General features: G+C 40.7%; 3 protein-coding genes across 4 annotated transcripts in view; 1 reads left to right on the top strand and 2 right to left on the bottom strand.

Annotated features, from left to right (window-relative positions):
- LOC306775600 (adenosine receptor A1-like) overlaps positions 1 to 2,324 on the top strand; it is a gene marked incomplete at both ends in the record, with an annotated part of 5,451 nt that extends 3,127 nt beyond the window's left edge. The window contains 2 exons of the mRNA XM_079266059.1: positions 1,529 to 1,823; positions 1,941 to 2,324. Of these exons, the coding sequence (XP_079122185.1) occupies positions 1,529 to 1,823; positions 1,941 to 2,324 (679 nt within the window). The remainder of the gene's footprint in view (positions 1 to 1,528; positions 1,824 to 1,940) is intronic.
- A 4,163-nt stretch (positions 2,325 to 6,487) lies between these two features.
- LOC306775685 (uncharacterized protein) lies at positions 6,488 to 10,442 on the bottom strand. The gene is made up of 4 exons (XM_079266154.1): positions 10,275 to 10,442; positions 9,702 to 9,820; positions 8,595 to 8,816; positions 6,488 to 7,561 (listed from the first exon to the last, which is right to left on the bottom strand). The coding sequence occupies exons 1-4, from the start codon at positions 10,411 to 10,413 to the stop codon at positions 7,547 to 7,549; spliced, it is 495 nt and encodes a 164-aa protein (XP_079122280.1). The 5' UTR covers positions 10,414 to 10,442; the 3' UTR covers positions 6,488 to 7,546.
- Positions 10,443 to 21,718: 11,276 nt separating this feature from the next.
- cpne5b (copine Vb) lies at positions 21,719 to 111,530 on the bottom strand (the record flags this gene model as incomplete). Of its 2 annotated transcripts, XM_079265413.1 has the most annotated exons (21): positions 21,719 to 21,910; positions 23,258 to 23,331; positions 24,045 to 24,102; positions 29,747 to 29,849; positions 30,754 to 30,881; positions 31,159 to 31,340; positions 32,043 to 32,089; positions 34,196 to 34,257; positions 34,977 to 35,030; positions 36,726 to 36,801; positions 36,987 to 37,028; positions 44,564 to 44,668; positions 45,833 to 45,936; positions 53,587 to 53,650; positions 79,156 to 79,232; positions 83,893 to 83,907; positions 84,788 to 84,827; positions 86,715 to 86,818; positions 91,717 to 91,763; positions 92,059 to 92,099; positions 111,412 to 111,530. In XM_079265413.1, the coding sequence occupies 21 exons, from the start codon at positions 111,528 to 111,530 to the stop codon at positions 21,719 to 21,721; spliced, it is 1,734 nt and encodes a 577-aa protein (XP_079121539.1). The 2 variants fall into 2 exon arrangements, with proteins under 2 accessions (XP_079121539.1, XP_079121538.1); XM_079265412.1 differs by lacking the exon at positions 83,893 to 83,907.
- Between the last annotated feature and the right edge of the window lie 14,337 nt (positions 111,531 to 125,867).

Raw genomic sequence — 125,867 nt, 5'->3', positions numbered from 1 at the left:
ATGTGACAGAGAGTGAAAAGGCAAGGAGAAGTGAGAGAAAGCAAATGGGGCTGGTGGGGGGGCACAAAATGATGGTTTGGCTCTGGCACATATCTCAGTGTGTTTCTACGTTAGCATTAGTGAGGTTAGCCAGGGAGCAGGCACGATAAGAAGAGAGACAAATTGTGCAAGAGGGTGAGAGTGTTCGAGTAAGAATGAGCACCTGCGTTGATTTAGCCCTGTCGTCTGATTGAGTCAGCACCAACTCTTCTGAAATAAAGGTTGAACCACAAAAGTCAACAGTCCAGTCTTCCACAGGAATCTCTGATGTCTGCCCGGCAATGACTAAGTCGTGGACCTGTCCAATAGCAGACCATTGTGTGGGAGAGACAGGATGAGCGGCACCCTAAGAACTGCAGTTGTGTTCACAACTCCCACAGTCTTCTAACAGCAGAGATCTCTTGCTTGTGTCTGCTTGACATTTGCTTTGTTTCTGGGAACACAGCAGTGATTTTCAGAGAAAGAAGATTTAATTGAAAATATGTCACCTGCTGCCACAGGGCAACAAAGAAAAAACAAAAACAAACTTAAGCTACTTTTCAGAGAAGTATTGTGCTCAATGAAGGACTTGTAGTGTGATGTATAACTAAGGTCTTGGTCAATGTTATTTTATAAACATATCCATGACATGTACACACTATATGTTACAGCAGTCAAATCTACAGGCGGATGCCAACAAGCTACTTAACCTCACTGCCTATAAACTGGGGCAGTACAGCAAAATACACATATTCTAAACAAGGATTTCACTTTATAAATGTTTAGAAAATGTCAGATAACTACTCGGGCAATCCACACACAACAAAAGGCACCACTGCTTAATTCAACACACTCAGGGGATTTGCTGCTACAGCCTTACATGGTCTGGTATGACCAGCTTATGGTTACAAAATGTTAATGTTACCAAACTCATGCTAGATAGGACAACGGTGGATACTGTTCAAAAAAAGTTACATCGTCTCTCTTTGAGCCCGACTCATTATTGTTGGCTTTACTGGTTGGCCACCTTTCGTCATCGGATACTTGTTCTATACAAAGCCATTCTGAGTAAACTGCAATCATACATTTGCACTTTCATTGCATAGAAATCTGACTGCAGTGCAAGTCTGAGGTCTCAAGATATGGTCTTGTTATCTGTTCCATGTGCACGGTCTGAATTAGAAAAGAAAGCTTTTGTGTGCTCTGCTCCCCTCACTTGCAATAGCCTTCAAAAATACTTTTGTTCTCTCTGTCTGATTTTAAAGCTACAATGGGGAATTAATCGGTTGGTATGTGTTACTGTTTATAGGAATTGTAATATTTCGAGCAGTTAAGATCTTAATTGATGAAACATGGGTTAAACAAAAACAAAAAAAAGAAATCACTCCACGTTAAAATCTCTAAACTTATTAGCTCCACAACGGGAGTATTTGTTGTAAATCGTTTGCAGTGACTTACATGTTGTATTGGACGAAATTAAAAACAAGACCTTCTCCCTTTGTTGCCCTAGCTACAAGCGGGTGGTGACTCCTCGACGAGCCGGCACGGCCGTGTTGTTGTGTTGGCTGGTGTCCATCATAATTGGCCTCACGCCCATGTTGGGTTGGAATAACCTGCAGCTTCTCCGTGACAATGGCTCCCTGGTCACTGATGACCTCTTGGTGATCTGTGGGTTTGAGACAGTCATCAGCATGGACTACATGGTCTACTTCAACTTCTTTGGCTGGGTGCTGCCCCCTCTGCTCCTCATGCTGGCCATCTATGTAGAGATTTTCTACATGATCCACAAGCAGCTCAACAAGAAGGTGAGGTCTTCCTTTCCTTGTGGTCGCTTTGTTTGCTATGAAAACAGACTTAATGTGAACTAATTAGACTACATATAAATGTATACGCTGACGATCTTCTCCTTTATCTCTTCGTAGGTGACGGCTAGCCACACAGACCCGAGCCGTTACTTTGGCAAGGAGCTCAAGTTAGCCAAGTCGCTCGCCCTCGTTCTTTTCCTCTTCGCAGTCAGCTGGCTCCCTCTTCACATCCTCAACTGCATCACCCTCTTTTGCCCTGCCTGTGATAAGCCGATGTTCCTCATCTACATCGCCATCATCCTCACCCACGGAAACTCGGCCGTCAACCCCATCGTGTACGCTTTCCGCATCAAGAAATTCCGCACGGCGTTCCGGAAAATCTGGAAACAGTATGTGCTTTGTCAGGATCCAGTCGGGCGGCTTCCTCAAAGAGGGAGTCAGAGAGGACAGAGTCATGAGAGGAGGCTGAGACAGAATGATGATGATGATGATGATGTGTGACCCTTGGATCGCTGTGTCACTGTTAAGTTTCACCCCACTGGTTCACAGAATGGAAAAGACTCTGGATACATTTTCATGCTCGAGGGGTTACTGGTCAAAACAGTATTAATGGCATCGCAGGACTTCAGAGGAATGAAAGAGATGAGGGAACTCCTTCGTGGACTGACTGATTTCTTCCATCCAACACACTCTGAGAGGACTGGATGACAAATCGGCATGGAGACCGAATAAACATCCGAAATCAGACTTTGATTTAAAGACTGATTATTTATTTCTGCACTTACTGACAAAATGAAGACGATGTCGAATAACATAAGGGGCTTCACATCAGTTTCAACCTGTTGAACTTGAATCAGTAAGTGTTTATCTGTAGCACATCCGGTACAAATACTAGAAGTTGTGAATTTTTGTTACACTATATTGATCCCTTAAGGGGTACATTTGTCTCTGCATTTGACCCATCCCTGTATAGAGGGAGCAGTGGGCTGCCAATGACAGGCGCCCGTTTTACTTTTTACATTTCCCCCAGATTCTTTGTGACAAAGTACACCGATGTAGCATCATCACGTACTGTCTGTCATTGCTGTTCGTAAACTGACCAGTTTGCCCTTTAAAATGAGTGAGATTGGACATTGGAAATGCTGGCACTTATAATGTGTACTGTATGTAGCTTATATGTGTATACATGTAAATGGGAGGTACCGTAAAAAATTCACCTCAGTGAGCCACATCCTCTTACAGCTGTTGATTGAGTTAGCAGATTGGGAAATACACCCTTCAAGCATAACAACTGATTTGTTTTAATGACATAGACAAATGGAGTCAGGAAAGTAACCAAAATATGTAACAGAATACGGTGAGCCCTAATTTAAATGTATAATGCTGAATGTGCATTAGCAGGTGGAAGTTTCAGAATCCATTCTGTGCTTCATGACAGAAATCGCATCTAATTTCCTCTTCATGCTTCTGTGTATCGAGGCTAAAGTCATCGGTGGTGGGAGGCCGTTATTTTGTGCACACCTTGATCCTCTGTCACTTAGCAGATACTTAGCAGGTATTAGGGTGGTGAGGTGGGCCAGGGTGGAAGGATTACTCTGTTTACAAGGAAACCAGAAGGCGAGAGTGCGGCTGAGGAACTCATGAGAATGAGAATCACCTTCATTGGCCAAGTATGCGTGCACATACAAATAACTTGACTCCTGGAGTCGAGGAGTAAAAGAGTCTTTGTCAAACAAGTGTACTCACTTTACTTTCACTGCTGCTCTTGTAAGAATGTTTCCAAGTAATACTTTTCTCACTTTTGTGCTTCTGTAAAATGCGTATACATCTACTTTGTGTAGAATTTATTATACACAATATAAAAGATAGTAAGCCTATAGCATTTTAAAATCATTTTAGAAATCTATTTTGAAAGGAGACTGTATGCTTGTAATGAGAGGAAACTGACACACCGTCCGTGACACATCCAAGACTGATGCTAAAGACGGGTACATGGACCTTGAAGCATAGCGGCACTGACCAAGCGTCGGTATTCGGTGAATTGGGAGTGACAAATGTGTTGGTCCTCAGGTCAGGACAATATACGCATGGGGGTGGCGATGTTGGGATTACACATTGTTTAAAACTGTATTTTTTAAACACTGGGGTGGCTCCAATGTTGGACATTTGTAATTCTCAACATTGTGACTTTAAGTTTTGGTCTGCTTACTTAAATGAAACACAATTTGTGCAAAATTCTCAGATGTACATTAACGATATCAAAAGACAATTCATGGCTTACATATTGTACATGTAGAAACTGTTCAGAAACAGAATCATGTGCTGGATGTTTAGAGCAGTGCGTAATGATGTGGTGAGCTGTTTTGTCAAATCTCTAATTATAAAGGATTACATGAATAAATAGGTCGATAGATGGAGTCAAGACACCAAAAGCAGACTCTTAATCTCAGCTGAATGTGAACATTTTGCTAATGCAGTTTACGTTAACACTTCCATCAATGAAAATGAAGTTGCTTTTATCATGGACGCTGACTAAGAATTTGATAAGAAGAACATTTGCTTATGGTTGTTTTGATATTCAACAGAAGTTATTTGCAGGTCGCAACAACACAACATCATTACTCAAATACCAGGATATCTCTGTCTCTTTCTCAGTTGCTCACTTTTTCTGTCAAATGCACACACTCACAGTCAAGTCAAGTTTATGTACAGCCTGAATTCACAGGTTTGTCCCAGAGGGCTGCGCAATCGACAAAGTGTATGACACACTGTTGGTCGGTGTCAATTATTGTAATACTTTTGGATTTCATTTTACAAATTTATATCATTAATACATTGATATCTTTGTTTTTATAAAACTTGTTAACTGAACAGACTTTTTTCTCAGGAGTCATTTTGACTTGTACTGCACAGGTGTCTCTAATAGCATTGTCCATTGCTGCACCGCACCACTTTCTGCAACAGATCCATCGTTGATATTATTGGTTCCACCTGTAATTTTTCTGCACTGGCGAGTCAAAATGTCTAATGTGAAAAGGTGCAACAATCTCACTCATTTGGTCACAACAAAGACACAAGAGTGTGCTGATGCTTGCAAAGTTGTCACGGTCCGGGTATGTTTTTTATGGCAATGAACTGAACCTTCATTCTATGAATAATCTCTTCAAGGCCCTATATAATCTTGTATATGTGTGTATAGTGTTTGACATGTATGAGGTGTGTTTTTACTTATTCTAAATAAATCCCCTGGGTTATGATACTTTTAAATGGAAATGCAGTCTCAAAGGCAGTGTCTGTTCCAAGTATTCACCTTATAAATGGTAAATACAAGTGAATGGATTTCAGCTCAGTCTGGGGTCAAAGATGATTTCCCCCTTCACCCTGTAAAGCCTTCAGCGGCGGATCTGCTTCCCAGCTGGTTTGGCTTGCCTGGTCCAGAAGTCCCCCGCCATGTCTCACAGAGTTAGTGTGGAGTTGATTCAGACTGCCAAACAGCAGCACAGAGCGGTGCGACTGTGTAGACAGCTGGAGTTCGGGAGTGGTCGTGAATACCTGCTACAGGCCAAGAATGAGATGTCTGTATATACTTCATATAAAACAAATACGCTACATGACAAGCACATTCATGCCACTTCAAATGAATTGTTCTGTTAACACTGTTTTAGTTGTGTGTTGTGTCAAGACTGTCAGCAAGAATGTCTCACATATTTACACGCACCCGTGACTCTCCATCTTTCTCACAGAGGTGATTACCTACAGTCAGATGCCTTTACACCCCAGTGTGAACTGCAGCCAGAGAGCAGCAGGCTCTGTGATCGAATAAAATTAGAAAAACAGGAAAACATTTCTTTTTCTTTTTTAAATATGTCCACCCTCCGAGGATACATTCTGCAAAATGGAGGAAAAGTTGCATTGCAACAGAATATCAAATTTGATCCAGGCTTGTTTGGTTCTTCTCTTGGTCCCTTAAAGTCACTCCATGTAGATTATGTTGCATCAAATATGTGGGGCATTTTTCACACTGGCATCTAGTGCTTGAAAGCGGTCAGCGCTGCACTCTGCTGGTTATTGCACAATAGTGAAACTACATATGAGGCAACACTGGGCTGAGGACTTAAAAAAAATGTTTAAAAAGTATGCAAACCCATCCCTGTCATATATTCTTATTTATGTCAATGATTATTGAAGACAATCATCAGTCTTAGAAAGAACTTAGTCCCATATCATTTCACCTGTCATCAAAATATTTTCCTAACACTGCATTTTTTAGTATTAAAGTATTAAGTATTTAGTATTTGAGAATAAATGATATCCGACATGATTGTCTGCGATGAGATACAAACATATCTACAGTTCTAATTTCTTACACACACAAGATGAAGTCTTGCTATCTTCAACACAACGGCATATCACTGGAAGTTTTTGTGTGGCGTGTTTCTTCCATTTCTGAAGCTGTATTATAGCAGGTTTTCCGCACAGAAACCCTCCAAACCAGCACCAACAGTACGACGATTATTCTGAAAATAAGCACATTTGCATAGAACATTTGACTTATTAGGAGTTTGTTTTGTTTATAAAATGCTAAAACATACTTGTTTGAAATCAAAACTATCTGAACAATGTTATATCCAGAATTTAGTAATTCAGAAACCATTTCAAAATTTCCCATTTTTATTAAAATCATTAAAAAACAAATTACCCAAAAAGAAAACCCTCAAGTTTTCAACAAGCCATCAAAGTTTCCAAATATACCAAACGTCCCTTTTAAAAATGTTTCACCCAATGTAAAAATTGCATGCAGTGTGTAAAATGTAGCCAGAAGTATATGCTGAATATGACAGAATGTTATTAAGACACAATAAAACAGGGTTTATTAGCTTAAGACATAATAGAGTACCCGTATCTATTTTGTGCAAAAATAAGGGACGGAAACACTTAAATGAATGAAATCACAGTTTGATTGCGCACCGAAAATGGCATAACCTTTTCAAGTAGACTGTTCAGACACACATGGATGCCAAAGTGTGAACGTGGTCTGTTCAACGGCTTAATTATTGCAACTGCACATTACATTGACTTGGCAAGAGCTTTTTTTTGCAATGTGATTTGTAACTAAGAAGGCAAGCAAGAAGAGACACATCAGCTAAATTAAATCATTTAAATGAATTTAGTTCAGTGATTTATGCAGAAGCTCCATAGATGAACCCACATGCAAGAAAATAAATACACAAAACTGGAGCCTTCAGCACTGATCACTCAGAAAACTCCTCTGGAGACAATCACGGTATTTTTATACTGGTGCTAGCAGTGACATACATAGTGGAGAAAAATATCACTGATACATCAGTCATATAATTTTGTAATATTAATATTACATAATATTAAACATTTATGAGAATGTGAAAGTGACTTATTCAAATAGTTTTTTGTGTCTGTTTAGCAGAAGTTACACTTCAACAAACTGTCTTAACACACATGATTGCATTAACCTGTGACGTGCACCTGCACCCCCAGCTGGGATTTGAGCAAGATTGTCTGAAACTGAAACACAGCGTGACAGCGCTGAAATTCCAAATGAAGAAGTTTAGTGTGTGATCAGATGTCTGCCTGCGTGACAACAGAGTGCAGAACAATACAGTGGCTCCACAAGGTCATCTGGTGTAATATTGTTGTTCGGGTCAGCATACTCCATCGCAGAGAGGCTGGTTTGGCAAGATTCCTTCTCAAACCACTTTTCCCTGAAAAAAAATGTATAAGAAATACAATTTACAACCTTACAGAACTCATGAGTCAGTCAGAATGAAACTGGACATGGGGCTAAAAAAAAACAGAACTACAATGTTAAGGATGCAGATGGAGCTCTGGTTTTAACTGCATGGTTTCTCAATGTGTCGATAAAACGAATTACCTTGTGCAATGGTTTCACAACACTTAACCTTTGTCCTGCAATATTAATTGTGTGTTTTTGCTGTGTAATCAAGTAGTAAATGGCTGCAGTATTAATCCAGGATACACGCTCAGCAGTTTCATTTCACGAGAATTAAACTTGCATCAAGGAAGTTGTTCTGCTGGGGAAGCACAAGGCCACAATGCTGCACCTCTTCAGGTATCTGATGTTCAGTGAGTCATGGTGCTTTATAGAACTGGAAGAGGACGCACTTTAACTAAAGATTAATTTCTTGTAAAATCAGGGAGGGTTATGAAAAGCAAAATAAACTTAACTTACATGACATGAACTATAGTGACTGAAAAACACGTAAAATAATGACAAAAAGTATTTTCTTCTGATCGAAATCTTCTCCACTTACATCATAAGTTGATTGCGTGTAAAGAAAGTTGCACCTAAAAGGTCAGTGGTGGCACAATGTGAAAGGAAACTTCCTGTCTTTTCGTTTGTGCAGTATTTGAATTGTTTGCGCCACTGGGTTTGGTGTCATAAATATTAACACTCTTCAGGTGCAAAGGGCCGGTGATGTTGTTCAAAACCGTAACCATTTTATACTGTAGTTCTCCACCTGTCCCGACCTGCACAAGTGATAAATATATAAAACTAGAATGATCGCGGTTGAATGCCTCCGCCAGCCAGTCACGTTGTAGTTTACATCCATGCCTGTCCAAAATGTTTCAGTTCTCTAAATAATTCAACCTGAAATGCAAAATGCCAAATTTGAAAAAAAAAAATTGCTCAAGGCATTCGTGAGTTATCGAACAGACAACCCGAAAACGCGTCCACTGCTGTCGCTTCTGAAGAGGCATTAAAAACCTTCTTACCCATCCACCTTGCTGAGCCAGCCATGGGCCCACACGGCTGGTTATGAATGCAGACATGACCCTCTGGATTTTCATTTTCAGCTGTGGGGAGGATTTTTTGAGATAAAGTCCGAAGGCCACCGAGGCGTTGATCAGCTGCATCTCTGAAGACACTTCAGGCTGCTGACAGACATGAGTCTTGCAGATGGCGTCCACGCCACGGCTAAACACCATTTCCATGGCCTGAGGAAAGACGAGACAAGGGGTCCAGATGTTAGAGAGCGGAAAATTCAATGTAAAGACATCATAGCAGATACACCTACAATGCTCCAAGTTAACTTCATTTTAAAATTTGGAAACAGCAAAACATATTCGGACTTAATGTTGGATCAATCTTAATGTTTTGTTTGATCTTTTTTTTTAAACTGTGCTGGTTTAAAATCATTGTACAAAACACAAATATAACAGATTTTATAACGTAAGCAGAATTGAGCTACCGGTGATCGAGTTTAGTCCGTCAGAGGACACTGTAATGAGTCGATAGCTTTCATTGGACACACGTTTTACACAGAAGAAACTGTCCCGATGAAAACTGCTCGTAGACAAACAACACCAACATTTACTGCATGGGTGGACAACACGGGATGCAAATGAGAAAACGTTGTTTCTCGTTGTATATTGGGTGAATGTAGCATTGGACATGTCTAATATTTCCACATTTACTAATGAAACTAAATTTCAACCAATTTTGTGGTGCATTTGCACCACAAAATAATCAACAGTACTTTTAGAAAACTTGTATTATTATTAGTCAACAAAAATGACACTATTGTACTGTGTGAATGCGTAAGTGTGTACACTTGTGTTTACACCTGGGCTACGACAGGTAGAAAGCAAGCAGCAGTGCTTCCTCTGCTCATAAGAATGTACATAACCTCTGATCCCGTGAATGCCATTCATGGATTAATATAGAATAAGATTAGCCTTTATTGATCCACTGAGGGGAAATGTTGGTGTTGCAGCAGCAGCACAAGGACATAAATAAGTAGGGGCGAAAAAAAGTTAAATATAAATAATTAAAAAGTATAGAAAGTAAGAATAAAAATAAATAATTGTCACTGTGTGTACCTCTTCTGCTCCTGCTTGCGTCAGGCCAGCAAGTGCAGCTTTAAATTCGACGTCATCCTTCATGGCATCACCCACTCTCTTAAGTATATCAGCTGTTAGAACTGGGTCAAAAGTGTCCTCTGGAAGGAAAACGTACATGTCAAGTTGTAACAGGCTAATCAGGATTCACTGTACTGTAGGAGCATAACTAAGGGGGGTTTCTTAACCCACGCTGGAGAGCAAAGCTCTGATGACTGATGACACACAACGTATTATTTGTTAGTTATTCAATCCCAAAATATTTGCAGAGCTCACAATGAGCAGCTTGTAAAGCCAAACAACAAAAGCAATGCACACTTTATACATTTAGGCTATGTGTGTAACGTCTGTCTAATAACGCTACATCGTCTTAAACATGATATCGACTAAAAAAAGCAACAACCTAAATAGTGTAAAACCTACTGCATGAAACACCAGAGTTTACCACTTTGACATCTTATTTTCTAATCACCTGAAAGTGAAAGGTCACTGAGTGTAGCTAACACCGACTCGAACACTTATCACTCACACGAGCACATTTTATCTTTAACTAACCGTCGCTCCTTGCGCCGTCCACCTCCAAACCATCGCACGGTAAACAACGTTGGATATCGTCCTCGTCCTCGTCCTCAAACAGATACTTGATTATTTGTTCCGTCTGCCACTCGACAGTTAAAGGTGTAGTCGGAGCCATTGCTGCTGATCGAACATCTGACAGATCGAATATCCGCAAACGGAGGGTTCTTCTTCTTCTTTAAATTTGATTGGCGGGTCGCAACCAACTTGTATAGGTGCATACCGCCACCTACTGTACCGGAGTGGGCAGTTTCAGGGTAACCTTTTCTTCACTGTTTTCCAACTAAATCCTACGGTCTAATCCCGTTTCTTTAAGCAATCGCAACAGTGCTCTGCAGCACTCCCGCCATTCTCCGTCCACTGCCAGAACTCCCTCCAAACTCCACTTCCGTCCCAACTGACATATTTTTTGCCTCAAGATGTTCCTGTCTGAATTGTATCTTTGACATTTCAGGATAACATGCTCCACACAAACGGAGGGTTGATGACTATTGTGCTTCCGGTTTCAACGTGTACGTCATCACAGCCATATATGGTCACAACTCACCTAAAGTTATTCAGAGGAAAGTACAGAGACTACAAGTTGGTTCTGTAGCTTCATTGAAATCAACAGGCCTCGTTTGTTTTATTAAGCTGTATAGTTGTAGGTTTACAGGTCTAAACATCAGTCTTTTTGACACATTTCAGCACGATTATTGGTCCTATTGGTTTTAGTGTACAACGATTCTAAAGTGTCATGTCATTACCAAACATAATTAAGATAAACCAACAGCTGCGGTTATGGGATCAGAAAGAAGGTCCATAGGTTAAAAAAAACGAGCAAACCCTGGAGGTTATTAAAGAAGCCTGATCGGCAGGTAATTTGCATGATTTTATGGAGATCGGGAGATAAAGCTTGCTGTTTTTTATTCTTGCCATATAATCAGAGACTGATGTACACCTGGGGTACCAGGAGAAATAACTGTAAGAGGGACAAGCTTCAGTCTGAGGCCTGGGGATGGATAACTGCATCGATGAAAAGACAAACAATTTTACATTCGGCAAATTGAGCTCAAAGCATAGCTCTGTGCTCATCTAAAAAAACTCAAATAAGGTACTTTAGTATGGGCTTATTTGGTTGTTTTAAGATTCTAGACAGATTCAAATCTGGCACTAATGACTTCTCTCATATGCTATTGTTGTTTTTGTTGCTTACTTTAAATAAAAATATTTTAAAAATAAATCAAAAGTAAAACAGTTTGATTTAGATTTGACCACTGTTAACCTGAGGGATGGTCAAACACACTGACTCACTACAGCTGTTGTTGCGTTTTACCTCCAGAAGATGGTGACATTCCCCCACTCATGACGTTCTTTGTTATGTGCTGCCCCACCCTGGTTTCCATGCACTCACATAAACACTGTGACTGAAAAAAATTGAAGTTGATCACCGAAACAATTCTGTTTTTTACCGCAGCACCTACAGTATTCACATTTCCAATTATGACAGATATCCAATGATGTTTATTCATATGTGTATTAGCTGAGTGTGCACACCTATCAGTCAGGAGGATGGCATGCAGAGACAAGCAGCACCATAACGCAGTACCACAAAATGCACACAATGAGGTATTTGTACATCTCCATCCTGCAGTCACTTGTCTTCTAGCTGAACCAACCATGCACCTGCATGTATAAGGATGCAGCCATTTTATTGTCATTCCGCAACATGTTGTGCATGAAAGCAAACGGAATTTAGATCCCAGTGCAGGTAATAGCAATTTGTTTTGGGTTCCCCCTTTCCAGGCAAATTAGCATCTACTTTGGGAACAGCGTTGTGCTTTAGGGTCTGCCACCTCCCTATGCTCCTATCAGGTTATATATTTTCAAAATATTTTGTGTTCCTCTCTCTCTCTGTCCACAAAGGAGCCAATTCCTAATCAGTATGCACTTTATTAACCCACCTCCACTTGTAGAACTCTGCATCCATCTTGTTACACTGATGCCTACATCCAACCACAACCCCTCGAACCAACAGCACCAAAGACTAAGGCCAAATTGGGAGGTTATGTTATGTTGTGCGGTGTTGGTCTCTTTTGTTTCTTCTCACCAGATCTGACACTCATCTTGGTAACGAAGTCTTGTTTTCGCAGCACTCTGGCAGCTGCCTTGTTTGTGAGGACTGACAGAGAAGATGAAAACAATGAAATACCGTCCTCTGACATGTTAGATAAAAAAGAGATGAAAATTGGGTTGCCCATTCTTGCAATTCCATCTTATCTGGAAGAAATAAAGTCTTAAATTAGGAATCGTACACCAGGATAATCAACGGGGCTGTCACACTCACTTATGTGCTGTCTGATACACCAAAGTCAGTTTTATGTCACAAACACAGAAAATTGGTCACAGATGAAATAAACATCATCAAAGCTCATTGTTAACCCACACTTCATCCACTGATACAGGAAGAGATGCTGTCCAACACAACCTATGGGCGTAACTAATTATCAACAAACCATTTAATATTTACTGTCATTCCAAAAGGAGATCACACAGGCTTTAGTTATTCGGTTTGCTTATTTGCAACGTTTTAGCACAGCACACAGATTTTGGAGCCTCTTCAAACATGCAAACCTTCAGCAAACTTTCACAGGAATAAATATGCCAGTGTCAGGAGAAACACCTTCGTTATGGAGCGTTATGATGCAATATATATATATATATACCAAAAGGGAGTCATTTCTGTGGCTTTTGAATTAGGAGAAGCCAGAGAGGAGATGCTTCCAATTCATCTGAGTTTAGCTGGGATCCTCTGGCTGACATACCCGGTCTATAGTTGCAGGTTTTGTTGTTTTTACTCCATTGCTGGCACCACTAAATGTTCCCAGCATGTCACTCTGGCTGAACTGAACTAATAATGATGTATGGAGTAAGCTGAATGTTCATTTTTCATCCTGAATCATTGAGATCCTCTAACCACATATCGTCACAATCACACTCTACTATCTCATCATTATTGATTGTGCCTCAGATGGGTATCTTGTCTAATATGTCAAAGGATGAAGGAACTATATTCTCTGTGTTGAAACAAATACCGGTCCCACTTTTGGGAATTTTCTCAGACAATATTAAAATCCTGAAATATTTCCTGCATAAATATGTATTTATAATATACAGGATAACTTTTGTTTGGTTTCAAAGTCGAGACGAGGGTGCAGCTCATGAATTTACTGAGCACAGATTTGACGATGACTGACAGCGAGGTTACATCCACATGACAACTTACCCGTGATGGTAAAGATCGGTCCCCATCTTTTAATTGTGTATTTTAGTTTGTTAATCCTCTGGAGGAAACGTACGTAGACTTTCAAGTACATCAATTAATTCTCAAGGATTATAGACGTGGTTGTCTTCCCTACTTGTTTGCGGTTGCTCTTATAATTATCCTCTTCTCAACACAATTTGCACGCCCTCACAGTATAGACATCCACATAATTATGGAAAGCTAGTCAACTGGGGTCTATTGACCAATTAGTGTATTGCATGGCTTATTCTGTGTGCATTTTTAATTCACAGTGGTGCTGGTGATTTGAACAAATACTAAAAACTCTTTTTTGGGAAATATTTTTGTAAAAAAATAAAAAGTTACTGCCTTTTTCTGACATTGAAATATATACGAACATGTTGGCTATTTCTGTTGGAGTTTCTTCTGAGTAAGACCATAATGTGTTCCAGCTGAATACCTACAGACACTGTGACCTCTTTGTGTCACCTCGCATGTAGTACGATGTTTCAGTCCCGCATGGAGTTCGGAGCCTGACTGGGTGGGTGTCGGGGGTTTGGTGGACGAAAGCTACACTGTCCTTTTTGTCTGGGTGAGTGCCCTTTTCAAATGGCAAATTAAAACATTTTTCCTTATTTGTCAGCTGAATCACCTTACTGAAATAGAAGAAATGTCATGAATGATAAAGATTTCAAGCAACACCTTTAGTTTTGCTTGATATTTAAAGGTGATTGGAATACTTTCTCATCTTGAGCTACGTTTCTATCTACAAACCACGTGAGAGGAATATTTGATAAAATCTTAGTCAAAGTTATTAAAATGAACTTTCTGTTGAATCCTTCGCAACCATGAGTAGACACGGAGACATTCGGACAAAGGTCGCCAGTTAATCTGGCTACCAGCTGATCCATTGTTTTGGAAAGTTGAACACATTAAGAGAAAACTTGTTTGTTGTGTTTTAGAGTTCCCTGTGAAGTGTGATATACAAAACCTCCACAAACTATTACTCCGGTACCAACTGGCATGTGGATCCAGTCCGAGGTCCTCTCAAAGTAGGTCATGCCAGACGCCCGTTTTTAAATGTTGCACATGCTTACCACCTGTGTGAATCACCTCAGTGGACTTCTCCACTGCGAGAGCAGTCGCATGAAACTCCTGAACTCCCCACTTAATAATGCGCAGAGTGAAGCCAGCTCTACAAAGGAGCCTGACCTAGAAAGAGTGTATCTACAGTTTCTTTCACTACCTGCAGGCTACAGCCATAGGGACTAAACTTATAGGTTTTCAGCAGCAACAGCCAAGAACACAGGAGCATAGACTGTGAGGTCTTGTGGTTGCATTGAATGCCATAATGCATTCATATTTATGCAGAATTGAGCTCCGTCAGGACCGCCGGTTGCCACTTATCCTCATTTGGCATCCCAGAAGAATTGCCTGTTTTGGGGTCAGCTTTTGCATGTGCAGATACTCTTAATTCAGCTGAACATCTGTGATATTAGCCACTCATTTGATGACTCTAGCGACTGCCAAGTCGTAGAACTGCTTTTTTTTGGCATTGGGCAGATAATTGTTAACATCCCAGCTGCTCCTGCAATCATCATCTCATTTGTGGGAGATTGTAGAAACACCAGCAGCCCTTGAGTACGACCACAGAGCTGATGCAGAAAGGTTAAAGGCCAGCTGTCCTGTGCCAAAGCGCAGGTGTTTGATGCCATGCAATAGCCAACACAGTAAGGGCACAGAGCGAATGTGGGTGAACTAAAATAGACGTGTTCATTTCTGTGAAACACTCCAGTGGCTTGAGTAGAGGCTGTACAAAAACTTGTAGAGGAATTTTATGTTAGGAAGTGCTTTGATGACAACTTGGGATGTGAGACCTCAGTTAATATTGTACATTTCTAATCTTCTTGGTTTTCTATGGCCACGATCCAAGTCCAATCGGATACATTGACCGTATACACGTATCGCATTCAAATTAGAACTGTGAACTAAATTTGGCACACCTTTTTGTTTTACGAGCTACTTGATCCAAATACTTAAGGTCCTGGTTCAGAATTTAAAGCTCAAATCAATAATCTGATGAATGACGTTTAAGTTTTAGAATGCGACTCCTGAAAATGAGATGAGCAAGAGATGAGCAATAGAAAGGACGTAGTGATACAAGAATGTCTGATGTAATTTATCTTTAAAGGAGCTATATTTAACATTCTGAATATTAGATATGAAATCGTTGTTTGCTGCTATATTAAAGATATAATGGAGTAATGGCTACCTGAGCAGAGAATGAACTGTGTGCGTTGTTACCCGAGCTTCTCCTTGCTTTATAGCCGGATACGTTTATATCTTTTAAAAAAGAATCTGTTTAAAAAACAAAATGAATGAAATTAATTATTTTCCCGCTACTTTCATTTATATTTTTCATGGATTAAATTAATAAAATACAACATGTTATTTGGTTTGTGGCTTGTGAATATTTCGACCTGCAGACAAGCACTCCTGTCTGTGACCACCGGCTGTCTTTTAGTTGAAAACATAACCGTACGTATGTTATATAGGAGTCACACGTTGAAGACCATTGGCACTGAGTGTTTTGCAGATACAGCACAGTTAATAAGGACTTCGTCCTTGACATGGGATTTGGTGGCATTATGTTTCCAAAAGTTGATGTTTTCGGCAATGTAAAGCAGTTGCATACCAGTTTGTTCCATTGGTTGTTGTTTGAGAACTTTATTGTGCAAGCATGTGCATGAACTTGGACTGCATGCATTTGACTTGCAACAGCAACGCAGCAAAGGGCTCCTACACAACAAAAATAACTTTGAGGAGGATGACAGTGGAGAATATCTTCTTTTTATCGAACCGTTATTTGGCTGCCTTTCATGCTCATTAGTTTCAGCCTGTCTGAATCATTCTCTCAACCTGGGAATAATACGGTGTAGTAATGTGTCAAGTACAAATACAGTCCACCCAAAAACTTTGGAAATCATTATTTTTCCCTACCTTGTTATTTCCTCTTGACCCAGAAACTAAATATGTTCAAAAGTATTCGTTCAAGACAGTAAATTCCACTTGAAATGTGGCCAGGAAAGCCCAGTTAAATATCATGCATTTTAGAAACAAGATGAGTGGACGTTTAATGAAAGAGCATTTTTGAGATGACTGTATAATGTTTTTTGAGTGGAGCATACATCGCCTGCTGTGTTCAGAGCACCAATACTCTGCTGCTGTGAGGCTACAGACAGCTGAAGTGAATGTCCTTTTTTTAGGGGGCTTTTATTCGGTTATATGACAGGTGTCATCCCTTCCACCACAGTCTGCTGAGACAAGATATGTGCATAGAACATAATGCAAACTGAATAATTTAAGATGGCAAAACTGTGTGAGCTGGAAAATAAAGTTTCTTCCCACTCTTGGTATGGAGAAATGTGCAGGAAACTTCAAACTTTAAAAAATGACTATCGTTGCATACAGTCACAGTGTGTCTTGCTCAAGGACATGTTGACATATGCGGCAAGGAGGGAATCCAACCGGCAACCTGCTGTATCCCTTAGTCGCCCCACATCCACTGCTATTGTTTGTTTTGTACGTCTAATACCTGCAAAGACAAGTGAAGAGCGATGGGAGACAATGCAATTAAGTGTAAGAAGATATTTGCATTTTCACAAATTGTGCCTTTTGGAAAAGAAACTTCAATCACCACCTTTTTTAAAACAGATTTTTTTTTTAGTTTTTTGATTCAGTGAACCATAGGAATTAACTTTATTCTTTACTTACTAAATATTCAACACATCGTATATTATCCATAAATGCATACTGAGGACCTTGAAGGATGAAAGCATTGGTCCTAACTGTGCACTGCATCATCAAGAGAGTAAATCTACCTGGAATCAGATGACTGATAGAAGGACTGATTATGGTAACGGTAAACATAACCTTTCATTTGGAGATGTTTGCAAATTATAGCTTAGAGGGATAAAAGTTACAACTCTGACATCATTCTGCCATTTGAGCATCGTACACTGATTGTAATGACCTATCTGGACTTAAACATCAGTTGCTGTCTCATTGTCTACCCCTTTATTGTGATGGAGATGGAGACTAAAATGTAGATAAAATCCAACTTTATCAAGCAACAGCCTTTGGTGGCAAGTTTAACACTTTCTTGTGCGTTACATTCCTGTTTGGACCTTAATTGCAGCCCTCTTCCATATGGTTTTGTGGAAATTTAAATGAACTGATGATAAAAAATAATATATATACACGATGGAACCGACACCATGCCTGTCACATTGCTCCAGACAGCATGTTGTGTTCTGACAAGAACACTAATATGTACGAACTATTCGAACCTGTAGCTTTTTCATGTGTTGTAAATGTTGTGAAGTGATGAACAACATGAACATGAATGTCTTTGAGGAGTTTCCCTCGAGCAGTTGGCACTCTTAGCTGATGAGCAACCAGCAGCCTTAAAGTTTTTACCTTTTTAAATAACAAATTAGAACACCGACCACTGAAATCAAAGTATAACGCTCCAATAACTTTTATAAAAGTATTCATTTTTTAATTGATTTTAGTTAAGGCAATCCAATAGAAAGCATTTCACAACCCATCATATGACAATAATCATGTACAATAAAAACCCATTTAAAGAAAAGTAGGGAATCATGCAAATCAGAAAACTCGAGGTATAAACAATGGAGAGATTGTGGGATTCGACTAAATTAATATAAAAAAGTTTTGACTGTAACACGCTAATTAAGCTACAGTTGTGAGACAAGAAATGTTTGGAGAACCAGGCACAAGAGAGAAGAAATAGCAAACCGTCCACAGAGCTTACTGCCTTGTGTGGCACAGACATGCATGTAATCTGGTTGGGCTGGTTCCTATTATACAGATGGTGGCACTCTTTTATGTACCCCAAGAAAACATGCAGTCAACCCATCACACCAATACATCGGGATGTTAACAGGTCACCGTAATGACATAATGGACAGGAGCGATGGCTTGTCATACAAACTCCAAAAATAGATAAATAAATATCTTCAATACAGTAATATTGCCAAAAATATATCAAACATATACAATGAGCACTCCTCGTGAGGATAAAGTGCTGTTGGGATCTCTTTGCAAACCAGCCGTTCATACACTTTACATCTAATAGAAGTCGACTCGTATTTTTTCACTCGTAACTAAGAAAAGAACAAGGATTGACAAGCAAATGGCTGTTTTGACCACCATCAAACATTTTCCTCTCCTCCACCCGGGAGCCATACCTTCCACCTGAGCTGATTTTCAGTACAGGACTTAATGAGATGCAGTGACTGCCTTTCACATGATGAAGACCTTTTAGTTTGCTACATTAGACATTTTGAATAGAACCATTTTAGCTCAGATTAATTCTGCCTCGCTATGTCAGTAGGAAACAACCCCTTTTACAGTCTATTATACACATTGTAGCATTGTTTGTTTACTCTCTACTACAGCAATGAAGGGAGCATGAAGGTTAGAATAGTAAACAAAACCAAGTGAAACTGGAATAATACTAAAAGAAGAGACAATGGCCACTGTGAAAGATTGACACGGATGGAAAAAGTAAGATTAGGAAGCAGTTTATGTTCATGTGATGCTAAAAAAAAAAAGATGAACAAGATACAGCCAAGATACAGCTCTGTGAGGCGGCACGTACACAAAGCGTTGCGTTGGGCTAAATGCTAACATCAAGATGCTCACAGTGACAAGAGGAAAAGTCAGGGAGTCACCGCAGTCTTTAGGATACATTTAAAGTTTCAGGACAAACCATACAATAGTTGTGGAGAAATTTCTGTCCGTCCAAAGTGTCCAACATTTGCATCCCCACAGCCCCACTGCTATTGTGGTTAAACATTCAATAAGGTAAATAAAAGAAGAATCTGCATCCCATGGAAATACCCTTATTTATGCAATATTTGTATGGCTGTCTTTAAATTGAGCCTTTCTTTGCCTACTGCATGGTTTTTAAGTTGGGTGTCCTGTTCCTTTTTGTGGCTAGCAGACGATGTCACTATGAACAATGAGAAACAAAACAAACTGGAAATAAATAGTTAGTGAAAATTGATCAGGAATACGATGTGATCTGTCAGATGACAGGCATGATGGAAGAAAAGAGTGTTACAAAGTATTCTGCACTTTTATCAATCTCTTCCTTGTTATTGTTATAATCCTCTGTATGAACCCTTTTGTTTCCTAATCATGGATCATATTCCTTCAATTTCCAAAATTTTTACAGTATGAGCTCTGCATTTGTTTAAGGCAACAGGGATTGCTGTCAGGGATTGCTGTTTCATCATTGTGCGAGGACGCATCATCACAAATGACAAGCTTTGTTACTGATGCGGTGAAATTGGATCTGCCACTTGAAAGCCAGTTTGCTTTGGTTTCTTCACACTAAACTGATGTCACAGATGGTAAGATACATAAAGACAAACTAAGATTAGCACAAACGGATCCCTCTTTACCCTGTGGTATAAACACATTGTTAGTGTTTACACATGAGAGAATTACTCGTATGCTAGATGTAGTGCACATAAATCCTAAAGCTCTGGAGACCACTTGTAAACTGTCTCCCGCCAGAGGCTTGCACTGCTGCAAGGACTGGGCTGTAAGAGGAACACTCGCTATGATCGCACCAACTTCCAGTGTAAAGTCTATGACGACGGAGGTGTTGTGGCTGCTGATGCGTGGCCGTTGGGGACTTACGGATTTCCACTGACATGGTCATCTTTGAGTTGCAGAGGTGGTGTGTTTGCAACCGAATCGGGGCCGGATTAAGCTGCCATTGGTACCTGGGGCAGGAATTACATGTGCGCCCTAAACCAATAAACATAGCAGTGCTCCTACATTGGAGTGCTACCTGTGCCCTATGTTTGCTGTGTCAGTTCATCATATTTTGATAAAATACACATTTATATCATTAATATGTGACATGTACACAGCACAGGTATGAAATGAGAATTCAATCTACAAGACTTAGTAACAACCATTGCCTTAAGACCCTCACTGTCCGTGTATATTGTGCTTTAGTGGTGTATATAATAGTGCATTTTTAGTGGTTGTTGCCCTCTTTGCCAGGTTGACTACAGCTATTAACAGTGTTTATGACATATTTTGTTGCATTTTGTGGCCTTTATTTCTTTTTCCTCTTTAATGGTCCGTCTTTTACTTATATGCTAACTTTATTTACGAAATATTACCAAACAAATGCATTTCTTTGTGGATTATGAAATCAGGTTACGAGTAATTGGTTAATGTACCTCTTGTGCAACATCATCCTTTGTGATGGAAGTCTATCCTTACTGAATGAGATCCTTTCACTCAAAATGATTAAATACAATTCAACCTGGTAGCATCATCATAATACTGTCCTTGGTATAGAGACAATTTGTGCTTCTTATTTGCAATGACTTAAATAATTGGTCCCACTTCAAAACAGATCTATTAAATGTCCATGCCACTCGAAATAACATTGGAGAATATATATACTGGGATATGGGGAATTAACTTCTCATACAACATGCTCTTATAAACATTTACTTAATAAAGAAGAGTGGAGGTGACACCTTAAGGTATGAAAAGCCTGATTTAAAGTTGGTAACGTAATAAACCGTAAACTACACATCTGCAATTTCTCCTTAATTATAACCGATGCATTAGCAGATATAGAGATAATCCCCAAATACAAAAACTAATTTCCAGAAGGGAAAAAGGTGACTAAAAAATATCACTGCATTAGGCCACACCAAATACTGATGAGCAAGGCTTAGGTCAAAGATCACACATCCTGATACAATTGGAGAAACAACCACAGACAGGCACAAGTTTAAACCACAACATGACGTTTTTGAACCAACCTGCTGTCAAATTAGACATGAAACAGTCACTGCCTCAGTGTTGGATTCAAAGTTTGAGCCTCTCTTTAAGAGAAATCATCCAAATGAATATATCACAGAGAAACACCCCCCAAAAAAGCTGCTCCAATAGTCACTGGGAGTATACGGCACAAAATTCAACACCCATTTCCTAGTGCGTCACCTCCTGTTTGCACCAAAACAGGAGGTAGAGAGTTCCTGACTTTGAGTGGCTGCTGCATGCTGTCAGTACTCAGTGAAAAGTGAAGACGAGGGCTTCAGATCTGTGTGTGGTGGTGTGTCTGTCCGGGAGGTGTGTAGGGAGGTGGCGCTGGGTTGGGTTTGATCCCCCTGCTCTTCATGTAAGAGATTAACTGGTCCGGGATCTCTGCTAGCACATCTTTAGCGAGCCGAGCCATGCTTAACACGTGGTTGCCTGTCCGGTCCATGTAATCTCTGAAGGGAACAAACTGAGGAAGAAGAGCAGAAGGAGGAATATCAATATGTTGATATTCAGGAGTAACTTCCCAAAATGATCATTTGTGTATCAATTACTCACACTGTGTTGCCTTACATTTTTTGTCTTTCATGCGTCAAAGAACAATGTATCAAAAAACGGCGAAAGGTCTCGAAGAATTAAATAGGGATCTCGTTAAACAACAGCAAAACTAAATCGAAACATCCGTTTAGAAACACACTCCTGCAGTATAATCCAAGTCCTGGTTATCAGTCGTATGCTGACTACTTCCCAAACACATGCATCTTCGCTAAAACCTACTAAAGCACTTCTGCATAAACAGTCTGAGCGAGTACTGTTTATGTGGAAGTATTTCTAAATGGTAAGGTTTTAGCGAATTCTTTGTTCACCAAGGAGGCATTAGAGAAAAAGAGAGTTTTCTTCACAACTTCAAGCTTAACACTTGGTGAGTAATTGGTAAAGCCTACAAGTGATCATTTTGGTGGTGAAATATTCCTTCACTGGACTTGAAAACATCTGGTCGAGCATAATTCTATCTCGGGATTTTGGACTACTGTTGTAGTGATTCCTGAAAAGCTTTAATACTTTTTGACAATGTACACAAATAAGTTTTGGAAGCAAGTTGGCATACTGAATGGAAAAATCCAGAAGCCCCTGTGCAACATTTGCCTGATCCTGCAGGCTTTAGTATGCTGATCTGTCACTAATCCTGCACTCTGGCTCCCCTCAGGAGTGAGAGGAAAGAAATGAGTCCAAGTGAAAAGATACGTTTTTGTCCTGATCGAATTTCTTTGGATTCCCTCTTTTCTATTATTTGTCATCGCGCATCGATGTTTCCCCAGGAAGATGTTCAGCAGAGGTGGTAAGCCGCCCAAACCCTGACATCTCTGCTATAAAACATTTAGAAAACCCTGCACATTTGCCCACTATTCAGTTAGTTTAGTTTTGACACCACAGTCAGTTGAAACATCACTTTCTGTGAATAAGGCACATGCGGTTTCCTAGAGTGACATATAATATGAAACTTTAAAACACGCTTGTCGCCATGGGAATTCGCAGGAAGCACGCAGATGTCCTAATCTGTTCGAGAAGCCGACAGATGGTGCTTTGTCAGAAACATTACAAGCACAACTGAGGCAACAGCATGAATTTAAAACGCAAATGTAAAGCTGTGACACAGTACCTATACTGTGAATCCCTGTTGCCTATAAGTGGTGATCTGTATCTCATGGCTAGAGACTGCATGAGCCCAAGCTTGATAAATGTCTATCGACTGTATTGTCTGTTACCTGAAGGCTGTGCTGACATTTTTGACTTTCACGATGTAAAGGGCAGTCACCTGAACAATGTCTCTCTCTGCCAGTTTCCCCCGCGATGAGATCCTGATGTCATCACCATCCAGCTCCACCATAGCTGGAAGACACAAGGTCACACACGCATGCATGGATGCACACACACACACACACACACACACACACACACACACACACACACACACACACACACAGTGTGTGAAGTAAGCACACACGGGTGTCTTTAGGGCAGAGACAAGGTTGATACACTACCGGTGCACAGGTTTAGTTATCATATAAGTCATATTAATCGATATCTTTTTGTTTTAGCATTAGTAAAGTAGAAAGGGTGTTGAGCTGCAGAGCTTTAATCGGTCTTCATTGCATGTCTAATTGACTAATAAGTCCTTTGTTATAGTCTGTGCAATTTAGAATCATCTGTACTAAACACTGTAAACCCTGCAATTAACCTCAACCATTTATTCTACAGCTATGCCCGCATTCACCCCTGCAATCCTTTCTCTACTGACTCAAATGAGTTTGTACAGTGATTTTCTCCCGGGTGTTTCTCTGAATTGGAGCCAGAGAGGTTAATGCTGGCTGTAACAGCAATAGACTGTGAGTTGTAGGAATTAACATGTCAAATATTGGCCCATGTTTTAATCTGTTTAACTGCCTTGATTTATAAAGATGAACGTGAGAATATAACACTACTGATGTTTTAAAAGATGTTTTCTTTTACTGTGGAAGCTATCTGTATGTCTCTGCCCTAACAAAATTACCATTACCATTAAACATTTAATGCAGCAGGCAAAAATAATAAAGTCACCCTACCGTCAAACTCAGCCTGGCCCACTCCAACTATGATGATGGACATGGGAAGCTTGGCACCCTGCAGAGAAATCGAAAAAGAAAGGATTTTTCTTTACAAACAAAATGTTCACATTTCTTTTAGTAAAACAGTAGGAGAGACGCTTGTCCAAATCGCCACCGACCTGAAGGGCTCATTACATTATGTCAGATATCCTAGCCATTATATGCTCACCCACATAGATCACAACCACGCTAATGTTCTGTATCACGCTTTAACCAGCTGAATGACCTTTAACTAATGCCTCCAGAGAGAAAAAGAGACAGGAAGTCAGAGAAAGTCAGCAAAATAGGGAGATGCTGCAGCAGAAACTTGTTTTTGTCTCTGCTTTCCTTATCCCAGATGTTTTATGTCCCGAATTCCAATTTTCTGTCGTATGAATGGCTCTTATCTCTGGATGACACGCACTGTATTTGCCCACTGGATGCTGGTTATCAGGCTGGGGAGTGGAGATTAAACTCACTGGCAACACTAACAGCATCCCCTGAGATAGTGGGACAACAGGTCATATCAGTACTGAAGCCGTTTCAGAGAAAACAAACAATCAAATTTGACCTGACCTGCAAAAAGAGCTGTGTTGTGACATTATACACTCTAAGAAGCTGCTTAAGGCTCAAAGGAGAGAACAGGTCACAGGGAGGAAGACAAGTGTTGGCGGACACCTTGATGAGGTCTTAATGAAAGGTGTGGCATTCGTGAGCTGGGAGAGGAGGGAGAGGGAGAAGGTGCAAACTTCAATCAGTACAGCGACCATCCTCAGTCACCCGCCCAGCTGCTCCCAAGTCACATCTAAGTCAGATAACGCTGCTGTCAATCTCTCTTCTGTGGAGGGTTACCGTCTCCAAACAAAGGCAACATCTAGATTGAAAATCCGTCAAAAAGCAAAAGATACCAACATTTATGAAACACATAGGACTGGGAAATGAACCATGTTGACCATCTTAGTTTAGTATGTTAGCATGCTAACACTTGCTAATTGGCATTAAAACTAAAGACAAGATTAATCTTGAAACCCAAGGCTATCGGCCTGACGACGGATAAGCCTCCGGGGGGCAAGGGGCTAATTTCTGGGGTTGAGGTGTGGCCGGCGGATAAGCAAAGACTTCCTTTTCCATGCGCTGCTCATTGTTTACACTCCGATTAGCAACTTGAGATGCAAGACTGGAGTTGGAGTTGAAAAACGGCATGTACTACTACCTGATTGTTTCACAAGAAGCCAGTTTCCGAGCTAATTTTAAACCAATGAAAAACGAAATCATCGTCAGACTACAGCCGATGGATTCCCAGATTGCATTGCGGCCAATGCGTTTCCCCTCTTTTGCGCCCCACACAGACTATTAACCTGCATCCAACCGCAGCTTTCTCCAACAGGATTAGTTAACACTACGCGGACTACAAATGGAAACCAGACCGCTTCCGATACCAAAATCTTGTCGCGAGATTAAGGCACGACTGATGGAAATGACATTTGACCTGATGGGGACAACAGGTAAAAAAAATGTAATTCGATTTAATAGGCAAATCAGTACACCTATATTGATTGAATCTAAACGAGCTCTAACAACCAACAAACACACTGTATGTTTCAGTAAATATTTCTCTTCAAGCAGCCAAAACAGCCTCTCTTCTCGTGTTCGTCTGACTGTATTAAATGCAGCGCGAGTGACTTTCTTCACATTCTGCTTGAGTCACTGTGACTGCATCGCATTTTGACAGGCCATGTTTGTTACTGTTACAATTTCCGGATAGATGACAACATAAATACAAAAGCCTCTATTATGTGTAACAAGTTTTCTCTGGCGTCCCATATTTTGAAAAAGCAGTTATAACAAGTGCAGTTTTATCTCTGGCTCGAGACAAACGCGGCGTATACAATCGGGGAAGTTCTTTTGCCCCGGGGGTGAGAGCAGTTTCTGTCGACACCGCCTCATTCACAGCACATCAGCGCGATTATCAGTGTTCAACACAACTCCTGTCAGTGCCTGTCCTCCTACGCGCACACAAACACTCATACGTGCAGATATAAATGCACACATCAAATGCCACCAAAAATAATCTGGCAATGCACCGTGCCCCACTTTTGCAGTGGAGATCCAGTTTAATGAGACAACAAAACACAACATCAATCATCATTACCTCAACAACTCGGTACGCATGTGTTGCTAAAATCCAGATGTCATGCATGCTTTGATGGGTGTATGTTATTGCATATGTGACAACTATTGCATGATAGTTGCAGGTTTTTCCCGACATTCTATTCTGTCAGTCACATGTTGACAGATGGAACTGTGTTGAAAAGGACTAAGGCTTTAATGAAAATGAAAGCTTTTATTTTCAGAATACTTGTTACTGTGATGTTGCCACATTCTTTACTATCCAAGTGTACATTGAAATGATCCATTGATAATCTACATTTTTTTGTAACTTTGATCTTGTTTATTTGTGCTCAGAGAGCCCATACTTCTGCCAAGACAGGACAGTTCTTTAAACTTATTATTATACCAATGTTAGATATTTTGCTAATTAACTGGACAAAGAATTATAAAAAACATTTTGGCGGATGCAAGAACCTTCATTAAACAGTAATTGCCAATTCCAGTGGTGTATTTAGTCACACATGTCCAGAGGGCCCTGCAGCGGTGAAGCCTAACCTTGTTCATGTGGGCAATTGTCTGTGAAAACAGTAATGTGTGAAAATGGGTGGCTACTATTTTAAATGCAACTCCTTCATGATTAATGCGAGTTGAGCCGCAATCTTTTTGCCGAATATAAATTTCAGCTGGCAAAATTGACAGTTCCTGGTTATAAATGAGAAGTTGCTTTTGTCTACCAATAGCACTGTAACACTTCATATGCATACACATGTGCGAGAATGCAAAGCTTGATGGACATAGCAACAGTAACGGTACACAGTATACGACCAATTTGCATAAACTAGTACTCTTCGGTTCGGTTCCTTATTAATACTCTCATCGGTTGTTTTTGATTATATTGTGAGAAAAAAGGCGAGTAAGACAACAATCAATATTAATCAATTATTACTTTGTCATTCTTAGACAAATAGTCTTTCTTGAGCAGCAATAAAAGAAGTTCCAAAATCTTTAAAATACATTCACAAAAACAATTGGCGAAGTGATAATTAGCTATTCTTATCATCAAACTCCGTATGGCATCGCTAACGTTACCTGCTTTGGACGAGGATGGACGGCTGCTCGCCAAACAGTGGAAAACTGCATTTCTGCAGATTTTTGTTCTGCTTGCTGGCCAAATGTTGTGATACATTGCTGATACATGCCAGAGGCCTAAAAATAGGGCTGGTGTTTAAGAGGTTAAAATACTCTTTCAAAAGTCAAAAACATCCCTGAGTGCAACACCGCTGTCTTTTGCAATGTGTTTATCGGGCAAGTTGTCATTGCAATGATGATTCAAAAAAACAACTATATATTGTGCAGCCCTAATGGAGGTAAAATGGTTGTGAAGTGAAGTAGTTTTCGTGGTCCCCGGCACTGATAAAGAGATAACGCACAACAAGTTGAAGATGGGAAAAGAAGGAAATCAAAGGCAGCAGGGAATTGTTGTTGTTATAGACTGTGTGTGGCGACAGAAGTACGGGGAGAGCAGATGAAGAGATTTAGATCTTTGAGAAGTTACGAAATGGAGTCAGACAACAAGAGTCTTTGTATTTGTGAGTGAGGGCTCCACAGAGAAAGAGAACGAGGCAGCAGAGGGACCCGAGCTGTGGTGGGGGATGCTGAGCGACTGACAGGTTGGTTTTCAGTGGAATAGCAGATTCTGTTGTGACTGATAATAAATCTCCCTTTTCTTCTAACACATGGGTCATTATTACAAACATAGTAGATACATATCCGATCCACACAATGACTGAAACGCACAAAAACACCTGCATGCACAAATATAAACCACCTCCAGATGTGAGGCTTTCTCCCACATCGTCTTGCTCTTTCCAGCATGAATAAGTATGAGGAAAGACTTTTATATAACCTCAGCAGTGTGTTCTCCCTCGCCTAGGATCCGTGGAGCGTTAAAGGGAAAGCAGTGGAAGCATCAGTAGACAGAGGCAGTGAGATAGAGCAGCAGGCAAGATCTTAAAAGGAAGGTGTGGCTGTTCTAATGTTTTGACTAACAGTCGCAAATTCCCTTTAAATCCAGTCTGCTGGGTGTTCTGTGCCTGCGGCGGGCTGATGATGATGAGAAAAAGGAGGAGGAGATGAGAGGAAGAGACCAAAGGAGAAAAAAAGAGAGGAAGCCAGCCAGCCAACTACTATTTAAAGCTGGGAGAAAAAAAGATTTAGGGCAAGTTTTGGGGAAAGCTCGGAGGAATAAAGCACACTGATGTGATTTTTATTTAGAGGCAGGAACAGCTTTTCAAGTGCTGTATTTTATAAATATGGCCACAACTATGTGTTTTTTTTTGGTGTTGAGCTTCTTCTTTGTAGCTGTCAGATAAATCTTTAGTTTATATATTGATCTTGCAATTATAGAAGAAAATGTCAGTTATGTGAAGCCATCACTGTTCTTTACAGATTGAGAACAACTGCTGCTATCACATGATTCCTTCTATGTCTGAATCAGAGGGGCAACCACAATGAACATCTGGGCTAAATATCATCTCGGAGAGAGAGATCGAGAAACATATTAATATTTTTAATAAAGCAGGGGTTTTTTCAAAGTCTGAGGCTCTGGGCCTCCCTTCAAACAAAGCTTGGAAAAAGGTTCCTCGCCAACCTTTAGTTTACCTGCTTAGTTTCCCTCTATTCCTGGACGCTGATGGAATCATGATTACATTATTGGATCCCACACTCAACAATTGAGCTAAGATAGCCTAATATTGCAGTTAGACATAACTTCAAACTACACCAAAACAAATACATAACAAAATAAGTCTGTCCTAAGGAATTTATTGGTAACAGGCCTGCGTCCCACTTTGAAAACCTCTGCACTAAACAATTAATCAACACTGAAAAAATCTTTAGTTTCCTGGTCTTTTGGTGGCCTTTCAATGTTGATTTTAAAAGAACAGTTTTACATTTTGGAAATACACATATTTGTGTTCTTACAGAGAATTACGTGAAAAGATACTCCTCATGTCTGTACAGTAAATATGAAGCTACAGGCAGACAGCTGTTGTTATAGGACAGCTTAGGAAACATCTAGCTCTCACTGAAGATAACAAAATCCACCTACAAGCATCTCAAACTCAATAATTAACACGTTATATCTTATTTGTTTAATCTGTACAACAAGTGACGGGTAAAAACAACAAGTTATTGTGTTATGGGGGATTATCTGATGGACTATTCCTTGGTTGAAAGCAGTCATTTTCTAAAAGTATTGTCATCACCATGAGGTTACCAAGCATCAGAGATGTTGTTGTCCTTGGACAGAGCCAAGCTAGCTATTTTCCATTGCTTCAATGTGTATGCTGAGCTCTGCTAACTGGCTGTAGCTTCATATTTATCCTACAGATATGAGAGTGATGTCGACCTTCTCATCTAACTCTTGACATAAGAGCAAATGTGTGTATTTCCCAAAATGTCAATTCGTTATTCACATCAAAGGTACTTCCTTCTAATTCATAAAATGTGCATATCTAGCCTTATATAGTGCAGTAAAGCATGGTGTCTCGCCCCTTTCCCATTCTTACGTTTACAATGGCCTCTTTGGTCTGGGCCATGTCGGAAATGACGCCGTCTGTGATGATGAGGAGCACATAATACTGAGAGCCGTCCTGCACCGCAGCTGCATACCTGCACACACACAGATGCACTTTGTTTTGTTGTTGTTGTACTTCAGGTTCATTAAAATACCTCACAAATACTCATTGATTCATCAGTCCAAACAAGTTTGATACAAAGCTGCATACTCTGTTTGATTCAGGGATTAACACCTTTGTTAAAATTCTCTTCATACTTGAGTTCCCCCACTCAAAGGCTAAATACCAATACTGGTTGTGCATTCTCACAGCTATGGCGCCCTGCCACAGTTTTAAAAAATGTGACTCCATTTTTTAATCGGAATGACGTTTTTAATTACAGAGTGTTGGCGTATCAGATGGAGAATTGTTTGGATATGGATCAAACAATGAGACGACGAGAGAAGCGGTGACAGTGGGAGGTTGGTGTCGGGGGCACAAGCATCGACTTGGATCATGTCACAGTTTGCATACTTTACTGCATACTTTTGCATTGTGTGTTATGATATGTGATATGTCAGTATATTTGAATAGCCTCAGGGCCATGTCAGCTAAATTTGCCACTAGCTGTCTAAATTGTCCTATTTAAGCATGTTAGATCCTGTCTAATAGAATATCATATTCTTGATCATCTGTATGCTATCATTGTGGATGAACACAATTCTGATCATAAACTTCCATTGTCAGCTTTGTTGGAAATGTTTTGGACAATGTCTCCTCCTCTCTGCATGAAAACAGACAGACTTATAAAATATATTTTTGAGAAAATCTGTGCAGGAGTCACTGGTTTTTTGATAATAATTTCATATCCATGAAAGTACGAGTAAAAATAAATTTTCCAAGACACTTATTGATTCTTTGGTATAATAATAAACCTGACAAATGCAAGGGAGTGGTCCCTGTTGCTTTGCCTCTTTAATAGGAGCGTTAGCTACTCACCAGCTGCATTGTTCTCTCACCTGGCAACATGATTCACCACAGGAGCGAAGTTAGTTGGCCCGTACAGCTGAACTGTCTTCAGACTCTGGTGGTATGCCTCTAAGATGCCCTCAATACCATTGCAGTACGGGTTTTCCATGTCTTCATTCTGAGAAGGAGAGAAACTGTGAAATTCAATTTCATGGACTTGGTTTATCAAACCCCAAGATCTTTATCAAATTACACTGTTTTCATTAGATTTCATTAACTTGGTTCTCGTAAACCAGGTCATGCTCAAAATCCATAAATTAGAGTAAACACAATAAATTAGAGCGACTATTCAGTGGCATGCTTTTGGAAGTTGAAAATAAAAAGCATGAAATAGACTTGATAAAGATCCATTGAACTGATGAATCAAAGGTGATAGAAGGAGAGGTAGACTTCACCAGTGGAAACTCGTGTGAAACCCGTCCATCAGGGGGCAGTTTGGCTCCAAAGCCCAAAGCGGGGAACATCTTGTCACTGTCGTAGTCCTGAATGATCTCCCCAACAGCCCTCAGGGCCATGGCGTAGGCGTTCAGCTGGTAGGGGTTCATGTAGTGCAGCGACGTGGATTGGGACGGATTGCCTGTCGACCAATCAATCAATCTCACGGTCATTGTGGGTATTGAGGCACAAAGATGTCACTTCTAGAATGCAAGATAGTGTTTGTGTGCAATGGTACGACAATAAAAAAAGCTTTTTTTTTGCTACAGCCATGGATCTCCATTACCTTGATTCCTCTACGGTAGAGCTTTCACGTTAAGTCTTCAGCGATGATGAATCATATCTTTAAATTCAGAAGTTTGTGACACAATGAAGGCCAAACCATTGACAAACAGTGGGAGGAAACCCATTGTGAAGCTGTTATTATTAGCTGTTCGGGGGAGGAATTTAGCAATAATCGTTTGGGGAAATTAAAACTTTTGTCTCATAACTATGAGTCACACTAAAGAGCTCTTCCTTGCGGATAAACGTTTTGGAGCGCTGTGCGTTCAGGCATTATTAATGGCGTAAGTAGTGTAATGGTCCATTCACGACAAGCTGATGGTTTCTTTACCCCACGTGCTTCATTTAATTCGTAGCTAAAATGCATCCTATAACCTTTATTTAGAGTGTATTGCCAGAGCATCTAGGAGGGCGAGGTATTTAAAGGCTTAGAGTGACAGTGTGTACAGTATGTGCACCGTCTGTTTGATCCTTAGATCGGACATGCCACAGTCAAAGAGCACTACGATCCATTCTTGCCTCCCCATCCACACACTCACACTTTTCCATTCGTATCACTCACCATTAGATGCTGTGAAATCGATGGCCACAGTGAAATTGATCTGTGTCCTACAAGAGGGATGGAGAGGAGGACATGGGGGAAAAAATCAACTTTTTCACCTCCCTTGAGAAGGCGTAGTCTCCTTTGAGACATTGAGCTGGGTAACAAGCAATTGATGGAGCACTTAATGTCAAATCATAACCCAATTGTCTTTGCTGATGAAGCACTTGCCTCTTCTTGCTAATTTACGACATTGAGACAAGGCCTTTGGGGCCTTAATGACAGCCTCCTATTATCTATGAGAGTATTTTTTTTGAAAATTGCCAGGCCTTCTCAGATGGTTCTGTGTAACAACTTCTCTTACCAATTCATAGTATTGCTTTTTGCACTATTGAATTTCTTGTAAAAGTGTCCTCAACCACCAAGCCACAAAGTAAGTGTGTGTGTGTGTGTGTGTGATGAATGTCGGTATTTAAAAAAGAAATATATTCAAAGCTGACACATCTTTTGTAGACTCTTGCCATTCTGTCGAACCCCTCTAAAAAGAGCCCCACTGACACTTCAAATTGTCTCTGCAGTCTTGTTAAGACTTTAACTGCTACTTTATTAACCTGATCGCAGAGCACTGAACCATAATCAGCGAAGAGAGATGGCCTCTGTCATTATAGTCCAAGCATAACATGCCCTCTCATTCCTTAAGTCTTCCCAGTGCTGCACCCTTGGAGACAAACTTTTGAGTTATTGGTACAGCCACATTTTTCCTGTCAAATGAGACAAAACATCTGCCAGAGTTCCCTTTGCATCACGATGAAAGGTGTAGCAGAAAAGTGCTTTAACAGCTAGTTTAGAAATTTCATGTAGACATTTTATGTGTTCTTTCTCAGATGTTAATGCTGCAAAGTGCTTGGTCAATTTAAGTGACACACTTTCTCAACTTTCATCCATTTGCTAAAGCGCAGAGGGCTCCATATTTGCAAGAACCAACTATTCCTATTCAGTAAGTGCCAGAGTAATGTGAGGGGGCAGACTGATAGGGATGATATTTTTGAATTCCACTAAACCTTAGGGTTTTTGTATCATAGATCAGCCAAAACCAGGAACTGTCTGTCAGAGGAATCCGTCACACTTGTCAGCTCTGCCACAGCTCATGAAACCCATGACAGCCTACCCGCTGTGATGGGACAGTGGAGATCAAAGTAGAGCTCAACCTGCCTGAAAGGCCCCCTTCACCTGAGATGTACTTGACATTCACATGTCAACCTCACGCTCTTACACTAAATAGAGGGGGAAGGGTTGTACCTGCAGTGAAGACAGTTTAGCCTCAGCTGGCAAATTTACAAAATATTTGGCACATTATTACTACAGATAAGGGGATAGCGATAAATGCATTCTAATGAAGACTCTAGAATATATATTATACTTGTCATTATCAGTAATGTATTATCAATTTAAGTTTCTATAATCGGTTGTATTTTTAGTTTTTTTTACAATGTCCTGTCATGTGATTAAACTCTGCGTTTTAGCATGTTTCAGCTCATGGTTTAGGTTCTACAGCTTTTAGGTTGTTTCCAGCAAGCAGTTGCTTTCCAGCTCTGATCGACCCACTGGGTGCTACCTGCCTAGCACTAAACGGCAGGCAGGCAGGCAACGTTAGCGACTACCTGTGTTGCATTTAGCAGCTAAAGAACCACATGTTTTTTGGGAACCTGTGCAGAGCAAAATAGAGCTGAAAGAAGACGGAACATTTGCAATGCCGCCAGAAACACCGCTCCAATTCTAATGTTGCTCAGTGTCTATTGAATGTGTAAACAGGCAATAGTTTGCTAACATGCTCGCCATAACAACTTATCGTAAAGTAATATTTACAACATGTTGCGCTGCGCCCAAGTCGCAATGAATGCAGGTTAAAGCAAATAGATGTAATCCTCAATACCCCATGAAATGGACAATTTAACTTCATGCAAGCAATCGGTCTTTAATAGTGACCTCAAATAAAATCTGACCACTGCCAAGTCAAATCAACCCTAATTTCTCTCCCTAACTGATATACCATTGGCTTACACTTGAGAATGAAATCTGCACTACTTTGTGTTTAACCTCATTGTTTGTTTAGAACAGGAATTGCAAAGAGGCCATTTCTTTCTTTAAGTATGCAGAAAGTCATTCCAACTCACCCGCCTTTGATGTAATCTAAGAAAGTGAACTCTGACTCCACAGAGAACGAGAGCAGGGTCACCTGGAATTAAAGACGAGGAGAAACTTTTGATTCAACATGGTGGCAAGGATCTTTTCTTACTAAATGAATAAAAAACCTCCACAGAACGTTGTGGATCTGCACTTGACACTCAATTTAGTAAAAGATGTGAACCGTGTGGTTTCGGATGATTGATTCATTTACATTACCAAAGGACAAGATTGAAGAGAGGATGAGATGCATTTGTCGGCATTACGTGCAGATGCCCACACTGCTGTCTAAGTGGTGTGAAAATTGGCGTCTGAATTGGTCGTTTGTGTCGCTCAGTCTGATCTCAGATATCAAAGTATGTCCTTCGTATAGCCCCTTCATCTTTTATTTTGTCCCATCAAAATACTTTACGGCTACATCTTGCATTATCACTATATGCTGTAGTATATAATGTATAGTATGTTTGTGTATAGGAAACATAAATACACACATATATGACTATTAAGTAAGTTATGTAACTTGAGCTGGATTTCAAAACTATAGCTGAATCAACAAAGCTTATTTTTCTGCTTTTTACCAAATGTTTTAATTAATTGGCATATATGTGAATTAATTAAGAAATGTACGTCTCCTTTTTCCACAACATAGAACGCACAGAGTGACGTCAAAACCCGCGTGATAATCAAAGAGGGATTAACTTAACAGAAGAGAAGTAACCAGAAAAAAGAGGCACAGTCTCAGTCCTGGTCTGCTGCTGGAGCCGTACTTACTGTCCCAGAGTTGACATATTTCTTTTTCTTCATTTTCTTCTTGGCATTAATCACCTAAAAAACAAGAGGTACAGGTATTCTAAAATAAAGGTATTTTGGCCACAATTTAGCAAAAAAAAAAAAGTAGAATTAACATTGTGGCTTTTAAGCAAAAATATAACCATATAGTATTTGACATGATTATTTAACATACAAGATGGGCACTATTCACATAAATACATAAAATACAAATGACTATCTACACGCACCGTATAGAGGTGTGTAAATCATTGTCTGTAATATTTGAAATATTTTAGTTTTTGCCAAAAATGGTTACAAAATCTTACAATAAACAAGTATTGAAAATATGAATTTAAATAACCTAACCTAATAATTGAACAGGTATGTGAAAAAACAATTTAAAAATTCCATCTGAAAACAAACATGTCAATTTTCCCAAGCTAGTCTCTTCAGCTCTTCAGCCTATTCTAATGAGCCTGCATGTGACATTGGAAGGGGAACTGAATCTGAATGGCGTGTTTGCGGGTTTGGGAGGCACACCAGTTACCCAAATGTTTGTGCATAAGCACTGAAAAGTGAATGACATGACCCCTTCAAGGAATGTGAGAAGGTGAGGTTGTGTGTGCACGAGGTAACATATGTGTATTAGAGGAAATTGTAGCTCATGTAAGAAAAAAATAGAAACACTTCACCTTGAATATCTTATACATGTCAATCACACAATTACATGGGACACGTTTGGACATTCAAACACAAACCTGAGGCAACAAGAATCAATGGATGAACAGGCTTAAACTGCAAGACTTACTATACCGGTATTGCCCCAGCCCCAGAACAAGAGAGAAATGTCAATCCGGAGACCAAAGACGTCTCAGCTCATTACCTCGATCCTCTATGGCTGCTAGGCATGAAAGTGACAGCCCCTAATTTAACATGGAGGGATGGCAATTTGTCTGACACACTGAACAATCTGCTGATGCAAAAACTAAAGGGCCTTTCAGTCTCACTGGGAGGTAGAGAGGAATCAAGAGTAGCGTATAATGGAGCTGACATCCAAAATACAGGTATTTGTCCTTCAGCAGGAGGCCACCGCAGAAGCCTGAAGCAGTTAACATGTCCTCCTTTATGGTGAGATTTTGACTTTCAAATGTTTATTTTTTTGCTTTTAACAAGGGTTTATGTTCAATGCGCTTCATTCTCAATCTAACAGCAGCATATATTCTGCTCTTGACAAAACTAATTGTGATTTTACACAGGACACATCTGTCATTTCCAGGCCTTGCCCATCACCCTTGGATTCTGGCACCAGAGTTGGATTTGTAATTTGCATACAGAGCTGTATTGGGACATGTTAAGCTATCCCATGAGAAGTACTGAGAAATAGCTATTATAACACTAAATCCCTGGATTGTTTTTCTATTTATCCTGTTTCACGCTGCTGCTAATCATTATAGTTTCAAAATAAATCTAATAACAAAAAAGGATTTGTGCAGAAGAAATATTTAATTGGATGTATCACCATAAATGAATTACGAAGAACTTTTCCGTGACATTTTTTGTAACCGTTGAATAAATGCATTGGTTTGAAGGGATAGAAGATGGAGAGGAATGCGCTAGAGTAATGGAAAACAGTGCAACAGAGATATAATGCCACTCGTGTCAGAAATGGGATCCGAGACGACGCACTGCGTGGAGAGACTCCAGATCTCAGGAGCCAACAGACAATGTCAAAACACTGGCATTACTCACCTCGTAGACATTAAACTGGCTCTGCCCCCGAGCTAGCTCTCGGTAGCTGGTTGTAAAATCCCCAATGAAGTCATGGCTGGGAAGAGGAATAAAAGGAGACAACACCAATGAGCAGGAAAACAATTACAGGTACAAATAACAGGCCGGATGTCAGGGACGAAATAGAACTTTGTGACAGGAAATGATCGGTTATGGTAAATATTTCTGAAAACGGTAAACTTGGCTTAAGTTTGAGTTCATTTTTTCTGCAATCACACTCACCTGCCATCCCTATCCCAATCGTACACCTCCACCTTGATAGTTCTGGGAAAAATAACAACACACACACACACACACACACAAATTAATACACACACACAATCAGGTTAGATTTTAAAGCAGCATGGCAGATGGTAAACAATCCTACAGGGTCTATTCAGTAGCTCGTTCTGGAGCTTTCAATCACACCAGCCAAGCATGGATGTGCCATCCATCAAAAATAAACTAATTCAAACAAGATGGGCAGAAAATAATCTGAGACGCTGTCTGTCTGCTTCACAGCTTTAGTAGAGGTCAAATGGTTCCTCTTAAATATAGTTTGACATTCGTTGACTCGCTTGATGCAGGAATGTTGTCTTAAAAGATAGAAATTAAAATAAAAACATACTTTGGGCGTTTCATTTCAAACACGAGGCCAACATGTAACATTGTCAGATAATTTAGGGAATACAGTGCATGTCTGATTAGGTGCCACAGTACCATCCTGCCGGGGAAAAGTAACCTCTCCTCAGCAACAACTTCATTAGCTGCAGTAAAGCTTTTATAATTAACAAAGACATGGAGACAGCAGCCACAAGTGTGTGTTTATTGTTTCATGCCAACCCTCTGAGCCTTTGAGAAGGGTCAACATCATTATTGAGTTGCACAAGGAAATGTTTATTTATGTATTTACCTAAAAGAGATTGTTGTTCAGTTTGGTGTTTGAATGACTGAATGATTGAGTGGGTTCACTGGATCCCAAAACTACGACGTGGAACTTTCATTATGTGTTGATTTTGATGGTCCCAATGGACGAAGGCAGTAGTTTTTCTGAGCAGCAGATTAGAAAACCTCTCATTAATTGCAGCATGGTCTGAGAGTCTGTCCAGCTCAGTCCTGGTTTTGGTTCTCTCGTGCCTCCCTTCCCTCCAGCGGGCCCAGCGAGGAGCCGCTGTTGTTGAGCCACTGTGGGTGGAAGGCAGCAGTGAAGCCATATCTGGGTCTGTCTGGGGTGGGCTGGCCCCCTGCTGGAGGCCCCCTGCTGGAGGCCCCCTGCTGGAGTGCTAGAATCTAAGCCGGAGGAGTTTCTGGTGAACCTGCATGATTTTGTCTGATTTTGCACAGAATCCGACCCGGTGGCACCGATGACAAGCATTAAGATTAACTATATAAAAATAGCCAATATTTTCGCTGAATGTCTCATTTCCTGATGTAGGTCATAGAGCCGTCAGTATTAAATTGAGATTGAAATTTCATAACCTGTTAAAAGTTCCCTCACAGTAACTTTAAGTAATTATCGGTCTGTTAAAAACATAGCTGTTTTTAAATATTATACTAGAGCTCATTGATATCTTGTCATTGAAAAGTAAGTGTTTTGAATTGGTGCCATGGGAACCCTGAAATTGATTAAAATTGATGTCACTTGGTTTTCAAACTGGGATATTTGCCAGCTTTAGAAAAAGGCTGAGCAGCTGGTTGCACATTAAAAGAGAAATGTCAACTTGTGTGAATCGTAGCTTGCAAACTGCCGCACGTGTTATCTTCCACCCTTCACAAGAACATCAGAAAAAAAAGACACTGGTGACATTTTGCACAAATGCAGCTGAAACAATGTATCTGCAGAGTGCAGAAAAAAACTTTTGTTTGCCACTTTCACTCCTGAGTCACATTGATCTCACCCCCATGTCTCCCCTCTCCTCCCCACTTCATCTTTCACAGGTACTGACACCAGATCCAAAGAAAATGGAAGCAAACGGCACATCACAGACTCTTTCCCCGTCACTGAGGAAATGACAGATGCCTGAAATAAGCACAACTTCCTCCCTGCCACCTGTCATTCTGTGGTAACGGTTTGTTCTTTTGAGGTTGTCTTCAAAGCTGTGAGAGAAAAAAATGTGCAGGTGGAGGAAACGTGATGCTTCTCTTCCAGCGAGGAAAAAGAGGAAATAGGTATATGGATGCAGAAAGCCAGTTTTCCCTTACCGTGACCAATCCATCTGCAGTGCAAGTGGTTTGGTACTCAAAGAACCAGGAAGCTGTCAACGTACCGACTCAAGCATGCATTTTATTTAATATTCTTACTTACAGCTACATCAAAAGACTCAGATAATTGAGTGGCCCCTTGAATTCTCAGAACAATATACACTCCAAAACGAATCTGCCACAGATATCCTCAGCTACTAGTCCAAGGCACCTTTAATAAACATGACTCATCTTCCGTGAAGGAGCCGCATATAATTAAGGGGAAAAAGGAGACTGCATTTGACACGGAACTATTTTTCAGCTCCAATGAAGGATCTCTTTGATCTTTTGCCAGAGACGTAAATAGACTACGTTTGAGTCACCTGAGCTGGCATGTTACCGAGAAAGAACTGATCCTTGTTTTTAATGACTTATCGGCATATAGGAAAACATACCTTACGTACCACCTACACAAGAAACACAGCACAGAGGTGGGTTTGAACGATGCATACCGTCAATACAGTAAAGAGATGAATAATGGAAATTTAGATTTCTGTTTTTCAACAAGTTGGTCTTTCTTCACACTCCCTCATCCTCCTTAACTCACTCGTCTGGAACAGAGCCTTTGATGTATTGGATTTCTGTTTTTTCTTTGGTTACACTGCAAGTATATCTGCCTTTGCTGTCTGTCATCAGTGTTTCTGCTCTCCTTCATTTCTCCTCCTGTCCTCCTCCCTTATCCCTTTCCCTACTTTGCTTTCCTTCCTTCTAGTTCTCTCTTCTTTCCCAAAATGTAGTCTTCCAGAGCTGTGTGTGTGTGTGTGTGTGTGTGTGTGTGTGTGTGTGTGTGTGTGTGTGTGTGTGTGTGTGTGTGTGTGTGTGTGTGTGTGTGTGTGTGTGTGTGCGTGTGTGTGTGTGTGTGTGGAGAGATGGATTTTGCTCGCTGTCACTAGAGACTCAACTGGATCCTGCCACTTGAAGGACAGTCTGTCTAATCAGTGCGCCACCCAGTCGCCAGCCAACACATTTGGAAGGTGGAGTGTTTTTTATCCTTGACTGTGTTTGCAAGACATTCTAAAAGGTTATCAACGGATTACTGATTCAAATATGGTAGACGGATAGCCCTTGGCGAATCTGGCGATGATTCAGATCTGGGATTTATGGGTGTTGTTTCTAACAAGCAACACTTTTACTGTTGACAGATTTTATACAGCAACAATTGTGTGCTCGGTCCAGCAGCCTTTAGCCTTTGTTCAGTGTTGCTGCACATTGTTATGGATGTTTCCTTCGTCGCAGAACAATTTAACATCATAGATATATTTTTTCACGAACAAAAAAATGTAAAAACCCAAATCCTGCTCTTTGTGAAAGTGGTTGTTGGGGATGCACTGGTCCCGATACACAAAAAACTTGTATTATACAGATACAATCTAAAATGTATATCCTCACTCTTTGGGATAATTTGATGTGCAGTGAGTGTTAAATGAGGCTGCAACTAGGCTTCACTTAACAAAAAGAGAAGAGAATACCTTTATTCCTATATGACAATGTGATTATTATGGGAATGATATTGTTCTTGATGGTGTGGAACATTGTCTTGTTACTGTAAAATTGTCAAGCAACTGTATTTAATAAGAATTGGTCATGCCTCAGGTGCCAATGTGCTGTATTGGATCGATAGATTGGTCATTATAGCGTTTGGATACCTGCTCCTTACGTTGCCAGGTTGTATACGACAAACGCGCAGGTAATGTTGTGTTTTTTATTTGCTTATAAGGCAGCAGTCCAGTCAGACCACCACGCCTAAATCATTGCTGTCAAAGAAACGTCTTCAAATGAGTGAAGGACTTGACTTGGAAACAGGTTTGGATGCACGTTCTTGTTTTTGTAACAGCACTTTACTTCAGGCACAAAAAACTGAACATGCAGCGTTTCACTGACCTTAAACAAATGTGCATTGAGGCAGATGGTCTGCCAAAATGCAGAGTGCAGCTGTCAATGAGATCTCTACATCCACATCCCATGTGTAACATCCTCTGACTTGAGAGTTTGAAAAAGAGTTTCTTGAGAATAGTTCCATATATACTGGTCTGAAGTGCCTCCCACATAATGAAAGGAATACAATGAAAGATGGATCCCACATTTGTAGCCTATCAGAGTTAATTGCATTTTGCTCCAGCAGGAAGAATAGAGTGCAGCACTAGGTGTTCCAGTGCTTATTGTCGATCGAGAGAGACGTATCTAGTTAGAGAACAGTACATCAGCAGTAGGTCTCAACTCCAAGACAGAGGTGCTTTGATGCCTTTTCAACATGTGCTGGCGTGAGAGCGAGTACAGAGTGAGTACCAACTCAGATAACGAGTAGTCACTGCCTCTCCACCGAGATACAACAGCAATAAACATAGCAGTGTGTACTATACAAGTCATCTGCATCTTGTGCAACTCTTGGTATTTATTTATCGTGATATATTTATTCAACCGTTTTCTACACATGGTGCTCCATTTGAGTTTTAAGGTCTCTTTTTCAAAGGGGTCCTGGCCAAGATGGCAGCATACGAGATTCACTTATAAAAGAACACATAAAAGACTAAAGATTAAATCTTTTTTTGAAAAAGGCTTCACCAAGTTGGGGGTGTCATTCAGTACCAGAACAAATACAGTCGGTGTTAAAATAGTTCTTAATCTGGTAAATTTCTAAAGTAAGAGAGTTTAAAGCGTTTCTGTAGCTCATACCAACATTATGGGGCAAAAACTCTAAAAGCGCCTCAAGAAATGATGCCCAGAACTTGTCCACATGATCAAAGGTTGTAGCCACTGATAGTTTTGGGAGTCACTAGAGAACATAAGGAGGCAGTTTGTGCAATATGGCCTTAAACAGAAAAATGTACCAAAGTACCATAACGATAAGGAGGACAAACCAACTTTCACAAACAAACTGGACCTTCTGCAGACTTCCAGACCGACTTTGCTTCATTATTTTTAATCAGTTTGTTATGATCTGCAAAGTTAGTTCGGGGTTGGTTTTCATCTATCTACAATGTGAGGATTCTCGTTTTAGGGTTTAATAGGAATATAACATTAGCAGTATTGAACACCACGCACTCTTCACACCAACCATACTTTTTATACAGTGTAAACTATGTATCTTGCATAAGTTGTCTATCAATACAGTGAAGAACCACTTAGAAAAATACTTCAATTCATATCCATGGCAGCAATTAAGGTCTTAAGTTACGTCTTATCGCGCTTTTTTTTTTCTTGACATAATGATGGAGAGCATGTCGCAATATGATAGGAGTCTGTGAGAGTGGAAATGGGTCCTGCAGTGGACCAAGAGGACAAAAGGACACAATAGTGTTGCACAGCAGTCTTAGCTGTCTAACTCGTTGAAACATAGACTTTTGATTCATGTAATATAAATTGGTCTGAACTGATTAAACATATATTTTTAGGGTACCACATTAGCACTTTTCCAATCACTGAAAGCACTCCATCAGTTGATGGATGTAAACAATAATTACAGACATAAAAAAAACTGACAGCTTGGATGATAATGTGCCATCGCAGAGGTTGAAAATAATCTATTGATATGGGTCCTAAGACATATACAATTAAAAAGAGACACACACCTTCCCACTCACCCCAAACACAAAACAGCACTGCCGCAAAGTTTATTCCTCACCCACGCACAAGTGTAAAACCTGTTTATAGGTTATAGTTGTCTTGGTGATATTTCAAGACTTCTTCAGTTCGTGGCTTGTCACTTCCTATTTATACTAAGATGTGTGCGTGTGGTTGTGTGTGCGCTCACATGTTATGGCACAGGAAAGAAGTGCATTTGATGCCCTGCTCAGTTCCTTGTGCATGATTGGCTCTGACGGGACAGTGAGCCCTTCTTGAGCTTGCGTGTGATTGCCTGGCTCACTCAAATTCACCTTATATTTCCCAAGTATCAAATGCTTCTTGAGACAACCCAATCAATACCCCTGTTCTCGTCTGTCTGTTTGGGAATTCTCTCAGCTTTCTGTGCACACACCAGGTTCTCAGCACTGTCAGTAATTAGATGAAAGGACAGACACCTTTGTGGGAGAGATGAGAGAAGGGGGAGAGGCAGAAAAAAGACACGGTATGCCACATGAAATATTTCCCCTCACACCAGTAATCTGTCTGTCATTCCTTTTTCATCTTCCCTCACAGCTCCTTCATGATTTAGCTTGTTTTCTTCCCAGCACCGTGTTTTAAATTAGAGGCAGGCAGATAAGCTGGGGGAGAACTGAATTCATATCCCCTCTGACACAACATGTCTACATTAATTATGTGGCAACTGGGAAAAGCAACCCCTTATTATTTTCAAATATGTATTCAGTAATGTGGTCAGAGTTTTCTAAGTATAAAAACAAAACGATAATGAATGGAACAAAGTATAGGCTTCTAAGGGTATTAAATGTTTTTGCCCTCATATCATCTTTTTTCTAATATTGTTTGTTTTGCACTCCTATCATTAATTATCTGACCAATTTTTCGTAATTTTTGAGACAGCGGGTCCTTTTTTCATTCAGAGGTCGACACCAGCAAGCTTCTCGTGTCTGGCCTGCAGCCTTTGATTTTGCTGAAATGAAAACTGTCACAAGTAGCTAGTTAAATAAGCTAGCTGTTGCTCCATGAGACGTTTGATATCGCTGTCTCCAACTGATTTATTTTAAAAGGACACTCTTGTCAACGGGTTTTAAAGATGTAATGCTTGGCTACAGATGATATAACACTAAAGACTGAGGCGAAAGCTCCAGTTTAAAAGTCAGCATCCTCATCAGTTGATGATCTATGGAAATGGAGATGAACATTGTTCTTGTCGTTTCCATGAAGAGCTTGTTCGTACTAACTTCATAGATGACAGGGAAACATATTGTGATCTGGATTACGGTTGCTCTTTTAAACTGTGTAAATTGAACTGGCTTCCCCTCTTTGCAGACTGACGCAGACTCATTTGAAATGTATTTGTGGTACATCAAAAGCGAATGTAATTTGTTGGAGACATGGCTATCTGGACATGCCAACGTTTGCAGCCTATAACTAATTGTGAGTGTTATAATAGTACATTAATGTGGCTCAGAGATTACATCTGAGGAGAACAGTGCTTATAACAGAAACACCACAAGGAGGTCGTTGGAGATTAGAGAGGCTCATTGCGCCTGACTCGTGCTTCTCTAGCAAAGATCGATACTAAGGGATGTCCTAAGCGCACAGTAGCAGAAATAATGTGGCAGTAGAAAGAATTGGAGGCTTAACACTGCACCATGTTGAATTGATTTCCGCTGGTTCAACTTATTTCATTAGAGCCATGAAGGGAGTTGATAGATTGAGAAAACAGAAACCAATGAAGGCAGAATATGTCAATGAGTTCAACATTGAAGGTGTGTGCAAGTTTTACCTGTGTGTGTGTGTGTGTGTGTGTGTGTGTGTGTGTGTGTGTGTGTGTGTGTGTGTGTGTGTGTGTGTGTGTGTGTGTGTGTGTGTGTGTGTGTGTGTGTGTGTGTGTGTGAGATAAGGTAAATATTGAGGGGATCAATGCATCAGCAAGGAAAAGGCAACCAGCTGTGGGGATCAGAAGGTGTAAAGAACAGGCGGAGGTTGTGTTATACCTGTCGTAGTCTCCATTGCAGAGTGCTCGTACTGGGATAGTGAAAGGCTGCCACACTGGATTTAATGTGTTCTTCACCACCTCTGTTTTATGGCAGATAGTAAACCTAGAGGAGGAGGGAAGTTAGGAAACAATGTGGTCAAAAAGAGGCAGAGAAAATAATCATATTAATATTTGTTAATTACACAAGCCAGGTAGAGAGATACATATGCAAATAAGGGGAGGATCAGGCAACTGAAGATGTGGAGGTAACAGGAAAGACAAATTCTTCAGTTACGGGAGAGATGCTTTAAATAGGGCTGTACCGAGCTTTGTTTAGCGCTTGGCCTGCCTCCCAGCTATATTGGGTTTTGGGCCACAGAGAATAATTTGAGATTTCAGTCTGGATTTTAAATCCTTTCCCTTGACCTCAAGTATGACAATGATATGTAAATGGATTTCTCTGATATCCACAATGCTTTGCAGAGTAGAGCCACATAAATTCCTATCAAATCCCCACCCCCCTACCCCCCAAATACCCTCTCGAAAAGCAACAAGGCAAAGCCTTGGATTACTTGTGCTCCACAAAGTGCCTTGAGCCTTTTAAAACCGTGTTAGTCCTTCAGCCGCAGGCCTCTAATTTGTAACCCCCTCTGGCACCAACACCAGATACTTGTAGCACATTTGTGGGTATCCATTTCCCACCCTGTTATGTGTAAAAAAAATACTGAGAAAAGCTGGAAGACGGCTAATGAAGCACATGGTAAAGAATCTTCGGATAGATAGAGCTGACGCTGCCACAACTACACGGCCCCTTGGGGAGGCTGAGCAGCACTCTGGGAAGGGGTGAGGAAACAGGGGAGTGCACCACTATGTGACAGCGCTTTTCCTACGGATGGAAAATGCAGTTTGTGTTTTGTTAGTCTTGCTTTTATGCTTTTGAATTTATTCTTTTTTTTACGTTAATTGCCTCTTTTTCCTTTTCGCTCTCCTTGAGTCATTTAAGAAAGGCATAGTCGTGGGAGTTGTGTTGTGATGTGAACAGGATACATGCCTCTGTATGCAGCCTATTAAGTTGTGCATGCCTCAGTAACCACTGCAGCTCTATTCTCATACTGTACACACACTTATCATCCCTCTCTACTGTATCTCCTCTAATGATACCCCTCTTTTTGCCTCCCACTCTTCCCCAGATAATTTCCATAATACCTCTGTAACTTTTATGATATTAGGATAATCGCACTTGCCGCTGCCTTTCGAAAAAATTGAAAAAATCACATCAAGCACTCACGTTCCGTCCTCGTTGCTTCTATAGAAGACCATGAAAGGGTCCGACTTGCCAAAGAAGTCCTTCTTGTCTAGCTTGTTGGCACAGAACTGCGTCGTGGCGCTGTCCTGCAGGGATGCATGGGGATGCGGGGAGAGAAGTGTGAGATAGGGTTGGGGGAGGGTATGTCGTAACTTCTTCATGATAAAAGAATGTACGGTATTATTTATGTGGCCTATTTTGTCTTCTTCCCAGCTTATAGTGGGACAACAGATGGAGGAAGCTTTCTGTGCATCACACAATAGGATCGTGTATACTGCATGAATCCTGTAATCTGTTATGAGTGTGTGTGTGTTTATCCTTATTTGTATTCCTTGGCACATTGTGAATCTTGTCACAAGGTAATGCAAAATGTTCAAAGTTAAGGACCATAACTGTTAATGAACATGATTAGGTAGAAGACCAAATGAATGTTCAGTTGGCTGATTATTTCAATCTTTTTCTGTCAACATGTCACATCACAGCCACCATGTTTCACCTGCTAACTGCTGGAGATGAGCACAATTAGTTACAGCAGGGGTGTAAGACTAGTAGGACTCCATGTCCTGCCAAGTAGATGCTCACACACAAGCACACAGCGAGTATTCAACAACACCTCATACAAATACCCACACATGTATACACAGCTCCCGGAAGACTCAAAGAACAGTTCGGAGGACTATTTTATGAGTCACGTTACACAAAGGAACAATGCTCCTTTCTCATTTGTATGAGGATATATATATATATGTATATATATATATATATGACTTCATTGTTTTAGTCTGTGTAGTGTGAATGTCACCTGCTTCCACTCTATGAACTACTGGCAGTCAGCCTACCATACACTCTAGCTTTATCTATCACCATGTGTTCAAGTATGCAGGCATTGTAATACCGAACCATAGTACTGTGTCCACCCACCTGCTAACAGTGCCAGCTGCTTACCAAGTCTAATTCTAGCACGAGTAACAGTCATCAAGCTAACTTCTTCTGATATCTGTCACAACATCTGGAAAGCATCACATGCATCAAGTATATTTCAGCCTCAGAGAAACATTAAACTCAAAGCACAGTTTCTGCTTCGGGCTTTGTATTTTTTTATTATTTTTTTGCCTCTTGTTTCAACTAAACACACGATGATAAATTGAATGTTGTCATAATGTAGGTAAAATATCATAGAACCTGAGATAACCTTTGTTTTTTCATTCCACCTATTCTTCTTCCTTGTGAAAATATCAACCGCTGTCAGTTTGGTCAGAAATGCGGTTGTTCAACGTATCCTTGTACAATGGTTTGCATGATATTTGCGGTCTTACTTATTCGTTCGTGATCACATCCATAACATACAAAATGACTTTGTGGGATATTACCTACGAATTACAGCTTATTATTTTTCGTAGGTTTCGCAACGAATGGATGAGATTGGCTCCAAATCACCAGAATTGTTTTCATTTCCAAACGTTTAGTCTTCAGCCCTGACTGATGCCGACTCAAGTGACAATTTATTTACACCCAAAGACTTAGGCCTAGCTTATCATTGTGTTTTCCTTTGAGAACAGCATTCTGCTACTCAGACGATGCCCTTTACGTGACCACATTCTATCAGAACTATACATGATGATTGCAGTTACAAATGGCAGATCCGATTTTTCACATTTAACCACTAGAATTGGATTGTACCATTTCCATTAGCTTGGCAACAATTAATCAGTCAACACAATTCTTTACGCACTCTGGTGTATTTATATGAAGAATTAATTGGGTCTGAAAGTGACTCTTGGATTCAAAAGATGAACTCACAAAGACCAAACAAATGTTATATATTTACCTTCAAATGAATCAAAGGCCAGCAACAGATGCTGGGACATTAATACTCGCTGCAAACCAACTCTTAATCATTCTCCTGAGTACCCCTCTTTCTCACACAAATAAGCCTGATAGTGCATTTTCTCCCCCAGTTGTTTATCATGAAATGTAGCGCTTTCAACAACCCCAAATATAAATCACTTGGCTGCTGTTGAGGCTTGTACTACTTGTTTACTATTGCCCCTCGCTGTTCTTGCCTCTCCTTGTGTGGTGGCAGTGCAGGGATTGGGCGACTTATCTGTGGCATGTGGACTGTGGCTAATCTCTGAAACACAGTGGGTTCATTACAGTATGTTCAAATGCTACAACAGTAGATTGCGGTTGCTTTCAGGACTCGAGGCCGTACACTGGGTAGCCATGGTGCCACTAATGATAGCTTAATAGCTTTTTAATGTTGCAGCTTGCACCTTGTGTGCTGGCTGATGGCCGCGTGGCCAATCAGCAAGAGAATGTGTGCGAGGTTGTGAGCGTTACAGACTGTGTGAGAGAGAGTGAGAGCAGGAGTGTTTCCCGTGCACATGTTCTGATGCTCATTTAAATTCATGTATGCATCGAACCACAGGGTCCTCGCTGTGGCTTTATCACACACAGCCAGGCACCAAGCAGCACACACTTCCCTCTGACACTCATGATCACATCCACTCCACGCCGGCAGCGAGAGCAACTTTATCTGTATTCCTGCTCTCACCCCGAGGACACACACACACACCACATGTCTGCCGTTTGACCCATCCCTCCTACACATAGACTCACCCAGTTTCATTCTCTTAAAAACACTCTTTTGCTCCTGTAGTCATGATTGACACACAAGCAGTTGAATACTTATGTCATCTGAATATGCAACAGCATAAATAATTGCTGTGGCAACAGATTTAATTTCTGTAGCTTTCTGCCTTCTATCCCTGGATACTGTGTTTATTTTCAACAAGTACCTAACTTCAACTGGTACTGACTGTGACAGTGTAGTCTCTATCCACATGAAGGCAGTGTTCAAGCTTACAATTTAGTGTTCTGGATTGCAGCACCCATAAGTAAAAATGAACATCTGAAGATGCATACTGTGAATGTCTTCTCCCTGCACTGAATAAAAGATATTTAAGAAACATCCCAGCTCCATTTTTTTTTCTGGGGCTCAACTATCTACAGATTGAGGTATACATCACTCCCCAGTGTAAAACACAGTGCAAGTAAAGTAGATCACAGCATCTCCATTCACTCGCATATTAGAATCATCTCGGTTTTCCTGTCTAATAAAACATGAAAGGTGGGATGATTAATCCATCCTGCAGAAGATAGTGAACCCGTGCAGTGTAAGAAACAAGTTGTTGTTGTTGCTATTCTGATATTCAGGTGTTGATGAATGTCTAATCACGGCCAGAAGACTGCATGAAGTTCAGCAAGTATACAGCATGTGCTCACTGGTATTAACTGTAGATGGTGACACGTACTACTGCAGAACACAGGAAGACTGTTGCATGGCCCCATGGTTGGTAGCAATCAAGTGAACTTGCTGATCAAGAACAATTTGGCAACATTTCCGCTCTTAAGGACGAAAATCTCTGTGGAGCTAATAGGCACATAAAAGCATTTATGGTGATGGAATGCGTTGAGGGTATTAAATATGCATCTGCTCCTGCCTCATTAAGGTTCTATGGCACGAACACAGACTCTTGCAAAGGTCTGTGATCAACAGCCATTTTCTAATACGGAGTGAATCAGAGTATCAATATTTAAAGAGGGGGGATAGGCTGGATAGAGACACGTCCACACCCTCAGAGGAGTAATGAAGGAATGTTTGTGACAGAGTAGTGTGTGAGAGTTATAGATGCACTAATTAATTAAGACCGAAGAAATGCAGAGCAGAAAACAGGAGAAGTAGTAAAAGTATAGCATGAGGGCCAAACCAGTGCATTTACATTGGAATCACATAAGCATGAGTGAGTGTGAGTCAGTGTGTTTCTGTCTCTTGGGGGCTAAATGTGGAAAAAATGAATATGGCATGTGCACTCTTTATTTTACGTGTGTTTCTACAAATTGGTAATTCCTTGCCTGGATGAGCTTCCCCCCGGTTTCTTGCTTGATTTAAAGCCACATGATATGAAATCTGTGATTCATGTTGTCTTGTAGCATTTAATGAGGATTGCCAAACAGCATACGTGAGTCGAATAGAGTGTCAGCGATTTCTGCTTCCCACCCGCATCTTCTAAACGCGCCACAGCTGCTCCAGGTTTTCCCATTTTCTACATTTGATATTTCATTTATTCCACTTTTTCTCTGCTCGCTCTAAAGGAAAACCGGTTCCAGTTTGCTCCGTAGCAAATGCGGTGAACGCTGCCTTTAAAGATCTATTGCAGAATGCCAAGTGACATTTTGAGCCATCAAAGAAGGCAGTGAATGGAAGCACAGAAAGTAAGGCGAACAGACCTTGATCTGTGGTGTGAAATTTGCTTCAGGAGAAAATTTTAATGTTTCATCAACTTTGTTGTGCTTTTGATGACATGAATGTGCAATCAAAGGATCAAAAAAAGGGCCTGGAAGAAAGAAGGGCTAAAAACTGGTGTTCCTGTCACAGACACTTAACACATTTATGCTATCAGTCATGGAACATCTCTACTGGTTGTTTGTGGCCAAAAGAGACAGACTGTAAAAAAAACAACCCCAGTTCAGCGGTTAAATTTGTGCAAATAAAAAAAATGAAAACCCTCTTGGGGTTTTACCAGCTTGTTCGTGTGATGGAGCTTTATCCTGAAGAGAGAGGGAACACAGAGAGATGGTCCAAACTGAATAAACACCGCTCTGCTCACATACCCTGTTGCAAATATGTCGGAGAAAATGCAATAAAACAGCATTATTACTCTATGGTGGCCCAAAGTAGGCAGTCAGTAGTGCCATGAAATTGAATAAATGATGAGATGCTGTCATCATTAGACTTCACTACAAGTTTGTATCTTCTGCTATAGCAACATGTACTCTTTACCTTTCCACTGTTCAAGTTGTATTTGTCAGACATGCAGGATCAGGGTTTTACTGTTGCAGCTGCTTAAGCCCCCCCAAAAAACGTTGTATTTCCAAAGAGCCGTAGCCACCCCCGGAAATGTGTCCCTTCTGATGTGTTGATAGTTTTGCAATTAATCAAATTCATGTAACCCAATATTTTGATGGTAAAGTGTTTGGATAGCTGCCCTAACTTTTAATAACCAGCACATATTATTACTTTACTGCACGCCTCATAAACGTGACCAAATGGGAGAGCAATCTTTTCCTAATTACCAGTTCTGTTCCTCAAGCTCTCATGGTATTTGTCCATGTGGTTCACATTTATCAAAATCAAACCGTTGTGGAAATCAATGATCGGAAAGATGTTCTCGTACGCTACATGTGGTTGCTGAATCGGTTGTAACTTTTGGCATTAAACTGAAAAATAATTAGAGCAAAGTCGGTGAGAGTTCAGGTGTCGCACTACTGCAGTATTCATCTTCAGATTTCAGTTTCCACAAGACCACAAAAATGTCATTGGTCATCTTAGGCTGCTTATTTTTTCTGCAGCAAGTTAGAAAAAGGCACAGTGAGTCTGGTCTAGCAAAGCTGATTAACTGATGGTATCTGTTTTGACCTATGAACTCAGTTTATTAACTTTAGCTGCTTTTCTTTTCATTTTTCTAATGATGGGCACCTCCTGTAGAGACAAATTTCTAAAAGGTATACAACATTTAAAGTGTGTCTCTTTCTAGACTCTTTTATAATAATGTCTCAAGAATAAACCTGCCAAGTCTTTTTTCAAACTGATCCAACAGTTCTTTCGACAAAAGAAAAAGAAACACAAACTGCACACCACACCAGCATGTACAAGTGTATTCTTTTTTCCTACTGCAGGGCATGTAAGCAAAAAAAAAAACAGACACACGGACTACATCATGAATGGAAAATGATGAATAATGTCAGTTCATGAATGCTAAATGTGCGTTTACCTCTTCAACCTGGCCAGACCCACCCGCGGGTCCATTATTACAAAGTTATGCTGTGCAGACAAGCGTCAAGATTCAACTGTTTCCATAAATATGACATCTATCAGACTGCATTATAGGGAGATGTTTAAAATCATGCACTTGGAATCTTTCACAATAAAGCTGAGGCTTCTTTGAGACAAGCTGTAAACAACATAATAACCTAATGCCTTTTGAGATAATATGGTGACTTTTTGGAGAAGATTTTCCTTTTTACACATCCGGCAGTTACGGAGCAATCAGCGATCAGCTTTCATCTCGAGTTGTGTATCTGGCCAGCTGGCTTAAGTCCAAAACTCACTCTCTTTTTAGCCGTGTTTTAGTCTCCACCAACTTCCGAGGAAAAGGCCTCGCCCTTTAGCTGCTAAACGCTTTGTACGTGCTATGCAGCTTGAACCAGGCTTTCCATGTTAATGCAGGTTTGTTTGTATGTAAATATGTATCCAGACGGGTTAACAAGTGTGTGGAAGTGGAAGTAAGTTTGCATGTTTGTGTGTGTGTGTTTCAGGCAGGGACAGTCGGTCTCAACCAAGCAGTTGTTATATCTAAGAGCTGGTACAGTACACGCATGAAATAATCCTCAAATGATTCACTCCACTGTCTTTGTATCTGTTTCTGTCTGTCTGACTTTTTCTCTCTCCTCTTCACATCTACAAATCTCTCCTTCTCTCCGGCTTATCTCTGCTTGTTTGCTCTTTCATTGGGCCCTTTTTTCTTTCTCATTTACTCTCTTTCTCTCTCTTTGTGCCATTTGCTCTGTTGCACTCCCTTGCTTTTCAATATCCTCTTCTAATCTGCGTGCTGGGAGCCCACTGAAGCGTCCAAGGCTTTGGTTGGTTGAGGGGATGATCAGCACTCACCCCATCATGTTCCTGGGCCGTTTCATTAGACGACGTGGCTCTCCGCAGAGTGAGAGCAGCTGCCCTGTCTGTTATGCTCAGAGAGGCCGGTGTGTGTGTTTGTGTGTGTCTGGGTGTGTAAATAAGTGTGATAGGTATATTGAAGGGCGGTAGATAGGTTGGTGGATAGATGGACAGACACAGTATAGGTAAATCTCTTAAGGGCTACTTTTTTAGACTAAAGATGCTGTAATTTGAACCGATCAAGCTGTGATGAATGATGTGTTTCAAAGTAAATATTGATTTGAATTAAATACAATTCTGGCATTTGCTCCCTGTGGGCCCACGTCTGTAAAGGCCTATCCGTCTCTCTTCTCTGGGGTGACTGGGGCTGCACAAATCATCCAAACTGATCGAATCATATGTGCACAAAACCCGCTAGAGGAGCGGTATCCATTACGAATAAAAGACTCTTTGCTTCTCTCTCTGTCTTTATCTCGGTTGCGCGCTGTCCAGAGGCAACACGCAATTACAACTTTCCAAACCGACAACAATAATTGTATTGGAATTGCTTGTTAAATCACGAAGCGGACCTCAGTGGTCGATGACAGTCAACCATCGCCGATGGATGATGGCATCGCTCATGTTTTAATGCGCGGAATTACATCGCACGCGTTCATTCGATGCGACAATAACACAGGCAAAGCGTTAACCGCCTTTAAGCAGCATCGGCTATCGAAGAACGAACTCTCACGTATCAGAATACATTTGCATGAGCACAAGTAGGCAATACCCCAAATCTGACAAATCTTGTTCATCACCCAACGTGAACAATGTCAGATAAATTAAACTTCATGCGTGGACCCCACAGGCAGTTTCTTTTGTCTGCAGCTGTGCACTTGCACTTATTTGCTTATATAAACTTCCTCACGCTAAATTCACTTTAAGACTGTTTAACGAGGCTTCTCTGACAGATGTTTGCCTGCTAATGTGTGTTTGACAGGGGAGATTATTAGTGCTTACTCACTCGACAATTGCTCAGCTCCTCTGCGGACAGGACGACAGTGCCACATTTCTTCCCTTGGATTCCTCTGTGGAGTAAAGAGAGAAAGCAATAAGAGCTGAACATAAATTACAGAAAACATCTTCTACTTGTCCTCTCTTAGGCGATAATTAAAGGTCACCGCAAGAATAAAAGCATTTAATTTTTTCAACTGGGAATTAGTCCTTGTGATTAACTCATCCTTGACATTCCATGACACTTACAGAAAGTCTTTTTTAAATTGAATTCCAATTTTTGATATTACTCAACAGGGCCATGTGATGAACCTGCTTATGAGCCTCTTACAGAAGCTTCCAGTCTGTTTTGTTACATTTTCCCGATTGTACAAAGCAACTGATCTAATTTCCAATATGGTTTAAATACTCGTGTGATCAACCAAACAAAAGCAGTCACTACTGCTGTACATCTTGACACGGGAGATGTACAGGGTATCTTAAAATACCCTTTGCAAACATATACTTTCATGTGTCATATCTTTCTTTTTTCCTGCTATATCTTTTCATGATGCGCTCCTTTAAGCTCATTGTATTTGTGTTTTACACCAGGGGAGGTGGAGACGAACGGGCCTTAATTGCTTCAGGGGAAATAACAGTGGCAGTGTGTTTGAACCTTGGCATCTCAGTGTTGCAGTATTATCATCTAATGCAAAACTGAGTTTATCTGCTTATTCGTCTGTTTTTAATTCATTTTAATAAAATAATTCTGATAAAATCAATTTCAAAAGAAAGAAGAGTTTGAGAATCAGAAAGGCCATCAAAAGCTCAACCCTCTTGTCTTGCTTTTTTTTTTTTTTTACTTAACATTTTGAGCAGTCAGGAGTCCAATAGGACATTATGTGTTAAGGTATTTGAAATGGTAACCTGCCAACAAAGACTCATATTTCCTCAGTCCTTTCGTCCACTTAAGGTGACAGGTGGAATGTAATCTTAATTGTCATGAAATGGAATTTGTTTATTACGTTTTAAATGGAACAGATGTAAAGATCACATGCCATCAGGACATACTTTCTACACATTAATGGAAGAAAATCAGTCCACAAGCCAAGGCTTTCAACATGATCAAAAAAGAGACCATATTACTTAACTCTATCCCTTTGACACAACTCTCTCCTCCCTCTACTGGCTTCCTCATAGAACTGAGTTGAAAACCTTTTTTTTTGTCTGCATATATAAGTGAACTCCTGTCCTCATACCATGCTGTCACAGACTTGAGATCCTCTTACCAAAGGCCTGTCAGTCGCTATACGTCCGGGTCTAAATCAGGACCCACCAGCTTCTGACTTTGCCTGGTTTTGTTTGTCTGGAACTGTGAGTCTGTCATCCACGGTTGGTTGGTTGGTTGGTTGGTTGGTTGGTTGGTTGGCTCTCTTACTCTGAACATTATGAACTTGTGATTCTAGTCTGTACTTTTTTTTCTATATTCTCATTTGTGTCTGTACTGCAAAGCATTTTGGATTAACTGTGTTGTTTGAATAGCTTAAGTTATGAGTTGTATCCAGACGAAATCCATTCAACTTCTTTGTCAATATGAGACTTGTGTAGAAATGAAATATGCTCCCACTTAAGGCCCATTGGTCTCATTAGACAAAATGCTAAATGTTTCTCCCTTTTCCCCACAAAATGTATCGCGTCTCATTCATCTGCCTGATGTTAGTGTGTTAGATCTCCCAGAGCACTAAATGTCTCACCAGAGGACTGTGACATTTACTGCGGCCATTTAGCATGTGTGTTAATTGCCTCATTCATCAGCTGTGTGCCACAGTAAGAGGAATGTGCCTTGTTAGTTTGAAAGGGTTTCGCGTAGCGAGGCGTTGTGGTTGTGGGCGACCTGCATTGGCTTTCTTTCAGTCCAAAGACGTTAGGTGAATTATCTAATGCTGGTTTTAGATCAGAGGAGCGAAAGAGTTTGTGCACTTCCTCACGAAAACTATTCACACTTGCGAGTTTGGATGAGCAAATATATTTTGTATATGCTTTATCTGCAAACTTCTCACTGCCAATGTACGGAGATACGGACTGCATATGCAAAACATTTTCAGTCAACATATTCCAGTTATTTTCTACAATATTTGTTCCTGCCAACTAAAGCTTGACTCATATTTTTATGGTTTGTTTAGGCAACTTAAAGCACATAATTGTAACTTCAAGCATGACACTAGACGAGTCAACCTTTCCCAAACCTAACCAAGTGTTGTAGCCGTCTTAACCTAACAAAACGTAAGACGCAGCATTTCCTCATCAATCCGAAGGCCTCCACCACGACATCTTTACAGAATATGAATGTCTAAATTCTTGGATAATAACATTTTGTGCCAGTGCAGTAAATGTAACCTTTGCGGCTATTCTGTTTTTTCCTAAAAGTCTTTAGCAAAGCATAGTCGTACAAAAATATATTGCATAGGAGACAGACGTTGTGGGTAAGGTAGATGCTGCATGCTATAAGTTGGATGCTCTTGACATTTCAGCAACAAAGTTGCACAAAAACCAACTACAGTTAAGATTTACACTATACTTATATTACAGTCGTATTTCCAGCTGCATTTTTTGACAATTTACACAAAAGATTGATGGACTTGGCTTGATGGACTCTGGTTTTCACTCAATATGCTGAGGTCATCAGACTGGCAAAAGTGTTCTCCAGCTGTGTATAAGTGCATTCTGCTCTTTGTGTAGAGGTGAGTGGGTTTTTAAGAGGTAGACGGAGACCTTTTATCCACACAGTAAAAGACTTTCATTGATCTTGATGTGGGAAAACCATCCTGGTTGCATTGGCGACTGTGAGTGTTGTTGTTTTTTTCACCTAAAATCTTGCACACACACACACACATATTAGACATCTGGTACCCCATCAGCCTCTGCCTCAAAAAAACAGCTTTCAATAGACAAATGACTCCATATCTACTCCACACATTCCTTCACCTCCTGTAGCCACATCCATTCCCTCTCAGTTCTTCCCAGAAATAACCTGATACCTTAAGGCTACTGAACAGCTAAAATCAACAAACTAAAAGAGTTTGGGCTACACAAGTAAATCTGCGCTGTGCTGACAAGCTGTGACTGTACAGTAGCTGCAGAGCAAAGCAGTTATGGCTAAAATGAATAACACGGTGTACAGTCACAGGAACAGGGCTTTCAACCATAAACCTAGGTTAGTTGAAAAATACTTTTATGCTTTGTACAAGTTGTATCTGAAGAACGTGTGCAGTAAATGGATCCTACTGAGAATATTAGTTGTGCTACATGCTATCCAAAAATACAAAAGCTCTAAAGAAATCTAACAGTATTTTTATTGATTGCTTTTAATAATAACCTTTTTAAAGGTGCGTATGTGTATAACTTGTCAGAAAATGAGGAAATATGACCATTAGAATCTCCTAAAAGATATTAAATCAATTAAATCATATTTACCATTGTTTGGTTGAAAAATTATACATTTTTCCAATACGTTTAGAGTGATTTTCTGTCTATTGACTGTAATTGTTTCAGCCTGACGAATATAAACGTATAAATCTCAACCCAGTGTATAATAAGTATGTGTCTCACCACAATATACTGTATACCTACAGCAGTGTATACTGTATGTATGTGTGGGCAATACTCAAGATATACCAAGTTTGTCAACAAAGACATTTTGCAAATATAATATTCACAATTCTGCTGAGGACTGACAGAAAAGAAAACAAAGCAGTTCGTTTTAAACTGCATTCTATCCCCTGCTGGATTTATTTCATGACTATGCATGAAAAAAAGCCCATCCGTCTCCTTGCTTCAGGAAATATTGGAGGACGGAGGTGAATGATGGAATAAGATCCAATTTGAACCTTTTTTTTGCAAGGTGACACACAAGCTCCATTGTGCTTTATAAGCAGTAATGCATGCATAATATAACCTATCTATTAGCATAATGCTTCAAAGATACACAGCATCAATACACAAGTGCTTCTGAACCTCCGATATTAAATAAAGGCGTTTGGTATTGACAGAGTGCACACACACACACACACACGCAAAAACAGGAAGAGACGGAGACATATTATCGCCCAAAGGACCATGTAAACCTAGAAATAATACTTGCACCAAATCCCTCAAAGCATAAAGACCCACTGACACACTCTCTCTCTGACTCACACACACACACACACACACACACACACACACACACACACACACACACACACACACACACACTTTTTGTTCAGAGTAGTGGAAATCTGTAATTACAGAAATCTTCAGGGAGTCAAGACTAAAGCAAACTGCTGTGAATAAGGAACGCTAAATTAATTTTGCCAAGACAAGAAAAGTATGGATGATAACTCCTGGGCTAATTTGGAAGCTACTCTTTGTTCTCTTTCCAGCTTACAATGTGAGTCGCTGTGTATGCCATTAACATCCTGTTATAACATTCATGCTACTGTTTCTCAGTATGTGACCACAACAGAGCAACACATTTGTTTGTTTTTCACCTGAAATTCCTTTGGACTTGTAATTCCATGTTTTAGCTTGTAGTATCTTCTCATAACAAGAAAAAGATTGGACTATAATATAATATAATGTGAACCTCTTTGGGTCATGGTTAGAAAAGCGCAGACGTTGTCTTTCCTGATTGAACTAGACTGGGAGTTTACGGTCATGCTAATGGCTTTGTGAGGCTGTAGACACAGCGGTGCTTTGAGCTAAATACTAACAGCATGCTAACACACTGACAACATGCTGTTGCTACTGAAAGCAGGTATAATATTTACCATTTTCAGCATCTTAGTTCAGCATGTTAGCACAGCAACATTTTCTAATTAGTATCAAATACAAAATACAGCTGGGAGTGAGGGGAGTGTCCTTAGCTTTGCAGGTAGAGTCAGAAACAAAAGTATTGAACAATCTTCAAACTGATGATGGCAAAAGATTCAAGTTCGATAAAAAAATCAGTTACAAGTTATTCCTGAGTGAGATTTCATGGCAATCAAGCAAAAGTTGACAAGACTTTCACTGAAAACCTCAAATGTCAAACTCATCGCGGCGCTACGGGAAAAGTCAGGGGTTCACCAAAGTCCGTTGGATTCATTCTGTGGGAGCCACGAATGTTTGTCGTTCAATTCAAATGTTCTATTCGTTGTTGTCGTCCAGTGACAATTATGTGGGAAAGATGCATGATTTAGATCTAGTTTAACATTCAAAGTTATGAATAATTAAAGTGAAATTGAAAGTTTCATATTAAGATGAATGAATATATCTGTAACTGTTCCTCTCCAAACAAGGGTTCGAGTGGAAACATAAAAGCATTCGAGTAACACAGAGCACAAAAGCTTGTTTCCTGGGCCAAGGGCCATTGATCAGACTTCTTGAGAGTGACATTGTGCTGGAGGACTTCCAGAAGAGCACTCTACCAAAGGCGTCTACAGTAAAGAACTGCGCCTCATTGATTCACTCTGTGCAGCTTGACAGAGAGCCTTGAAATGCATGTCATTAACAAAGAAAAATGAGAGGTTTGAACCGAGCGGGAAGGGCGCAAAAGTTGAAGAAAGAAAGAAAGAAAGAGGTAGAGGGCATGTAACCAAAGACGGTACAAAAAGGCGTCACATCCCAAAAGCAATAAGATCAATGCTTTATTCAGTTTTCAATGTCTAAATTCAGCACAGGGGATGCCTTTTTCAGTGTGTATCATTGAATTGTTATATATATTAGTGCTGGGCAATGATTAAAATATGTAATCGCGATTAATCGCATGGATTTTTTATATCAGAGATTTGATACCTCTGACTTTCAAATGTTGAAACAGAATAACAGAAATAAATGTTTAAATATATCTGTGTTTCCTACCATCATGTTGTGGAAATCATTGTTAATGATTATTGTGAGGAATAATTAACATTGACATGTGATCAGACAGTCTCTTATTATTATTATTATTAAAAGGTGATCTGTGCAACTTTGTCAATCAGGAAGTTTGTATCAAACAAGTAGCCCTTCGTACTACTCGGTACCCTTGAAGTAGCTCTCAGTTTCAAAAAGGTTGGTGCCCCCTGCTCTAGAGGATTCCCATTATGTGTGAGGATGTTTTGGCACAGAGCAGCAAATTAGGTATTCAGTCCGTTCTTTTGTTTAAGTATCTTTTGCTTTTCAGTTTTTTACTGAGTCAGTTATAAATACATTCTTCGTTATGTGTGAAAATGGACGTGTGGTGTGTGAGCGTCTAGGCTGGCTAAGATATTTTTGCCAACGTTCTGTGACCATAATACCTGGCTAAAAGTAGGGGGTACAAAACGTCTATGTCCACCCCATTCCAGTGCCAGTGTGCACATAACCATCTGTTGCAAATACCTTCCAGAGATGGTGATTATCAGCTCCCATTAAAACTGACCAAATGATCATCAGTGTTTTGTGGGTGAATGAGTGCTACAAGCGAGGCCAACACTTTAGAAGATGATGATGAATACTGGCTGCTGTTGATATAATAACCTCATTTTATGGGCACTTATGGTTACAAATTTTTGCAAATTAGGCTATCTTGTAAAGGAAACAACAAATTGAACACAGGCGTTTATGGCTATGGTTTGTGGAACTGACAAATTAAATACATTTTCTGGTCATTTAGAAATGTGCAAGCAATAGAAATGTCAGTTCAACAAAATGTTTAACAGTGAAGGAAAGAGCAAAGAGGTAGGAGTTGGCCAGTATTGTAATAATCATGGTAATGAGCACAAAACGTGGGGTATTGGACAAGGAAACCAGGATGTGTGTGTGTTGTAGAGTTTCATTTCAAATTCTGGATATGGTACGGTTGCTGCAGATGTTATCTTCTGATATTTTCAGGATCACATGCAGGTTCCACTGCTGTCAGCTCAGATTCTCTTTGTACAATCGAATGAGTCAAACCAAATGGACAGCTCGCATTGTGCTGGGCGTGATATAAAAGTCATGCCGTGCAGCCAAAGGTTGTTCAGACAAAGAACTTTACTTTAAAGTTACTTTAAACAAACATGTGACAGTAATTTGGTAAGCAGTAATTGTGCTTTAATATCTTCATCTCCACAAGCAATCTCCGTTAAAGCTTGTGTTTAGCTCTAGTTTGTGCAGCTGTTGGGAACCTTAAACAGGTTACAAACTGTTTTAGTTCTGCCTTCTGAATGGTGGTTCAATGACAATTAAACTACTTAAAAGTGCAGTCATTGGAGGTGGTGTTTTTGCTCTACCAAGGAATCTATTTGAAATTAACACAGTATTGCAGAGTTCTTTTTCCTCTGTTGATCAAGTTAAAGTTTCTTCTGGTTGCACTCATTACTTTTGCATGTCAAATGCAAATACAATTACACATGCATTTACAAATCCTTCAAGTCCTTCCTCTATTTATTCAAAAGAACAGAGGGGTTATAGATTTTGTCTAGCATAACACGAAAACTTGATTTAATACATTCAAGCTGAAATCCTATAAGGGCTACAAAGAATATAGCGGCAGAAAATTCATATGCGGTGACTTTACAGGAGCTGTCCGTTCAGTACCACCACAGCACAGAGCATCGGCACCAACACCAGTATTTTATTATTTTCTGACTCAAATTTACCTCACTGGCTCCCTCAATAATCAGTTTCCCTAAAAGCTACTATAATGGAGCATAATGGATTTTTTAAAAACTATTTACTGCAATAATGTCAAAGGAGTTTTCAACGGAAATGCCCTGATTGTCCCAAAGAGTCTTTCCTGCTATTAAAACCATTTGGTGATGTAAATTTGTGTGGCCTTGACAGTGAATAACAGTGAACAATAGACAGTCAGTCAGGTTGCGATGTTAGTCCTGACACATTCAAGAATTGCTTTCTGTGTGTGTGTGTGTGTGTGTGTGTGTGTGTGTGTGTGTGTGTGTGTGTGTGTGTGTGTGTGTGTGTGTGTGTGTGTGTGTGTGTGCGTGTGTGTGTGTATTAGGGGGGTGTTTTCTTGGCTGGGTGTTGTTTCTGCAGAATGGACTGAATTTGAACCAAAGTGTGGGGGGGGGGGGGTGGGGGATAGGGTGAGCCCTATTTTCACATTAGGGTGTGAGTTTCCTCCCCCCCAAAAACTATGCGTTCCTGAAGTTACCTGAAAGCACCGCTGCAATCTCATTGGCCGAGAGCCAAGACACCCCAGGACCCCTGTGGTTCAGCCACTGTTCTACAAAACTACCTGCAGCCCCCACCTCAATGCTTTTTCCACCGATCCCTTCGGGTAGAAGGAGGCACACAGCAACGTTGCTTCTCTTTTTAACCAAAATCCTCGGTTTCACAGTTATATCCGCTGGCCGAATTCACCAAACTGTCTATTTTATCTTTGTTCGCATCTACGAAGCGAACCTGTTTAATCCTGCAGAAGTGAAGAAGCAAGACTCCTTCAGAAAGAGAGAGCGAACTTCCACTCTCCACTCTCCACCAAGCGCCTCGTCTGCTCCGGCCATAAGGACGCGAAAGTCCCTTCTCGAGACGACAGCGATTCTCTCCCATCGAGAGAACACGGCTTCCGCAGTCACTGCCTAAGCCCACTGAAGCTCAGAAGAAACCCCTCAGAACCCCCCCCCCCCCCCCCACCAATCACCACGATTGCATCGTACCGTAAGGCGAAATAGGTTCTGGGCAGAGTTAGAGAGAGTTTAATTTGTGTTTATTTTATCTTGTTTGTGTGCTTAAGGTACTGTTCATTTCTATAACGTGGTGTATGCTTAATAATCGCCGACACTAACGATCGCTGAGATCGTAGGGGTTGTGTAGAAGTAGCGTGTATTCCATGCTACTGTGATTTGTGTTGAAACAGCCGCAGTGAGGTCGAAGTTGCTTCTCATCAGTTCAGGAGGTCAGAACCGCCGGCTGAGACAAAGAGTCGCTGTTCTTGCTCCCCTGGCTGAGAGAGCAACCTTCCGTACTCCCGCGCGGCGCAGAGGATCGTAATCGCTTGTTTTATTTCATTTTGTTTGGGTTCCTTTCCCTTCTCTTTTACTAACCCACACACACACATATAGCTTTGAGCTAATCTAGCTACGTGCTAAACAGATACCGGCACATGTAGACACCGGGTCTCATGTTGGCTCTCCGCCATTTTGGGTCTCGCGCATGAGAGACGTCACCACGTCCCGACTACGTCACACGTCACTGAGCTGTTCCCTCGCTCTCCCCCCCCCTTTTCACTCACACACACACACAGACACACACACACACACCCCTCTTTTCAATCGTCTGTTGATTTTAGATAGCGTGCTCATGAATGTATAGTTGTTAGTTTAGATATTAGTTGACTAGATCATTAGTATTAGAACGTAATAAACTCTGTTATATTTTAAAGAGCAGCTGTCTGTGATTACTTTGTGCATGCGTATCGTGATAATAACTGTATATGTGGTCTGTGCTCGAACTTAAACCTTCACTTTCACTCTGAATGTGTAATAGTACTCAGACTACTGACATTGTGAGTGAACACTAATTATGAGACTTAGTTTTATCATTTGGTTATTGGTCCCTGTTCGCAGGGTGGTGCCCCATTATTATTAATAATCATTAATAATTGTTACTGACATTAATAATTCTATTGATGTCAAGAATTTAATTTCTTCGATGCTGATAACCCAAACACGCTCCTTTACGTTCCCAACACCTGGTGAAAGGAGATACTGAGGATTACCAGGCTTCAGGCAGGATTTCTCTGGAAACCCCTGCGACAGTTTTCAGCGCGGGAAGCCAAACATATCTCTATGACAAAGGAACATCACTGTTGGTTAAAGACGATACTGTGGAATACAGCGTTTCAATTATCTCTCCTCTGCCGCTGTTTTATTCAGGAGACAAACTGAGAACACTTTGATGCATTCGGGGAGGAGGCATGTTTCTTCCACGCCACCAGCTCTGTAACCTTTAAAACCGAACACAAGCATGACCATCCAAACATACAACAATGTGCAGTGAAGCAAGGCCTCTCTAACACAATTCCTGACTTCACTAACTCTGCCAAAGGGAAAAGTGAAACACTATTTCATTGCCGTAAGGACAGAGAACAGACACACACCCCCACCTGAGACATAAACCACCTCAATTACCCACTGCTGATTCTACAAAGCCTCCGCCAATACGAGACCTCATTTGACTTTATTACAGCAGCCACCAGAGAGACCGTGCCATTAATCAAATAGAATAGGGAAAGAGTGAGCAGCCACCCAGGAGAGCAAAGAAATGAACTGATACGGCTGCTACAATTTCTCTGTTCAGCTTCTGCCTGAGAGAGTGACCCAGCATTCGTCATGGCTCAAATGAAGTACACACTGCATCAGAAGGCAGCACTGCATTGTCTTTCAGGGTAGAGGAGCTCTGGTACCTGGAAATAAAGGTACTTAGAGACAGATAAGCAATGGAACTTATTTGATGAGTGCTCTTTTTCAGTCTGTGGGTAATATTGCATTTCCCTCTTAAGACTTTCCAACTGCCACAGCAGAAGCTGTCAAGCAAATAAACATCTGGAAATGTGATTTCAAAACAAGCCGGTTGAGGAAAATTGTGTGGAGAACAAGTCAATATGCAAAGAGGAACAAATGAAACAGGCTTGACAAATTTCATTACATGTGTTTTCTCTGTTCTGCTTTGTTTATCGTCACAAACACAGTGTGAAATTGGGGGAAAAAAGCCTTTTCCCCTCTTTCTGTTGGGGAATAAATGACACCTCAGGCAATTAACATCGTACCAATGGCAGCCAATCTCTCTAATGCTTTGTTTGCCATCGATGCTGCTGTGTTCTCTAATTCGTTTTGGCAGAAAATCGATGCCATTTGCCAAAATAGCTGTCTCCAAATATTTAAACAGGCTGAGCTTAATGCAGGAGTAGTGTGTTTTGTGGATTTCAAACCAGATTACTGTGAAGTTTAGGTTCACTATAACCTAATAAATCAGTTAATGCTCAACAGCGCTCCTGAATTCGTTAATTCAGCGCAGGAAACCTCATCCGTCAAGTTGATTCATCGCTGCAATTCAAACCGCAATGACAGAAAAATTGTTGTCCTGACAGATGGCTCGGCTCAGAAAAACAGTGATCAATTGCTGCCTGCCTGCACGGGGAGGAAACTGAGTTTTGCTCAGAGATATTAGACACAAGGTAATCAATACTGGATGAGCTCTCATACTGACAAAGCAACGGTGCAGGGAAAGCCTGTTTGCCATTAGGTTAGGTTAGCTGTGAATGGGTCTGCTGGGGTTATCCGCCCTGCTTCAGGATCCGGCTTACAACCAGGATACACACAAACAACCGTGTGGAATAATTCAATTATTCATTTCAATGACACACTGGCACAGCGGGGGTGCCAATGCAGGGTCACCCGATTTAAAAAGTTGAATCTGGCTTTGGATGTAGATGCAGACAGCTGCTCGGTTCATGCTACATTGACGTCTGCCAGGGCTGGATCACCAACTGGGAAAAGTTATGGGCCACGGGGGCCACATATAAATTTTTTTATTTAATATGTGGTAATTTGGTTAATTGCAAATTATTTTGGAGAATGTAAATTACAAATAGGTACTTTGTGTACTTTGCAGTTTTTGCCTCGCAGTTTTGTCCTTGAGTGGATTAATTAGGCCATATCGTATTCATATGCAGACGTGGTCCCCCATGTGCAGACAACATGCAGACTAAATTGTGGGCTTCATGTAGATACATTGCACGGACTACTGCGGAAAGGGAGGGTTACATTTACATAACGTGGACCCTCGCAGCTATGCAGCTGAAAGTTTAAATTGAGCTGTAGTTACTGACAGCTATCTCAGCTCTGATTTTAACCATAGCACAGTTATTCTTGTTCAAGATTGTAGAACACAGGTTGTAATTAGTGCATTTAATGACATTTCTTTGTGATTAGAGATGATATTTTGATGACACTTTGAACTTACTTGACATGGCGGCATGCAGGAAATTATTACCTAGATGCTATCAATATACTGTAGATACAAACAAGCTAAGAGCTTCTGTGTTTATTGAGAAGACAACACACTTTGTCCTTTCTTGTTATTAGGTTTCCTTGCTTTTAATGAAGTTCGAGCCAATTCTGCATTGACTTAAACAAATTGAACTCTAGGCCAAGAAAACCAATTAAACTAAGGCAAGGCAAGGCAAGTTTATTTGTACAGCACATTTCAACAACAAGGTAATTCAAAGTGCTTCACATAAAATCATTAAAAGCATCAAAACACAGGGCAAAAGAAAAGGAGATTTCAAAAACAATTAAAAAACTGTGTAAGAAATGAAATGCAGTAGTAAAATGCAGAAATGCAGGAAATTGATTAATATATCAATTGAATGTGGTTCAATTAAAGGCAGCAGCAAACAGAAAAGTCTTCAATCTTGATTTAAATGAGCTGAGGGTCTCAGCAGACCTGCAGCTTTCTGGGACTTTGTTCCAGATATGTGGAGCAGAAAAACTGAACGCTGCTTCTCCATGTTTAGTTCTGACTCTGGGAACAGAAAGTAGACCGGTCCCAGACGATCTAAGGGGTCGGGATGGTTCATAAGGTAGTAGCAGATCAGAGATGTATTTTGGCCCTAAACCATTCAGTGCTTTGTAAAACAACAGCAGGATTTTAAAGTCAATTCTTTGTTGGACAGGAAGCCAGTGCAAAGACCTCAGAACTGGAGTGATGTGGTCCACCCTCTTGGTCTTAGTGAGGACTCGAGCTGCAGCGTTCTGAATCAGCTGCAGCTTTCTGACGGACTTTTTACAGAGACCTGTAAACACACCGTTACAGTAGTCCAGTCTGCTGAAGATAAATGCGTGGACAAGTTTTTCCAAATCCTGTTGAGACATAAGTCCTCTAATCCTTGATATATTCTTCAGGTGATAGTAGGCTGATTTTGTAATTGTCTTGATATGGCTGTTCAGGTTGAGGTCTGAATCCATAACTACACCTAGATTTCTGGCTTGGTTTGTGGGTTTTAACATCAGTGACTGAAGCTGAGCGCTGACTTTCAATCGTTCGTCCTTGGTACCAAAAACAATTACTTCTGTTTTATCTTTGTTTAATTGAAGAAAATTCTGGCACATCCAGTTGTTGGTTTGTTCAATGCAGTTACCCAGCCCTTGTATGGGATTATAGTCCCCTGGTGACATAGTTATGTAGATTTGTGTGTCGTCTGCATAATTATGATAACACACTTTGTTGTTTTCCATAATCTGAGCTAGTGGAAGCATGTAGATGTTGAACAGAGGGGGCCCCAGTATTGAACCTTGGGGAACACCACATGTCATTTTAGTCAGCTCTGATGTGTAATCAGCTACAGACACAAATTATTCTCGGCCCTTCAAGTAGGATTCAAACCAGTTAAGTGCTGTGCCAGAGAGTCCCACCCAGATTTTTCGTCTTTCTAGGAGTATGGCATGGTCGACCGTGTCGAATGCAGCACTGAGATCTAGTAACACTAAGACTGAACTTCTGCCATTGTCTATGTTTAAGTGGATGTCGTTGAAAACCTTAACAAGAGTAGTTTCAGTGCTGTGGTGCTGTCGAAAGCCTGACTGGAAAACATCAAAGCAGTTATTTACGGCCAAGAAGTCGGTCAGCTGTTGGAAAACCGCTTTTTCAATTGTTTTACTTAAAAATGGGAGGTTTGATATTGGCCTATAATTTTTCATCGTTGCGGAGTCTAAACTAGCCTTCTTTAGGAGTGGTTTAATAACTGCAGTTTTTAGGGCCAGACAGAAACTCTTGTTATTTTATTATTATCTTGTTGTCTTTCCAGATCAAATGGTCTATTTTTTTTTTATCAAAAAAAGGAAATATGTTTTCTTTTTTTAATATCTTATCATGTTCTGTTCATTTATTTTCTCAATTTCAGTCATTTAATTTTTTTTCAGAAACAATTCGTTTTGCCTCTGTTTTAAAGGCCGAAAGATACGTCATGATACCTGACAGTCACATATACTTAGACCTGGTGTAGAGCTGATCTCTAATTGAATGGAGAGATGGATCAGTCACACAGGATTGTTTTCTCTGCTACTTTCCTTCTCTACGAGTCATGCGTTTAATTTGCTTGATATATGCTCTCATTTATTTAATGTAAGCTAATTATTGAATTTTGTCTTTTTGCATAAGGCAACTTGCATATAAACAATACACCGCTCCTGAGGGGCAAACCCCCTCTCTGGCGAGCACATTTCCATGGAGCTCAGCACCCCTGAACCATCCGTTTCACGTCACCTAAACCTTCAAACATGAGCTGCCTTGGGCATTACAACCATCACTTTTTATCACAGCATCAAAGACTTCCCTGTCAGTTGCAAAGCAGGAGCTGGAGGGTGGAGTGGAAAACATGTCTTCCCTTTCCTTTCTTCCTTCCATTCCTTCCTTCACGGAAACACTGGTGTGATTGCACTCCAAAGATTGAAAGAACATTAACTAATTTATGAGAGCAGCAATTAAGGAGGAACCAGTAGAAATTGCAGTCACACTTAGAAATGGTCTCCTTCTACCACAGCCAACTGCTGGATCCTTTGATGCTAAATAGCCTGTGATTGGCGGAAACAAAAAAGTCAAAGTGCTGCGAATGGTCAATTGGTCGGAGCCTTTTGTTTCAAAACAGAGTATAAATTCAAAAGTGTTAAAACCACGAAATTCCGGCATCTCGAGAATCAATAAAAAAATGATAAATAACGCTTTTTTGTCTACCTCCTTCAAATTATCTTATTGCAGACATATAATACCCCTAAGCTGAGGTGATCCTGACTTCCTACCAATTTTGCCTTTAATCTAACTTTGCGACCCAATTTGCAAAGGGCTACCTATAGCCCCCTTTCCCTTGATCAAATAGCTACAGCATCCATATTCAATATAGACCTCCCAGAAGACAGAAAGGCAGCTGCAACCTAAGAAAAAACCCTCCGCTTTCCATTCGCTGAGGCCTTAAAGAGAGACACATAGAGCGTGAGGAGAGGAAGAGGTTAGGTGCTCATGTGGAAAAGGAGCCCTCTGGTAATTACGCTCTTGGCCATTATTCTTTTCTGACCACCAAAATCCACCCAAAGGAAATAAGCCTTACACCACATATTTACTGTATGATCTTTGTCTCAAAGGAAACCTCCTACTGCACTGCAGTTATTCCCCGGCCAATGAAGGCTTCCCCAGAGAGAGAGAGGGGTGTGTGTGTGTGTGTGTGTGTGTGTGTGTGTGTGTGTGTGTGTGTGTGTGTGTGTGTGTGTGTGTGTGTGTGTGTGTGTGTGTGTGTGTGTGTGTGTGTGTGTGTGTGTGTGTGTGTGTGTGTGTGTGTGTGTGTGTGTGTGTGTGTGTGTGAGATAGAGGGTGGAAAAAAATGAAAGATACATGACAGAATAAAACCTAAATCCTACCAATTTTGCCTTTAATCTAACTTTGCGACCCAATTTGCAAAGGGCTACCTATAGCCCCCTTTCCCTTGATCAAATAGCTACAGCATCCATATTCAATATAGACCTCCCAGAAGACAGAAAGGCAGCTGCAACCTAAGAAAAAACCCTCCGCTTTCCATTCGCTGAGGCCTTAAAGAGAGACACATAGAGCGTGAGGAGAGGAAGAGGTTAGGTGCTCATGTGGAAAAGGAGCCCTCTGGTAATTACGCTCTTGGCCATTATTCTTTTCTGACCACCAAAATCCACCCAAAGGAAATAAGCCTTACACCACATATTTACTGTATGATCTTTGTCTCAGAGGAAACCTCCTACTGCACTGCAGTTATTCCCCGGCCAATGAAGGCTTCCCCAGAGAGAGAGAGGGTGTGTGTGTGTGTGTGTGTGTGTGTGTGTGTGTGTGTGTGTGTGTGTGTGTGTGTGTGTGTGTGTGTGTGTGTGTGTGTGCAGAGCACGTCTGCGTGTATGCATGTGTTAGCACACAGAAGTCTCTTTGTGGAAGTGATGCCATTGAGAGACTTGATTCATCACTCTGTGTTAGAGCAAGAAAGAAGCAGAGAGGGAGGCAATATGACAGCTTTATCAGTCCGCTGGTCCAGACCTCCATTAGCACACCATGCCAGAGGAGGAAAACACAGATGGATGTACGTGTGTGTGTGTGTGTGTGTGTGTGTGTGTGTGTTTAGCCAAGTTTTGGAATGAATCCTTACAGATGGGATTGTATTGTCCACAAACTGATGCCTACATTTGCTCATTGTGGATTCCTGTTTGGATCTTCTTTTTATTTTTTCTATATGTTGTCTACTATGACGTCTGCTAACGGAGTCATTGCTGTGTGCATATGTGAATTTTAGCTTTGTAGAAAGACGATCTTGGTTGCATCTAGCTATTTTTCTTTTATTTAACTCAGCTTGGCATGTTCACGTTATCCGATTCCTTTTTGGGGAAAAGGAGGTATTCCTGGTGTTTGTTTTTTTGTGTGCTGCAAACGGCCCACTCAGTGGTATTCAGCCATGCAGATGTTGTTGATTTTATGTGTTTTGAGATATCAACCTCTAAAACTCATGGCACAACCAATGATGAACTTATACCCAAAAGCAATTCAGGGGATAGTTTTGCTTGTGGTGCTCAAAGTGTTAAGAAATGACATTATACATTTGCAGTTGAGTTTCATTTGAGCTACTTTCTACTAAAGAAATAATCCAAATGAGATGTGATTTACAATTTCTAACTTGTCTGTTCAGCACATTGTCTGTTTGAAATTCTAAAACACACTTTTTCAATTAACTACACACGATAATCCACATTAGACTTATTAACATTCACCTGCACCCACATGCACACGTGAAAACACCTGTAACCAATTAAGATCCCTTAGCAAATATATTGTGTTAATTATCAAATTAACACTATGAATAGGATCCAGATTTGTTCGTTGATGTGTATAACAATTGAGGCGAATTTCGGAGAGAGTTAAAGGACTGTATTCGCAAAATACTGTATCCTGGTTATAGTGCAATGCAGTAACTTTGTAAATGTAATCTTCACTTACTAGCTGAGGAATGTCTTCGCTAGCAAAGTCCTTAGAAGTGTGAATTGGTTGCTAAGAAACATCTGTATTTCTGTCTCATCAAAAGCAATCAATTATGTAAACCAGAAGTCTCTGCATCATCACAAGCCGCAACATATATTCCAAATATTACAGTTTTATGGGGCCAACCAATAACTTAAATGGAGCTACTGATCCCTTTTTAAATGTAGGTATGGCGTTGTGTTATTTATAGCATACATGGAGAAATGTATGCTATAAATAACTATCTAGTGTTTGATACTGCCCCTGCACCTGTTACAAGCTAAATAATCCAACCACACAGGCAGCCAACAACATAGAATGTCTTCACAAAGCTGAAAACCCAATCCTCATCAACAGAACAAAATGTCACTTTTTTCCCAGAGGAGCCAAAAAATACACGAGAGTCTAAACACACAACAATGTCACCCACAGTAGACGCCAACTGGAGCTGTTACAGCAGCCATTTTGTTTCAGAGCCTGTGTTCGTGTGCATCTGCATATCCGAGAGTGAATGATGAGGCGCAGTGGAGCACGGCTCACTCGGAGTGGGTGTAAATAGCTGGTAGCCATATCAACAGAAAGAGATGTGTGGTTTTATGACAGGTTAGGTGAGGGGGGAATAGAGGGAGCAGAAATGAGAAACAGAAAATGGTAAAAGATGAGTATAAAGATATAGAGGCTGTCACACACACCTGGCCTGCAGAGAGAATCCAATTGTTCAATTTTCAAACCTGCTGGAGAGGGCTGAACAGATAAGATGACTGAACACCTCCCTCCCCAACAAGTATCACCGAGCTGCTCTTAAGCAAGGCACATGAGCTCAGTGGCTAATAATTGAGGCGTGTGATTGAGCTGGATGACGCACAGCAGGTGTCGGTGTGTATTTCGGCATCTGTGTGAGTAATGAAGCAGTGTTTTGCTGACAGAGGCATCTGCTCCACTGACAGAAAAAACAACAACAACAAGAAGTGCCAGAAACTCATAGCTTCAACTGCACTGTAGGTCTGAACTGAATCTTCCAGTGGCAATGTGCCCTTTAAGAACGCATAAATCAATTGTGTTAAACTGGGAATGAAGACAGTACAATCCATTATTCTCACTAGTGTAAGAGGATCTCAAGCAAAGCGCTCAGATAAAATTAGGTGGGAGAGAAGTTAAGGTGGCAAAGAGGAGAGAATCCAACCCTGGCGGCTATGATGGTAATTATTTCAGGAGTAAAAGGATCCATCAGTGATCAGGGTTGTCACAATAAAATAGAATAATAAAAATATCCATTTCAAGGGTAAATTCAGTGTAAATATCCCTCGCATCTGATATTACTGTTTTAGTATCAAAGGTCAGCTCCTGATACATTGCCCCTTACACCTCTCTCTCTCTCTCTCTCGCTCTCTCTCTCTCTCGCTCTCTCTCTCTCTCTCTCTCTCTCTCTCTCTCTCTCTCGCTCTCTCTCTCTCTCTCTCTCTCTCGTAAACATTGCCTATGCCATTTGAAATCCTGTAATGACTTTTTCAGTTTCTCACCTTCTCTGATGAGCTCAAACACATCTCAGATTGAGTACATTGCGGTACTGAGGCATGGCTTAAGGCCATATTTGCAGCCTCCGCTCCCAGTATGGCTTCCCGGGACACAGCTCAGTATGTTGTGCATTTGACAATTATCCGAGCAGCCCACGATTCAACTCTAAAAGTATGTGATAGTTGCTTGTGTTTTTGTTTTGCACTATAGGTGATTCATGATATTTCACTTTCTAAGAGGTGAGGAGACATATTTTGATAGCATGTGGGATTGAAGCGTTCGGAAGAAAACAGAAGCATCAGACCTGTACTTGTCTTGTGTTTTTGCAGGAGAGGATGGAGACAGCTTACTGAGGATTACAATTATTTTGAGAGTATTTTTATTTTTATTGCACTTACCCTGCCATGGCCGCTTTCCCAGCCCTGAGCACATTCATGCATCTGCATACTAAAGGTTGGTTTGGCCAGTGTTTACTAAAATGCCCTCACATTTCACAGTATTTGTTACATTGCAGTACAGCTATACTCGGGACATCTACATGTGAACAATCTAGCATCCAATGCTGTGACGCAGACACGTTGTAGCATCACATACTGTCATGAAGACGAGGATTTAGGCAGGGCTTGCCGTCACAGTCATGACGAATGATAGCAGCAAGTTCTTTCAGTAACTAATCTTAAACTCAAAGGTGTCTGGACTTGGTACTTGTTGCCCAATTATTGAAACATGTAGCCTCTCTGTTGACCAGGTATGCTAAACCATAAGCACATTAACTGCTTTGCACTCGCTTTACATGTGTGTGTACTACAGCCTGAAACATTCACCCAAATACTTTAACAAGCATTTATTTAAATAAATGAAAAGTTCAAAAACTTAAATGAAAGAGAACAAATGTGTTTTTTTACAGATGCTCTCTTATCCCTGAAAGCTCAGTAGATAGCAACACTGAGCTATCTGTTGCAGTTAGCTATATGACTACATGACAGTGATAGTCCCAATACTTTCTATAAACAGAATAATATCCCACCTCAGAGGTTCTCATGGTTGCAGCTCTTACAGTATTGTTCACTTCATCCAGGAGCACCTGGGGCAAACTTTTGGAGATCGGGAGACTTGGTGTCAGGATTGGTTTGTCAGACTTTGTTTGTCATCATACCCAGCTGGGTATCCCGCCTCTGCACACATGCCTCTATTCACATTCACAGATAATTTCCTTCCATTTTGCTGCTGTGCTCCAGGAATCCACACTGACACTCAGGCAATATTGAAACGGTTACAGGCCAAGCATGCTCAATCATACTTCCTCCTCCTCGTCTCCCCCCCAACATCTTTCTAATGTCCTATCTAAGCTATAACTTCACTGTCCTCTTCTCTACTCTCATTTCCTTCTTTGTTGTACTAATTTAACTTCCTTTCATCGCTCTTCTCTCCTCCATAGTTTCTAATCACAAGGTGTGCACATCTGTACACTATTCCTCAATATGCCATTCACTAAGTATTCTGTCTACATAATGCAACACGGCAATCATACACTGCATCGACCTAAGGGTCCATTTTCTGAACCAGTAGTGTCACAAGGATAAAACATAGGCAGCAATTAGTGGGCATTGCAGCGCCGCTTCAGTGGAATACGGTGCATAAACTTGATCTAAAAACAATAGTGCTCTGCAGTGGCTGACTGTAGTTGGCCTGAAGGTTAGAGAAAAGCAAACATGCGGTCTGAATGTTTTAAGTTTGAATGATGCTGTGAGGAAAAACTGAAGAGGATGACAACAGTTGTCCTCCGGCTGCTTGTCTGTCATCAGTGTGGCCCAGAGTGAGTCATTTAACTCCCATCTGCTGCAGTGGAGCACCTCCGCGGGTTTCTGTTGAAAACCTGGTGTTTTATGGTCAGCTCCAGGATGCTAACTGTGCAGGTGCAAGGAGTGCCTGGCGGTAAAATAGTATGTATACACATTAAAACAGTCCTGAATAAATGAATGCAACAAAGCATGCAATATTCTGCCTCTTTGAATTGCTCCGCCTCAGGTTTCATCAATTTATTCTCACTCATAAGATGTTTCCAGTTGTTTCTTGTCTTTGCTGAGGTTTTGATGTTAAGCTTGGCTGGGATTAAATAGGCGAGGTAGGTTTGTTGTATCTTTCCATCGTATGTGGTGTGATTTGCCCTGTGCCTTTTTTCTTTTCTCTTGTTTAATTCTATCCTTGCGTTGTCTTGTTTGTTTTATACTGTATGGCATCATATGGTTTTGTAGCTGATTTTAATTGTTGTGCTGTCTTCCTTCTGGCACGCTTTGTGAGGAAGAGCTCTTAATAAATACTGTAAAATGAAGTGCGGGTCAAAGTAGTGGCAATTGAGGAGAAAAGATGAAATATGATACAATTGGAGATCAATCTTAAGAAATGTAACGGAATGCTTTTAAAGTCTTCTTGTTTAGTTTTGAGTTTACCACAGCTTCAAAGTGTGACATGAAGATTAAGGCTAGATAAAGCACATGTTAAAACCAGGTTGCTTGGAGTTATTATGAAATGATGATGGGATATTTAGTCATAAATAAAATACATAATGGTGTCCAAGTGAGAACTCCTAAAGCAGACTAACTATAAAAAAAGAATAATGTCTTTGAGCTCACAAAAAGCAATCAATAGGAATTATGTTTTGTAAATGTCACATTGATTTGCACATCATGGTGTAGATATGTGTAAACTTGTGAGGACGGCAACGAAATCCTACAGGTAACATGCAGCTTACTGACATCTGAACACATTACATCTCTTCTAATGCATGAGATGTGCACATTTTCACTGCATGTTATATTTTAATGTTTACGTTTGGAAAATTGTTTCTATTTTCTGAAATATGAAGGAGCCAAAAAAAAAAGAAGGTCATTATGCAGCTGGCTTCGTCTGTTTAAATGTTTTTTTCTGTGTAAATATAAATGACAAGAGAATGTTAATCTCTTTAATAAATATGCATTTGAGGCCTGTGGCAAGATAGGACTGTAAAATCTGAAGCAATCATAAAAGAGCAGAGTGCCTTTGATGTTCAGATGAAACAAATGTCTTGTTTAGCGGAAGCGCTCTGTTTCTTTCTTTCTATCTCAAACACACACACACACACACACACTCTATGAATTTGTTTCATTTGAGGAAGTGGATAAGTCGCGTGTTACATCACGTCATGAACACAAATCCAGAAAGGTGCATCATATTATCATTAAACAACAGTGTTTGTGTACTGGAGGATACATGTCAATACAATTTCCTGCCGCCGTTTTTACTTGTCACAGAAGGAACACAGGTGCAACAAATAACATCAATTATGGCTCAGTTCCATTAAAGTGACCCACTAAACCTTCCAGTGAGCCAGTCTAACAGGTCTGTTGGTGTGTTATTCAGACGCTACTTTAATGTTCTGTTGCCTTTTCTTCAGAGTCAATAGAACCACGTTGTACAGGTACGATGAAGTTAAACGTAATAACCGTAATGCTTTCATTTTATTACTGATCAGGTTCTGTACCATCAAATATGATCAGTTGAACAAGATTTTCCAATCTCACAAACCCTCTGTGTGACGTTAATGACGGTCAATCATGATTGTCTTATTTAAACTACACCTGTTGAGTGAATGAGAGGGTAGTTGACATTGTCAAGGAAACAGTCATTATACTGATGGCGATCAGACGTTGTTTCTTACAAATGTAACGTTATCTTACCTGATGTGTTTTATCCAGCAATAACAGCCGGGAAGTAAAAGAACAATCAAGACCCGTTGTTAATGTGAGTAGCGTTACATCCAAACAGTACAAAACACAGGCGTCGTAGCTTCAGCGAGACACGTCCCTTATGTGGCTTTTGGGTTTGTCGTCTTTCTAATTATATATTTTCACATTTTTATACTTCAAAAGTTATATGACTAAAAGCATCTTTATTGATTTACATAATGATCGTTTTTAATTGACAAACATATGTATAACTCCTTGCACAACTCAAACTGCATCAAAAATGTATTTGTTGTTGCCGACATATTTTTTCCCATGGTGGTCCATCGGACGGGGCGAGACTTTGCCTCTCTATATACTCTATATAGGAACCTCCTTTTCCAAAGAATATTGAAAATTTCTGTTGCGGGCAAAAATGGGTCAACAAAATAGGACATAATGCCTGTAAAGCATGCCTGTACATAAACTGCTTTCATACTCGTGTGTAAATATACATGCACGCACACACACACACGTACACTAAATTAGTTTGACTCTGTGCCTGTGTTTGCATGGCTTTGTGTGTATTTCCTGTGTGCATCTGCGGCCTCAAAGGGAATCTGTAAATAATACAGTGCATTGAGGGAAAGGCCTCTTCAGCATCCCTTACAAAATAAAGGATTGTTCTGTAGTATCGAATTAAACAAATTTAAAAAACCTTTTAATAAAAACCCTTAAGAGTAATGCCAACACATTATGTGTATGTCATTCATTCATTCGTTAGCTCAGCACAATATGCATAAAGAAGGTGTATTTGTAGTGACCAGTTTTCACTGTCATGAGTAGGACCCGTGTTTGAATATTTCATGTCGTTTTACTGCATATTTGCTACTGTCTTCTACTCTAATGCTTTTTGTTTGTGCTTCTGTGTACAATCTAGACTAGCAATCATGGGTTCTTTTGACTGTCCTCATCTTCGTCAGCGTTTCTGTCTCTGCCGACAAACAAACTCTCCGGATAGTCATTGATGTCACCTTTCTATCGCTCTCACTCTCTCTTTTCCTTGAGGAGCCATTTTTTTTCCATAATGAAAATCGGCTGCTGCCTAATTAAACAAGTGGTAATTTCAGGAGTCATTACAATTAGGCAGAGAAAAGAGAGCAGGAAGAACAGTGAAATACGCTCTCATGCAGTTATACGCCATTTACTAAGGAACAGGATTTATGAAATCAATTACTAAAATATGTATAGCTGTGCTAGTGTGTGTGTGTGTGTGTGTGTGTGTGTGTGTGTGTGTGTGTGTGTTTACACTTAGAGGCCAGGAGAAGGGAAGACAAGTCAAGAATGTTGAGAATTTGTGTCAGAGTAACCAATAGTTCAACAGGCTGTTACCTAACATCCCTTCTCTCACGTCTTAGTGAAAATATCATATTATATTATCGTGAAAATGCAGGTGAAGAGAGAAGCAGGGAAATGGTTGAGACAAACATGAAAAACAAACAGACGCTCTAAGACATTCTCCTGTTGGCTCAGCGCAGCTTAGACAAATGCCTTTGACATGTAAATCACTCTTCATTTCCAAAGAAACATGAAAACAAACTCCACTGGGTAGCACATCCACCAGGGCAATGCATCACTTTCCACTTTACAACACACTACATTTTATGATTAATCATCAACGACCATAAAATAAATACCATGTGAAACAAATAGTGTTGTGCTAGTTTGGTGGCTGTCAACTTTATTTTTTCTTCAAAGAAAGACTAAAGGCGGCCATTATGTTATCTCTCAGCTGCAGATTGTCTCAAATAAAAAATGAATAATTTGGCAATAATTCTATTTCCTTTTCCAACCGTGCCATATAAATTCTCAGCTGAGAAAGAAATGGTTTGATATTAAACCTGTAATAACATTATTAAGGTTTATGCTCTCAATATAGAGGCTCGAGGCACACTTATATTTGCACTGCTAAAGTGCACCCTTAAGTAAGCATCAACAAGCACTGCACGGAAAACACACAGTGTCACAAAAATGTTTTTGCAACAGATTTGCAACTGTGTCATCGGCAGCGGTGTGCTGGAGGGCGAGACAGATATTTCTGGTAAGCTCCATGTGCAATTTGCCAATATGATATACATTAATTTTACTGCGTACATCTGAGATGTGATGTGATGCCTGCATCATGAAACATTAATATATATGCTTTACAATGGTTTCCAAGAAGAGGAGAACTGTTGCAAACCAAATACTCAAATGAATAAGATGAGCAACAATCATAAAAGTGCTTTCTATTTTAAACATGTCGCGTGTGGGTGTTGACACAATACCACTATTATTATTATTATTATATCCTCCAGGAGGATCGTGTGTGTGTGTGTGTGTGTGTGTGTGTGTGTGTGTGTGTGTGTGTGTGTGTGTGTGTGCATGCCTCTATGAGTAAGTGTCACAAAGCTGAAAACAACAAGATGTTTTGGAGATGCGTAGTTTTCATGCAACACTGTAGATACACCTGGTGTACCGGTTGTTGAGATTTTAGAGGTGCATACTGGCTCTTCTGCCAGCCTCTGTGCCCTGAAGTTACCCAGATATCTCTTTATTTAGCCCTGCACATAAAGCAATCAGTAGGCATAACATATCTCGTCTGTGTGCTTTCCCCATACTGTTGCTCCAAAATCACCTTATATTACAGTGTTTTTTTGTAATTATATAAGCGTCAGATGTACGTAATACAAGTACATGGCAATGACATAACTTTTCAATTCAAAGTTCAATATTAATCCTCAAGTATTCCATCTTAATGTTCTCCACGGTAACATATCCAGAGCTGAAAACCAGCACATCTCACTGACTGCGACATTTAAATGACTTCACCTGAATTACACAAGAGCCTAGCACACTGATAATGATGATGATGATGATGATGATGATGATGATGATGATGATGATGTTTAAAGACAGATTAAAGGCTCTCTATTAACATTACATTTTTCTCAGCCAGTGTGAGAGCACAAGATGAGGAGACGGGCTGTCATTTAGATAATTTCGCTCAATTTTGCTCCCACCTGTTTCTTTAATGACAATAATTATCTGAGGAAAACATCTGAAGGATGTCTCCCATCCGTTCCTCCTTTGTCTGATCTATGTTTTGCTAAATCACCAATGTGTTTCCTATTCTTCCTCCTCTTCATCCTCCTGCTATTTCACTCACACTGTCTCTGTGTCCCTAACTTAGTTTTTCTCAGTATAAATGAAGGTACATTCATGAACCTGAGCATGGTCATTGTGTTTGGGTACAAAGCATCTTTCTTGTGTCTTAATTCCCTCCTTGGCACAGTATGTTGTTGCTCAATCGTATTTGGATTCAGGGTTTAGATCTTACTCACCCCAGTGGTTTCTCCAGTCGACTGGCTGGCGATCCAACAATCTCCCCCAGAGTACAGAACGTCTGACCCAAAAAGTCCTGGAGAGAAAAAAGGAGGAGGAGGGGAGGAGGGGGACAGGGTGACATATATGAAGTGAAAAGACAAGAAATCAAAGTCATAATCACAGACATGAACTAAAATGTATTCTACTGCCACTGGACTTTTTGCCAAAGATTATACTCCTTCATCCTCCTTCAAATTTGCGGGTCAGAGTTTTAAATTTCTCACCAAAAGAAATTCTTCAATTTTTTTTTTGTACAACATATTAGGTTTAAAAGAACATTGGGTGAGTCATAGATTGTAGTTGTGTCTGCAAAGCTTGGTAAATTGCCGTCATTTATGAAAAAATGTTCTCTTTATGCTCAAAGACACCATTACTGTGATCTGCTCAACAATGTGACATCATATCCAGTTTTGGTGTGAAATGTAAAGTTGTTTTAATCGCAATGAAAGTAGAATGTGTGAGGGTTTTAAGTTGTATTTCATGCATTAAGTGTCTGTGAGATGGGGTTTGAGGAATGTGCTGGAGTGGGGGTGGTGTGAAAGTGGCAGGGAGAGGTGTGAAGTTTAGGACAATGGGGCATAGGCCCAGGTGGGGCTTGTTGGACTTCAGCCAATCAGTGAGCTGATCGATGAGCTGAGGAATGTAACTTTGAGGGGACAGAGGGTTTGAAGCGCTGGGGGATTTCAGATCTTCTGCTGGCCACCGAGGAGGCAGACCAGCCTTCTGGGTGGCTCGGATTGGATCTCACATTTGATTTTATATATATAGGTTTGTTTTGTTAATAATTGTGTGATTCGGTTTGTAACTGTTTTTATGCTTCTTGGATAATAAATCCATTTGATTTTTACTTTATACTTTAACCTGCTGTTGTGTTTTGGAGGCGATTGAGACAGCATGGCTGCAAGAGGGGGGGGGCGATTTCTCCCTGTGTCCAGAAGTTGTGGCCTTAACAAATTTGGCGACCCAGATGGGACTTGACGAACTCTAAGACGGGGATGTGGGACCGCGGATACTTTCGGAGTGTACACGAATAAAAGGTGAGCAGAGCCATTTTAATAAAAATCTGTTTTGGTAATCTTAGCCGAAAGTGTTCACGGACCGCATAGACCCTGAGGGCCGCATCTGGGCACAGAGAAAGACCGCAGAGTAACCTGAAGCTGGAAAAGTGCATTCTCCTGAAATTTACGCTAAATAAGACCTCAGAGAGGCCGGGTTGGAGTCCCGAGGCGGGGTTGGAGTCCCACGCTATATAAGACCTCAGAGAGGCCGGGTTGGAGTCCCGAGGCGGGGTTGGAGTCCCACGCTATATAAGACCTCAGAGAGGCCGGGTTGGAGTCCCGAGGCGGGGTTGGAGTCCCACGCTATATAGGACCTCAGAGAGGCCGGGTTGGAGTCCCGAGGCGGGGTTGGAGTCCCACGCTATATAGGACCTCAGAGAGGCCGGGTTAGAGTCCCGAGGCGGGGTTGGAGTCCCACGCTAAATAAGACCTCAGAGAGGCCGGGTTAGAGTCCCGCAATGTGATATGGAGAATACAGCGAAAAAATAAAATAAAAATCACCACATTGGATTAATAAACGGTTGTTTGCTTGGCGGACTGGCGTGCATAGGCTGGGAGACGCTCTGGCTTAGTTTGTGCATTGCTGGGTCAGCAAGATAACTTGTTTAAAAGCAGTGTTTTGTAGCTTGGCGGACTGGATACTTGTGGCTGAAGGGGCTTAAAGCGGCGTTTTTTTGTAACTCTTTGGGGCATGTTGTTCGGGTCGAGCTCAGCTTACTGTTTAGAAGCAATCGTGTGGGTGATTCGGAGAAGTAGGATAACAGGCATTTGGTGGAGTCGGGCGGACTGGAGAAATATCTTCGGGTCTGATAAAGCTAAATAGCCTGTTAAACCAGAGGCAAATATAAGGGTGGACTAAATTGGGGTTCCTTGAAAAAGGCAGTTTTTGCCAATTAAAATGTGATCAACTTGGAGTGTGCTTAGAGAAGAGAGAGAAGTGAAATGTATAATGAGTTTGTTGGACAAAATATACTGCTGTCTCTGTTTCTCTGTCTCCCACACAATCTGAGTTGTAAAAGGTGGAGATTGCACATGTGTTCTGGTACGAGGACCAGGAATGGTGTGAAAGGACATGTCTGACTGGCAGCAAGTCAGACTCAATTCACTGACTTAAAAAACACCGATGATCCTGGCAGCAGAGCTGGTTACACCCACTGAGACAGCGGCTTCATTAACCCCCCTTCCCCCAAACCACTCCACAACCCCCAACCGGAAAGGACAAAGGCACTGGCAAGCTGAGCGGTGTCATGGACAGTTCTCTTCACCACCCACACGAGAACGAGCTACCTGAACAGTCACTGCACTCACAGACTCACCTGAACTTTTTGACAGAGATACACACTTACATGAGTGAAAAGCAAATTCCCCACCATTGGACGACGAAGAAACACCCAGAACTATGTGACCTTAGAGGCACAATGTGTTGTCTGCTGTTTTTTAGCATGTCATTTGTAACACCTATTCTGCTTACACATCATGATGACACCTATGTGTAAAGAATAATCCTTTTCCCTCAACAGCTTGTACTTACTTTAGCAATGCCACACGAGAACTGTTATAAATGCTTTTAATATACAGGGCAACCAGTTATGAGTGGATGATGCATTGATGGATACAACTGTTTCATGTACTCACTCTGAAGAGTGAGTAAAGGGGGAATTGTGAGGGTTTTAAGTTGTATTTCATGCATTAAGTGTCTGTGAGATGGGGTTTGAGGAATGTGCTGGAGTGGGGGTGGTGTGAAAGTGGCAGGGAGAGGTGTGAAGTTTAGGACAATGGGGCATAGGCCCAGGTGGGGCTTGTTGGACTTCAGCCAATCAGTGAGCTGATCGATGAGCTGAGGAATGTAACTTTGAGGGGACAGAGGGTTTGAAGCGCTGGGGGATTTCAGATCTTCTGCTGGCCACCGAGGAGGCAGACCAGCCTTCTGGGTGGCTCGGATTGGATCTCACATTTGATTTTATATATATAGGTTTGTTTTGTTAATAATTGTGTGATTCGGTTTGTAACTGTTTTTATGCTTCTTGGATAATAAATCCATTTGATTTTTACTTTATACTTTAACCTGCTGTTGTGTTTTGGAGGCGATTGAGACAGCATGGCTGCAAGAGGGGGGGGGCGATTTCTCCCTGTGTCCAGAAGTTGTGGCCTTAACAAATGTATGCAAGGTAAGCATAGCTTGATGCAGTGGTTCGCAACGGGTCTAGCCTCTAGAATTCTAAATCAACATGCATGTATCTGCATTGCTGTTAAAGAGTGCAAGTAGGGCTTTAAACTAACATTTAAAAAATACAGTATTGTGATAGCAGTTCCAACTAATTCCGGCTTATTCAGGTAAATAAGATTGAAAGAACACACTTTGACATCAACCTGACCCGTCAGATGGTTTGTTACACAGACCCATCTGAGAAGTCATCATTGGAAACTGTTCGGAAAAGGGCGGGCACTTTCAAAAGATACATGGTGATTGGATGAAGCATCTCTCAATCAAACTCTTACGGAAACAAGTCCAGAGAAGAGCAAAAACATCTTCATCGAGAAAAGCCTTCAGAGCCATTCTCCAGTTCTGATGCTATTGCAGGATCTACGCTAACCTCTTTGGGAGCTGCCATTGTTGTTTAGAAACAACAGTCACCTCTTTGTGTAGTCTCGCACACAAATAGCTCCTCACAGGACGCCGATTGGTCCGTGCTCTGTCTTTCTGCACACAAAGTCATTACTTGAAGCCTGACAAGATAGATTTTTGTGTCATGTGTGATTCTTGCGTGATCACAAAATCCATGTGTCATGCATGGTAACTTTGACAAAAGACTGGCATCAATAGGATACTTGTACTACAGACATGCATGTTCTAGTGCCTCTACTCATAGGCAGTGGGAAATGGTGCTTCAAAATGAAAGCGCTTATCTAGAAGTCAATTTGAAAATTGCGACCCACTCAGAACAGACTCCACTTGTGGAGCCGTAACCCACCTGTTGGGAACCACTGGTTTAATGAATTGTGGAGGATTACAGACAAATGGGTGAAGTTGGAAGGGTTCACAGCACCGTGAACAATGACTTAGTGACATATTTTCAGTCATACTCATGTCTCTAATTGGACAAAGTCTCTTAGTATCACAAAAGCATAGATCCGGTACATTAGACTCAGAGACCGATAAAAGAAAGTCATATTGTGTATTTGGTTTCAAGTTTCGCCACAATCGGTTTTTTTTTTCGTTTTCTTTATCACAGCAAGGATGTGGGACAATCCAAACCAAAGACCCCTTTACTCTGGCCTTGACAGACAGATGCACACTAAATAATTCAGCATCAGGCTATGGTGCGTTTCATTTCAGTGAGTCTTTGGTCTTTTGTGCAGACGGATTTTGCTTTCTGTTACGCGGAAGAGCCTGTGAAATCTCACCATTTTCATCATGTTACAAAAGAAATGCTACAAAAGCTGCTGAAAGATATAATGACTGATGATTTGTTTTCATAATGCGGCTGCTGTGGAGCCATTTGAGACCGCAACAGTGGCCTGTCCTCTGAGTTTATAGCTCTGATTAGTGTCGCCATCCTTCCTCCTGATGAAAGGATCATTAATGTGAGACAGCAGCCATGCAGTGTCAGCAGTGAGAGGAATGCTGGGACCTACGTTGAGTTCTGCGGGCTTCCAGAAAGGTTGAGCAGCAGCAGCAACAACAGCAATGACAACAACAACAACAACAACAACAACAACAACAATAACAACAGACATCATATACCAACACTTTACCGAATAACTAGCACTCCTGGCACTGCTCAAGATGGCGAGGTGAGAGTGTAAAGACAACATGCTGTGCCAGAAGTAAAACCCAACGCACATAGGTGGAATTAAACCTAGTGATGAAAAAATGCAAAGCCCGCGTATCCAAATGCATCAAATAATCATCAAGTGATTATTTTGTACTTTTAACAAATGCTCTCTGTCACCATTTAGTTCCAGCCTTATAGATAAAATCAACCTATCTAGTGAAACAAAAAACATCATGTCATGTAATGTAGTGCTGAAAATGGAATATTGCGCTTTAAAGCATTGCATGATCCAAGCTTTGATAGTAAAGCAAGTTTTTGCACAATGCCTATATCACTGCAGAACCACAACTAGAATAAACACAAAAAAGGCCGTATATGACTCAATCATAGCTAAATATAAATTAGCATTAGCATTAGCATATCTGTAGTGCAATGCAGCATTTAGAACACATGTTGAAGTCTAAAAGCAAAGACATTGAATAAAGAGAATAATGAACATTTGCATTTGGATACTTCTGTGATCAGGCAATAAAAAAGGGTTTGCTTTATTTCATCAATAATAAACCATGCAGCAGGCAACACCCATTAGACCACTGATAAAGAATTCGGCCAATCTTAAGACACTTTGAAATCCTGTTTTTCATCAAGCAATATTTACTTTCTTCATTTTCAGAGCCATTTAAGACAATAATTCAGATTTGACTCAAAACTGGCCTCCATTTATCTGTGGTTCAAAGTTAAATATGTGCACTCACATGTTTGGACAGGTCTGGGCTTTTGGAGTCAACATCATACCTGTAAGTAAACAAAATAAAAGGCATTTTACTTCAACAGCTGTAGAGGACACTCTTGTATAAGTAGGGAATCAGCGAAATTAGTTGAGAGTAGAAGGAGAAGAGTTGAAGAAAGAAATTAGAGAAATGGAACAGAGTAAAGGACAAGAGAAATTAAGATAGACTTTTATTTCATTATTTGAAAACCACAGCATGTAAACAGGTGGGTAGACTCATGAGAGATAAAAGAAAAAGACAAAGGCTCTCACATTAAACATCACACAAATTCAAAATGAGCTGAGATAAAAAAAGATCTTAGTTTCTTTTCAGATGTTACTAAAGGTGGGGCCGAGTAATTGGGGAAGGGTTCAACAAGACCTTTTTTCCTCTCTCATGATAATGAGTGGTGGACCTGATCTTATTTGCATGTGAATAAAAAGCTATGAAAGTGAAGGGAGGCTATCATGTGATGTGCCAATATTAAACATCCAATGAAACGATAGATCATGTTTGCCTGGACAAGCGTTTCTCTCACTATTAATATATATGTGATATACTGTAGAGTTGTCAAATAGCATCTAATGTATTTTTATGCTGTGTGGTGGCGTAGCTGCGGAGGATATAAAGACAGGTGGTGCTGAGGCTCAATCTGTTGAAAGAGCTTTGAGGGATGGTTGTTTAATGTGATTTCAAATGGAGATTATTTGTATCCATGAAAGAGCATAACCACAGCAAGTGCTGAGGCAGCGTTCTTTCTTCGTGTGTCCAGCCTGTAAAGAGCTGCCAGTTAACCCTTCAACTTGGCCAGCATCATGTTACAGTATGCAAGAAAGATGACCCCTTTTGTGTAAGAAAGAGATTTGATTTCACTGAGAAATCCTCAATGAGAGACAGAGAAAGAGACTTGATTACAACTGCGAATGGTTGTAATGAATATAAAAATCCCACATACGTCAAAAAACGAAAGATGAGTTCAATTGACTGTTTTGCTAAACTGCTCCCCTTTGTTCTCAAACAGTACATATACAGCTTACAATGGCAGATGTTCCTTTCAAAATTCTTGATTTCACACAGAAGTAGACAAAAGCAGGCTCCTTATTTCAGGCCAACAACTGTGGATTTTGTTGGCTGACTGTCTGTAGTTTATTTCATCATCTGACGGTAGCTAACATAAGCTTCTGCTAACTCGATTGCTAAAACTCCATGAGTTGGGATACACCCCCATGTTCAGCCGACAAATGTTTCCAGCTGACATGTTTTAAGATGAGAATCTCCATAAAGGGCTCTCTTGGACATGCACTTGATGTTGTGCTAAAAGACTGAGGCTGAACAACATGTCCCAAGCATGAACGTCAATCGATGATCCATGTAGAAGACGTGAATATAAAGCAGCAGCATTGATTGTCTATCGCAGTGTAAAGCTACTTGGGCCCAATATTATAGTAATACGAATGTAATTAGAATGTTGTTCATCTAACCCCAGTTTGATGGTTTGGATGCTTATCATAGAAAAATAGACTTGGCCAAGCAACACAGAGATACCATTTATGCTTTGATGTTTGTATTGTATGCTTTGTTTTACAGAACAGACAGATTTGATGAGCTGCAATAACAGAGGTGTTTGATAAATGTAACTCTCTGACACAAGCTTTGAATGCACAAGCTGCTGTTGAACTCTGTTACAGCATCACAATGAAACCCGTGACCACTGTGCAAACCATTATGGTGAGCATCGCTGTTCGGGGGCGGAGATACCTGAAGGTCAATTTCTTAAGGGTGTAACAATTGAAGGGCTCTCAATGAGATAGAACGGAGGGTGTGAAAAGAGAAAAATACATCACAGGAAATGAGGACAGAGGGCAGGAGAGCAAATACAATTCGGATACACCGTCAAAGGAAATCCACTCACAAGTCGAAGCGAAGATTCTGCTTCTCCTCAAAAAAGTAGTCCAGGATGTACTTTCGAACAAAGTCTGGGTTCAGGGTGTTATCTATCACCTCTGTTCTGCCAAACTGTGGAAGCAGAAAGACAGATGAGACAGGTGAGGAGGGACATTTTATTAAACGAAAAGCGAGACAACAACACATTGTTTATTAAACAAATACAGTTAGTGCTGTTGTCACCTTGCACTTCATCATTTTGTTTTTTTTCTTCTCTTTCTCCGACTCTTGCTTATCACACATGCATACACATACACGGGCCTGATTAATGGAGGGGCTTTCACACGCTGCTGCCGTGCAGAGGAAGCCAGGGGTTTGTTTCCTGGTTCCTTGATCCTCGCTCCTCTCCCACATTAATCACACCAGGATAACCCACTCATCAACCCCACAGAGAGAAAGAGATAAGGGAAGAGGTAAGTGTGTAGGTAGAGACAGAGAGAAACAACTTTGAGAGGAAAAGAGAGGGTGAGAAAAAGGGCTGATGTATGAAGAAAATGGGGCAAAAGTGGAGTGGAGGGTTTGGGAAAGGAGGGGGGGGAGAGTGGGAGTGGGAAAAGAGTGGGAAGGGAGAGAGGGAGAAAAGCAGTCATTAAGGCCTCCTAATTAGTGCGATTCTCACTCCCAAAGCAGGGAAATACCAGAATGCCAGATAAAAGCTGGCAAAGACCCAGCAATGCCACATGCTTATACTGTAATAAAAAAGCAGTTTCAAATATGAGATACCGTATACTGTGTACATAAATCATTTAAAAGCCTCCTGGAATGAGTGAACTTCTTTATCATGACATTTTGTTTAATTTATATTTCCACAAAAAGAAAAAAAAACAACTCTTAATCATAACTAGTTACATGTTCTTCATTCATCTAATTAATCGAATCCGTCATTAATTTGATCAGAGTATTGCTGTATTATGTCATATATAATCATACGACTGAACTACAACTGTGTTAGAGCCCGGCTTTATTGGAAAGCTGCCAAACTCTACAATTTCAATCAATGTCACGGAAGCCATTTGGAAGTAGGAGTCGATCTTGTTTTTCCATAATGTAGACAGCAGGTACTGCAGGTGGATGTGTCAGTAAACCTTTCCATTTTAATCAATACGGTGAACACAACAAATACAATACAATGTGGGCAATTAGGACAAAACAACTGCTACAAAACCATACATTTTAACATCGTTACACAATGTTGAACACCTCTTTGAACTCAGTTTTTTTAAGGTTACATCTTTCTCTGTGTGAACTCACTGTCTGGACATCTAAATGTAACACCGACGAGGAAGAAAAGCAGAGAAAAGGACACTGAAGTTAAATCCATGAGCCAGCCCATACTTTCTAAGAGAACCCGAGGTGTTGATGAGGCTGTGAGTGCATGCTAGTAAAGAGGCGGGCAATAGCAGATGAGCTCCATAATGTGATTTCCCTGCTGAGTGAAATAGACAATGCCGTGCTGCAGAGTTCATTAGGTAGTGCTGGGCTGCTGGAGCTGGCTAATGAGAATCCCGCACCCTCGACATGTACAGAGCAGCTCACACACGTACAGCTACAGTACAGACCTGCAGTGTCTGATATTGAAATGTTAACGTGTCACTAAAATACAGACACAGTGGGAAATAGAGGCGACAACAGGACATGAGTCTAATCCCAAACCTAACAAAGATTTCATTATCTTCTTTCCTACAGCACACATGAATCACCTCTGGGGATTTGTGCTGTATGAATGTCCTGTAGCTCTTTGGCCAGCATGGATTCTCCTCGTCCCATGTACTGCCAACAACATGGCGCTGATAAAATGAGCTTGGCGGAGTCTTTTGTTCACAGAGAGAAGTAGGTGACGATGGTGTGAAGAGAGAGAGAGAGAGAGAGAGAGAGAGAGAGAGAGAGAGACTAATGAACAGCCTTCCAGGTATGATAGAGAGTTAAGGGTACTTCAGTTTTTGTCCTCACACTTTATGTGGCTTGATGGGGGAGACTACAGTACATCCCAAAATGTGTTAGTTAATTTTTCGAACAATAATATTGTGTGTAAAAACAGCTTTTTCTGCTCAAAAATGTTCTAATAAGACATCACACATCACTGGTTTCCTCTTTATTCATTAACCAATAATAATTTGTCGTAACTGACTTCCAAGATTACAGGGCTTTGTTTGAGTCCTGGTTTCATTAGTTCTTCTCTTGTGATAAAACAGAAGGTGCTGAATCTTTAGAGAGGGATATACTGAGGAGAGGAGACTGGTCCAGGAGTGTGCGTCATTCAGTGTGTCTTTAAGAGGTCGTGTTGGTCAATAATACTTAGCAAGATGGCAGCTCTACCTGGTGCCTGGTAAACATCTCCTATGACCTAAGAGTGTTTTTACACACGCTCTAGATACTTGAGTCTATACCGGAGTCATCACTGAGGGTTATTTCCTGATATAATAAAAAATGTATCAACAAATGAAGTATTGTACTCGATGATGGACCAAGCTAAGAGTAACATCTAATCTAATCTAAGCATCTAATCAAGAAGCTGCATCGAGAGCACCGACTGCATTAACATGACACAAAACAACTTGTGGAAGAGGTGGAGATCATCGTCAAATGTGACCCGAGCCTAACCAGCTCGGAGGGTCCTGTCAGAAAATGTTATTGAAAAGTCATCGGTGAGTGTTTGGCCTCACTTTTTCAGTCTGAGGTTTGGGAGAGCGCGGCCTCACACAGCGTTACCTGGAGCCGCATCAACACCCACCGCCTCGTAACAAAATGCTTTTTCGAATGTGACGGCTTATGCCCGCAAGGAAATCACGGCTTTGAATGAAGAATGAAGTCAAATTTGAGTTGAAAATGAACTAAAGTGAAATGTTCGTTGTAGCAATTATGTTTTGTGTACTTGATTGCTGATTGTAAGACACGCCGTTAATTCAGTTGTCGACTTGGAAAACAAAGTGTCTTTTGTGAGAAGTGTGACAGAAGGTTTTATGACAGAAAGATCTTAACATATGCATACACCAATGCTTTAAGCATGTACACATTTTCACATGCATACAACAGAGTCCCCCGCAGTCACCAAACTAAACTTCAATGAAAGCCCACACAGCCGTCTGCTTTCACCGGATGAACATACAAGCAGGAGATGAGGGTCTTCTGACTATAAATACACATGAATTCCATTAAATTATGATCTATTATACATTCACAGTTGCCCATGTTTGTGAAGAATGTTAAATTATTGACTATTTGCATTGCGTGGTGAGTATGGCTGTCAGATATGGGGGCTGACATTCAAGACAACTACTCTGTTATGTGTGCATAAGCATGCTATAATACACAATTACAGGGATACACAGACAAATAACAGTACTTCAGAGTTGCAATTATTCACGAATGCATAAAGGGTCATAAACACAAGGAAAAATCAACTTAAAAAAACACGAAACACAAGCTAAGCAAATATTACTCTCTGGGTATTTATTATGGTCTTTCTCCATTCTCTGCTTCGGGGAAATGTTGTGATAGTTGATAATAACGAGCAACTGTGGTCGAAATGGAGCCATGGCAGCATTTGACACCATGCCACACCAAATCTACTAAAGTAGTCTCACCACTTTGCTATTTCAAGCCAGAAACGTCACTCATAACTTTTGAATCCCTTAAAACATGTTTTAATGGCTCCGCGCTGACAACAGCCGAGGCCTGAGGCGTTATGTTTTTGGGTTCAGACTTATTTTACTCAACCTACGTACACCTACTTGATCATACAGATGCAAGACTGTTTTAGTGTTTGTGTTATTATAATATCACTTTAATGTTCTGTGTCCTAGACTTTTATCGCCACTGTCCTTACAGTATATGTCCTACTTTATCCTGTCTAATATTTTACTGTCTTCACCTTGATTCTGCCTCTAACAGCACTCTGTAGCTCAGTTTTCCAAGGCTGATGCTGTTCTACTGTATATTTCTATTATCAACTAACCCCATGAAAACACCAAAACCAACAATGAGTAAGTCCATGTCTCAATTCTTTCAGACGTCCTTGCGTATCATCATTATTTTAAAGGCTCAGTCATTTCCTAAAACAGCTGACCACTGTAGTTTGTAGCAACCGTCACTGAAACAAAATGGTGTGGAGCTATGTTCAACCGTGGATTTGTTGTTCTCGTGAGTATTGACAGCAGCAGACGTTTTTTGCAAGATTAACTTAAAATGAACCACAGTATCCATGTTTAAAATAATCTTAGGAAATGTCAGTGCACAGCTGTTCCTCACTGCCGTGTTATTAACAGTGGAGCTCTATGGATCAGTTCATTGTTGGTTTTGTTCTTTTCATGAGATTTATGCATAATATGAAAAACGTAGAATACCACCAGTCTAATTCTTAAAAGTGCCACATTTGACATGAATTGTTTGCGGCAGTTTGTTCAATAAAAATGTTTAGTTGAAGTTCTGACATCACTTCAGTTACCCCTCACTGCTGGAGAGGGCAGGAGCGTAAATAAATACATTTCAGTGTTCATAGTGAATTAATTAGTGCCAATATTCAATTAATTTGCTCATTGCTATCGGCGATGTGGTTTTTTTTATGGTTTCATTTCACCTGTCAATTTTTACTTGCAAAAAAATGAATGGGCACACAGACAAACATAATGGTCAGATAATAAGTAGAGAGAGTGGACAGTAATGCAGCATTGACTGCATAAAGGCACAGTGAAGTAAGAGCTGCCTTAAAGCCTCCCCAGCATGCTGTCTAGTCCCCAAAGTGTCAACATATTGATCATTACATTGTGAGGTTTTTCTTTGTTGGCTGAAGCATCCAATTAGAGAATATTTCCTTGGTATTTCAGACAACTGATGGCTGAACAGCTTTAATGAAGAGTTTACACACACTCGACACACAAACCTACTCAATTATGACAAACCCACAGTGAGCACAGCAAGAACTTAATTGGACATAAGTAATTTCCTTTCTTTTAATGTGTGTGTACACTCACCTCTCTCCACTGTTTGGTTTCAACACCTTGCGTATAAAGCACACATACTGTGGAAACAAAGAACCAGATAGAGACAGGAAGAGACACAATGTTGTGAAAGAGAGAGAAAAATAAGAGAAAAGAAGAGAGATAATCAGAGAATTGCAGGCAGATTCCAAATAGGAAATCAATGTGAGGGGTTTAGCTCCAGTACAGTGTGAACAAACAACCGTGGCACTCTGAGCAAAACAAAGCTTTTCCAAATCATAGGGCTACATATCCACAAAAAAGAGAAGAGAGGTTGGCTGTTAGAGAATACCTGCACAGACAAACATCCAAACACAGTCTGTACAACGTACTCACATGGATCTGACTTTGAGAATGTGTCTTTATCCAGCAGATCTCTGGAAAACAAAGAAAAAGAACAGAAACATTTGTTACACGGCAACAAAGAACCTCTTGTAAATGCTGACACGTTGCTGTCACAGAAGGTCTGAAGGTGTCTATTCAAAGCCGTTTTTAGGTGAAATTGCACGTCTGTGTTTTGACTTTTGTGCTCACATATATTGTTGGTATGTTTAAACACAGCAACAGAATGTAAATTATAACTATAACTATTATCTTTGTTTAAAAAAAGAAAAGAAAACATTTCACACGTTTCTTTATCAATCCCCATTGAGATGAAAGAAAAGGAGCTTTACACTGTTCAATGAATATATCGAGCCCCTCTCCTTCTGAAAGATGTATCCCCAACATGTGTGGCATCAAAGGCTACATAACAACTGGCAAATAGCTCAAGGAAAAAAATACAGTAGTAGGTGGCAGTATGACTTGAAATGAAACACAAGAGGAAGACAAACAATGGTCCTTCACACCCTCAACATGAATATTTAATATTGCTGTTCTGCCGTCACCTTTTGATCAGTCGTTCAAGTTAAGAGAAGTGTCTTTTTGGAGGCGTGTGTTCAATCATGAAAGCGGATCAGACCTTGCTGAGGTGGAAGTTGGGAGTACATGTGCTGTGAATTACACAACAGTCGGTTGAAGTAAGTTGTTTCTGCATGTGTCTCTAGGACAACACGTAGGTGGTGGTGTACGTTGTCCCGCCCAAAGCCTCGGTTTTACTCCCAAACGGACACAGACAGCTGACACCACAGACGCGTAGTTCTGTTTACATTGTCCGCTTGGAGGTCACGTTCCACACATGGTCAGAGGAAAAGGGCTAAAAGATCTAAAGCAGGGCTCACTAACAGGCAGACCGCGGAAACAAGTGGTTCCAGCCACAGATAAGGTCCCTGCACACAAATTTCCCTTATTAGAAAATGAGAAAAGTATAATATCATGGTTTTTTTTGGTTGACATTACTTCACACCTGAATGAACTGAATTTAAGGCTGCAGGGCATTTTTCTGAAATGAAGTACTTTATTTTAAGATGCACAAAAGCTTTCTGTTCTGTAATGTATTCTTTAATCCAGCCCTTATTTTACTTGAAGCAAGAGAAGAACATGTATTTATTATTAGAGTTTGTATTATTTATAATTCATGCAGCTCAATTTCAAATCTGACAATAAGTATTGTTGAGATATTATTCAATTGAGCTTTCTTTATTTGATTTGACAGTTGTTTCACACAGACATTAATACAACTGTTGGCCAATTAAATATATATGGGACTAAATCATAGAACAAGTGAGACATTATTGTGATGTTCTTTAGTTGACTTTAGTTGAATACCCCTGACCTAAAGGTGCGTTGTGCGTTGGTGTCAGATGTTGAGGGCTTTGACAAAGCGTTGGTATTTGGCGTCCTGGGAAGGAGAACGTGCTGGATGATTATCCGACAGTGTTGGTGCACTTTCAAACCAAGTTCAAATCAATACACTCATTTGGTTCTAGTTTAAATCAATATGTCTATATGTGCTACTTAAAGGAAGTTTTACTGTGTGGCTGGAGATAACAGCATAGATCAAGTTGTTGTGCTGCATGTCTAAGATAAGAGATCACAGGGGACAGGGCATCTTTAGGGGTAGATAGCATGTCAACAGTATATGCCGCAGAGTAGTGGTATGAATCACCTGAAAGCTGGGGACCTGTAGATTTATTTGAGATTTCCTCAAGAATTGCATTTTCCGCGATTGAATGGCAATGGTTCCTTTCTGGAGACTGCTCGGGAACCCCCTTATTGTCAACATACCTTGAAAAGCCATCCATCCTCTGAAGGCCATAGGTCTCTAGTTTGTGGTTATAAAGTTGCATGAGGCTTTTATTATTATTGTTGTTAAGATTTGTGAGGTGTGCACATTGGCTTCTCTGGGAACCTCTGCAACCTACGATGACCTATAACATCCTTCTCTGCTCAGACCTGCAATGACATCAATGTGTATCTTTTGAGAACTATATCCAGTTGTACACAATGTCGCCTATAACTAGAATAGATGCTAGATTGAGATTGACTTTCCAATTCGGCATGGATTTTAATCGACTTTCAAATAATGTGTAAGTCCAAGTGTATGCCTCGCTTGGCAAATGAAGGTGTTCATTGGAGTCAAGTCCAGACAAACTGAAAAGTAACCTGGATGTTAAAGAATGAAACTAAAGCGAACTGACAATCCAAATAAAGTATTTTCATGCCACAGCCAGTTCACAGGAAACAACTTGCATATATTACAAGAACTGTCCAACACAGCAGCCAATTCATTCACTGGAAATTGCTCATCCAATGCAATTTTTCAACCACCGCTCATGTTCGAGTGTCTGTGTTACACCTCCATCATGCTTGCGTGACCTTTTTCATTATGCCTGCCAGAGGCTACCGTGAACCCAACTCTATTAATCCTCCTTGTTTCATTTTGCTCGCTTATTCGCTGCAGTGACACGAGAGCCCTGACTCGAGATGCCAAAGCCCGCTGGCATCTCTTGATTTTCCTCCCTCACTCAAGAGCGGGTTGAGAAGACAAGCGAAAAACATGAAATCTTGTAATCACATGTTTCTCATCTCATGTTCAAAGTTACAAAGACGATACTGTCTGATGTTCTGAGATTGAAGGGCATTTCAATTTCGAGCCTCAGAGTACACAGTTCCTGGCAAAAGTGCCTTTTATTACAATTTGATCTAAATTGAAAAGATTTGATGATACCAAAGCAGGATGATCAAATATGCAAAATGGAGCATACACTTCACAGAGATTAAAAGGACTTTTATCCTTATCAGAAATATTGCATGGCTACAACTCCAGTAGAGGAAAAAACATCTTGCCATTTTCAGTTTAACATGCTTGCATACAAAATATCTCAGAAATGTTTTGTCTCTAAGAAATGGATGCTTTGTTTGCTTTAATTTATTCAGCCCTTATCCAAATACACATTCACTTATTGCTCCCTTTCCATCCACCAACACACCCTAGTAGCCCTTAAAGGCCACATCAGCACACAACGTGATGCGACAATCTCTATTTATTTCTAAATTTAAAGTAGAAACTTTCTCCAAAAGTAAGTGTACTGTCCATGATTTTTCCTTGAAAAAGAGAGAACTGTGGAGGCTGTGGAGGCTGTGGGCTTTTTTTTCTTACTTCACATAAACATCATACATTCCTCCTAATAAAGATAGCATGGGAGTCAACCTGACCTTTCATTTATTCTATTTTTATTTGAAGAGCTGCTCTGAGTGCATTGTTTCCTGTAGCCTGTCCTCACAAATTAGAAAATAACCAAAGCCAGTGCGTGTGAAGGTTGACAGCTAGTGCCATTGTCTTTTTGTGTGTTTATAGAATAATCACGCAAGAAAAAATAAGTAAATGTCAAAGACATTTTTTACTGTGTGGGAGCCAACTGGAAAACCTTTTTTAACATTGTGTTTATGGCCTCAATCGCCACTTTCAAGTCTTCACAGCATGATGTTCATTTAGTAAATGATGGTCCCATTTAGAGGAAAATAAACGAGGGTATCCTTTAGGAAGTGGCTACCTTATGATTGACAGGTCGCTACCACGGTGTGGTCCTGTCTGGGTGTGTGTGTGTTTGTGTACGTGTGTGTGTGTGTGTGTTTTGTATGTCTGCATGCCCAGAAACAATCAACCAAGAACGCAAACATCCAACCAATTATTGCAGTATTCCCTCCCTTTCTCCCTTTCTTCCCTACTTTTGTTCATTGTTTTCCTGCAAACTGGCCCAAAATGAATCTGCTCATGTCATCCACCACTGCCTCCTCTACATCTTTGTTATTTCCACCTCCTGTTCATCTGCCGGCTGTGTCCCTCTGATGCTCTCTGTCTATGTCTCTTGTGTTAAACGTACTGCATCAAAATGCTTTCATCCCTGTGCCACTGCTCGTTATTTTTCAACACTCAGTCAACGCATATATATATTTGAAGTCACTCTATCCCATCCCAATTACATGCAGGGCTCAAATCTAAAAATAAACAGCAGATGGTGTGTAAAAGAAAAACAGTTTCATCTCTGCCCGTAATGCATTATTGAAGCAAATGTTTCACTCATGATTAATGCAGTGTTACGTTGATGTGATAAAGGATTTTCTGGAAACAAAATCCCGTTGCGACTTAGTCACTGTTGATGTATTCTAGTTGATGTTCAGTGACTCTTACTGTCCTATGAAAACTTCTCAGGACAACAGTAACTTTATTTGGACTGATGTCTTCGTGGTCTCATGTAAGCTTTTTAGCAGAAGCCATCTTTTATAGTCGGAGCGTCTGAAGTGTGAAGATGGCCAGCAAACGCCATATCATACAATACATTATATCTCTAATCTAATAAACCAACTATAGTCTGCCACTCTGTAAACCATGTTGCTCTGTGCACTATGCACAATGTATTTGAATTGACACATTATTATACTGGATGTCGCAAAGATCAAATGAATAATGGCCGTCATGATGTTTGCCATCATCAAAGAAAAGCCTTTCGCTAAAATTAAAAGCATAAAAGCTAAAAACAAGCATCAAAAAGAGAGGCGTTTGGGGTCCATAAGCAAGCAACGCAATCGAAAGAAAAAAAAACTCCATAATTACACATAATTTAAAGGACATCAAAAAAGTGAAAAGGCCAACAGAATACAGTTTTATTAAGATGGGGGTCATTTTCTGCTCCAATTAAATAATTAAAAGTATTTGGTGCCATTATATTATTAAAAGCTTCTACTTTCTAACACCTGTGCTCTAGCCCTCAGCTCTCCTGTCTGTCTAGATATATGAGGGAAGGATGAACTGCAAGATTTGGTGGAGGAGCAGCAATTTGTAAACTGCAAATATTCCTAATATGTGCATTTGACAGAAAAAGGTGAAACGAATCACATGAATTCATGTTGCTACGGAAAGAGAGAGTAACCTTGGCGTAAGAGCGGGCCATGTTCCATACACAGTGTGTCTGAATGAGGATGCTGTGACCTGTGCAATCCTGTGTGCAATATATTGAATTTTCATTTTTGCTGTGAAAATTCTGGAGGGAGCATTGAGTTTCATTCATGAAAGCTTAATGTTGTTCTAGGAAAAAGGCAAAATGAAGCACCTCACGTACTCTTGCTGTACTGATGCAATTAGTGCTGTGGGAATGAATATTATACAGAATTAACCATGAGCTGTTGTAGTATAGGCTACAGGTAATTTCACCCCCTTCAAAGTGTTTTTTTAATCTATTTGTTGGTTACTCCCCAGGCTATTATTTTAAACTTGACGATTATTCGAGTGCATGCTTTTATATGAGAATGTACGCTATAAAAATTGAAGCATCACTTTAATTAGCCAATAAATTGGCATTCAAGATGATGGGAGACAGTTGATTGAGGACAAACCAATTTGATCCTTATGACAACCATCCAGGTACAGGTGGAGGAAAAATACATCAATTATTGGATATATTTTGCGATTTCCTCTTGAAAGATGTGTGTCCCACTGCAGGAAAATCAATAATCAGACAATTAAAACCAAATTCTTGATTACATGATCACCTGTGTTCTAAGAGCATCATAACTCATTTAGAGAGAGCCAGTATGTGTGGGCGTAGGGAGTGTGTGGTGCAGCATTAAAGAGAGACAGAAGGTCGGTGAAGGCCGTGCGAGTGGACAGTGAAGATATCAGGGGAATGTACAGTCGATTTTGCAGTTTGTCCATAAATAAACGCTGCAGCACTTTAAGACCAGTAGAGTGTCCTTGTCTTGTTTTCCGGCTGCTGGGTGAAGTGACAGAGCTTACAGTATCTCAGGAGTGATATCGCCTCCAGCCCTATACCACAAAGTGTCTCCCCTGTGCTTCGAAGCAGCAAAAAAAACACCTTTCTTAAGACTTGGCTCTGAATTTGAAGTGAAGCAAATCCTGAAGTGCCTTGAGCTTCACATCCATAATGTAGAGCGCAGCACATGCATAAACATAGAGGAGTGTATGAAAAAAACTCAACCAGGAAGTGGGACAGAAGCACAGCAAAAGGCTGCATTATCTGCAGCTTCAAACACTAATACCCAGCCTGCTGGAGCTCAACCTGAGCATATTCAAATCGAGGTCTGCTGAAACAAAAGCAGCTCATCAAAGCCTTTCTTTTATTCTTTTATTAGTGTCAAGAGCACCCCCACAGCATATGCCTTTCTCTCCATAAGCCCCAAGTCAACAACGGTCCTGCCCTAAATTTTGAAGTAAACTTCACCCAAAATTCGACATCTTTGGTGCACATCTACAACAATATACTGTACAGCCACGTCAGACTTCGAAAATGGTCCTAGAGAGTGAATGTCTTCAGGGTTTTTGACTTACACTATATACTTATATACTTATACTATACTATATGCAATAACTGTGAAATACTCTTCTACTAAATTGGAAGAGATTGCTCCAATATTTCCCCGCGATGATGGAAAAAATGCTTTTTCAAGTACATGTGCCTTAAATATGCCTTTAAGAACAAGAATACACTTTTCACCGGGGCATCAACTACCGCTGTGAAAGGAAATATATAAAATGTGTCACCAGCATTTGCATTTGTGCGTTACATAATCCATTTCAAAGGTAATGGCAATAGGGGTTTCAAACTAACTTCCTGAAACACAACTTCCGTATGTAAATGAGGTTATGAAAAGATTTGAGATGCACGGGGGCAGGGTGTGTGTGTGTGTGTGTGTGTGTGTGAGAGAGAGAGTTAGAAAGTGAGGGAGAAAGATGAAGTCCTCAGAGATAAGATCAGAAATAGACCGTGTATAACGGAGTTCTTCTGGCACAGGGAGGAAACAAGCCCCTGTTAGATAGACACACAGATATAGCTGACTTTATTTACAGAGATCTGACACAAACCACAATAATTAGATATGCAGCCCTTTCCTCTATAACCTGCGCTGCTAATGAGGTGCTCAATATTTAGCGTTGAGGGGTTCTCTTTGAAGAAGTGTTTCAAGACATGAAAATTGAGCTGATGAGATTCTTAAATTGAAATGAAGTCAGCGCAAATAGGCTGCCACAGGCTACGACAGGAAGTAAAACTCTGGGATCTTAAAGTCTCAGTGAAACAGAAGTTAAAGGATCTGTAGCTTCTGTAGTATGACATATTCCCCAAAAGTAATATTTGAGAGGTGTGCAGCTGGGCGGGCTTAGAGTGTAGCATGATACAAAGCACCATTGTCGCTAAAAGTTGCAGATTGATTCATGGATAGATCTCTCGTCTTGATGTTATTGGTTGGTACTAGCTTACGTTAGCTATATTTTGTTTTACAGAAGGAAAAGATGATTCGATTTTGGACGAAATTTACAAAGAATTGCTTTTTCATCATTTTGCTGCATTTGTTAAATAGATGCACAATATGACCGGGGGTGTGTTCCACTTCATATTGACTTTGACAGAGGACCCCTTACTAACATTGCTCACTTGTAAAACCAGCCCAGATGCGTTTCTTTACTCTTTATTGCATCTGTTATGAAAACTGCCATTGTTTAGATTTTGAACACAAGTCTTATGAAAGCCAGTGTGCCTAAAGCCAACAGGTCACCGTATTGCAGGCATTTCAATATTGTTTCCAACACAGTATTCCCTGTAAACGTACATCCAAGAAAAGACTCGGATGATATGCATGTGTGCATAAAGGGTGAAAGGTTCCCATCAAGGGTTCGTTTTCCTGGTGCAAGGAGGACAACGTGTGGGTGTAGACTGGATCTGTATTGTATACAGCACAGGTTTTGTGCTTGACCTCTTGCATGCACACAATACAGCACAACTCAAGACTCGACGGGACAGTGTGTCAGTGTTTCTGTAGAAAATATGAAAACAGTACTGGATATCTGTAGAACTGAATAGATAATTAAATGCACAACTGAGGGAGCTAAACAGGTTTTGCAAAATGTGATGCTAGTTTGTAAGCAAATAAAAGTTTTTTTTAACACCAGACAGAGATCTTGTGAACATAGTGGAGCATTTAGCAGCTGAAGAGCTGCTTAACAACTGGTATATACACCACTGTGCTTATGGTTTATTATATGCCTACATGTCACTGTAGGAGATATCCATACACTTTGAAGCCCCAATATTGGTTGTATTTTTGTATGTTCAACAAATCACAGGCTTACAAAACTTCTTTCAAATTAATTTAGGTTAAAACAATTGCATGACGGTGAGGTTAAAGGAGTAAAGCTTTTTTTTATCTCTTAAAAGCCTGATGTTTTTAAAATATGAGCTTTTCATCCAGCAATGACAATTTGTCACTGAAGAAAAGCAGAAAAGGGCCTGGCTGCTTTTCTCAAGAGCCTCTAGCTAGCAAGGATGGGAAGCAGAAGGCTATCCTCACACTCTTCAATGAACAAACCTTGCCGGTGAGACAAAATGAAAGAGACAGGTGGATGGTAGTGATGGATGACAGAGGGTAATGTAAAGGAAGCAACAGAGAGAAGTGTGTGGGTGGAAGAAGGAGGGTAATCTGTTTATAAAAGCCAGAGAGGAGCCTTATGCACCAGTGTTATTGAAGCTTTCATTGACCCTTCATTAATGTGCTTTATGTGCTTTAATAGTAACATAAACATCCAAATATTGCAAAAACAAATGTGGGAGAAGCTCCTCTAAAATGATATTTTCTAATCCGTCTTTTCAATAACAAAACAAGCAGCAGCGATTCATAACTAAATCTTTCTTCATTGCCTCGATCATCTGAGTCCAAACTAGTGCTGGCATTGCGTTATTGTGGGATCGATGGCAGAACCAAGCAGGATCGTTTTTCCCACCAGCTGTTGAATTATTCAGGCCAGGACTTCCTCTGGGGAGATTCCTGCTCAGCTTGCCAGACAGACACAGCAAGCTTTGCAGCATGGCAGGGAAGCTCGGGACCATCACAAAATTCCCAACAGCATCGATTGTGCCACAGCACGACTCAACAGAGGTCAGGTAACGAGAAGCATCCCGGACTGCATATGCAGAATAGTACGACTTTTTTTGTTTTCAAAGTTGTCATGCAAAAGTGGCTGATGCTGTCACACAATTCAGCATTTGTATGTTGTAGGTATAACAGGAAACGGTGTGTGCCCCCTCTCAGACTGAACGCTTTGCCAAGACATTTCCAGCTCTCTGCTTTCAATTGTATGCTGGAAGTGAATACACCAACATTTTTGAGATGAAAAGCAAAATGCAAATTAAAGAGAGCCCATGCTGTGAAGATAAGACCCGAAGAGAAAACGTTGTGGAACTGCTTCAAAGGAGGTAAGTGTAAAATGTGTGATGTTTTAGTGATGTGGGTTACTGTAGAGAGAGGATCGCATTGTTGGAGTTCCCTCCTCTGCCTGCCACTAAGTCTTGATCCTGTTAACTACTAGCTCTCACAAAAACCATGAATTTTGCATCATTTGAATCCGCTATCTGCTCCGTCTCAAGGTCCCATTCACAAAAGGAATTCAGCTAATGATATAACAGCACAATGTCAGACCAACAGACTGCCATTGCCATCCCTCGAGCCACACTGTTATGGCTAAACATGACTAAAAACTGCATTAAAAACTGCATCAATACATGTTCCAAAAAAACACATTTAAAAGGGCTTCAGCCAATACTATCAGGATTAGAAAGTGCTCGTACTGCAGTAATATCTTGATAATAGGACTAAGTTGTCTTGAGAGCTGACAGAAAAGTGTACACAGCTTTATTTACAGTCATTTGTTTGAATTAAAATCCTCAACAATAACTGTCCTAAACCATCCTGAATGCAATTACATCCTTATGAATGCAGCCAGGAGAACACGTAATGTCCTGACACACACACACACACACACACATCCGTTATCTATTTTCCCTCAGGGCAATGGTAGCTCCATAATCAAATCCAGTTATCTCAGCCACACACTTTCCACACATCTCCAGCCTCGCTGTATACACAGGACGATCATGCCCAATCATAGTGTCCTGCACTGGGAGGGACCAGCGCCAGAGCTGAAATAGCACCAGAGGCTGAGAATAGGCAAACAATCTCACATCTACTCCTCGGAGTGAACGCAATCATGTGCCACTCACTACCAGATGCTGACTGGCCCACAGTTAGTAAAAGTGGCTTAATAAACGACAACAACATTAGACTGTTCATTCACAGGTACAGTATGTGTAGGATTGATATATTAGCTGTCATCTCAAATGAACTGCAAACATTCTCTGTTTTGACAAATAAAGCCATAGCCGCTGCAACGACGCCTCAAATGAACATTGTGTTTCCTGTTTCTAAATAATGCTCAGTTTCTCTTCCACCGCAAATCCTACAAAACATCTTATACAATGTTCACATTTGACACATTGTACTTCTTCCTAAATAGCTCAGAGACTTTGTTGGTGGACTGCAATGTTTCTGCTCAATGGCGCCATCAGATGCGGATCGGGAGAAATACTGGCAGATCCAAACCTGAGGCCACATACCTGGAGCAAGCTGAGCTCATTAGCTGAAGAGTACCAGGTATCGGTTCTAATTTTAAGCAACGCAGACTCACATTACCATCACCGTGTCAGGAACATTTTGTTCAAATAAGCATGGTGTTATTCTTGGAATATGTCAGAACAAGCGTATCATTCATTATACACTGCAACATGTGCAGATATAGGTTACTGGAATGTTTTGGAAGTCCTGACACCGATAAGCAGTCTTGCTGTTGCGTCACCAACGACTGGAAGCGTCCATTCACCTGAATACACCAGCATGTCATTCAAAACAAATGAGCTCATTTTATCTCATTAGGATGCACCACTTGTAGCGCATGTGGTCCCGGTGAGGATTAAAAAAAGCCCTATCTTTCTAATTGCCTGGTGATGGTAGCTGTCCACAGCTGTGACTCACTTTCCTCTATACCTCTGACTAGGAGCTTTAAGCTCCCATTACTCCATCGCATATGCCGAGGACAGATGCTTCATCCGCTGCACAATGTGTCCAATTCACGCAGCAAAATATTATTTTTTCAGGGGTTTTTTTTCAGAGTTTTAGAAATTGGTAGGTGCATCCAAATACTGCATCCATTTCCTCCACAATCTGCATGTATTTGCTATGAGCTCTATGATACATTCCTGCAGTTTTAGATTAGTTGGGTTTGTCAGTAGCTCCAACTGAAAAGCTAAATGATCCAATTCCGCAATGAGACTCATGAGATAGCAATCCCCCAGCCCAGAGTAGCGTTGATAAAATACTAATCAGGGAGCAAGTCGGAGACCCCGGTCAGATGTTAATAAGGGCCTCTCCAATTAGAGAGATGACTCGGGTGACCCATGGTTCCCCACATGCAGATACACATGTATAAACACTAATCCATCCCTGACATGATTTGAGAAACAAAGTTTGTCAGAGCAGTTTATATGCAAATGTGCTTCTTTGAATGTGTTTATCATGTGAAATAGAAACAGATTGCGTTTTATATTATTCCAACACATTGCTGCTCATCAAGATTTGAAAAATGATTGTCCTTTGATCATGATTTAACTTGTTACTATATAATTTATACCAAAACCTTTTGCCATCATGGAAACATCAGTCCACTCCTATCATGACAATGGAGCCCCAATCAATGGAGCTTTCAGCATCACGATAAAGCTCGCTGTAACATCGCTGACAGCGTGGGACTTCAAAAGAGCGGTGATACAATTTCAATGCCACACTTAAATGATTAAAAAATGAAATGGAAAATGTCTGGCTGACTTTCACAAACAGAAACTTTTTTACGGTTGGCCTTTTAAGATGTAAAAAGAATGAAACATGGCAGCCGAATATCTAATAAATGATGCACCATCATGAAAAGCTTCCTTTTTTTTTAGAGAATCAATTGCAACAAAAATCCTTTGCTAACAACTATTCTGGAGTGGAGAATAATTTCAGGGAGCCTGCGTGTTCTTTTAGTAAATGAATATAACTTTGTGAAAAAGCATCTTTAACGTTATTAGTTGTTTGTATGTTCCTCAGAAGAAACTGTACTTGACTCGCAGTTGTTTGGAAATCAGAGGGTTCTGCTTCACAGAAAAAGTTACATTTTGTACCAAATTGAGGTCAATAGACTCTCACTCTGAAATTCATTTGAACCGTCTAACATGGTTGTTGGTCACAGCCTTTTTTTTTAGCTATTTGGGACACAGATAGAACTAGAGAGTGTGTGTGTGTGTGTGTGTGTGTGTGTGTGTGTGTGTGTGTGTGTGTGTGTGTGTGTGTGTGTGTGTGTGTGTGTATGTTTAGGTGGTCCTCCATTTCCGCAGTCCTTCCCCGATAACTTTGACTTTGACTCCCCATGACTGCTCTGCTCTTGCCAATCAGCCAGCAAGCCTGTCAGTTAGAGGGCACAGATCAAAGCCCCGTTTCAGCCACTCAGCGAGTAAAGCCAGCATGACAGTGAAGCATCATTAACACAGGCACAGAGCGTTACCCCTCCTCTTCCTTTTGGACTTAACATCTCTTATGTCTAGCTGCTGACGACCACAGCCTCGCCAGGCCTCCTTTGTATTCCGGGAGAATCTGTCACTCAGGCGTAAGAGCCTAAAAGATACAAGCTTGTTACAAGTGTGCAGCATTGAAGAATTTGATGGGTACAGAAATGAGACAGTTCATTCTCAGCTCACAGAGCTGATTATAGCCATGGCTGTGTTAAGATGCTGACAACAGAACAGTGCTGCTGTCAGGGCCAGGGGGAATTATTGGGTGTCGTGTGAGGAGTGACGGATCCAAACCAGAATCTTTATAATATCATGGTAATGAGAAGATAATAACAATTTACAGGTAACATTTAGTTTTTTTAATTAATATAAATATATCATCTTTTCAGCATGCCCACAGTCCACTTTATTGATTTAGTGAATGCATTAGACACAGTTTCTCCATCAGTGTCCAGAAGGCGCTGAAAGAAAACAGCACTGAACTGTGAAAGACAGTAAATATGGGTCAGAAACGATGTTTGATTTCTGCAATGCACTCACTCAGGTGTTACTGAGTAAGCAAGAGGGTAGAAAAATAATTAATTGGTCCTGCCAGGTCAAGAGAAGAGAGTACTTTACGCTGTAAAAGCATCCAAATGTCTTCATGCAAACAGTTCCAAAAACAAGCCAACATATAATATGCTGTCTGTACATCAATGCAGTCTTGAAAGCAGGGGGGGGGGGGGGGGGGGGGTAAGCAGAAACAACAACTCTGATGAATGTTAAGTATGCACTGCTTCCAATCTTCATAAAGTCTTTTAATTTGTCTCCCCAGTGAACCGTGTTGCTGTTTTCACGCCTCACACAGCTGGCTGCACGACAGAGCTACCGGCAAAGCACAAGAGGTGGAATAGAAAGGTTGTGAGCCATCTCCAGATTGTGTGTAATGTCTCCCAAGTGGCCAGGTCTGTGCAGAAGAGGGTTGGAGTCAGGGAGAAGCAGACTGATGTTGCAGGTTGAGAGTGCCACGATGCAGCTCCAGCTTACAGTAATAACACTGCAGCTTATACAGAGTGAAGCTTGAGATGTGAAAAGGAACAAGATCTTTGTGGCCTCAACAAGAAAAGAAAAAAAATCCTATAAGTGAATACTGTTCCACTAAAAGCGAAATGCATACACTATAATCTGATGATTTCAACAGCTGCAACTCATAATTGCTGAATGAAATATGAATGCTTTAGGAATTATGCTTTAGAATTTAATAATGTAAAATGCAGATATCTTTCGCATTCATTTCACAGTTTTCGGAAGCCAATATCATTCAATTGACTGTCAAACCCTCCGCTGTACAGCGATGATCAAATCATAGCTCAGCAACCATAATTAGGTACGGCAGCAGCTTCTGAGTTCTCAACATGTCAGAGCGTTACTCTGCATCTAAAGACTTTTGAGGCTTATCTTTTCCGAAAACTAAAGTATAAGATCTAAAGACTTGAGAATAGATTTCACAGCCTGTTTGTTCTAAAGCAGTGTTTCCGGAACCTTTTTTTTTCGGGCGACCCAGTTTATAAAATGACAAACTATTGCAACCCAATTCACAATAGGCCAATATATATTATCTTGAACAGGTAAACCAGTCTGAGAGATATACTTTTGATGAATCACAACTTCATTTTATACAAGTGTATATGCAAATACTCTTGTTAAATACTTTATAAATGAGACCAAATATCTGTATTTAGGTAGAATTAACAAGCTATCTCATTCTTTCCTTTTTTTATCTCATCAGTTAAACAAATGGAATTTTAGTCGTATTTTCTTATTAGATTCAATGTTAGAAGTGGGCAACAACTATCAGAACAATACGACCATACACGGTCCTTTTTGTGGCTCAAAGGTGTGCTGCACAAATGAATGTTAAGTCAAATACTATGGAAGAAATTCTGCTAATTTATTTGGCGATCCAAATAAATCACCATTTTTATTGTGTAAGCAAAATTGTCCGATCGTACATGTTTCTGCGTGATAGTGTCGTAAAACACTAGCACTCTGTAACACAGGAACAATGCTTACCGCTTTATTGCTTTGTCTTCTATTTACAAATTATTATCAGGTGACCTTTAGAGTGGAACTTGTAAAAATATAGTCTATTTCACTTGGGTTTGTCTTAAAATATCGTCATTCTTCTCATTTACTTCTAATGCTCACATTTCACAGAAGTGTTGCATCACATAAATGACTGAGACTCACCTGCAGCATCTGTGCTGTTGGTGATAATAAAACAAAATCACCTGCCAACAACAGAGATGTAACGTTAGTATCACTTTGTCTGTAGGTTTCTCCTGAAACATGCCGGCGTCTCATTTGCATTTCTTAATAAATTCATTGTTCCCTGTCCTCAAGTAACTGTGCAATGATTCCTACCTCCATGTTTCTCATCTCAGTCCGTCTTCGTTCATCTGCTCCTCACCATCCACTATTTTGCCTCTCTCGCTGCCTCTATCTCTCTCTCCACACCTAATTTCCTCAGACCAGCTTAAATCAGTTAATCGATTGTGCCACAGACAGCCTGACAGCATGACAGCATGTGAGTGTGTGACAAAGGGACAGACAGAGATTTATCTTACTTTTGGCGGTGGTGGGTCATCTGCAAGGTAATTCTGTTGCAGATTGCAAAACTGTGCTCAAGTTTTACACACCGCATTCTTCCTGTGGTTAATTAGCATCGATGATGCTTGCGGCGTCGTACGTATTCACACCAAAAGTGCTCAAAGCTAGAGAGATGTGATGTGAAAGCATGGGAAATCAGAGTGATGATACGCTGTGACGTCTGATCTCCCGAGGGCTTTGCCACACTGTGTGAGATGCTTTCATATCTGTCCCAGATCCGTAGAAGAATCTATCAGATGCTGAAACCAGAGTCCTCATAAGCTCAAAGCCGTATGCAAATGCAGACTATCCTGACATTCATCAGAGGAATTTAATCATAGCAACGCATGCAATGCAATGCCCTGCACTCAGGAAACAGGATGAGAAATCAGCGCTGTTAAGGAGCCATGCACTAACTACAGGAATATAAACATTATAGCATGACCTCAAGCCACCACTTAGCATTAAATTGAACATGATCTACCTTCGCCCTACTGAAGAGCTTAGATTAGGTATCACTCTCAAGAAAAGGACAATCCATTCATGGTGGGATTGGTTCTCTCTGCTTCAGTCGATGTGAACTTTGACAATCACGCCTCAGCCTTCCTGACCTGTTCTTTCCCATCAGCCTCTTGCACACATACATGTAAGGGCCGAGATGAATTCAGTCAAATTATTTTACAACCAGCCGACATCGCCTTGTTTTGGATTCGGGTCTCAAATCCTGGTCTGTAATTATTCAGTACCGAGTGTGTTCAGTTGGGTCAGGTCTCAAAGGCATGTGTGTGTGTGTGTGTGTGTGTGTGTGTGTGTGTGTGTGTGTGTGTGTGTGTGTGTGTGTGTGTGGGCTTGGTTTGGATCTTAGTTTTATGCCTAGAGCAACGATATATGTCCATTTTTTTCATCCAATTAGTAAAATGAATGTTTGAAGATTCTGAATATACCTTCAGAACAGCAGTGCTGTTAAAGTACCTTCTGGGTTATTTCATTTGATTGGCTTTAGTTTAGAAGCTATGTTAAGTGGATTTCTTGCATCGGTTGTGCAGGCTTCAGCACACTGCCATGCCAGGTGAGCTCATTGCTTATCAATATCACTCTCAGCTGCTGGTTCTCCTCCATTGACTGACCTCTTCCATACACAAGCCAGTCACTCTTCGGCTGACTGGAGAGACCGTTTAATCGCTGTGGGCCACATTATACACATCAGTCCTTCTTTATGATGTTTGAAATGGAAGAACAGGCTTGCTTGTGAAAGGCAATGGACTGATAGAACAAAGAGCGGAACAAGAAGACTGTGGCTTGGCTTTGTGGCTGTAGGATTTACGCCTCCTCTTCCTGTCCACATGCCACTTGTACCCCTCCTTTTCCATTCATTTCTCCCCAGGAAGCAGACTGTTGACTGACAAGCCCCTTGAGAGTTTAAACACCCTATTTAAAACTCCTACTCCTAATTTCTTTTTTTTGTATCAAACTGTTTTACCGGTTTTCTATTTCTGACACAACAGAAGCTCCTGAATGCCAAACTTTCCCACAAAACAAATGTGCTGGAAATTGTAGCGTGAGAGACGTGAACAGGGTGACAGACGTATCCCAAGGACTGTTCATAAAGGAAGGTTGCGGTTCGGCCACTACGTCATATGAATATAACACTGTTTGGAACTTCCTGTTACCAAATCCGTCAGTCTTCTAACCACCCTAAATGAAAGACAAACCAATTCTTGGCATTTCCCCCCTTCTTTCACAGATCCAGCACCCACCCACCCCTTTCCATTAGTCATTGGTCCTGATAATAATCCGTTGTCAAAAGCAGGGAGTGTAGCCCGTAATAAGGGGTATTAACCCCAGAGGGAACAGCTATCATCATGGCTTGGAGGTTCTGCAGAGTACATGTACATGATGACAAAGGGAAATAGCAAAGGAGAAGACCCAACAGCCTTTTCTCTTGAATAGGACTCTGATTCACACAACATCTGTAGGAAGGATTTGCAGGATTTGTGAGACACCGAACTTCTGTTTGAAGTGTTTGAATGTGACTTTACGATTTAGCTGTTCATTTATTCTGTTCCATGAGAGCCTGATCCAGTATAGCCTATTGAGTATTTGTTACAGCACCACAACAGTGCTTGTCGGAAAATTGGAAGTTAGGTTATGAGAACAACCTTAAGCGTGCTTCAGTTGTCTTTAAAGCTCGTTAAGCCACAATCCATTACGATCCTACGTCAATCACAATCACAGCAAACCCACCTACCAATCGGCAAGCTTGTTCAGAGTATCTTATATTCCATTAAAATTACAGCAAAATCATTCATATTTCATAAAAAGTTTGAATCTTATCAAACGTGTGCTTGTCTAAGAGCTTTCTCAGCTTTTCTGGCTCTTGCCGGCTTTTTATTCTCACTTACCAAGTCTCTCGCTCTCTCTCTCTCTCTCTCGCGCACACACACACTTACACACACAAAGGGACACAGGAGGGAAAAGCAGCAACCTTCCCCTCACGATTAATGGTTTCCTCTTCCCAAACTCTGTAGGAGGAGGCATCTGCACCGCTACTCTGCCTGTCTCCCTCTTTTTCCCCACCCACATCAGCACATAATCACCCACACAAACATACACACACACACACACACACACACACACACACGCACGTAGACATTGTCGAAGAAATTATTTGCATAAATGCAGTGGGTTATCAGAATAGAACTCATCATTTACCTGAATGTTGCGTGATTGCACATATGCAACATTAAGCTAGCCATCCTTTCTGCCTGAAACTAAACAGATTATCTACCATCGCCCACCATCTCCTAAACACATACGAGCAAACGTAGGTTGTTCATTCAGTAAATTCAAACGCACCAATTTCTTGCCAGGGTGTGTTTATTCATTTTTTTATTTTTTCTCTGAGCTGAGAGATGTGGCAGCGAGCTTCTCTGAACGTCAAAAAGCCCATCAATAATGCACACACAGCTTGTTATAGCTCACACTTCTTCTGCTTCGATGGCTCACCAACCTAAATCCCAGCATCAAAGACTAGATGTTGTGTGTCTCTGTCTCTCTCTGTGTGTGTGTGTGTGTGTGTGTGTGTGTGTGTGTGTGTGTGTGTGTGTGTGTGTGTGTGTGTGTGTGTGTGTGTGTGTGTGTGTGTGTGTGTGTGTGTGTGTGTGCGTGCGTGCGTGCGTGCGTGCGTGTGTGTGTGTGTGTCTGTAAGTGTGTGGAGTGCGAACACATGCCAGCACTGGAGTATGTCTGAAAGGCAAAAGGCGTTGGAAGCCTTGACTAAAAACCCTTTCCTAATGGGAAGCTGAGTGAACACTGAACAAGCGCTGTGGGGAGAGACATTTGGCGCAGGAGGATTTATTCTCCTGAAAGTACTTTCTGAACAGGAAAATAATGACAATATAATCATAAAGAATTTGACTATATTTGAGTTCAGGGACACATGCACTGTGTAAATGTGAGGTAAACCTTTTCATTTTGAACATGTTCTACTTTGTAAAGCATGCACAGAAGGAAAGAGGCTTTCAGTGCTCTGCCGGTGCTGAAAACCAACCAGTGGTTACAATGGGTACAGCATGGGCTTCACTATGAGGAAGGCTTCTTTTGTTAGAGCAAACGATGTGTATATGAGCACCACTGTGCAAATGCAGTATATCCACAAAGAAGGAAGATAAACGAGTCTCAACCAGAGTTCAAATGTTGTGACTTTGCTATCGAAAGGGCATTCTGCATGTATCACCCAACATGTACAAATGTATGTCAAACTTAACTGGTGTTCCATAGCTTACATGGCACATTCCTTGTGAAATGTCAGCATGCATGACTTGTGAAGTTCTGCACATCTTCACACCTCTTTTGTGATGGCTCGGGTCGTGAGAGGTGTTTTTAAACTTAATCCCATGAATGGACACAAATCAATCGATTGATCAAAATAAAAAATAAAAAATGCTTCTCGTAAAGAGTCTTGTTAGAACAATTGGATAAAACTCCTGTTAAGTAAATGAAACCATGCAGACTGGTAGCCTCTGTCCACACCCAAAACCTGCAGCTCATTATGCGTTTGCGCATGTGATAAGTTGTCTCCATTTATTACAAATCACCTTCTCACTGATCAATCTTAACTAAATCACAAATACAGGGTGGGGCGTTGTCACAACTTTTCCACCACGCAGTACTCACAACGAACTTTCTCGACCGTTGGTTGCGCTCCCCGCTCTCTGCGGACGCTTCAACTCACCTGCAGGAGACGGTGATTTCTACTTTGGTGGCGGGGATGTTGCCGGTGATCGGGTCGAAGTCGTACACCGACGACATGTCTTCCAGTTTGTCCATAACGTCTCCCTCCATCATCTCCATCGCCAGAGCTCGAGGTGGCTCGGGTCTGATCTGGGAGCCGCACAGCCTGGCCCTGACGGAGCGCGTCGAGTCTCCGGTGACTCCAGAGACCAGATCAGAGACCAGTCGGCCTCCGGTCCGAGCGGGAGAGGAAGCCACTTCACAAATGTTGAAGCTGGAGAGGAGGGAGGGGGAGCACTGAGTGAGTGGACACCCGCAAAAAAAAAACGCAGAGGCGCACTTGGTTAGTCGTCCATGCAACGTCAAGAAATAATTACCAAAAAAGAATAATGCGGGGAAAGTATATGAGACTACTGGTGCGCCTTCACCGACACGCTGCGCATCACATGGAGAGGTGGACTTCTCTCGCGCCTTGTCTTCAGGCTGTGCGCACAGCAGAACGTGTGAAGAGAAAAGGCAAGATACACTCCAACACACCCATCCTTCCTCCTCCCACACGGAATTACACTCAAGTGCTGGCAACCCTTCCCATGCCCCGTCGCTGCTGCGGTCGCCCTGCAACAGCCTCTGTGCTGCTCACTGAGAATGTGTGAGTGAGCGACTTTCATGGCAATTCAATTACGCACTTTTGTTTTTTTAACGTGTATGACTTTTTTTGGTTTTGTGGGAAAATGTAGCGCTAAATCCATAACAACTTTTGAATACAGATCAACGTGTCACTACAGACCCCTGTGAGACCCTGCTGTTAAAGCACATGGTGCTAAACGGTGTTTGTTAAACTGGTGGACGCGATCACGTGGATTAGTTGATCGTTGTATCTCCTCATCGCAAAAAGTATTCATATGGATGTGTCTGAGAGGGAGGAATCACTTGAACTGCTCTCAGCCAATGACAAGATGTCTCTCGTGGACTGCTTTGCTTCAAAGCGCCACATATTTCAGCACCACAGCAATGAACAGCTCCCAGAAAGAACTTACTCAATAATCCAGTCGTGGAAAACCAGCAGACAAGTATCCGGAAAAATAACTGTGCATTTCACCAAAAAATCCAAATTAATTTGGATTTACAGTTATATTTTGCTCAAATGTGAAACTATTTTTCCGTCCCATTGTGTGGATTTTAGTAATTCTCTCTGGTGGAAGGAGGCATGTGCAAGACATTTTAAGAAATGCAGTTACCAATTAAAATGTGTTCATGCTAGCTGATTTCAAATCTATATTAATTACAAGGAGGGAATTACATCGAGATGTAATGGCCACCATCCATCATTGGCCTGTTGTATGCAGCTGAAACCTGTAAACCACATTGTAATAAATATGCTAAACTAGTACAACTGCCTGCCAAAAGAAGTGATGGGTTTGTCATTTGTGGATGAGTCTCTCCACCGCCTTACTGTTCATCACACTTGGTCTGACACTCGACATCTCTCTCTCTCTCCCTCTCTCTCTCTCTCTCTCTCTCTCCCTCTCTCTCTCTCTCTCTCTCTTTTCATACATAAACAAAGGACTTACACACATGGACAAAATGCACGAAAACACCAGTAGTCATCATAAACCAAATAACCAGCTGTTTCTCACAGATTGCTGGTTGCATCAGGAAACAAATACCTTTTGAGCAACTTGGGAAACTGGAGTAGTTTATAGTTGCTGCCGCCCGTTTATAAGAAAAAGCGGTGTCATGCTTGTTTCTGAATAATTTAAGGAGCCAGCTTGTTGAGCAAAGCCTTAATAAACAATCTATATCATCTTTAAATGCTGTTGCCATCCAATTGCGGTGGACCAGGTGGTGGTCAATGCTTTGTACTGCTGGTCACATCAATAACACCATAGTGATTTAAATATCCCATTCCCTCCTTCTGTGTCCTGTTCTCTCGGCATCAGGAAGGAAATCACTTTTGACCAACTCGGAAATCTACAGTTGTCATTTTTTGGGCAAAATGAAAACAGAGACATCATACATCTGGTATCTCTCTGTCTCTCTCTTACCCTCTTACACAAGCACATCTCACACACTCACACACACACACACACACACACACAGATATAAGCATTTTTGTCTTTCATAAAATCTGTGCAGAAGAGCACCTTGCATCTGGATTCTGGAAATCAATTTATACCGACACAGGACGCTTCTGCCCACACAGCCCTCCAGCTCAGGATCAGGAACACACATGTGCGCGTGCACGCACACACACACACACACACACACACACACACACACACAAAATCAGTCTTTCAGAGGTACGCACCAATGTGCACAAATTATTTTCTCATATGTCTCTGAACCACACATAAACAGAGATAAAGAGGCACACACATCCACATCCACAACCCTTTCTCTGCCAGGATGATTCATGTATTTTAAGGGCTCACTATTTAGTGTGGGTGAACACATTGTTGCAGATGTTCCAAGGAGTGGGTTGGCAGGAGCAGGGCTCAGAGGACAAAAAAGAATATGCAGAAGGCCTGCACAAGAAGCATTGAGAAACTATCTGAGGCACACAAACTACGATTCCAGATACCAAATTGAATTAATAAAAACAGGTGTGTATTTCCATCTCTTTGATCTTAAAGCCAACGGGGCTGTTGTTTGAAATTTGTTCATGGTTTTCCCCCTCCATATTTTCCACAGGCAACAAAACTACCGGGTTTAGGAGAATATCATGGTTTGGGTTACAATAAGTATGTTTGTTATCTAACTGGCATTAGTTAATAAGTATGTAAGCACTAAAATATGGCAAAATAAGTCAGCGAGTATCTGCGTCTGTCAGCCTGCAACGACCAGGAGGTTGTCAGTGCTTTGTACTGCTGGTCACATTAATAACACCAGAGGGGATTCAAGTGTCCCTTTCAGGCTTCCTGCAGTTTCCTAAGAACTAATTACTGTGATTATGCTAACTTGAGTCATGCTTTCCAAAAATATCGCCTTTCTTGAAGCAATTATGCAAAACCAGACAAATGCCCTTTCAAGCAAGTGAAGCTAACGATGAAGGGATTTTTCTGTGGGGAGTGATTTTTCCCCACACAACTTTGAAATTGAAGACATTTGTTTTCTCGATTAATCACATTCCTCAGTTGTCTTAACACAACACAACAAAATGAACAAATTAATATGTGTTGGATGAAGAGCTGTTGTTAAATACAGGGGGTGATCAGGAAATACCAGTTAATCAGGGAATCTGTTGTTATTTTGAGCCCGCCTCTGACGCACACTTTTAAAATCTCCTTCAAATTTACCACCATCCATTGGTTGTTATTGTGGCTGTTAGAGGAAGTAATAAAAATTATCAGCAATTGGTGGTACTGCAGGTTTACCTTGATAAAACCGCAATACCAGATTGAACATTGTATTGTACTTCAATATATGGAAAAATTCTCCCACAGCACAATTATTTTTCATTTCTGGGCCCATTTTGGTGTTTCTATAAAGAATCTTTATCATTTTCAGTGACATGATTTCATGCAAAGGTATTTCCAAAACACTACACAACAATGCTGAAAAACGTCAGATTTTCACAATCTCACAATCAAAGAAGCAAGGATTTTCTCATTGATAAACACAGAGAAAGATACATCACAGTGTATGTATTACTGGAATATTATTTAAGCTAATAGAGTAAATCTTTTGGAATTCAAAACAGACGATCATGTAGAAATGGTGAAAGTGGCAATTCAATCCTGAAGGTGCAGTGTGTAGGATTTGGTGGCATCTAGTGGTGAAGTTGCAGTTTGCTACCAACTGAAACGTCTCCCCTGTGCCCAGCGTGTTGGACCATTACAGTGGTTGACGCAAAAACATGAAAATGACAATGGTCTTATCGAGAGCCAGTGTTAGGTTTCCATTCTGGGCTACAGTAGAAACATGGCGGCCAGCTCTGGGAAGAAGATCCGTTCCGTATATAAGGGCTCATTCTGAGGTAACGAAAACACAATCATTATTATTCTGAGATGATTATACACTACATAAAACATACTTATTAATATTACATTCCATTTCTGGATTAAATGTGACCGCTGAGACTTTGTCTTTGTCTCTGCTTGCTGCAGAAGCAAGTGGGTACCTTACTTCTACCCTGTAGAGTAGTGGGGGGTTTAATAAAGCCCAGTTCAAAAGGGCCACATGTTCCCTCCCAGAGTGTAATCCTGCTCTGTGGCCCAGTGGTGATGTGACAAACATCCCAAGCCTTTTATGAATGATTGCTCGGAGATTAACAAGCAAACAGACAGAAGGACCCATGGAATGACAAGCGCTCATTAGGTATTTATGGAAGGCTACAGCAGCCTGGGTGGCTGATTGACTGGCTAATGGCCCGACGCTCCCTCAGGCAGCAGCAGTGGGGATTCAAAGAGCTGGCTGTTGAATTGCAGCTGCAGATCAATACTAGTAAAAATAACCACACTTTCCTGCAGGTCTACAGTTGATACACAAATGCTCAAACTAATTATGAACTCCTTGATTCAACACTTGCTGCTGCCCTTCATCAGATGAGCTTGCTCATCCAGAAGTTTTAATGGTGCAGTATTTTCTCTGCTGTTAACATTTCACTGTTGAGTCCTACAGGGACGCCGCTTTGGCGCTCTTCTCCTCTATGTTTACCAAAGGAGCATATGTTGAGTTGGTTTAACTCCAGATTAATACCAGACTGAGCAGCAAAGTACTCTCACAGGCCAAGGTTCCATCCGGGACTTTTTAAAGTAATCAGTACGTAATTACATCTGTTCATTTTTTCCTCCCACTGAAGCAAGTTCAAAATATTTCCTCCTCGAATGTGCTTGAAAGCACTTATTTCAGATCACAAGCAATTATGCAAAATACAGTCAGAAGTATTTGTAACGAAGGCTATGGCTGTATTCAAAACTGCCTACGACTCGACAAAAGTTGCTCAAATGGCTTTTTCAGATACAGCAACAAAACAGTTTCAATTTCAGAGTGTATAAGTTTTAGTCAGTTAAAAACATGTTTTTTAAAAGAGTCATGTCTCAAAAAGTGACCCTCTTCTCTGTAGCCGACTGAGCATGACTGGCCGGCTGTACCCGAGCTCAAATATCGCCTCAAATATTCTCAAAACTGAACTTAGTAATGAAATACCGTAATAAAATTGTAAAAACCTTGCTATTTTTAGCCGCTTGGATACGATAAGTTAGACCGGTCCGATGCATACTAGAGTTTTTAAACCGACTCAGTACGACATCCGGGTCATTTTGACATCGGCTCCTGCAGATTTTGCTTTTGTTTGCATGCTGCGTACTCCACATGCTACATTCTGGCCAAATCAGTTCGCACTGCTTGTAAAGTATATGGTTTGAAATGCAGCCCATGTGAAAGTAAAGTTCAGGTTTTTACAACATAATGAATTCATGACATGTTATTCGCTTCACACATGTCAATTTGGTGGACTATGAGAATAGTTTAATTGAAGAATAGCCTACTGTCTGTGGCTTCTTCATGAAAACACTACGATTGGTGTTGTTGTTATTTCAAAAGTTTATTCAAGGAGAGCTTTATTTCTAAAGGAAACAGTCGATTGTTTTATGAGGTAAGAACTGCCAAGTGTCCTGATAGAGAGGTAGATAATGTTTAACAGAGCTGTTGTGACGAAGGATCAAAGGTTCAAGTCTGTTTTTCTGTCAGATCCACCTGCACACTTCAGAGGGAATTCTGTCCACGATTGGGAGTAAATCTGACCCGGGTGAGTGGCTCTCTAAAAATACTCTCACTCAATACTTCAGATGATTTTACAACCTGCTTTCCATCACATGTGCACATGTTAAACCCAAAGGTCTTCTAGAGCGTGGGAGCAACCCGTCTTCAGCATCAATGGTGGAATTGGCCTTCTACCCGGCGGTGGCACTGATGTATTTTTTTGGAGTACTGAAAGCAACGCAGGACGATCGGGTGGAGCTGGATGAACGTGCGTCGGTGAACGTGTTCTGTCTGTTCGTGTTGGCGCAGCCACTATGTCTTGTACTGGGAGAGTACACTGGCATGGCGACATACCTCCTCACAGCTCTGGTCTCCTACAACTTCCTGCCTTGGAAGAAGACACAACAGCCTGCGAAGGGAAAAGAATCAATAAAGAAGACAAAGTGAGAGCAAGAAATCGACACTGAATGAAGATGAAAACACAGTGAATTTAAAACAGTTTGCAAAAGAAAAAAAAAAAAATATCTATGTAAAGAATAAGCTTTCAGTGAGAAAATGTTAGTTGTATGAATAAATGAATGTGTTGCTCAACCATGCAGGAGTAGGCTGAGTGTTTTTCTTCTGCAGTTGTAAACATCTGTCAGAAAGTATATCCAGGGACATACAGTTCCCTTCTTGAAGGAGGACGTGACTCATTCTATGACTCCTGGTGCAGCAAGAGGGTGCATTTTAGATGAATGGGTGGATCGCCATAACAGATAAAAGCCATAATAGAGAAACTGACAAACAGAAGAGCACCAAATACAAAAGAAATTCATCAACTAAAAAGGGTTCTCAATATTAATATGTTGATGGATAAACACAGAAAGATATATATATATATATACTGTATATATGTAAATCAATGCTGACAAAAACAATAGAAATCCACAAATATATGTATTTAAAAGTATTTGCATCAAAAACACATTTGGATGTTGTTAAATATTTTTTAACGAGTCAGATGTGTCTTTCCATTTCAGCGAACAAGAAATATTGGCTTAATTTCTATATTAATGAACCGTCTTCCTTATTGTCCTTATCCTTCCTTATTACTAACACTACTAACAGCTAACTAATCAGCACTGTGTTTAATTATCCATCCATATTCATGAATGACTGCGTGTCCCTCTGATGTGCCTAAACCCAGTAGTGTGCAGAGAGTATGTGTGTGCTTTGCAGAGCTGGGCTCAAAGAGCGAGTGTATAATGGGATTAAACATGCTATTTAGTTGATAGTCCACGGCTTTGTTCAGCAGTCGTGCAAGTGCACGCTGTGTGTATCTGAGAAACAGTAGGACTCTTTATTGAAGATGCTCATTGGTTCCCATAGCATTGAAATCCTTTCGTGTTGTATGAAGTCAAGTCTCTCCCTTATTTCTTCTCCTGTCAGTGAATTTATGTAGGGTAAAGTTGATCACCTATAGTGTCAAGCTTTAGCTACAAAGGTTGCTTTTCCATTGCTATTCACCTTTATATGTTTCGAGGTTGTAAACGCAAAAATCCACAAGAAATAGTTCGTTCCATCTCCTATACCTGGCTGTATATGAGCAGTATGTTCTCAGCTCACCTCACTTATTGTCAGGTCAGTAGTGCTGCCTTCTGCATCCTCCATTAGACACAAATATCATTACTAGTCTTCCCTTCTTGAACTTCTATTGCTCATTTATTGCATTTTTAGAGCCTTCTTCATATTCCCCAGCCAGTCCTCTTAACTGAATTACTTCTCCTTGTCGTCATTCTTCTATCCATCGCAATCATTCTCTACGTTCAACTTTGTTTCCAAGAGGCTGCTAATTATCAGTCTAATTTATTTGCTGGTTTCAGTTCATTTGCATCATCTGATCTGACTCCCATTATCATAGACAAGGGCTGTATTCATCCATACAGTTACAGCTTGAATAGTTACCAGATAATGTCTCCCAGGCTGAGCAGGTACAGAACCAATGTCCACTCGTAATATTGAGGGCAGATCTGTCAAAAGGATAAACCTGGACAAGGCACCTGATCCTGAGGGCATTACTGGCCAAGCTCTTAAGGAATGTGCACATAGCACGACGTTTTACGGCATGCTATTCATTTTTCATGACATACTATAGTGTGACTTTTTATGTGTTTGTTATGGCATACTATACTATGTATTGTTATGACTTCTTTATGACATTCTATTCTGGGACTTTTCAACGACTATGCTATGGCTTTAACAAGACACACTATACTTTTATGATATATTATACTATGACTTTTATGACTTACTATACCATAATTCTGTATGAATCTTTCTCACATACTATTCTGACTTGTTTGACATACTATTGATATGTTTAATGGAATACTACACTATACATCTTTAGCATACTCTACTAACTCTTTATTACCTTTTTCGATATGATGTCTTGTGACTTTTCATGTATTTTATTTCAACATACTATACAATTACATTTTGTGACATAATATATAATAGAGTTCAATTAATTTCAGTTTACCCACTTGCAATCATAATCAATATGGAACATTTCCTATTTTCTCGGCATTTGGCAAAATGTCAAAGGACTTTCACAGTTGCAGGATGATGGATAGAGTAGGACAGAGATTGATGGATCAGCAAGCAAGAACAGACTTACAAGTATGTTGTTGTGTAATGAAACAGACAAATACATTCAAATGGAATTTGGAGTTTGTTAGAGTGCAGATGGAGCACGTACTGCTGGGACGTGACAGGGTTGGTGTATGGATGTTTTTTTGTTTGCGACTGGCATCTTCAAATGTGTTTTGCCTCCTCGGAGGCGTTAATGGCCGTCGTACATCACAGAGCTTGCGTCTCCCATTGCGGCTGGGACAAGCGCAGCCTGACATGAGTTAATGATCAGAGTTTGCAAAGGAAATGGAGATGTATGAGTTCTGAGTCTGTATCTCAAGTCCTGAAGTATAGAAAGAAATGCATCAGGGTGAAAAACATCTCCCCAAACCTGCATCTCATCCCTCACAACCTGCCTGTTTATCTCCACACGATAAATAAACTCCACATCCATCTGCAAGGTGAAGGATCTTTGTTTGTCTGACCAACTTTGGTCTTTACATAAAACAGAGGAGATCAAGAGCTAAAAGTAATCTGCAGACTGCTGGGTAAATACAAAAAATAAAAATAAAATCCCAATCAAAGAAGAAAGAAGACAATATACAATATTCACACCAGAAGACTCAAAAGACTGTTGTTTTTAACTTGTTTATTTTCTTGAGGGAATGTTGGATCCTTCATTAAATACTTATTTACAGTTCGATATTTTACATGGCTCGGTCACATGCACATTGTCATATAAAAAAAAAAAAAACTGTACACACATTTACACTCATTTCAGAGGGAGTAGTCTGCGCAATACAAGGCACAAATGACCGTTGACCCTGCATTTATAACCCATGAGTACATATTTCACTGCCACATATCGTATTACCATATGTGAGCTCAACGTGACAACACACTCATGGAGAAAAATGACTTGAGCAGCCGCAGAGAAGTTGGTGTATGATAGCAATCCACCGACGAGCAGCAAAGTGCTGAAGCAAAGTCTATTCAGCCACACTGATAAAGTGAGCCGAGACGTTGTCTGACTTAGAGCAGCGTTCCACAATCTATAGGACAATCTACAATCCTCAGAATGAGTCTGTTACACACTCAGGATATAAGGTGAATGTTTACCAATGTCCTACATATACGCATTCTGCTTCTTTAAGGCAGTAAGGCCGGGTGGCTGAGGCAAAAGGCTGAAGCTGAGCTGTACTCTTGGGTTTCACGTCCTAGTGGTCATAAGATGGTTGGGCTCTCCTACTCTATCCGTCCTGCGGTCCTATACACCTAATACCAGACGGACTGGTTACAGACACGACACATCTTCTTTTTTTTTTTTTGTTTGCTTGTGAAAATTGGTGCCGTTTATGTTTTGCGTCCAGCCAATTGACCATTTGCTAAACCCCGCCCCCAAGCAGCGATTGTCCAATCATGGCTTAGCAACCGTAATGGTCGATATGGCCAATGAATTCTGTGTCACCAGGTGAGATCCATGGGTGCATTGTTTTTTTGGCACAAGATTATTTAACACTAATAAATAATTAAGGGGGGGGGACCAAAGTCAGAAATGTTCAACTACACACATAGTGGCTTTAAATAGTGATCAAGGCTGCTGAACAGTTTTCCAAATTAAACTAGATGCTATTCGTGCCTACAGGAACCTACAACTGATTCATTTATTTCTTTTTCACGTTTGGCTCCAGAACATTGGCTTCAGCTTCTGTATCAATCCGGGACGGTACATTTGGTGTGATAACAACCTTTTCTTTTCCTGAGTCGAATGTTGCAGCAGAAATAGATTACGGTGAGCTCTTATCCTCCTGTAGAGCCTGTTTGTGGTCAGTAGTATTAATAGGAAACATGTCAGAATATCAGCAGACAGCCGGGAACATAAGGATGGAGATGGGCTCTCGAGTGTCTACACAGCTTGTGCATGCTGCTCTTGTCAAAGAGAAAATTCTCACTCTCCAGAAATATTTGCTTGAAAAGAGGACTTTAAAGGCAGGGACCTACTGGGGACCGTCTTTCTCCTTCTTGACTGTTAACTTACATACTGCATCAGCACAAACATTAATGTATTTTATTTCTAAACCTACTGTTGAGCTCAACAGGTTTTTTTTTTTCAGTACAACTTCAGTGCTTTAAGCCTCGTTTGGGACTCAAACTCTGTCTTTGTAAACTAAGTCTAAAAATAGGCTTAATACATATCTGAAAAACAATTCACAGAGTATTCACAGCAGTGTTCATTATCCAAAGTGCAAGTAAATCCTAACTTGCAGAGATCATTCTGAGGCCATCTGATGAGGAAGACGTCAGTTAACCTCAGCTAAATCTCTGTAACATCAAAGAAGGTATGACACATCTATTTACACATCATCAGGTAATGAGTTCGGCAGAATAAACAACTCAGGGTAGCTTTGGGTGGGGCTGATACAAGGCCAGATAACAAGGTCGTTTCGGTAATTAGGGCTTCACTGCTTATATACATAAATCTTCCAAGCAAGCGTATTCTGTGAAGCACGCATGAATTCTTTGCTATATTTTTTACGCATAATTCATTGACCGTCAATGCTTCAGAATCCCTCTAAGATTTTGATGAATCCACACAGGTATCAAACATTGAGGTTGACAACAGCAGGGGGAATTAATCGACTACTAAATTGCTATTTTGTGAGGCGACCAATCAACCAATGAGCACCACTAACCTCGTGCATCCTTCAGCAAATGCACAAGCACAGGGCACCCGAGAGAGTGCCTAAAGCTACAGTACCACACCATCGTCTCCAGCATTCAGGAGGAGTCTGCAGAAGGGAAAGAACTGAGATAACGGCCGTCTTAGCATTACTATCACATGAAATCCACCAAAGAGCAGGTGAGCAGGGTCAGTTTGGCTTATGAGCGAAGATAAAGACGTAGTGTACAGTGAAGGGCCCAGTGGAGTTTGACTCAGGGTCGATAGTATGAAACCCATTATGTTGTGGAGGTTAATTTCCCTACTGACCACAGTCTGTACCGCTCACTCCAGTTTACTATTATACAATTACCATAGTTTATGCATATTTTAAACAAGTGATTATGGTCAAAGATCAGTGCCCATCCTCTCAGAGTTACAAGACTTTCAGCTTTGGCCAGATTGGAAGATAAGATGTGTACATTTTTGTACAGGAAAGCACAGTATATAGATAACAAGTAAAGGGAATCAAATGCAAAAAAAAAACATGGAAATGAGTCTTTTACAAAAAAAAAGGATGATACATAATAGTACCTTTGTCCCAACGTAAAAGATAAATCTCTCAAACAATGCATTTGGTCGATTCAAAGAGCTACCAAAAATTCACACGGTCAAGTAATGACTTAAGCTTGACAAACAATATCCTTCAACCTTTACCTGAGTTTCTAAGAATGGCAAAATATGAAAACCGACAACGCTTTTAATCACCCCCATCCACACATCTGCATTCAATGCACTCCCCAACAATATAAACCCAAAACCCAAATCATTACTTTAGGAGAATGTAAGCAGCTTGAGTTTGAAGCTGCTTTCGGCTACATCAACAATCATCAGAACGTACTCCTGCTCAGAGGAGGCTTTGCAGAAAGTATGTCGAGCAGTTTTATGATCCCAGCTTTGTTGAATTAAACTACATGTTTCTTTTTAGAAGCAAAAGTGTACTCGATGACCAAAGTATTCACTTTTGTTCAACAGCAGGACTGAGTGATATGTCAGAGCTGAACAAAAGGATTCTGTGCTGTGGTATTTTGATACCATGACATGACTTGCTCTTAAATGCTGCATGAAGCAAAAGTTCAAGTTTTTAAACTGAAAGGGGTGTGAATGCTAGTCGCTACTATCCATTATAGAACAAAAAGAGAATTGAATTGACGTGTAAGACTTGGGTTACTACTGTTGCCTGTAGGAGTGTGTGTGTGCATACAGTATGTGTGTGTCAGTGCAGTGCTGAATGTCTTTCATGAGAGAGACACTAAATCAACACAGTGAGGGATGCCACGACCTATCAAGCAAGTCGAATAACCGAAACATCCACTGAAAGCTTGTCTTTAGTGTGTCCACGGTTTGCGCATTATGTGTGTTGCCCACACATATAATCTACCACAAAAACAGATTTGTACATCAGTGCAGGGGTACGGGAAGTTTCTCCCACTCTTTAAATGTAGCAGCAAACAGTGGGTGGAAGAAAATTGGGATTCTAATAAGAAATCCCTCTCAGTTCTGACCTACTTTCTCCCCCCCCAGAGTAATCTTGCCTGAAAAGCAGCCTGAGCTTAGAGACCTCTAATTAGATTGGCTTCCCAGAGAAGTTCCGTAGCTGAGAAGGAGGCTCACTCTTTAGTAAGGCTGGTCAGTCCGATACAGTCGCTAACCTTAAAAATCAGAGTGGAGCTGAAAGCAGGCAGGGGGGAACTGATAGGGCTCCTATTACCATTTGTGTGGAGGATGAATGGCAAGTTTGGGCCACATACTGTAGGATAGTTGAGATAATGATCTGGCACTTTGGCCTCAACAGAAGTACCCGGCTCACAAATGTCTTCAGAGTGTGTGCTGTAGGTACGTACTGTGTCATGTGCATCTGCATGGGTGGGGGTGTTTTTTTGCCGCAGTTAGCAGTTTTCAGAACCGATATTACAATTCTGTCAGATCCTCCGGGGCCAGTGCTACCTTAGTTGCACTGCTGGTCGTGTGCTTTCCTGTTTGCAGGGTCAGCAGCTAGACAGTCTTATAGCCAGAGAGCTACAGAGGACACATCCACACAGAGATGAAGAGACAGGCATACAATAAAGACTTCAAGATGTCAAGCACCAGGTGTTTGCACAGAGACCTGTAAAAATGTTCCCTCCCACCTCACGCCAAAGTCCAAAACAACTGAGGTAGGGAAAATAATAAATTAGTAAAAGTCATTAAAAAAAAATATAACGACTTGTGGAACACAATAAAGTTCAGTGAGATACCGAGAGCGACTTCAAACAAAATGATTGGAGGGCGTTTCCGGTGTGAAAAACAATGGCGTTTCCTAATTGTCCAGTGATTCCTTACCCAACATCAACAATTTTAGATGGATACACGAGCACACACGTATTTAAGCGGATTCCTCTGTCACTGTTCCACAAGGATATGGAAACCTTGGTGAAAGAACAGAAGGACACTTTCTTTTCCTTCTAACACCAGGATGTGGTAGTTTTAATGTCAGGAGAGAGAAATAGTTCTGCCTGGTGAATCCACGGCGAGATAGATGCGCTTCATATAGTCCGAGCGTCACACCCGAATGGCTCTTTAAAATTGGCAGTGAAAAAAAAAAAAATCTGAAAGGCAAATAGTTTTTTGCCTTTGAATACATATTCCGCCTCTGCTTTGTCAATTTGCACCCTGACAAAGAAAAACAACACCTTGATTGCCTTTGAAGCGGTGTTTGCAGTTCCACATCTCTTTGATAGAAGTGAGCAGGTCACAGAGCAGGAGCTGAAGTTGCAGCAAGATGGGCGACAAAAAAAGAACCACCTCTGCTATCACCTCTTCCTCCACACCTTCGACGACCAGATCTTCACTGTCTTGTCGCTAAAGAGAGAGAGACAAAAAGAGAGGGGTGAGATGATGAGCAAAGGGAAGCGAGGAGAAAACACAAAGGGAGGAAATAACAAGACATCAATAAGACAGTCTTCCTTTCTAAAACAAACCATTGTACATCAGTGCATCAGACACAGCACAAAGAGATTGACTTAATAGTGCACATCACACACCAACTTCATCACAGACCGCTCTCATGGTGTCAGTAAAAGAAAACACCTCTCCAACTTTCCCAGAAAAGAAGACAAACAAGAATGATAAATAAAGATTAAATAAAAAGTTACACTTGCGGAGAAATACACTTCTTGTCCAGAGTTTGATGAGAACATTGACATCCCTCTCATGTCTGTGTGATAAATATGAAGCTACAGCTAGCAAGTATTTAGCTTAGCTTAGCATAAAGACTGGAGACAGGGGGAATAGCTAGCATGGCGTTGTTCAAAGGTGACCTACCAGCACCTCTAAACCTCACAAATTATAAAGGAATATATCTTGTTTGGTTAATGTACAATAGTCATGCGGGGGTTTTACCTGCCAGACTAGATAGTGCTAGGTTAGCTATTTCACGC

The sequence above is a fragment of the Melanostigma gelatinosum genome, assembly GCF_949748355.1.
Source record: "Melanostigma gelatinosum genome assembly, chromosome: 3".
Taxonomy (NCBI): domain Eukaryota; kingdom Metazoa; phylum Chordata; class Actinopteri; order Perciformes; family Zoarcidae; genus Melanostigma; species Melanostigma gelatinosum.
This window is presented reverse-complemented; position numbering and strand designations above follow the sequence as displayed.

Excerpts from the sequence above, each read along its gene's own strand:
- LOC306775685 (XM_079266154.1), bottom strand. The coding sequence starts at position 10,413 with ATGGCTCCGACTACACCTTTAACTGTCGAGTGGCAGACGGAACAAATA. Across the intron at positions 9,821-10,274 it reads GGACGGCGCAAGGAGCGACG|AGGACACTTTTGACCCAGTT; the intron begins GTTAGTTAAAGA and ends TTTTCCTTCCAG. Across the intron at positions 8,817-9,701 it reads CGCAAGCAGGAGCAGAAGAG|GCCATGGAAATGGTGTTTAG; the intron begins GTACACACAGTG and ends GTCTTTCCTCAG.